Source organism: Cupressus sempervirens, chromosome 8 (assembly GCF_028749045.1).
Source record: "Cupressus sempervirens isolate cs-2001-9-10 chromosome 8, ASM2874904v1, whole genome shotgun sequence".
Taxonomy (NCBI): Eukaryota; Viridiplantae; Streptophyta; class Pinopsida; order Cupressales; family Cupressaceae; genus Cupressus; species Cupressus sempervirens.
The window spans coordinates 3449817-3593995 of record NC_143125.1 but is presented as its reverse complement, the minus strand read 5'-3'; positions in this window follow the sequence as shown (position 1 = coordinate 3593995).

The window sequence follows — 144179 nt, the reverse complement described above, 5'->3', positions numbered from 1 at the left end:
AGTTGGTGCAAATCTAGAAGAATCCAAAAACAATAACTGAACTTTCGGGAGGCATAACTTTTGAACCGTAGCTCCGATTGACAAACTGTTTACATTTTCAGAAAGCTCTTGAAGTGCTCTATAGACCTATGGACCAGATTCACTCATCCCCCATTTTTTTGGCCCTTTTTGAGTTCATTTAATGCCCCTAACCTAACTTTGAAGCATTCTTAGGAGGTCTCCAAAAACTAAAAAATTGCGATAACTTTCAAACTGTGGGGCCTTTTGACCTGATTCTTTTTCTAGAATGCTCTAAATTTCAATTACATTAATCTAGCCAATTTTCACCTCCTAGTTCACCAAAATGATGGCTCAATTACATAATCCTATTTTTTTGGCATTTATACGTATCCCAAGGTGTTCAAATACTCTATCCTAGAACACTGATAGTGGAACTGTGAGAGTTGGGACCTTTATTTGACCCAAATGGGTATCCAGAAATGAAAACACATGAAACAAAAACTAAGTCTAAGTACATATTTTTTTGGGTGACACAGGATTGCCCTGATATCTCTGGATGCTCCTGTATCAGATGTACACATCGAGGAAATTTCACCTAGCTTATCCTCTAATCCTCTCCACACTTCATACATTGTGGAAACTAATAGTGACACCAGCAATAGTGCTTCAAAATATTTAGATACATGGGTTTCTATCAAAAATTGTAGTGAGAGGTCAAGACATCAATATACTCCACATGGATATATTGCCATAGTGATAGGTCCAATATAGCAGGGTACACCTAGTCTTCCAACATCAGAGGATAAGTACATAAAAGATATTTTAGGTTTGTTTGTGGAGTTATACATAATGGATTTGGGGGACATCATTGATGATATACATCTTCTCTTTGATGGATAAGATCCTTCTTTAGTTGTTGTGAGGGCTCACTCTGACCCTCATGTCCATTTTGTACATGATTAATTTTCATAGGTTGATGTGATTGTGGATACTTATGTACAATAGTTGTAGGAGGTCTCTTTATCATTTAAGGAGATAGTAGATTCTTTGGGATAGGTTCTACATCCATCCTTGATAGATTTGACATTGTTCTTTTCAACAACATTGGAAGGGGTGACAGTCAATATCGACACAAGGATAGTTGAGCAGGTTTCAGAGGCATCATTGATCATCAAGATTCTTTCTACACACAGGGGAAGCATCTCTTATGTACCTATGATACTATTTCTTCCAAAGGGGAGGAACATTATTCAATAGTCTTGGATCAGCTTCTACATTAGAGAAACTATCACTAATCGACACACTATATTTGTGGGGGGAGACTACCTTGTCTCTCCTCTTCTTCTCTCTTATGGGGGGGACCTTTTTATTTTTTGGGATTGTGTTCTTCTCATATTTCTCTATTGTATATACTTTATGTATGTTGTAATGAGGGGGGGTCTTGATTAATCCATCCATCCATGCATCTAGTTTTTTCATGTCTCTTTTTGGCGGAGGGTTTTTCCCATGAGGTTTTCCCTCTTTCTCCACTTTATGAGAGATTAAATTTCATTATGTACATTGGTACCTAACATGGCCTAGTAGCCAGGACCCATCTTGCATTTCATTGTAGCTTTTGTAAGCTTAAGTGAATTCACCTAATTTGCACTTAAGGGGGGTGTTGGTGTAAATAAGTATTTACTTATTACACTTTACTTAAGTTTACTTAAGTTAATGCATTATTTTATTATTCTTAGGTAAGACACTTAGGAGTTTGCATAATCTTATGAGTTGACATGTTGACAACATTGGAGTAAGAAACTCTAATTCAACACATGGTGTGTACAACATTGGAGTTTGCATAATTAACTGAGTTGTCATGTAGACAACATAGTTATTTTCACTCCTATTTTAGCACATGGTGTCAACAACATAATTTTGCATGCTAAACCTTTGTAGACTTATCCTCTCATCATTGTACTTACTCCTATGCTTAATCGAGGATAATCTACTTCTAGTAGACATGTGCTTGGTTGTAAGACTTATCATGTTGCTGATTTCTAGGCATTCTAGATGCATCTTAGAGGCCTTTATATATAGGCACTTCTAGTGTACATATCATATCAATTCATATCAATTATAATGAATATCATATCATATCATCATTCTGATCATACTCTTTTGGTTTGCTATTGTTCTTGTGCTTGAGTTCCTTGATCTTGAGTGATTTTTCCCTAAGGAAAATTCTTACATGGTATTATAGCTATACCAAATTCTTACAAGTTGCTCATTTTGCCTAATAGAGAAATTTTGGGTTTTGAGGGATAAATAGGGAAATTAGGTGTTTTGAGGACCTTATTAGGTGTTTTGTACCTATCTAATTCCTTTTGCATGGTTTGGTAGCAAATAGAGTAAGTTTGAGAAGCAAATATGCAAAATTGCAAAAATTACTCAATTCTTGTAAAAGTTGTCATTAACAACTTTGTGCAATTTTCTTCTAAATTGAGCAAATTATTCATGAGAGATCTTCAAAAACTTAAGTTAGTTTGGATCCTTAATTAAAATTCTATATAAGACCAAATCTAACTTGTTCCAAGGGTTGGAGAAAGTGGAATTTACATTGTACAGACTGTGCTACAACATTTTAATAAAATAGTTTCTTGTTTTGTGTGTTCTTTGTTCTGTAGAGATTAGATGCAATAGTTTTTGTGTGGAAAGTGTTAGTGTTATTTTTTTCAAGGTTCTGTAAGTACTTGGTTTCACATTTGATAGAGGTTTGTCTGTTTAGTTTAATTTTTTTATATTTTACTAGCTTGTTGGTCTAAACAAAGTTGTATGTGGAAAATTTGGATTTGCATGGTTCTTTGGGATGCAAAACTACACTCCATGTAATCTATGTACAGTAATGGAGGGCCCATGGAATCCATAACATTGGGTTTTAAAGTGATGCCCTAGGCAAGTGAAACCAACTTGGTTAGGGATCACAATTCTAGAAAAAGGAGCTTTGGAGTGGATTGAAAGGTATAATTCTTCAATCCAAGAATGTGGTGAGTGAGGAGACCCCAATCATAATGATAAGTCCTGGTGAGGTTGCAAAACAAGTCTTTTTAGCGAACAATGCTTAAACCTTTGAAACCCTGAACGATAGGTTAAAATTGTGCCTGGGTTGTATGGATAAGTTAGAAACTCATGACCTTCAAGATATTCAAGGACATTGAAAAGGGTATTGGGAATGGTAATTTTTTTGGGTACTTTTTAAGAGTTTTTTTCTAGATATTCATATTTTTATGCTTTTGGAGGGCTAATCCTTGTAGCCTTTTCCAAGCATTTGAGTGCAATTTGACTTGTGGGTTGCAACTCGATTAGGGTTTTAGTATGGTTTTTGGTGTGGAAGCTTGAATGGAGTCCAAAACCATATAAATATGGTTATCCATCCATTTGGAGGTAAAAAAAAGAATTTAGGGTTATTTGTGTGAATGAGAAATAGAAGCAAGTGTTCTACCTTTTTGGTGTGTGCCAACTGAATGATTAGGAACTATTGAATAGATTCCTAGGGAGCATAGGGAAGTAGAAACCTATCTAGGTCAAGTAAATGGCCTAAGGAGGAGACCCTAAGATAGCTTGGGTAATGAGAAAGGTTGGATTTCACATTAGTAACCACACTTATTATCATCATTAACAACTTCTCAAAGAAAAGAATAGAGAAATAATAAAGAAATTAAAAAAATCTTAAGATAAATAACTACAAAACAATCCTTAACTTAAGTGGGGAAGGTTCCATCTCCATCTAGATGTATTTTTTTCTCATGTTTCATCATTATAGGATGAGAACAAAGAGAGGGATAAATAGACACCAAATTATAGAATCCATGATGAGAAAATAAGATACAAGAAAAAAAAAGTCTCACAACCTCAAGGGAAATAAAATAAGAACACATGCCAAAAAAGATAATAGAAAAATAGAAATGGTACATACAACATAAGATGAAAGAACCAACATATGCATGATTGAGAGACCAATGAACCATATCCTAAAGGAAAACAAAAGACAAAAGAAAACCATACATGAGAAAACAAAGGCAAAAAGAGAATGGAAGGGACAATGCAAAAGGAAAGAGATAGTAATAAGGAAGGAAAAAAAGCATACATATACATATACATATATATACTGTGAGTACATAGATAAACATTATGATAAATATATAAAGTAGAGGAAAAAGAGAGGGAAAGCACAAAGAAATAGAAAGAGGAAGAAAAAACAAAGAAAAGGAGAAATTTTACCTACAAAATAAGCTATGTATATGCATACATACACATGCATATATATATATATATATGTGTGTGTGTGTGTGTGTGTGTGTGTGTGTGTGTGTGTATGTATGTATGTATGTATGTATGTATGTATGTATGTATGTATGTGTCTATATATATATATGTATATATACATACATACATATACATGTATGTGTATATGCATATATGTATATCTATATGTGTATATATTGATGTAGAAACATCCTTAGTTGTCTTTCTATCCTTCTCATTTTGATTCATCCTCCCTATTATGTTGAGTTCTAGTGGCTACCAAGGTACAATTTCTATCAACCTATTTAGTGTTGGCTGAATTGTTCAGTGTTGGCTGAGTTGTTCAATAATGGCTGAGTGCTTTGGTGGCCAAGAGTTCCTTCACGTGTTGAGTGAAACTGATATTTGTTGATACTTGGTCTCTTCTTTGACTGAGTTTTTCTACGATTGGTTCCTAATGTGAGCCGACATATGTATTTAATTTGGATCATAAATTTTATGTATCTTAACTTGGGATGTGTGCAAAAATTTTTGAGCTTAGTCTTCTATTATATAATGATCTAGAATCTTCTATAAGTCATTTTGGCAAGTATAAATAGGGATTTTTAGGCTTATGTTAAGTATCACTTAGATATTTTGGATGGGTGTGCTAATTGAAGAGAGATAGAAGTCAGAATTAAGGACCTACAAAAATTCTAGGTTTGTAATTTTGTAAATCTTGTTGGCCATAACCTAGAAGGCCTCACAGTCAGGCATGTTGTGGAAAATTTGATGAATTAATAAAGTATTTATTATTCTCTCTCCCTCTCTCTCCTTTCTTTTTTTCTCCTTTTTATTTATTTCATTGTGTTTACTCAGAGAGGTGGTTGGATAGTTAGGTGTGCCTTTGGCCCTAGCTTTCCATTTTCTCCTTGTGTCAAGTGGTGTTAGAGCTTGAGGTTCATCCTTGGGGAGATTGGATCATGTAGAACCCTAAGGTTGATTTGGTTGTAGGAAGGAAGATCTATCGATTTAACCTATAACTTGCAGAGGGTTATGATCTTACATGAATCTATTTGTCAAGATGGTTTGAGGAGGGGAAATGTTGACACTACTATTATGGACATGTTGAGACAAATTGTAGCCATATTAGATATTGTGGAGACAACCCAAATGAGAGGAGCGCATCTAGATGATGTGAGTGATGATGAAGCAATGATACTAATCCCTAATTTGAAACTTGAGGAAGATTAGGATGAGGACAAATTGTTCAAAGTGTTGTGTAGGGCACAATCAAAGCATGTTATGGAAGTTTTTCCTTGTGATGGAAAATTGGGCACCAATTTTATGTTGGATTCTTTGAGTTTGAAGGCATTCCTAATAATAGGAAGGTGAAGATTTTAGTCACTAGGTTGAAAGGTTATGCCTCACTCTAGCGGAAGTAAGTACAAACTAATAGACAAAGAACTGGAAAAGAAAAGATCAAAACTTGGTTGGAAATGGTAAAAAAAGTGAAGAAGAAATTTATTCCTACTAATTACCAAGTTATTTTATTGCAAAGTATACAAAATTTGAGACAAAAGGACATGCTTTTGAAAGAGTACATTGAGGAATTCTATAGGCTAGACATCATATCCAGATGCATGGATGATGATGTTGAGAAAGTTATAAGGTATCTAAATGGATTGAGATTTGGAATTCAAGATGAGATAAGTTTTTTGAAATTGAATAGTGTGGAAGAAGCATATCAATATGCCTTAAAATTTGAGCAGATCTTGACAAATAAGCATGAAAAAAGATAAAGAGATAGATGTGGTAGATTCCAAATAGGTAGAGGTAGATGTTATGGGGAAAGTGGTAGATTTGACAATTTCATGCAATATAAGAGAAAATATGAGTGGAAAAGTGATGATAAAGGAAAGAGCGAGTGGAAAGGTGGTAGTTCTTACCAAGGAGATACTAGTTCTCATCGAGGACGAGGTAATTCTTATTCTAAAGGTAGTTTTCATTGTCATTGTTTTAGATGTGGCAAAGAAGGGAATATATCCTTTGAATGTAGATACTACGGTGAGAGTGAAAGTGGTAAAATGAATGTTGCGATACAAGATGAATCTATGTACTATCAAAGTGATCTTGAAGCTAGAGAAAATTTAAAGGTGAGAAGAACTCTGTGCAATGAGAAAATTGAGGATAAAAAACCTATTCATAGGAGAAATCTTTTCAAGACTAAATGTAAGATAGCTGAAAAATGTTGCTAAGTGATTGTTGACAGTAGAAGTTCAACAAATTTGGCATTAGAGGAGCTAGTTAGAAAGTTTTAGTTGCAGAGGATGAAGCTTGCTAAACCCTGTCATGTTTCATGGATTAGGGATGAGCATAAGATATTTTTAAGTGAGCAATGTGTTGTGAAATTCAAGATTGGATGCTATTTTGATGAAGTTCTATGTCATATTATGCCTATGTAGTTTTTTCATATTCAATTGGGTAGACCTTGGAAATATGATAGACATGATGTATATGATGGACGATGGAAAAATCAAGTTAAAGATAAATTGATGCCTTCGATTGAGTCTCTTGATGAGATAAACTATACTACTATGAGAATTTGTATGGTTAGTGGAAAAAAATTTGAGAAGGAAATGAAAAAGAACCAAGTTTATTTTTCTTTAATTCCTATAGGGTTGTGTTTTGGTAGTAATGACAAAGTGCCAGAGTATGGTAATGATTGAGTGATAGATAGAGGCTAAACAAAAAAAACTAGTAGAGGCCAAGTGATAGTAGAAGCTAACAATGTTAGTCAAGTGCAAGAAAATATTGAAAGGTTATTAAATTAGTACAAGAACATTGTTGTTGAGGATATATTTTATGGTTTACCACCAATAAAAAGTATAAATCATTTTATGGATTTGATTCCCAGAGCAAGTTTACTGAATAAAGAACCATTTATATTGACACTACAAAGAATGAAGAACTTAAGAAACAAGTGTAAGAGTTTTATAAAGGTTTGATTAGAGAGATCTTGAGTCCATGTGTTGTACCTATTGTATTGGCACCTAAGAAGAATGGAGAATGAAGAATGTGTACTAATTCTAGAGCTATTAACAAGATAACAGTGAAATATAGGTTTCTTATGCCAAGTATGGATGACATAATGGATTGTTTGAGAGGAGTAAATAATTTTACCAAGATTTATTTGAAGAGTGATTATCATCAGACTAGAATTAGAGAAGGTGATGAATGGATGACTACTTTTAAGGTAGAAGATGGTTTGTATGAATGGTTGGTAATGCTTTTGGTTTGAGTAATGCACCAAGTGCTTTCATGGGTTGATGAATGAAGTTCTAAAGATATTATTGGATGAATTCATGATTTTTTACTTGGGTGATATTTTGATATTCAGTAAAACTAAGGAAGAACATCTTGAGCATGATAGGAAAGTATTGTCAATATTGAAAGAGGAGATGTTGCTGATTAATTTTAAAAATTGTTCCTTTATGCAAGAGGAGATTGTTTATTTGGGATGTTTCATTTTAGCTTATGGTTTGAGAATGGATCCTAAGAAGGTTAAATAAATTATAGAATGGCCTACACCTGAGCATGCGGGTGAGGTAAGAACATTTCATGGTTTGGCTAGTTTTTATAGAAATTTTATAAATAATTTTAGTTCTATTTGTAATTCTATGACTGATACCATGAGAGGAGATAAAAATGATTTCAAATGGACATAAGGATCTGATAAGAGTTCTAAGAAATTGAAACAAGAGGTTACTGATTTACCTGTATTAGCTTTTTCTGATTTCAATAAGGTATTTCAAGTTGAATGTAATGTAAGCAGTAGTGCAATAAGAGTTGTGTTGAGTCAAGAAGGTAAACCTATTGCTTTCTTTAGTGAGAAATTAAATGATGCTAAAAGGAAGTATTATGTGTATGATCAAGATTTTTATACTATTGTTCAAGCCTTGAAGAAGTGGAGACATTATTTGATTTCTAAGATTTTTGTGTTGTATACTGATCATAAAGCTTTATAGTATTTGAGAAGTCAACATAAGTTAAATCAGAGACATATGAAGTGGGTTAAATATTTGTAGAGTTTCATATTTTTGATAAAGAATAATAGTGGAGTTACTAAGTTGTAGATGTATTGAGTAGAAGATGTTCTTTGTTGACTGAGATGCAGGTCGAAGTTCTTGGTTTTGATGAGATGAAGGAGTTGTGTGATATTGACCCTAATTTTTCTTAGGTGTGGAGAGAGTGTAGAGAACCAAATCTATCAGATCAATTGAGTAAGTATGATGTGTATTTCATTAAATAAGCTTTGTTGTTCAAAGAAATTTAGTTGTGTATACCTAGAATTTCTATGAGATTTAATTTGATTAAGGAAAATCATTATAGTGGATTGGCTGGATATTTTGGAATTGATAAGATATTAAGTTTGCTTAAGGATGAGTATTATTGGTCACATATGTATAATCATATTCATAAATTTGTTAGGAGTTGTGGACTTTGTCAAGTTGAAAAATGAGTAAGTTAAAATACTAGATTTTATACACCTATTTATGTTCTTGAGAAACCTTGGAGTGAAATCAATATGGATTTTCTTCTTGGATTACCTAAGACAAAAATAGAGTATGATTCCATATTTGTTGTTGTGGATAGATTTTATAAGATGACACATTTCATACCATGTAAGAAGATATTAGATGTTGTGCATGTTGTTGATATTTTATTTAAAGAGATTGTTAGATTGCATGAATTTCCAAAAAGTATTATTTCTGATAGAGATAGTAAATTTGTTGGTTAATTTTGGAGAACTTTGTAGAAGAAGATGGATACTGAGTTGAAGTTTAGTTCTACATTCCATCCATAGACAGATGGATAGTCAAAGGTTGTGAATAGAAGCTTGGGTAGTTTGTTGAGATGTTTAGTTGGACATAAGCCAAGTAATTGGGATATGGTATTGGCACAAGATGAGTTCACATATAATAATTTTGTGAGTAGAAGTACTGGAAAAATACCTTTGGAGATTGTTACTAGAATGTGACCTAGAGGAGTATCAAATTTGAGGGATTTTTTTGGTGAAGAGAAGAGAAGTGTTAAAAGGGAAGTATTTATTGATTTTCTAAAGTTTTTGCATGAGGAAATGAAGTTGAAGTTGGACAAAGTAATCAAAAGTATAAGAGAATGATGATAAGTCTAGGAGACATCATGTTTTTGAAGTTGGTGATGAGGTGATGGTTCATTTGAAGAAAGGAATATTTCCCATTGGAATGCATAGTAAGATAAGGATGAAGAATTTTGGACCATGTAAGATCTTGAGGAAGTTTAATAGTGGTAATGGATATTAAGTTGAGTTACCTGGTGACATGGATGTATCTCCTATATTCAATATTGTTGATTTGCATAAGTATCATTAATCAGATGATGAAGTTGTTATACTAGGTGATTATCCTAAGAAGTAGATTGAAGTAATTAAATAAATATTGGATTAGAGCATTGGTAAAAGAACAAGAGGAAAAAAATACTTTGAATATTTGGTGAAGTGGAAAAACAAACCAGTTGAAGATGCTCTATGGGTTTCTCAATTTGAGTTGGATTCAACTCAGATTATGACACTTGTATGATTCAAAATAATCATTTCTTTCAACCTTGATTGTCTAATCTCAAAGCATCTTGGGTTGCATTTCTATCCTGCTCATTTTGGCTCATCCTGCATGTTTGTATTGAGTCCCAGTGGCCATTGATTTGTAGTAAATATCGAGCTGTTCATTTTTAGTTGAGTGCTTTGGTGGCCAAGAATTCCTTCATGTGCTAAGTGAACCTGATATTTACTGATACTCAGTTCCTTCTTTGAACGATTTTGTATGTGTTTGGTTCCTAATGTGAGTTGACTTTTGTATTTAATTTGGATCATACATTTAACATAAGTATCTTGTCATGGGATAATACACCATTTACCTACCTTCTTGAGGTTACCATTTACACAAAATTGGTGATCTTTTCATCTACATGTCTCTTGAACCTATTTGTTTTGGTCCCCCCTTTCCCAAATTAAGGTGGAATAATCAAACCAAACTATTCCTTTCTTATAATTTTATCCCAATATGAGAAAATAATTGCCACATGATGCTTATTTTGTAATCTATTATTGATAGTTTCTTCTATGCATTATTCTATTTTATTTTCTAAGGACAAAATTTCCATCCTTTTTCCCTTGAAAAAGCCTTCTATTTCTTCTTTATAATGCCCACCTATCATTTTCTTTATATTATATATGTTGAACTCTTTTAGGCCTATTTCATACATGTGCTAGTTTAAAAGATATATAGTATGATGTTATTTCATGACTTCAAAATATCATTTATGATTACATAGTTGATTATATTTCATGTGTTGTCTAATGATTATGATTACTTACATGTTAATATTACTTTAAAGATTCTTAGTTAGTAAATGTGATTGCTTTCATAATGATGGAAAATGATATGTCTTCAATGATGATTATTTTGCATTCATAGCAATGCATTGTTATATTTGAGCATTTCATGAGTTGATTCATGATTCATTATGGTACTTACCCCATACTTGTATGTGTATGGTGTGCACATCTATTTTATTTTTTTGTTTGATGTGTCTAATGTGGTTAAGGGAAGGAGCTGTAGTCACATGCTAGTTGAGATCTACATGATGTACCACTCCCTACCATTGCCTGTCTAGTTTAATTATATATATGCATATGTACATGCTTGTCTTTTATGCAGGTTGTAGGTACTGGACATCAATTTCCTTGAATTGTCAGGATGAGTGTGCCCTATCACAATAACTCAATGGTAAGAATGAAAAGATAATGATTAGGTCCAATCCCAACCACAACCTAAATACTTGTCTTGCAAGGAGGACTCATATTTGACTCTCTACCCCTTTTAAAACCTGCAAGTTTGTCTTTGCATGTGTTGTTTGAGTTTGAGTTTTGAATGGTTTTGCTTATGTGGATTTGACTATTTTATTTATTTGGTAAAAGGTTTAATTTTGATATTTAGATCAATCACATAATATTGAAATTATTAAATATTAGTTAAATAGATGGAAGAATTATTATATCAAGATATTTAATTAATTGAGAAATTAAATAAATTAAATATTTGTTTATTTATTTATTTAAAAGACTTGATTTAAAAAGTCTAAATGTGAAAGTTGGAAAAAGGACAAATTAAAATATTAAAGACTAGATATTGATTTATCATGAATATTTAATCAATGATAATAAAATTAGAGTTGCATATAGCTAGTTGGCTTTAATTATTATTAATGATTAAACTATTTATATGCAATTTAATTGCACATTATTTAATAAAATTAAAATAAATTTTTTGAGTGGGAAATAAGATATTTAATTTAAAAGAAATGATATTTATTTATTTTATAAAAAAAAAGCATTTTGTGAAAAGAAAGTAATAAATAAAGAATATTTATTTATTTAATTTTAAAAGAAGGGGAAAAAAGTAGAAATTATGTATTTCTTTTCTTCAAAAATAAATAAAGTGATTTTATTTATTTTTAAAAATATAAGAAAACAAAGGAAAACTATTATTTTATTTTAATTGAGTTACCTTCTTTTGTAAGTTTACTTATATTAGAAATTTTAGTTTTATTAGTTTTATGTTTTTATTTTTCTTTACTAAGAGGTCATTTGGGTTATTTTGAAAAGGGGAGACTTTTGGAGAACAATAAGATAATTTAGAATAGATATTTTAGGAGACAAATTACAGGCTATGCATTTAGATTTTGAAGTAAAAGATTTTTTTTTCAAAGCCTGGGAGTAACATCTATAATTGGATTTTCTTCTTTTTCTTAACAAATCAACTTGGTGTTTGAAGGTAGGGGTTTTAAAATCTCTTTGCAATTTCTGTTGCAAAGATTGTATTTTCTGTGTTTTCCTGATTATGAGTAAATTTGTTTGCAATTACTTGTGTGTCAATTTGAGGGTTTGAAACATGTGATTTTTCTATAACTTTTGTTTAATATATTTAATAAAAAATGTAAAGATACTTTTAGACACCCATTTTAATTTTATTTAACATTTATAAAAATCATATATGATTGTTTTGTATAGACATGGTCAAATATTGGCTGTCATGCTAAAACTAGGCCTATTTGAGTTTGATTTTCAATTAGACACACACGAACAATCACATATAACTTTTTCAAAATATATATTTAGGAAAATATCTTCTTTGTGATTTTAAATAACTCTATTATGAATAGTTTTCTTTTATCTTCATGAAGATCCAACAATTCAAACAAAATTTGTGCTCTTTCTTTTAAACTAGTAACCTTCAAATCTGAATAGTGCTGCTAGGAAGATTTATATTTTAAACCATTCAAATGAACTTTTCCTTAGGACTGGTAAAAATGAAAATTGTGTGAAATTAAATTATCTTTCCATAAATATAGGTTTCCAATCCATATCATTCCATATGAGATTAGAACATTTAAATTACCAGCTGATTTACATAGAGAAAATGCATAAAAACTCACTGTTGTGAACTTTGAAAATATTTAATATTTATTGTTAAATATTATTGATTTAAGAAATTATAATAATTAATTCTAAACTTATTATATAATTAACATAATAAATTTATCTACACTTATATACCATTTATATAAACAAACAAAACTTTTGAAAACAATCTAATCCAAATCATTCGATGAAACCTTGTATTATTTGAAGTTTTGTGGTATTTCTTTTTTGATGGATTTTGGAAATTTTAATGTGATGTTTTATTTTGTGATTAATTTTATGTGATCTATTTAGCTAGCCAAACTAGGATGTGCACCAGAGGTGTCTTTTAAGAATTCTTTTATGATTGTTATTTGACTGGATGTTAGGAAGTACCTTATGATTGAGGCTTATGTTTATGATATTTTTATTTTGTCAGAATATATGATGACTTTGGTTTTGAGAACCAACTTATTTTTGGGTTTCCTATTAAGGAACCAAATTTGATCATTATGAGTGTTGTGATATGGGACACAATTGTGGTTTATGTGAGTTTTAGTAAGGTAGTCTAGGTGCATGTCTATGGGAGTGGCTTACAATGGGGGTCAGGGCCCAAAGTAGCTGCTAGGGTAACTCATTGTAAGTTGTGTAACAAGTGATAACATAATAATTAAAATACTCTCCTTCCCTATGCCTCAAGATAAATTAAAAAGGCAAGTTAGAGACTTTTCCTTATCCATGCCTTGATATAAATTAAAAAGATAAGTTAGATATTTTTCCTCATCTATGCCTTAAGTGCTTGTATAGACTGAGGATGAGAATGAGATGATACCTTTAGAGGTATGACTAGTCTCCTCATCTTCACAAGAGGTTACTCTGGTTCTGCATAGAGTCACTAGTGGGCCGAGGTCCTGAGAGACTGCCAGGGTAACCTTAGAGTTGGCCTATGTGATGACACTCAATAGTATGTAGGCTAAGTCTCCTTCATGATTTTTTTTGTATTTGCCTCTAATGGTGAAATTATTGTTGGATGTATTTATTGTTGGCTTTTACTTTCATTGATGGTGATTGGTGATTCATGGTGATCATATTTTTGAAATGTGTCTTGTGACTTGAGGTGGATTATTTTGTGGACTTTATCTCATGATTTTGGTACTTGATATATGTACATGGTGTTGGTTTTGGATGATTGTTCTTTCATCTTTGGTTATCTTTTCTTCTTGAGTTGTTTTTCATACCCTTGAGGTAGATTTAGCTATTAAGATTCCTTTCCTAGGAATGTTTTATGGTTTGATTTTTTGTATGTTGTATACACTTTAGAAAAAAAGAAAAGTTTAGTAAACTTTGCAACATATAAGGTACATTTATTTAAGTTTCCCAAGCAGGGCATCACATTCTTTCCATAGATCCCATATAAAAATGGAGGGATCTATAGTCAATATTATGTTATAAAGACTTCCCTTTGAGAAACTAGTCATGCTTTTAAGTGTTCTAATTATATGCACCCTAAAATGGTTGCCTAGACTATGGGCCCCCATTATTCAATTTATCAAAATTCTTAAATCAATGGTTTGCAATATTTTATTAAATCGATTCAAATCAATTTCTTTGATTAAATTGTAATCAATTCAATTATTTCAACATTTCCTAAGGTTTGATTATTTTATCCTAAGTCTTATTTAATTAAAAGACAACATTTCTTCTAATTAAATAATTAATCCACATTTAATTAATTAAGAGAAAAACCCTTTTTTAATTTAATTAAATATTTCCTATTTAATTAAAAGATCTTTCTCCCTTTTAATTAAATAAAATTCCCTTTGAATTAAAAGAAAATCCCTCTTTTAATTAAATTCCATTTGAGAAAAGGAAATAAATTAAATAAAAACTAAATAAAACTTTTTTTGTCTACAGTTAAATGCACATATTTCTAAGTAAGATTCTATTTAATTTTTCTCCTCTTTTCTCATTGGTGAAAATTTGTCTCACACGGATCATTATTTCTCCACCCTTGATTAAATCTTATTGCCTCTTAATCTTAATCGTCTATTCTTCTTTATAAGGGAGAGCCCTCTCCTCATTTTTTACATCCATGATTATGCTATTGTTATGTTGCAAGTTTGGAGAGCGAGTTTTGGAGGAGTTTGAGCATTAAAGCTTTTTGTGGAGAACTTATATCTTCTTGTCTTCTTCTCTCATGCATCCATGGCTTCCATCATCATGATCCATCCCCACATTTTCATATTAGCTTAGATCCATGTTTGTTTTCATAGATTAATATTGCACTGTTACTTCCTTTCATAGATTAGATTTCCTTTCTTACATTGCTTTGTATTGTCATCATTTAGATTAGTTGGCATCTTCATTTGCATTCATATTTTGATCTTTGAATCTCTCATTTTATGGTGTACTTGCATGGGCACAAACTAGGTCAAACTAAGGGCCTCCATCACAAACCCTTGCACTCCATGAATAGAGAGATATGAGCCACCATTCGAGACCTCATTTTTGAGAAATCTTTGATATAATGACTCATAGAAGTGTGCTCACATTTTAGGCATACATCTTTGGTGCCCACCATGGGGCAACCCACCTTTACTTGCTAGTTTTAGATATTTTTGGAGCTAACCTCCTTATGTGGATTTGTTTGGAGACAAAAAAACCTAGATCTTAAAGATTTGATCTTATCTCCCAAAAAGATTGGTGTTTTAGTCTAAGTTATTTTTTATAAAGTGCTGACATATCAGAGAAGCTTCAGTGATATTTTTAGATTTTTTGGATGTATTTTTAATTTTTTATATTTTTTTCTTTATTTTTCATGAAAAATATTTCTAGGGTGAAAATTAGAGATTTTTTTGGAAAAGTCTACATTTTTGGAAAGGTCTCTAAATTCCAAATAGTGTTTTTTCTTTATGTTTTGATTTTAGAGACAATATTAAGGCTCAATAATTTAATTTGTAAAAACTAGTCTATTTCGATAAAATGGCTCCCTAGGTCACAATGAAAAGATCTTTTCAAAATTCTGGCATTTTTGGAAGGATCTCTAATTTTTGATAGGGGTCTCTTTTCTACATTTAGGGTTTTGGGTCTGAATTGATGGCATATAGGTCCAATCTTTTTGCCTACGTTAAAAATCATGATTAACTTGCACTTTATTTGCACAAACTTCAATGCATGCTATGAGTTATCATTTTTCATAGAATCAAATAGTTAAATATATTTTCATGTGATTTTTCTTATTTATTCATGATTTCATTCACTTGATTGAAGTTTGTGAAGGTAACTTAGAGGTTTAAAGAGCAAAAAATGAAAAAAAATTAGAAAGCGTGAAATCAAGTTGAACACATTCCAAAACTTCTTATTTGAATTATAAAAACTGATCATTGTGTTCTTTCTCATTGTAAAATAATTTTCTTTCTTTTGTCAAATTGTTTGATGTATCTTCCCAACATTGAAAAAGGACTTAAAATGAATCATTCACATTTGGATTCGAGCTTAAAATAAAAAACCCCTTTTGTCTTTTAATCCCCAAGATTTTCTTATTGATTTTTTTTTCTTGCATCCTTTTTAAGGAGTTTGAGGGGAACCTAAATAAGGGATCTTGATTTTTACTTTAAGGTGGCCTGCCTAGAGAAGTGATTACTCTATGGGACAACCTCAACTTCCATGTTTTGGTAGAGTATAAATGGCATGACTTGAATCTAAAGATAGGTCTCTTGGAAGTAGCAATTTTGTCAATCTTGGCTAAGCCCCAAAGAACTTTATACCTATGCGAAGTAAAGGTGGATATTGGGTTACCATTTCCTCCTGGCTATTTGGTAGTATTCTCTTTCATTTACAAATTTGGACCTCACGTACTTTGCGTATATTGAGGACATCCTCTAGTTGAGCTTGTACATCCTTATAAAAACCTAAATAGGTTGTTGGTGTGTTTGATGTGCTTGAATGTTTAGAACCTTCCCCACTTTGAACAAAAGGGACCACATCCATTAAATTGAGCCTTAAGGATTCTTTCCTTTTATATGCTTTCAAAAGCACTATGGGCTTCAAATCCTATGCTACCAAACCTCAGTCAAGTCTAGATGATTATGAGTTCTCCTCTGCCATTAAAAAGTATCTAGACTTACCTATTAGTTTCTCTTTTTCAAGGTCTACATCTTCTACTCCAAGACATCAATTGTCTTCATCTTATAGATCCAAAGACCTCTTGAGAGAGAAAGTGATTAATAACTCCTTTGAGAATATACCTACATTTCATGATGGGCCTATCTTTGAACGAGATGAGAATGACAAAAATGGTCCTAGATATACTTTTGAGAGAACTTTTACTCCTTTGGGATTTTCATATGACATGGTGCTTGAGACCTTAGTTGCAAAAGATATAATTACTTTACCATACAATTTTTTTACACCTTATGAACTTGAGGTAAAACCTTATCGGTGGAAAGATGATCACTATTATGGCTACCATACATGCAAAGGTCATAAAACTAAAGATTGTATTGCATTTAAATGTATAATTCAAGATCTTATTGATGATAGAATCATTGATGTTGAAATTCCTAAATACCTATGTAATGAAGATGCTTCTCTTGAGAAAGATCATGTTGATGAACCTATGTCTAATGATGGTTTCCTTGATGCCTCCATTTCTTCCAATACTTATGCATCTCCCAAAACTTTAAAGCTATCCAACATTCTTCCATCAAACAAAGGACCTAACTCTTTTCATGCAGTTCCCTATAGTTATCCTCAAGGGATACCTCTAAAAGAAACTCAAGCTAATCTACACTTGGCTAAAAACTCTTTTCATGCTTCTAAGACTAAAGATCCTCAACCTTCATGTGACGCTATGTCTACTATTTCCACTTCAGCTAGTCCTTTGTTACTCTTTCAAGAACCTATCCTGAAAACCTCATATACTCCCCTGTCCTTAGAAGTGGCTCCATGTCAAGAGGGCTCTCAAAAAGATAAAAATAAAAATTTCAAGAAAGATAAAGATCAAGCACCCATTCATCTCCTTCAAGATGTTACCCCTCCATATCATATGCCTTATCCACCTCCTAAGTATGACGAAGACACTACTTCCACTATTTCCCTTGAGCTTACTAAAAATTGTGAACAAAATTGTATGCTTATTTTATCCAAAGAAACTTGTCAATATCAAAGAATCCCTTCTTGTTCTACTAAACCATATTCACTTCAAAATTATACTCAAGCTTCAAACAATCCTATCAAGGTTGTTGCTCTTATTAAAGATACTCATGAGTCTATTGATGGCCTTGGTCACATTGCTTACTCTAAAGATGCTAATATCCCTATTCACTTTCCCTTTTCATTTCCTAAATCTATCCTTGGTCCTTATCCATCAAAGCTAAAGCCTTCAAACCTTCCATCTATATTGGGACTTTATGTTCCTCCATATCCTACTTTTACTCCTATCTCATCTCCTAACTCTATCATACCTCAAGATCAACAAACACACTCATCCTTGATGAATTTTCATTCATCTATCCATATGAACTAGTCATATAATCCTTATTCATCCATAAATCCCAAGTCTTTTGGAAGCAATTTGGATGATCAATTTAAGAACAAACACAAGAATCCATTTAAAAATGAATATCACTACGTCCCATCTAATCGACATGTGAATGAAAAGAAAGAACAATTATTCAAGAAACCAAAAAGGTCTACTACCCAAAGAGCTAAATCAAAGCAAATATGGGTTACCAAATCCATCATTGAAGAAATGCATTCTAAAGAATCTAAAGGAAAAGAAAAATCTAAAGCTATATGGATTCCCAAGTCTCTTTTGAAAGACTTGAATATTGAAAATACTTCAAAGTTGACATTCAAGCTTCCAAAGGCTTCCACTCCATCTTTTCCCAAAAATCTTCTTAAGAAGCTTCCAAAGACTTCCACTCCATCTCCTTCCAAAATTCTCTTACTTATACATCTAAACATGAAGATATTTCCTCCATGATTACTCCATCATTTATTCCGCTCCATCTTCTTCCAAAAATCTTCCTAAGAGGCTTCCAAAGACTTCCACTCCATCTCCTTACAAAATTCTCCTACTTACTTATACATCTAAACATGAAGATATTTCTTCCATTATTACTCCATCATTTCACAACCCTTCAAGTTGTGTGTTGATGTTGATCTTTCGTAATTTCTCATCTACCCTTATGCAATATTTTCAAGCCTATACTTACCTGCTATTCATATTCCTTCTAGCTTTCCAAAGCATAAAACCTTGCCCTCCATATACATATCCACCATCTCCTTTTCATCACCCTATTAGCATCTTTGAGCATACCTTTCCATGATCTTGGCTTATCATGAAACATCTTTCCTATAGGGGCACTTTTTAAATTGAAATAGCTTGGGCTCTTTCTAAAAATTCAAAAAAAAGAAACAAAAAAGAAGAAGAAAAAAATGAAAATGTGCCTTGGTTAAAACTTGGTAAATAGGTTCCTTGGTAGCAAGAGTAAAGAGAAATAAATTCTTCCTATGGTGAAAACCACTTCTTGTGGCACCTTGGATAAGTACCATGATGAAAACCTACCAAACATGCATCATGTATAATTCTTCCATAATCCATCTATTCCATACTTCCTCTTTGATCTTGATAATGTTGAGCTATCCTTGCATATTGGCTATTTTAACCATCAAATTCCATATTATGCTTTCTTGTTCTCTCATAGCCTTCATATGTAGCTTCATTCTTATTTCTCTATCCTATCCATTTGAACTATTGGTCTAATCACATAATGAAAAACATGGCTCTCATAGGCCTCTTGACATGCCTACTTGTTTTGGACTACATGTTTTCATGCTATCTTGCTTACTATTTTTCATTGCTTATCCCGCATGCTATCTCCTTTCTTAGATTTTTTTTCTTGTCCAAAACATACTTTATATGGATATCTTTCCCTAGCTTGGGTACTCTTGAGGAGTTAGTTATTCAAGATCACATTTCACTTGCTTCATACACTCCTTGCTTATCTATCATATCCACTAGCTTCTTGTTCCATCATACCTTACACCTTGCTAGGAATTGGGACACATTGATGTGATTTTTCTTGAGAGTGAGTAATTTTTATGTCATTCTAAAAATCCAAAAAAAAAATTCATATATGATACTGAAAAAAAACCTAAAAAGAATAAAATTTCCTTAAAAAATGATCATCTTAGTAATAAGCGCTTTGATGTATCTCAAAAAAAATTATATATTCTACAAAAAAAATTTATATATTCTACAAAAAAAAAAAAATTAAATAAATTCAATTGGTGAAAACTTAGAAATAGGTGCTACTTGAGGCCTTTGCACCCCTATTTCTTAATGTGTGTCCCCAACACTTGGCCTTTCTCAATCATGCCTTGTCCTTGTTGCCTTGGTTTAGAATTGGTCTTTATCTAGGGGGCATAATCTTGTTCGCTTTGGTCTCTTGGCTGCATTAGTCTTTAGGACACATTAAAAATGGTGTTTTTTTAACACCACCTGAACTATATTTTTTAAAACAACCCCTAACATTGAGTTTTTTTCAACACTTATTAGTTTGGTCTTACCCAGTTTTATCATGTGATCTTACCTACTTGCCAACATTCAATCCTTATCCTCAGCATTTAGTAAGAGTTAACATACTTAAATTTTTAAACACAAACACTTAATGCTTGACCTATGTCATGCTTTTTTCTTTGTGCATTGACTGTTATTGATTTTCATTGAGTGTCCTTATCTAATAAGTCTCTCCAAGATGCACAACTAGAGGACTTTGGGGCATGGGGCATGTTTTTATTTTTTTTCTACTTGTCGGTGTGGTCTTGAAACTCTAGAGTGTCTCTTGTTGTCTTCTTGAAACACTTAGGAGATTTGAGGCATCATCCTTGACTATTTTTGCACAACCCTTCTTATGGCCATCCTGGCATCTATGCCTTGATGCAAACATGATTTTGCTACATTAAATTGGGTAAGCTAACATCAAAGTCATCTTGACCTTTATGTCTTTGATGCTTATGTTAGAATCTTCCTACATTCCAATCCAATATAAATCACATTCATACCTTCATAGCTGTGCTTATGACTAGTGATGATTATGTGATTTTTTGATGTCCATTAATAATGGCCCAATGATGAAAATAAGTTCTTTAATATTCTTTAATGAATGAAGAACACAAAATCCTATGTTATAGTTGCTCTATTGCAAATACACCTTTGCATTTTCATGTAACCTGCATTATTAGACTTCATGTTAGTTTGCATTTTTAGGCTGCATTATGAGTTTGAGAGGGTATTCCTTCATCTTTATTGTAAACTTTTAATCAACTGTGGTAATGTTTTGACCTTCGTTTCCTTATCTTCTTTTTTTATTTCTATCAAAGTTTCTATCTTAAATAGTTGATTTATTTTGGGGCATTATATTTCTTACAAAAATTTTCTATTCTTCTCTCTATTTCTTTCCATATCTTCGAGACTTCTATCTTCCATTTGCTTTTACCCCACTTATTTTCTTCTAATTCACATTTGGGGCATAATATTTCATGCTTGATGATCTACCTTGGTTCTATGATTCTTATATCTTTCATCTTACATCAAGAACTTTATCTTTTGTTTGATTTGATCGAATCTATCAATTTGCTATTTCTCCTCTATCTCATTTCAATTTTGATCACAAGGGGGTAGTACCTATCAACTTCAATCCTTGATTTAGTTCTATCAATTTTATCCTCAACTTTTTTAAGTCAAAATTTATTTGTATTCTTTTTCTTGATGTGTTCTCGAATCGACCACACATCTAGGTTGTTTTGTGATCACAAATTGATCTCACACTCCAATTTCTTTCTTTCACAACATGTGTTCCCAAATCAATCACACATTAGTCAAAGAAGGGCAATTTTATGCACCCTGAAATAGTTTCCTAGACTATGGGCCCCCATTATTCAATTTATCAAATTTTCCAAATCAATGGTTTGCAATATTTTATTATATCAATTCAAATCAATTTCTTTGATCAAATTGTAATTAATTCAATTATTTTAACATTTCCTAAGGTTTGATTATTTTATCCTAAGTCTTATTTAATTAAAAGACAACCTCCCTTTTAATTAAACAATTAATCCACATTTAATTAATTAAGAGAAAAATCCCTTTTTAAATTTTATTAAATAATTCCTATTTAATTAAAAGAACTTGTTCCCTTTTAATTAAATAAAATCCCCTTGAATTTAAGGAAATTCCCTCTTTTAATTAAATCCCACTTGAAAAAAGGAAATAAATTAAATAAATCTTTTTTCCTCCACAATTAAATGCACATATTTCTAAGTGGGATTCCATTTAATTTTCCTCCTCTTTTCTCATTGGTGGAATTTTGTCTCACATAGATCATTCTTTCCCCACCCTTGATTAAATCTTATTGCCTCTTAATCTTAATTGTCAATTCTTCTTTGTAAGGAAGAGCCCTCTCCTCATTTTTGACATGCATGATTATGCTATTGTTATGCTACTGATTTGAAGAGCAATTTTTTGAGGAGTTTGAGCATTAAAAATTTTTGTGAAGAACTTCTATCTTCTTCTCTCATGCATCCATGGCTTCCATTATCATGATCTATCCTTGCATTTTCATATAAGCTTAGATCCATATTTGTTTTCATAGATTAATATTAAATTGTTATTTCCTTTCATAGATTAGATTTTCTTTCTTATATTGCTTTGCATTGTCATCATTTGGATTAGTTTGCATCTTTATTTGCATTTATATTTTGATCTTTGAATCTCCCATTTTATGGTGTACTTGCATGGGCACAAACTAGGTCAAACTGAGTGCCTCCATCACAAACCCTTGCACTCCATGAATAGAGAGCTATGAGCTTCCATTCAAGACCTCATTCTTAAGAAATCTTGGATATAATGACTCATAGAAGTGTGCTCACATTTTAGGAATACACTAATAGACTATTAGGAAAAATAATTTTCTATATTAGCTTAGTCCAAATCCATCATCAATGTTCCATGAAATAGGTGCAGTTTAAAAGTATGTGGTCCACTATTTCTTTGTATTTCTCACATAATTAGAATCATGATAGACCTTGAAAACATACCTTCCTAAATCATTATACTATAAGGATTCTTTTTTGCAACGACTCGCATAAAATCATATTGACTTTATGTAGACATACTTTTTCCCAAACTTTAGAGGATGATTAACACCTCACCATTTTTGGGTACTAATTAATGATTGATATCCATATCTAATTGTATAATTCCCAACATTGGAGCCTCCCCATATTATCTTATGTGCTATATTTTTAAATACTACTTGTCTTGTAATTAGAATCTCTTTTAGTTCAAATTTCTTTGTAAGTAATAGTGGGACATTATCAAGAGGTTTCTAATACCATCCCAAATTGGGATCCCCAAAAGGAACAACAATGCAATCCTTTCATTTATTGCTCCAAATAATAGACAATAATTCTTTTCACCTAGGAGAGAGATCTATTGGACCTATAATAGGGAAGTAAACTCTAGGGGGGGTGGGGGTGGTTGAATAATAACTTAAAAATTTCAACCTCAAAGATTATTCACCACACATCCATCTCATAATCTATGCATATAAACTAAAATGAAAAATTAAGCATATACATCCATAGCATGAAAGTAAAATATTCAAGACATGTATGACACAAGATATTTGGCTACCTAGAAACCCTCCAAGTTGAAGGTAAAACTAGGGTGGAGATGACACCCAAAAATCTTCACTACTAGAGTAATAACGTGTATCCAATGAAGGTTACAATGTTTAACCATGAATTATGATCTACCCTGTGAAAGGTCTACCATATTAAAAGCTTACAAGATGTTAGATCTTACCCTATTAAAGGATTTAAACACCTTACTAAAAGTGTTCTTGGTAAAAGGACTTTAACTTACAATAAAGTAAGAACCTTGTTAAAGGATTTACAACAATGTATTGAGACTACTTTATTAAGAGAATTAATTGATTCACCTATTAACATATCTCAGCAATGATCCTTTAGTTAGCACTCTATTACTTGATTTTAGATCACCTCTATACTAATGTGTACTTGATCCTTTCTAATTAGATGTATCTCTGCCATCCTTTGATTCCTTTCCTCTATTCTCCTTTAACTAGTTCTACAATGTAACTAAATTCATAACACCTTAATGACCATAAATGCTCTATTTGCACATGCAAAACTCTCTTCAATTCTCCTTAGCATTCATTAGAAAGTTTGGGGTTTTTCTTCCTTAAGAAGACCTAGGTGACTTAAGGTTAGGTATGAATCAATTGTAGTGATTCATGCATATTTTGGCTCAAACCTTCCCTTTTTCTGATTAGATGCATGTAATGCATAGGGATTCACAAATAAGATTTGTCCATCATCAAAGATAATAAAATAATCCTTAAGTTGGCTCAAAAATAGTTTACATAGTAGTTTGTGCCAATACAAACAACTATGTCAAAATTGTATTACTCAACATCTGAAGTCCTTGATGCTTGACACTAACTATAACTTTAATGCTATAACTTAACATTTGAATAACTCAGCGTGCACTACTTACTGGACACTTGAATCACTCGACACATACTATCTGCTTGGCATCTGAGTGACTCAACACTTGAGTGGCTCGACACTCACTGTTTACTCAACATGCACCATCTTATATGTTATACTTGGCATATGTTACCTTTTTGATATGAACTAATTAAATTAATTATAATGAATTAAGAGTGTAGACACTAATTTTTCAAAACCAATATGAGATCAACAATCTCCTCCTTTGATATGAGTGTCAAAAACACTTGGTCATGCATTAATGATCTTATCCTTTTGAGCATAGCATAGATATCTAATATCTATTTGGATTCTATGAAAAATTTCAAAATATCAAAATTTTTCAACACATGATGACTTCTCAGTCATACCTCAAAATTTCATAACTCCCCTTGAGTTGATTGTTCGATTCTATACTCTATATCTGGACCAAAATCTTTCTCCTGCTTTGTAGATTTTCATAAACTGAGTTGATACTCTATTTTTGTATGTTTGTCTCTATCTCTATCTCTTTCTCCCCCATACTCTTTCTCGTTACTTGTTCTCTTACTCCCCCTTTGTTCTTACTCCACCTTTTTGACACTTATTTGAAAGGGTTATACACTAATAGTGTGTTTGTCCAAAAATGGTTTGTGGATCTCTAGTATAATCTTAGGAGCTGCATCTCAATTATCACAAGCTACCTCTAATGACTTGATTTGGATGACCAACTTGGCAGAAAGGTGTACTAAGCCTTCAAGTGTAGAAAGATGAGAATCTTTCTTCATGAGAGTTTCAGCATAGGCTAGTTCCTTGTGTAGTATCTCCATGTGTGGAGTCAATTTAGACTCGATGAATATTATTTTAGCCTAGATGTTGGCTTCATATACATGTAATGTTGCTAATTGACTTTGGAATTTTGGGAGGGTGTTGAAGTGTTTCTCACTTTGGGCTGGAGACTTTGGTATAGTTATGCTAGATGTTCGCATAATGCTCTCAAATTTTAGGATATGACTCCTAACTTTCCTTGTGAAGAGTGTAGTACTATAAAATTTGGTATACAAAGATAAACTATTCTCTAGTACCTTCTTCACACTCTCTATTTTGGTTGCTAATTCAAATTGTGTTAGTGCAATAGTACTTTATATCTTTTCATAAACTTTATTTTGAAACTTTCTCTTTGTAAGAATTTGCCTAAGGAAAAAATTCATCTAGGAACTAAGAACTCAAATACAAGCACAATTGTAGACCAAAATTGGATATAATCAATTAATTAGAGTATGTCCTAATGCATTTCTCTGTTTAGTATATGATAACACACTAGGAGTTAAAAGCACTTAGAATGTCTCTAGAAAGAACCAAGAGATCATCATAACTAAGCACATGCCTTATCCATCATTCTAGATGAGTGGATAAGAATGAAAAGGTTGTAGATACCATGTGCTTAATTAGTGTGCTAACTCCTATGTTGTAGATACCATATGCATAAAAGAGGTGTAGACTCCTATGTTGTCAATATGAAAACTCACAAGAGTACGCATACTCCTAGGTGGCTAATAAATAAATAATAAAAAATATGCATTAACCAAAGTAAACTTAAGTAAGTGTAAATAGTAAATTCGTATTTACACCAACACTCCCCCTTAAGTGCAACTTAGGAAAATGCCCTTAAGTTTACAAAAACTAGGATGAAATGCAAGATGGGTTCTGACTACTAGGCCATGTTAGGTACCCATGTACATAATGAAAATGCAATCTCTCATAATGCGAGGAAAGAGGAAAAACCTCATGGGAAAAACCCTCCCCCAAAAAGAGAGATGAAAAGGAATGCATGTATGGATGGAGTAATCAAGACCCCCCCATTATGACATACATCAAGTATATACAAGGGAAAAATGGAGAAGGACAAAAACCCCTAAGAGGAAAAAGTCCCCACCAAAAAAGACAAGAAGGAGATGAGGTAGTCCCCCCCACAACTAAAGGTAGTGTGCCAATTAGTGAGAAATGGATTGACGTAGAAGCTAATCCATGACCTTTGAATGATGTTCCTCCCCTTTGGAAGAAACAAATCTAAGGGTACAAAGGAGATGCATCCCCTATATGGAGAAGGAATCTCTGAGATGAATGGTGTCTCTGAAACCTGTTCAAGTGTGCCTATGTTGATGCTGATGATGGCTTCCTCTAAAACTACTGAGAAGAAGCATAGATCAAACAAGGAGTGATGTAGAACCTATTTCAAAAAATCAATAGTCTTCTCAAATGACAAAGAGACCTTCTACAGATGCTGTACATAAGTATCCACAATCACATCAGCCTGGAAAGACTAATCATGTAGAGAATGGACAGGACATGAGGTTCACAGTGGGCCCTCACAACAACTGTAGAAGGATTTTCCTCAACAAAGGGAAGTGGTAGATCATTAAAGAAGTCTTCCAAATCTACTATGTGTGACTCCACAAATAAAGCTGAAATCTCAGTGAAGAAGTCATCACTTAAGATTGGAAGACCATTTGTACCCTATTGTGCTAAAGTACATGCATCTATCACTGTAGAAATGAATGAATTATTCACCTCAAAGAGAAGATGAATATCATCAATAGTGTCTCTCACATCTTCAATGTGAGACTCCATGAACAAGTCTAAAAGGGTGGAAAGGAAGTTGTCACATGAAGGTAGAGTAAGAAGACATAAAGGGTCCTACTGCATTGAATCAAAAGCATCTACGGATAGAATAGGATTAGTAGGAGCAACAAGAGTATCTGGAGTTCTAATCTCATCTGAGGAGGAGTTAGCTACAACTGAAGGTATGAGATATTTTGGGAATGGAGGAATTTTTCCAAAAAAATATGGATCAGATGACTTAATGTCAGACATTGTATCCAGAATGTCATAATCCATAAATAGAAAGAGAGTATGCCAAATGATGTCAATCTAGTCAATATCATATTAAAGGTCTATCACATACGGAAGTGCATTGTGTTGACTGAGAAATTTGATAACAAATTGACTCCATTCCTAATAGTTTTTTGGTGTCAAGTAAATCAAATCTTCCTCTTCCATGATGGACTAATCAATGTAACCCCCAAAGATGTAAAATAAATTAAAGAACAACCCCCACCCCCCCAATGAATGATTTAGGCACTTGATAGCCACTTGCCAATTTAGGGCCTATTTCTAAAAGTAGTATTTCTATCTACAGAACCTATAATATGACTATAGATCTAGAAAGTCGATAAAAAAAATGGAACCTGATTTGGAGTCCTGATGAGCCCGTACTAAGCATTTTAAGTGGCAAAAAAAAGGATTTGTGAATTGTAGAAAAATTCAAAAATAGAGATCTCAAACCACCTACACCAATGTGTAGATCACAAAATTCTACCCCAAAATAAAAAACAATGCTTGCAAAAAGGAGTCCGTATGAGGGAGATATCATTGTTTGAAAATCACTATTGCTGTTATATTTTCTAAATCATTGTCATCCGTCCAAAAAACAAATGACTTTAGATTTCACCTTGGATGTTTGATTTTGGTGAAATAAAAGTCAATTTGGGGGTTTTTGACTTTTGAATGTGATGTAGATATCTAGTTTGCACTAGAAAGCTTCAATTTTCACCTGCAAAAAATCTCTCCTATGGCCTGATGACCAAAAAAATTCTAGAAAATAATGCAGATCCAAAAAAAATAGCAGAGATGCAAATGAAAAAATGCATATCTGAAAATTAAATGTACAGATCTGACATGATCATACCAATTCTACAAATTGAGCCTCTAGGTGTCGATTTGCAAAAAAAATTTCCTCACAATCGACTTTGGCCTAGAGTAGGCAACTTTATAGCTAATTTTCATCGAATCAGCATTCTAGATGCAATGGTGAGGTTAGACCCAACTCTAGACCCTCCTAATTTCTACAATACTCTAGATTTAGGCTCAAGTGCTGAAGCAACAATGGTCTTGAAATGACTATGTGATGAGAAAATCTCCAAGAGCTCTGATACCACGTAAGAATTTGGTATAGCTCTGATACCATGTAATAATTTGCCTAAGGGAAAAATTTAGCCAGGAACTAAGAACTCAAACACAAGAACAACTATAGACCAAAAATGGATATGATCAATTAATCAAAGTATGTCCTAATACATTTCTCTATTCAATATATGATAACACACTAGGAGTGTCTGTATATAAAGGACTCTCAGGAATCACCTAGAATGTCTCTAGAAAGAACCAAGAGATCATGAAAACTAAGCACATGCCTTATCCATCATTCTAGATGAGTGGATAAGAATGATAGGGTTGTAGACACCATGTGCTTAATTAGTGTGCTAACTCCTATGTTGTAGACACCATGTGCATAAAAGAGGTGCAAACTCATATGTTGTCAACATGACAACTCACAAGAGTACACATACTCCTAAGTGGCTAATAAATAAATAATAAAAAATATGCATTAACCTAAGTAAACTTAAGTAAGTGTAAATAGTAAATACATATTTACACCAACACTCTTAGATCATTCAAGTAATTTGATATTTATTTCTAGGTCCGTGTCATTAACTATCTCCACTATACTGGTTAATTGTTCAATTATTGTCTTGTTTTCTTCTAGAGTTGGTAGACTAAATGCATCAAGAAAAATCTCTTTGATATCAATCAAGGCTTGTCTTTGCCTATGCTCCCTTTTGAGTAGTTCTTGATTTTTCTTCTTTCTTAGAGCCTCTTGAAGAATGCCCATTTTCTTAATCATGATGGTTGCAAGATCAAATTTAGGCAATACAATCACTTCATTTAAGCTCACATCACCATATGATGTGCCCTCATCTACATTAGATGTGTTTGGAATTGGCCTTGAGGATTGTAATGGTGTAGCTTCTATGCTCATCCTTTGAAGAGCTTGACTAGGAGGAATAGTAGATTCTAGTAATTTTACTAATGCTTGTATTACTAATTTATTCTCTAGCTTTGTTGTCAAACTTGACTCTTTAGTCACATCCTTCTCTTTCTCTATATTACTAGTAACACCTTGATTTTGTGCTAGAGGTGCAAGAGTGACATCCTGAACTATTTGAGCTTGAGCTCTATCTTTCTCTTTTGCTGTAATCTCAAGCTTTTGCTCACTAGATGTTTCAAATTTTCCATTTGTCTCTGTAGGTTCATCTCTGATGACTAGAGTACTTTGTACTATTATACTATTATTGGAAATTAATTGCTCCTTTTTATCATAAAGGGGTGTACATGTTTCAGGTATTTTTGTTTCCTCTTCAGTAGATGCCTTATCTACCCTCTCAATTTCATCAACATTTACCAGGATAGGTTTCTCAAAAAGTTTGGCCTTGTTGTTTAGTGTGGAGCCTAATCAGTCCCCAAGTGGGAGATTGTTAGATTGTGGTGAATGATCAGGAAAGTACTGTACATACTTCATAAATAGTGGAAATTTTTTTTTTTGGGCAGTAGCCGACATATTATGGCCAACATATGGCCGACATGTTATAACCCTAAAGTGGTTTTTGCCGTTGCACCAAAAGCCATGACTGTTAGTGAACATGGAACACCACATAATTAACCACCTGTGGGCAGGGGAGTGCGTCGCATCACCCAAAAGGCCTGGGTTGGATTCCACCAGTATCTTCTTCAACTCATCCTTTGAAAGGAGATTGATTTTCTAAGTGATAGTCTCATAAACATCCATAATCTTAATAGTGTCAATAATTACACTTGTCTCCTATTGAGGACTGGCACTCGAAAATTGTGTATTTGGTACACTCTATTTTGTTTATTGCTCATCTAGAATTGGTGCCTGGGTATCTATGTTCATCTCCGTGTCTCCCTCAATTGTATCTTATTCAATGTCTTCTTCTTTATCTTCTTCTTTTTCGTCACCCACCTCAGTTGGTGCCTACAATATTACCTTAGGTATTTCAAACCATATAGTGATTTCCAAATCAAAGTGGTCTTTTGTATGACATCCTCAATGTCATTCTACAATATACTAAATTTCCTATATTTTAATGCAAATTTTCCAATATTCTTCTTAATGGATTTTTCCATTGCACCCTTACTTAGTTCTGGAATTACTTGTGCAAGTGTTGTCTCTCTTATTTGTTTTGTAGTATCTAGACAATAGTGCAACTTTTGCTCAACTCTATCATACAAACTTTTGGGTATGGAGTTGGCAAGTTCAAGAGGAGCCTTTTAAAATATTTTCATCATGGCATATATACTTGATTCTTTTCAATCTTCTCAAGATTTTCAAACTCAATGTGAGAGAATCCAGATAAATTAGCATTATTTCTAATATTCTCACATAGATTATCTAAATCTAAAGAAGAACTATAACTTACCACTCAAAATTGGCTACTTTCATTAGATTTAGTCTTCTCTTCATTAGATTTAGTTGGGCCAACATATTTTCTCCTCGGTCTCTTCTTAGACTCTTCACCCTTGCTAGCTTGACTAGCTCTCTTTTCCTTTGGCTTGGCTTCTTCCTTAGCCTTTTGTGTAGTGGTTCTTGTAATAGCCCTTGTTGTAGGTATTGTAGGCTAAGTAGGTTTTGCAACCTTCTTTAGTTTTCTCAGTCCTGGTGATTTAGCTTTTATTTTCTTCTTCTCAATAGCTATAGGTGCTTCACTGGCTTCTTCTCCCTTGGCACCTTCTATAATTTCTACTTCCTCTTCTTGTTGGTCTTCTCCTTGACCTTTGGTGATGACAAGTGGTGCTTGGAAAGGTGCATTCTCTAGTTCTTTATCTTCTTCTTCTTCTTTTACCCCTTTACCAAATTTCACTTTTAGTTTCTTCACCATCTTATTCTTCTTCCTAATGATTGAAGTAGTCTTCAAGTCCATGGTGATTTTTGACTTAGCCACATCATAGTTCCTAAAACCTATAGCCTCCTTATTCTGCAAGTAATATGGTGATTACTATTGAGGCTTCATCAACATTGATATCATATCCCAATGGTCATAACCATCTAACTCTAGGAACTGCTACCTGGACATATGGAAAGTCAATGTCAAATAGGAAGAAAAAATCCTCAAAATGCTTCTCCACTAGTGAAAATAGTATCCTTAGTCTTTTTCTTTTCTTTTCTCGAAGTCTTTCAAGTAGCTTGTCATAATTGACTCAAAATTATCACCTAGTTGCTCAATGAATTCACCTACTTGCACTACAATAGGTCTATTTTCCTTCCATGCAACTTTACCAAAAGTAGGAAATGTATTATGTATATAAAAGAATATACATACAAGAATATATCTATTGGTAAATAGATTGTTCTTATTTTTATTTAACTCATAAGACTTAACAATTCAATAGTGCATACTAACTAACATTAAATTGATCAGTAGGGAACTAATTATAGAGAAATAAGTATTAACTTGAAGGAAAACACCTAAAGGATCTCTCTTGAACCTATGATGACAATACTTATCATATTCAACTTGCTGCCTCAAAACAAGGGAATGAAGCTATGTTCATTCCTTCTTTTAATTTAGATAAAAGAGAAAACATCTAATTAACAAATAACATAATGGAATAGAAAATAATTAACACAAAATACCATTCAATTGACTCTACAACATCCAATATTTCACACCAAAAATTAGCTGACCTTTTATTAATCTTTAATTCCGATACATATAGGATTTTGAGATGACCATTACAAAGGAAGATTAATTGGTTCATCTCTTCAAAAATGACAAATGACAGAGAATCAATTCATCCATTACAATTATTACATCAATGTATGAAAGAAGTGAAATATGAATCACTTCACCTTCTTTCCCTTTTCTATTTTTTTTCCTATAGGCCTTAGTGGCTACAATAATTGGAATTAATTCTTCATGCCTATGAACATGTACATTAGTATATCTCAAGAGCCATTTAGAATTCTCTCTAGCCAAATCTTTGACAACACTTAGCTGATTCTATATTTCTTGCATGGCCACATGCACACATCCAAAAGGTTTTTGGAGCTCAAAAATTTATTTTGGTGCTCAGAAGATATCCCCATCAGACTATCTATGTAATTGGAGAAGTTTGATTGCATGACAACTACTCTAATTATTCCATTTCTTTGTCCACTAGTTTGCTAGTTTGTATGAAAACATCTTAGGAGTTCATAGTCTCTATCTTGATCCTTCTTCTACTGCCAAGATAATTTATGACTTGAACTTCATGCTTTGAAGCGATTCAAATAAGGGCTCATCACCTTTAGGTAGGATCTTTTCTTTGACAGCCTCATTAGTCTTCATATGAGTGATCATCTTCAATAGAGAGACACAATCTTCACTCTTTGTTCTCTCCATGGCCAAGGTGGATCTATTTGATGAAATGTTATCTTTCTCTATTTCTAGCCTCAATATAGCATTTCCAATTTGTTCTATAATGGAGAGTCCCTCCAACTTGAGTTTCCCACTCCACTCTCTACCAATCTACCCAAAGTGTTTGTCTTCTTGGAGCTAAGAGATGAGTGCTTGAACATCTACAGTAGTAGGATCACTCATAATAGGTATTCCACAGATGCTTTCCAATAGGGTGACCAATTACCTAATGAAGCCATTTAGTTCTCATATTTCCACCTTCATCCTAACCTTTGACAATTTAAGGCTTTCTAGGTGTCCTTCAATCACCTCATTTGTTGACTTCCATAAGCCAACCTTGGTATCATGTATGGCTTCCTCAAGATCCACTAAATGGAGGGTAAAATCATCAGTAGACATATCCTTGATTCTTCCCTCTTTAGTAGGCTTTTCTATCTCCATTTTTAGATACCCTATTTTGTGATATTGTTCAAGAATGGACAAGGTCTTCTACTTCTTAACTTTACTCAGTGCTGATCTAGAGTAGATAGCAAGAGATAAGGTATCCTTGTTCGGAGCTCCTTCATCTTACCTTTTTCTCTTCTTGTCTAGAGTATCATCCAAACATGAATCTATGCCTGTCAGTTTGGAGGCCATCCCAAGGGAGTCTATGTTAAACATCTTCCTCTTGATTAGATCGATTGCATTTTTGGTTTAAGAGAAGAGATTCTTTGGAGCCTGTGAAATGAGCTTTGAAGAATCTTAGACTTTCTCCACCTCTAAACTCTTCTTTGTCACCTCATTAGATTCAGTGGATTCAATATCACTACTTCTTCCATCTCCTAAATCCACCACCTACACTTGAGGACTACTCTACTAGAGAAGTGCAACACTTATAGATGGAACTGGGCTACTATGAGGCAAGGGGGCCACAGTGACCGCACCATCTTTTGAAACCTCTAATTTCTTCTTCTCAGCTTCTGGTTGGGTTCCAATCACTAGGAGGGAGCTGTCTTGAAAAGTTTTAACTAAAGGAAAATTTTTTTTGGGAAGTTGATCACCTCTGTCTAATGGTTGAGCTAGTCCTTGAGTGATAGCCAAGGTTACATCTAATGTGCCACCTTGAGAGGAAGAGGCCACTACAATTGCTAGAGAAGCTTGAGCAGATGTGCTTTTACTTTGACTTCTTCTAGTCATGGTCAATTCGACCCATTTCCTAGTCCTATTGATAATCTAGGCCATCATTATATCTACCTCCTCTCCTACATCTTTGTAAGGTTTAGAGCTGATCAGACTGCCTCTTAGCTTGGTCATATAAGTGTTACCATACATATTTTGACCATCATCTTCTACTCCTTCAACATCAATATTGACTTTATACATCTTCACTTGATCCACTCTTAGCCTAGCGAAAGCATGATCACAAGCTCTTGAACTCATCCTTGCAATAAAACTAGTAGTCTTCAATTTTAGTGATATGTTTTATTACACTTCCAATCTACAACACTTCCCTTGCATATCCATTTAGATCAAACATGGGCCTTAAGACTTCATACATTTCCAATTTATATTTCATTTCAAATACCTTTAGCATGTTCTTTGCATCAGAATGAGACTCACAACTTAAAGATCCCACCTTCATAGGAAACTCATACCCTTTCTTCTTCAAACTCCTGCTCGGATAACTTAGTAGCTTCAAGGGGAAACCATCAAAACTTACAAGATAAAAATATGAAAAGGATGAGAATTGAATGAAGTAACTCCCAAATTGTCTAATGCTTGCCATGGCTTTAGGGCTGAATCTCCTTTTTGGACATCCTTGTAGCTCCCTGCAAATTCTCATGGTGAATGCATCATTAACTCTTATATACTCTACATAACTATTTTCCATCTTTAGACATGGGTAGAACTCATAAGACTTCACATCATCAGGGAAATTTTCCACCCTTTAGATTCTTGACCATAATTGTAAAGAAGTTAACATGTAATTGAGGAAGGAGGGCATATAGAATGTGTTGTAGAATTTTGCAGCACTAAGAGCATTGGGCAGAATATTGTTTACCTCATGAGCCTAATCAATATATTAGGTGTCAAAGCAGATGACTTGTACCAAAAAGAAATATTGCTCAACAAATTTTAAAGCTTCGAACTGACCTTTCAATCTATATAAGAGGACCAAGATGTCGACAATCTCAAGTTTGAGATTAGTCCCCAAATGAGTCTTAGGAACCTTACTGTTGGTGCTCCATGGTTTTTGGAACCATGACTACATGATTTCCTTTCTCCAAATCATCTTCTTCATGGAGAACTCAAAAATGGCTCCTCTGAATGTCAAATCTAAAAATTCCTCTCATTCTGGAACTCATAGGCAATTTAACATAGTTTTCCTATCAATGGAGATTAACACTATATCATTTGGCAATAAAATTTGCCTTCTGTCTAGGTTGTAACAATTTATACATTCATATATTAACTCTAGAGCTTGGATTGCAACAAAAAAACTAGCTACTTTGACCAACCCACATAATTGAAGCTTCTCAATAATGGGATGATTGGTTCTGACCTCACTCTCTTGTAAAAACCTTGCATGTGATAGAAATGAAGAGAAGTATCCATGAAATTCTATAGTGAAGACTTAATTCTGTTCAACCCATCAAAACCTGAAAATCGAGTTGCCATTTTTTTTGAAAATGAATTTTAAATCTAGAAAAATAAAAGAGTAGAAAATGCATAGATACTAGCTTTTTGAAAAATTTATGCAAATAAATAGGGTAATAGTTCAAGAAAGAGCAGTAGTTTATGTAACAGTTCATATTTCTAGCTATATAGGAGCTTCAGTTCATCCATTGATCTTTAGAATTTGTGCCACATTGATGAATTGAAGGAGAGATCCATTGAAATAGTAAATGCATGGTTTTAATGAATATCTTGGTGTCTTTTCACTATTCCATTTGCCTAGTAGTAACTTTCTATCTTCCCATACTTTCCCATTTTCCTTTAAGTTTCAAGAAGTTACCAATAGAGTACTCCATGGGAAAATATCCATTGAGTTGAATTCTAGTGCATATAATCTTTCTTGTAGCTATTAGATTTTTTCTACCATCATCTTGAGAAGTCTTATGTACAAATTATAGGTCAAATCTTATTATTAACTTGATTTTCTTTAAAATTTGGGAAATTGTCTTCATGGGTTGAAAACCCACTGAGGAGAAGACAATTTCCATTTCTCCACCCACACTTCCTTTTTGGTTTACCTTTAGACTATTGTATTCCTTGGGTTTGGAAATGTCTAAAAGAAGTGTGAAAAATCATTAGGGACCCACTTTTTGTTTCCTTTCCTTTAGAAATGGCTTTTACGAAAAACTAACTTTGTGGGTTGCAAACCCGCTGAGGAGAAGTTGGATTTGAGTTTTCTGCCTGGAATGAATATGAGAGTTGTGATGGATCTTGAATGTTTCCTGAGGTAGATAATTATAAAGGGAATGTGAATTTTCTATAGGGCACCTTACTATTTTCATACTTTGATCCAAATGCATCATTTGGTGCTCTTTGTGGAAAATCATCTTCATCAGTTGAAAAATTGTTGAGGAGAAGAAGAAGTCTAAATTTATGCAAGCTTATATTTTTATTGAGAAAATGATAGAACACAAGTAGATATAACTCTGTAAATGATCTTTGTTATGAGCAATGTGAATCTTCATTGAATTAGGCACTAAGCTACCTATATGATTGTGTCAACACAAAGCAAGAGCCGCCTGACTATGAAATGCAGAGAAGGAGAAATGGAGAAATCTAATGGAGACTGATTCCACCTAAGGTGGTTTAGACCTAGAATCAAACACAAATATGAATTCACTAAGACACAAGTAATCACTTTCATTACACAGGTAGAGGATGAAATGTGGGGCAACAACTGGCTTTGTCTAGGGACTTGGGTAAGCCATACCCAAGCAATGAATCCAAAATCTCTGGTTTCAAGAAATAAAATTTGGCTACACAATAAAACTAAAGCAAGGAAAAAAAAGGGAAGGAGGAAGGCAAGGGAAACCTAACCAGGAAAACATAAAAAGGAACTAAATGTAATTATAGTACAATATAGGGGTTACCTATTTTCAATTTTCAATTTGATAGAGCTTCAAATCCTGACCATTGAATGCCAGGAGTAGCACTTCACCATTTGGATATGCCAATTTAAATGAGCTTTTCTCAAATGCCTGATGAACAGTGATAGGACCCTTCCATAATGTGTCAAATTTGATCTTATGCATACCTTTTGGTGCTCTTTGCTTATCCCACAGTAGTATGCTATCTCTTGCCATGAACTTCTGCAGTCTTGCCCTTTTATCAAATAAGCTCTTTACATGCATCTAGTGTTGTGTGATGTGATCCATGATTTATTCTCCTTCCTCTTTGATTTTTCTCAAGTACAAAATCATCTTTTCTAGTCTATCTCTATATATGCCATCTTCAATTACTATTCTCAATTTTCTTCTAGCTAATTCTAGGGGTAATGGAAGATTAGCCTTAGTCTCATAGACTAGTTTAGAAGGAGAGATGTTGATTGCCCTCTTAGGGGTCACCCTATCTACCCATAGTGCCTAATGAATTTTCTTGTGCTAGGTTTGATTGGTCAACACCAGTTCCTTGACAATATTCATTAAATTCTTGTTACTAGATTCTGCTTGACCATTTTCTTGCAGGAAATAGTCAAATGAATGATTGACTATGATGCCATGCTTGTAACAAAAGTTAGTGATCTCAATTGAAGAAAAATATGTCACATTATCTATCACTAGTTTGATGGGGACACTGAATCTAACCAATATGTCTTCCTTGATGAATTCACAAACTACTTGAGAAGTAGTTTTCTTGGTTGCTTTGGCTTCCACCCACTTGGTGAAGTAATTAGTTACAGTTATAACATACTGGTGACTAGCGTTGGATGTTGGATTGATAGGACCAATGAAATCGAGGCCCTATTGTTGCAAAGGACCTTCAATGATGACAAGTCTAAGAGGCAGAGTGGCTAGCTAAGGTCTCCTAGTGAACATCTTACATTTTTCACATTTTGACACTCAAGAGTAGGCATCCCTAAACATTCCAGGCTAGTAGTATCATTGTCTCAATATTTTGAAAGCTGTGACTGAAGATGAAAAATGTCCACCACATACTTCATCATGAAATGTTTTCAACAACTTTTCCTATTGTTGTTTTTCTACGCATCTGAGAAAAGTATTATCTATATATTTCTTAAATAATTTGTCATCCCAAACTACATATTTGGCCACTTTAAAATTGAGATCTCTTCTTTGCTTTGCCATCATGCCTTTAGGGCATTCTCCATATGTTAGTAGATAAGTAATATTTTCAAACCAAGAGTCTTGTAATCCTATAATCAAAACTAATTTCTTCTCTCCTAATTCTTCTGGTTCTTCAATGATCTTATTTTCCATGATTGGTTTGCATAAAAAATTACCCCTCACTAGCTTAGTAGGCTTGATTTCAATGTTATACTCTTGTGTTTTTTCTATCCATGTTCCTCTGGCATTGCACCCTACATCTTGTTGCATTAGCACACTTTTTACCGCTATGTTAGGTACATAAACCATAGAATGTGAGTGCAAGATATAGAACCTAAAATTCTTCAGTGCTTTGACTACTGCAAAGGCATGTTTTTTGATTTGGGAATACTTCAACTCATGAATTTTTAGAGGTATCCTCATGAAGAAAATTAGGGCTTGTATCCCTTCTTTGTCATCTTGCATAAGAATAGCTAACAAGGTGTGTTTAGAGGCATAGTAGTAAATAATGAAATCTAACTTATAGTCTTGGTGACATAGTACCAGGGTGTTAGCAATAGCAATCTTTATATTCTAGAAGGCTTGTTTCCCAGCTTCAGTCTATTTGAAACTTGAATTTCCCTCCATCATATCTACAATACACTTAGTAGTTTCTGCAAAATCTATCACAAACCTTCTAAGAAAATTCACTTGCCTAAAGAATGATTTAACTCTTATTTTGTTTAGTGGTAGGCTTAACCTTTGAATGGCTTCAACTCACTCAAGATCAATTTTGATACCTTCTTGGGAAACTATATGGCCAAGAAGCTTTCCCTCTATCACATAGAAAGTATACATTTTAGGATTAAGTGAGATTCCATGTTCTCAACACCTTTGTAGTACCTTCTTCAAATCTTCTATGTGGTTTTTTCTATTTTTTGAAAACACGATGAAATCATCTAGGTATATAATGATAATCTAGTCTTTTAGATTAGCAAACATCTTACCCATTCACCTTTGAAATGTAGCACCAACATTGATAAGCCCAAAGGGCATTCTATGATATGTGAATGTACCCCAAGGAGTAGTGAAAGCCATTTTGTGTTGGTCTTTCTCTTCCACTTCTACTTGATTATATCTTGAGAACCCATCGAGCATGGACATCATCTCAGCACCAACTACTATTTGTAGTAGGTAATCAATGTTGGGAAGAAAAAAATTGTCTTTCAAAGATGCTTGGTTCAAATTCTTGAAATCTATGCATATTCTTATTTCTCCATTCTTCTTCCTAACTAGTACTATATTAGCTACCCAGGTGGAGTGATGGATGGGATACATGACCCTCACCTTTAGCATCTTGTCTACTTCCTAGAATATAAAGTCTACGAATTTCAAATTATTATTTCTCTACATCTATCACAAAGGGACTGCATTAGATTTCAATGGAATCTAATGTTTTATTTTCTTGCCCCTGTAGCTTTTCAAATCTTCATAACTCCAGGTAAATACATCTTAATATTCTATAAAAATTTATCTTGCATCTTCCTTCTCATCAAGCAAGCAACACTTTCCAATATTGATCATCTTAGGACTTTGTGCATCTCCAATGTTCACCCCTTCATTTTCACTAGTAGTAGCACCTTTCTCTGTCCTCATTTGCTTTATGTAGGCATCATGCCTATCAAATAGTGTTGGTGTAAATACATATTTACCATTTACACTTTACTTAATTTTACTTCGGTTAATACATTATTTTATTATTTATTTTGTGAGACACTTAGGAGTTTGTGTACCTTTATGAGTTGTCATGTTGACAACACATAAGTACATAACTCTAATTCAACACATGGTGTCTACAACACTAGAGTTTGTATCATTTACTAAGTTTTCATGTAGACAACATAGTTATTCACACTCCTAATTTAGCACATGGTGTCTACAACATAAATTTTCATGATACACCTTTGTAGGCTTATCCCATCATCATTGCACTTACTCCTATGCTTAATGGAGGATAACCCATATCTAGTGGACATGTGCCTAGTTGTATGACTTATCATGATTCTTATTCTTATGCATTGTAGAAGCATTCCAGAGGCCTTTATATACAAGCACTACTAGTTTACTTTCAATACATTGAATTGAATACATATCAATATTCTGATCATACTCTTTTTGGTCTACAATTGTGCTTGTGTTTGAGTTCTTGGTTGTTGGGTGAATTTTTCCCTAAGGAAAATTCTCCCACTTGCTATTGTTATAACTTCTTCCTCCTTGACTTGATTGGTTCTTATCACTAGCCACCAATGCTTTGGTCTTTGATGTCATGAGAAGTCCCAAATCTATCAAGTGAGATTGTTCAACAATCAACATCTCTACTGTAGAACAAGAATTAGTATGCAAAGAACATTAACAAATAAAGTAAACATTCACAAACCAAAAACTAAATTCACATATATTCTTAGGCAAAGAAAGAGAACAAGAAGTGCAAACCTCACAAGAGAAAACACTCCATGCTTTTCTTGATTCTGTAGATGTGTCCTTTTGCTGTGGATGTATGCTCAAGATGCTCAAAAGCTGCTTCAATGGATATGGGTAATGGAAAATTGGTAGCTTTGTGAGCTTTCAATTTGGAATTATAAGGGTATGGTTGATGGCTTTGGTTCTCAAAATAGCATGGTAACTTTAGCTCAAATATTGTTGATGAAATGGCTTGGGATGGGATTCAATTTATAGGCTAAGGGGTAGAGAGATGGAGGGCTTAGATGCAAGGATGGATGAAGGCTTAAGGAGGGCTAAGATGCACTCAAAGCGGAGCACATGGATTGTGCTTGTTTAGCACCAATGGGAAGGTGACACTTGTCACAAGGAGGATGAGTGTGAGAGGGTAGGGTAAAGGGTTGGTTAAAGGCATGATGAGTGGGGTTGAGTATGTAAGAGGGATGTAAGAGGAATGAGTGTGGAAGAGGGAAGAGTGTGGAAGATGGGTGTAAGAGTCATGAGTGGGCTTGTAAGAGTCTTTTATGTTTTGTAAGAGCACTCATGACTTAGTGGTTGGGATTTTTGAGGGGAGACTTTGGTTTGGATTAGGAAAGTCTTAAACTTGTTTAAGGAATGTGACAACATTAGGGGGTGGATTAGGCTTGGGATTAGGATTAGATTCGGATTGTTAGAGATGTGCAAGTGGATGGCATTAATGAGGGTGGGTGAGTTAGTGGCTAAGCTTGGTTAGTATGGGTGGATGGGGTGGATTAGGCTTAAATGGAGGATTAGAGATAGGTTAGGGGTTTTTGAATTTGAGGATTTCATTTATCAAATAGATTTATTTAATAAATGGGGATTTTTGGAATTAGATAGAAGAATAGGATTTAATTGATAAATAATAGATTATTTGATTTATCAATTAGGACTATAGATGATTAATTAAATTAATCAACTAGGGGATGAAAAAGGATTAATTAAATAGAAATTTAATTAATAATGCCTTTTTAGATAACTAAATAGGATTACTAAAATAGTGTAATCAAATTTAGGTGTCTACATCTACAAGTGCATCAAATGTAGGCTTTTGGAAAGCACTTCCCATGGCCAACCTGTGAGCGTTATAACTCAAAACAAAGGAAGCATACTCTAAAGGTAGCCTCTTTAGGATGTGATGAATCAACTTTTCATCCTTCATGTAATTTCCGCAATCTTTAACTATTGCCCTATACTCATTGGCTTTGTTGATATAATCTTGAATTGTTTCAAAGTTCTTTGGATCCAATAGAAGTAGATTGTCCTCAATCTAGAATCCCTTTTCCTCATCCACCTTACCATACAATGATTCAAGTTTGGCTTTTCTGAAACTAGCAATGTGGAAGAAGAGATCTCTATGTACACAACTCTTGATAATTCTTAAAGCCTAATTGTCTATAATTTTCCAATCAATGAGTTCTTTAGCATTAATGGGTTTTGGAATTGTACAATCAACATAAAGATTTAGATCTTTTTCCCCATACAATATCTTTCCATGTAGAATAATTGCATGAAGTTAGAAGTGGACCTTTAGGTGAATCCATGATGTAGAAAATAAAAAGAGCACAAAAGAGAGACACAAAACACAAAACACACCCCCCCCCTTTCACTCAATCAAAAGAACCCCCCCAAAAAATATTCTTTCGACACTTTATATGTAGTGTGCATACAATAGGCCACTTGTCAAAATGAACAAAGTGGAATTCTAATTTTTCTATGTACAATTGCCTTCTGAGGCCCAAATCTATCACTATGCACTATAGCTCAGATCTACAACAATTCTAAAAAGTAGTCAAAGCATTACAATGCAAAAAAGGCCCTAATTATATGGATGGTATGGACAAAAAATGACATGTCCACTTACGTGGTAGAAGTACAGAGCTGAGCATGCTATATGGTGGGATGATAAGGATTGATGACATGTCTGTCTTGTCTGTGTATATACTGAGTTGAATGTCAACTAGATGCTAATGTGGGTCCTACATAGAGGACAACTGTCAGGTTTGATGTGGTAGCTTTTAGGAGTGCCATGTGGTTGGCTAAGATACACCATGTGGCATTGGGAGGCTACACTATCCAAGACATGTCCAATGTAGATTTGTCAGTGTGTCATAGGTTGGACAAGTAAAATATTGCCACATAGCGTGGAGCAGGTTGTTCATGTGTACCTTACTATAGAAAACCTCCACATGGCCTGCACTATCACTAAGGTGGAGGGTGAGGATTTGACCACTCCCATGGGTCCATGTTTCTAATGGACTATGCAGGGAGCTAGAGGAACCACTGTGTAGGCATCAAAAACCTTTTACGATAGTTGGAGATTTAAACAATGGGCACTGGTTAATTGTCAATAGTGGTACCAAATTCTTCTTTGTGGGGTCCCATATCACCCATGCAAAGTTCTTTACGAGGGTTTAAATGATGTTGTCCACTAGGAAGAGTAATGTAAAGAAGTCATCAAGTTTTCTTGGGCTATCGCCAATGGAATTGGGTGTAATGCTCGTTGATGACTTGGCCACCAATACAAATCTGTGTAGTCAAAATTTGTTGAATATTGAACACCAAAAATGAGAAAGAGATATCCACCAATTAATAATAGAATATTCTTGTGTAGGGCCAGGGTGTGACTACTTGGTACCTATAAATTAATTTTCTCTGCAGGGGTGCCTAGCCAAAAAAATTCCAAAAATTCTATCCAAAAAAGTGGAGAATAATAAAATAACGTATTTGAAAATTAAAATTGTAGATATAAAAGATCATACTTGAACTTGCAAATTGGGGCCTTCCGGTGTCTATTTGCAATTTTTTTTTGAGTCACAATCGACTTTGGCCTAGGGTAGCTAAATTTTTAGCTGATTTGCACCGAATCAACATTTTGGATGCAATGGTGAGGTCTGTTCTAGCTCTAGACACTCCCAATTTTTGCGGTAGTCTAGATTTGGGCCGAGGTGTTGAAGCAAAAATGGTATCAAATGACTATGTGAAGGGAGATTCTCCAAGAGCTCTGATACCATGTAAGAATTTGCCTTAGGAAAAAATTCACCCAAGAACTAAGAACTCAAACACAAGCACAATTGTAGACTAGAAAGAGTATGATCAAAATATTGATATGTATTCAATTCAATGTATTGAATGTTCACTAGGAGTACTTGTATATAAAGGCCTCTAGAATGCTTCTAGAATGCATAAGAATTAGCACCATGATAAGTCATTCAACTAGGTACATGTCCACTAGATATGGGTTATCCTCCATTAAGCTTAGGAGTAAGTGCAATGATGACAGGATAAGCCTACAAAGGTGTATCACACAAATTTATGTTGTAGACATTATGTGCTAAATTAGGAGTGCAAATAACTATGTTGTCTACATGACAACTCAGTAAATGATGCAAACTCCAGTGTTTAGACACCATGTGCTGAATTAGAGTTGTGTACTTTGATGTTGTCAACATGACAACTCATAAAGGTATGCAAACTCCTAAGTGTCTCACAAAATAAATAATAAAATAATACATTAACCTAAGTAAAATTAAGTAAAGTGTAATAAGTAAATACATATTTACACCAATAAATAGTTTTTCCAAGGATACAAAGTATGGTGGAATGGCATTACCTCATAATTGGACTTCATTAGTTTGATCTACTTTTTTCTTATGGTTAGGATCTCCATGATTGTATTCATTGGGTTGGTGCTTACAAGTAGCTTTATCATTTTCCAAGAACAACTGTAGACTCTTGTCATCTTCAAAGACCTACCAGAATTCTGCATTGTCGAGAACAGAAGCTTGATATATAATTTTCACTTGATACTTTTTATCTTTGAATTTTTGGTGAGGGAGCAATAAAGAGGTGGAAAGAACAAATAAATTTTCTTTGGTATTCATCTCTTTTGGTAATAATTCAATAAAAAATCATCAAGGCCTTCTATTTCATCCCATATCCTATTTCTATAATTTTTTAACTTATGATTCTTCATAGAGTACTGCCCCTTAATTTGCCTCACAATGAGTTCTACATCACCTTGAGCCCTTATGATCTTTATTCCTTTTTCTTTCGTAGATATTATCCCAAGTAGTAGGGCTTCATATTCTTCTATGTTATTCATTTTCCCAAATTTCAATTTGAAAGCCATGGGTTTGGGTTCTCCTATAGGAGGTATTAATGCTATGACTGCACTAGATTCAGATGAGGAGTAGCTTCCATCGATCTCCAATGTCCATATAGAGGATGACTCTTTCTCTTCACTAAGGATTTTTATTTATGAGTCTTCAATTTCTTTCTCATTCAGAGTATCTTTAGTAAACAACATATAGTTACCAAAGTCTAGTTTTTGATAGAGAATCTGAGCTTTAGGGTCATCTATCCTTAAGATAGTAAATTTTTCCTTTTCTTTAGGTTCCAATTGGACCTTCTTGCTTCATATAGGTATAATTTATTAAGACCAATGTAGTTTTATTTCTATCCCTAAATCTCTACAAAAATTTTTTCTTAAGAGTAGGCCATAGCTTGCTGGAATATCTGCAACCAAAATAGTGAATAATAGCTTCTTTTTTAGATGAGAGGCTAGAGCCACCTAAGCATCCTTAATTTTTCCAAGTAATGGGATCTTCTTAGCATCCATTGAATAAAATCTCCCATGAACTTAAGTGAGGGTGAGACTCAAAGCTTTAGCTATAGAAAAAGGCATCACATTATCTAAAACATCTGAATCTATTATGCAATTGCTTAATTTACATCTGTTGATATATAGGGAGATGTAGAATGGGTCGGGTTTTTGTTTGGGGAAAGTCCCCAAGATAGTGGATTCTTCTTGATTAAATATGTTAGATGCCAAAGGTTCATCTTCTTCCTCAGTGGTAACATTATGGTTTAAATTTGAAGCACCTCCTTTACAATGATCTACTAATCTCTTCAACTCAGAGCGATGAGATTTCAAATAGTTTATAGGAGAGATTTGAATCTTTGACTCTTAACAAAATTGGATAAAATCAAAAGGACTCTTATCCTTACCTATTTGAGATGTCGATATTCCTTGATCAATGTGAGTATTATTTGATGAAGATGTGGGATCATTTCCTGGAACATGAATTGGGAATTGATTTTTGAGCTTTTGTGTCATGCCCAAACTATGAGAGAAAAAACACACCAATTTTTTTTTTATTATAATAATTAAAATGCTCTAAGTTTGATAAGTTTGCATGTTAATAGTCATGAAGATTGAATCAATCGCTTAATTTGGAACTTTTGCTATTCGATTGATATCGATCATTCTTTACATTTTTACATCATTATTCTACTAAATTTAGATTTACTACTTAATTTTCAAAAAGACAATTTTCGTGATTAATCTAAAACAACTTAAATAAAATACTTACTAACTAGTACTACTCCAAAGAACATTAACTAAATCTTATTAAATTTAAAAATAATTAAATAACAACTAACTAAATTTAACTAATTATTAAATTAAAACTTTCTAAAAAAATTAAACAACTAAATTAATTTAAAACTAAACTAACTAAATCTAATACTCACTAACTGAATTTACTAACAAAATATGACTAACTTAAAAACTTTAGTAGACAAAATTAACATCACATAAACTAACACAAATCTAAAATTAATTAAATTTAAAACAAACTAACTAACTATCACATATACTAACTAAACTTTATATAAAAAAACTAACTAAAACTATTAACAAAGAAGATCTTTTTAAAAAAAACTTAATTAAAACAACACTATACTAACCTAACATTAACCCACTTTCTAACACCTAACACTAACCTATACTCCCCCTACACCCTACCTACACCAAGGCCAAGCGCTTCCCAAGGCCAAGTGCTTCCCAAGTGCTGGCCGAGGTACAACACTCTGCCCCAAAACATAAAACATGCACAGACCCATCTTGGTGACCAAGTTTGCTAGGGAGAAAGGGCTTAAGCAAATTTAATCCTCTTTTTTTTTTACATTGCAAGTCAGATCATAGGTTTGCGAATTCCATGGAGAGGATAGGGTGACATCATCCCATATGATGACAATTGACTTTGTTTAAAAAAAACCTTTTTAAAAAAAAAAGCATAACCAAAACTGACGCCCAAGGGGAGATGGGTAAGCATTAAAGACATAAAGTTATATGGGTAGACTTAGGATATTTAGGATATTAAGATAGATAGTCATTAGTTTATACAATTTCATGTTATCATATATATATATATATATATATATATTCTCTGTTGCAAAATAACATTAAATCTCAAGCCCATACAAAATCCAGAGAGCTTTTTCTCTAGGAAAGTATAAACTTTTTTTGTCAAAATTTTCTAAGTGTTAATTTTTTTTTTTAAGAACAACAACAAAAGCACAAAGATAAATATTTTGTTTTAAAAGTATGAATACCAATTTTGTCCATTTATCAAAGGAGGGTATATATACAAAAACATTTTGTTTTTTTGTCATTGAATTTTTGCTAAAACCTAGTTAAGCCAAAAATCTAATATCTAATTAAAATAACATTGCAAGATTGATTTCGGGTTTACAAAAAAAACACAAAATTGAACCTTCATTTATAACACAATTTTTGTTTCCAACATATAAGAAAACTTTAAATTTTGCTTAATTGAATCAACTACATTTTCATCTTATTTTTGATGTGCATCCATATTAACTAAAAATTACAATTAAAACCTCATGAGAAGCAATAATACTCAAACACCCTTTTATTGGCAAACCTGATTCAAAGGCTCAGCCGGGAAAGAACTAGGAAGAAAACCCAGCGTCGTTGTCATTACAACAAAGTTTTGAAATAAAAATTACATAGGATTCCAATCTCAAAATTACAAAAATTTAATTGAATTTTTGTCATGACCCTATCAAGGAATCCATATCATTTTTTGCAATACAATGCTAAGATCATGGAGAGAACAGAATCTGATCGGGTGTCAAACAAACATGACCAAGAGACAAAATCAAACATGCATATTTATACTAGTTTTTCACAATAGGATTCACAATGAATCAAAACTAGGGAAAGGTGGATTTTTCCAATAGGAGATGTCAGACACAACACCCAAATAGATGCCCAATCAGGGCTATAAATCAAGAACTTTCGTTCTTCCATTTTAACCTGCCAAAACTCATACAAGGTTTGTGCTGATAGGTAGGGGCCCATAACAGCCTACCCTCTCTCCCTCTTCTCATCCTAAGAAGAGACTCTACACTATTGGAGTCCAACTAAAAATACCTTTCCTAAAATTGGCCACTTCTACCCTATCCAAGGGTGAGTATTGCCAAAACACCCATACAAGGAACTTCAAAATTCAAACAAGAACATGAAAGAAAAGCATTCAAGAAACATGGTTGCAATCCTTCCCAACATACCCAACATACATACAAGCATCCAAATAACAACACCAAAGAATTTAAGCATGAAACAAGCATGAAAATCTAAACAAGAGAGATGAAGAACTCCTACCTTCACAAAGAGGTAATGGTAAATGAACAATTTGAGTAGAGCTCTTCCTTCCTTGTCTTCAATCCTCCAAGACTCCTCTCTAAAAGTAGAGATTGGGTAACCACCAAAACTACTCCAAGAAGGGCCTCTCAATAAGACTCAAACTCAACCACCAAACAAGCAATACCCACCTACAAATTTAGAAGTTTCTAACTCAACCAAACCCAAGGTTAACCACTAAGTGGAGTTGAGGTGATGTAACTCATGGTAACCACTTGCAATTTTCGCACAATGGTAAAAATAGACTTTTTGAGTGACCTCAAAAGTCAATAAAAGGGGCTTAGGGGGTGGAAAATACTCCCAACCCATACCCATACCCCTTGGGTATAAAGATTTCATGTTTTAAAGGTCTAAGGAATTGATTTGGAACCAAATGAAAGCTAGGAAATTTTTTGGACCATTTGACAACTCTAAAAATGCAAATTAAGCACTAATCCAGATTAGGGTGACTAAACTCGATTAAGAACCAAATTAGCAAAAAGACACTAACTTAATCTGACTTGGGTCCAAAGGTTACACAGTTAACCCTAGCTAGCATGCTAAAAGTATAAAAAATTCATGAGTGTCAAGTGACACTATAAGAATACAGTTACAACATTAACATTTACTAATCACAGAAAGATACATACATACATCTCACAAATAATTTAGTTACGAACAATAAGGTTTCTACAAAAAGCACATATGGATCAGTTATGTTCCTCCGTCAAGTTTCTCGACTAAAATATCTTCACACTCACTTCACACATCAGTAGTCCCATAAAATCACATGCACATATGTATATAGGTATCAGGTAATCACATAAATTAAAACATACATCTATAAATCAGTCAGGGTTTCTCTCATCCTATTCAATTCTTAACCATTAAAATCCCTTAATCAAAGTGTTAACCCTACATTTACTTATTTCATCAACATACATATACATAAAACATTAAATGATGAACATCAAATATCTGAAAGTAACATCACACAACATGAAATAATATAATATGTTCAAAGCATCAGATAATTTCTCGACATCTTGAGTCATGAGTATGAAAATAATAGTAATGTATCACTATGCTATGATGGGTCAGGGCGAGGCCTCACATCCTCCCCCACTCGGCATGAACTTCCTGCTGGAGTTCATAAAAAAGATAAGGGTACTAAGACTGGATCTATGCTAAATCCTCCCATGAAGCCATGACCTCATTGTAGCAATCCCACTGGACCCTAACCTGGTCTAGCTCTCGACCTTGAAGTGCTAGGGTCTGTCAAGAAATAATATGGATAGGCTCCAGTGCTAGATGTCCATTTGACTCTACTTGTAAAGAATCCCAATCTATAATATGAGAATCATCATAAATGTATCCTCTAAGTACTAAAATGTGAAACACATTGTGGATGTGTGATGGGCTAGGTGGAAAAGCTAAATGATATGCAATAGGTCCTATCCTCTCTAGGATCTCGAACGGTCCAACAAACTGGGGTGCCAACTTAGAGCCCTTTCCGAATTGAATCAAACTCTTGTGCGGTCTCACCCTCAAGAACACCCTATCACTAACCTAATACTCTCCATCTGTCATCTTTGCATCAGCATACTTCTTCTACCTATCCTGTGCCTCTCTCAGGGGCTGTCTAATCAGGGTCACTTGCTACTCCATCTCCTTTACTAACTGTGGAACAATAGATACTCGATCCTTGATCCTATTCCAACTCAAGGGTGTTCTACATGATCTTCTATACAAGGCCTCATAAGGCAACATACCTATGGAGGAATGGTGGCCATTGTTATAGGAAAACTCAACAAGATGTAGGTATTCCTCCCATTTGACCTTATGGTCCATCACATACATACATAGCATGTCCTCCAAAACTTGATTCACTCACTCAGTTTGACCATCGGTCTGAGGATGGTACACTGTACTAAAATTGAGCCTAGTGTCCACAGCTACCTACAACGCTCTCCAGAATGAAGAAGTGAAAAATGAGTCTCTATCAGAGATGATCTTATGAGGAACACCATGAAGTTTGACAATGTCCCACAAGAATACCTATGCTATGTCTCATGCTGTAAAAGTAGTATGCATAGGTGAGAAATGGAAAACCTTGGTCAATGTGTGAACTATCACCAAAATGGCATCATGGCGGCGAGATGACATGGGAAGACCAACAATGAAATCCATAGATATAGTATCCCATTTCCACTCTGCAATCTCATGCAGCTGAAGAATCCCACCGAGATGATGGTGCTCCGCCTTCACCCTTTGGCACTCAAGGCATCTCGCAACTATGCTCACAATCTACACTCTCATGCCTAGCCAATGATACAACTACCTCAAATCTACATGCAACTTCTTAACATCGGGGTGCATTGCATGAGGTGCTCTGTGACCCTCAAGTACAATGAGTTCATGCAAACCCCCAATGAAAGGTACATACATACATCCTATATGATGCAAAAGTCCATCAAACTCCAAGGAATACTCTGAATAATTCCCTTCCAAGGGTCTCTGAGAATGCACTATCTCACTCACTTCTGCATAAAGCTCATCGGATGGTAAGTGTTGTAAGATCCACTCTCTCAAGTTAGTGCAAGTAGTCACAGATGAAAGCTCATGGTGCCTTTTACTTAAGGCATCTGCAACCACATTCTCCTTTCCCTTGATGTAATGAACATCAAAATCATACTCACACAAAAACTCCATCCACCTTCTTTGCCTAGCATTAAGGTTCGACTACAAAAATATGTACTGCAAGCATTGGTGATCAAAATGAAGCTCAAATCTATGACCCAGAAGGAAGTGTCTCCATCTCACCAAAGCATGAATCATTTCCACAAGTTCCAAGATATGAGTAGGATAATTGAGTTCATGAGTCTTCAAATTCCTAGACTCAAAGGAAATAGGTCATCCTTCTTGCATAAGGACTGCGCCTATACCATCTAAAGATGCATCGGTGCACACCACAAAATCTGCAGAAGGATTTGGTGCTGCAAGGATTGGTGCACTCGTGAGGGATCTCTTGAGCTCTTGAAAATATCTATCACACTTCTCTATCCACTCATACTTCTTCCCCTTTTTTGAAGAGATGTGATGGGGTGTGCCAATCTAGAGAATCCTGAAATGAAGTGTCGGTAATATCCTGCTTGCCCCATAAAGCTCCTCACTTCAGTAACACTGGTGGGTGCTATCCAATCCATGATGGCCTTAATGTTTGATGGGTCTAATAAGACTCCATCACTTGATATGACATGACCCAAATAATGTATCTCAGTTTTGAAGAATGCACACTTTGACAAGCTGCCAAACAACTAATTCTCTCTTAGCTTCTGCATTACCTACCTCAGGTGCTCTTCATGCTCTTTCTCGTCATGAGAATAAATCAAAATGTCATCAAGGAAAAAAACCACAAACTTATCCAAAAAGGTATGGAATACTCCATTCACGAGGCTCATGAATACAACTAGAGCATTCATGAGGCCAAATGGTACCACGGTGAACTCATAGTGACCATACCTAGTATGAAAAGTAGTCTTGGGGATATCACTATCCACAATCCTCAACTGATGATAACCTGACTTCAGATCAATCTTTGAAAATACACAACCTAAGTGATCCATCCTTCTTCTTTATGAAGATCATTGGTGCACCCCAAGGTGACACACTAGGTCAAATATGCCCCTTCTCTAAGAGTTCCTCCAACTGAGCCTTTAGTTCATTGAGCTCATGAGTAGTCATCCTATATGGTGCTCTTGAAACTAGCTCAGCTCCTGGCACAAGGTCTATGTGAAAATCCACTATTCGAGGTGGAGATATACTAGGAAGCTCTTAAGGAAACACATTTGCAAACTCTTGCAGGATTGGAAAATCATCGAGGGATGGCTCCCCCTTTGAATCTTCCTCTCTGTCACTAATGGTGATAGTAAACAACTGACAACCATTTTGCATGCACCATCTAAGTTGCATAGCAGAAATCATATGAAGGGATACAGGTCTCTTCACTCTGAATATCTCCCTAGAGATACCATCATCATCCACACATTCCACCCTCTTCTGTTGACAATCCATCCTAAGGCTAACTCTACCTCCCAATTGACATCCTGTCTAACTGCCACTAGCTCGCAACGCTCCACCACATATGGAGATATAAAAGAGTTAGTAGCTCTAGAATCAAATAAAACTACAACCATATGGCCCTATAATATACCTATAGCCTTGATAACTATGGCTTGATGCTCATCCTAGTGGTTGTCAACCACTGCAAAAACTCTGTGGGATCTACCCATGTCACCAACTGTTAGCTTTGAAAAAGCCCCTCTTTGACCACCTTGAGAAGGTTTCTACTACTGCTGTTGCTGTGGTTTCTACTACTGAGACTGTTAGCCCTTAGAGGACCCTGCTATATAGTTCTGATTCCCTTTATAAGGGGGTTTCTGCTGGGAAGAGTTTCAATTCTGAGATTGATCTCATGACTCCTACCTACCTTGAGTATCCTCAGCAACTAGTGTTATCTCCATTACCTGTCTAAAGGTGGTAGGGAAGGTCATCCGAACCTAACCCTGAAGCAAGAAATTTAGACCCATGATAAAGTGATGCACCCACAATTTCTCATTCTTCATGTATTCCACATAAGGAAGGAGCTTGAGAAACCTGCTCTCGTACTGAGCCACTGTAAGACCTCTCTGATAAAGAGAATGAAATTCCTCTATCTGCTTCTATCAGAAATGCTCTGACAAGTACCTCTCTCAGAATCTCTCTAAGAAAGACTCCCATGTGAGGGTATCCATCCTCACTCCTCCTATGGTCTCCTCATGATGCCACCAATTGGAGGCATCTCCTCTCAACTGATCAATTGCTAGGCATGCCTTTAGATTACTCCCATAAGGGTGTAATCCAAAGCACCACTGTAGGCTCTGTAACCATGCCTCTGCTACTGTCCCCTCAGTGGAACCAATAAATAATGGTGGCCTGAGTCAAATCAATTCCCTGATATCATCTCCTATATGTATAGGAGGTTTTTCAAGTGGGGGTCCTCTCTGGTGTATTGATTCTCCCTCGTGCTCACCCTATCCCTCTATCTATCTCAATGTAGGACTCTTAGTCCTCTCTCTGACTCTAAGTTTGCCTCCTCCGGGTCCCTCTACTTCCACTACAAGAATTTGCTGATGAGGCTAAACTATAGGTATTGCCCTCTGCTGAACTACACCAATCAAGGTCTAAAGTGCATCTATAATGTCCTGGTTCGAGTTGAGTGGTGGTGGAGGTGGAGGTGGAGGTGGAGGTGGTGGTGGAGGTGGTGGTCCATCCTCCTATCTCGCTCTACCACCCCTAGCCCTACGACCTTTGCCTTGCTGGTTCCTTCGAGTAACAGGAGGCATCTACATAATTAAAAGTTTGAGTTAAGTTTAGGAAGAACAATGGTTAAGGTTCCTAGTGTTGAAACATAGGCTCTGATATTTTGTCTTTGGGTCAACACTGTGTATGAACTTCCATCAATAGTTGCATAACATTCTCCCTTTGGCTCTGAGTCTGACTCATACTCAAAAAATAAATTTCCAAAGTCACAATTTCAGTACAAATATGACTTAGGACAAGGAGTCACAGTATTCAACTCATTAATGGATAACAACTGCATCATACGAGCAGTTTCTAGATAGCTTTCACTGTCATGATCTATTATCAAATGGAACACATACATATTTCCTTTCTATGGTGTTGTGTCAATCACCAACCTTTGTTGTGAACCTATAAGCTACAAAAATTTTCCATTATTATTCCTTCCTAGTGGATTTTGATAATTCTATTGGTAAGAGTGATTATATCTAGGTAATTGCCTCTTTACTATCACCAATGTTTTTGAAAACTTTTGAATCATTTCATCAGATGAAGTAGTATTACTAGAACTTCCTTTGGTTTGAAGTTCTCGTTTCCATTTTCTGGTGGAGATCAAGTCATCTTCAAATTTGACCACCTTCTTTTGTGCATCTACTAAATCTATGGGATGGGCTCTCCTCAAATCATAATTGATATTTGGTGGCATCACACTTATGAAGAATATTTTTAGATTTCCAGCAATAGGTCTGTTAGCAGTAAGGATCCTACTAGTGATCTTATTAAAAGTTGCAATGAAATCCCTCATAGTCATGGAAGGTTTCTTTTTAATAGATGTCAGTTGTGTTAATATGACATGCTTATCTTCAACTATTTTGAATCTTATTTTGAAAGCTGTCCTCATTGGCTCCCAACTTGTGACAAAGCCATCATCTAAATGATACAACCAATCCACTACATTTTCTATCAAAGTTTCTACAAAAATCCTTATAGCTACATCTTCATGAGATACTCCTAAGATGTGAGTAGTCATGAAAAAGGCATTAATATGTTCATCAATAGTTACTTTCCCATCACCTAAAAATTTAAGAAAATTCTTCCTTGAACTAGATGGGAGTGGGTGATAAGCTATCAACTCTAATGGACCTTTCACTGTGGCCCAAGGAGTAGCCATGATTGTTCTAGCAAGGTATGGTAGAAAATTAACAGCTGGAGGAGTAGTTACTTCGTGTAAGGCCAATACGTAGCAAGAAGAATGTGAAGAACTTTGATTTTCTAACAAGTAAAGGTGGTCTACTCCAACTTTTCTTTACACCTTTTTTTCTTTGGAGTGTCTAGGATAGGAAAACCAAGTTCTCTGAGATTTTCAAAAATAAGATCTTTCCTACCTTGCTCTTTGGTACTTTTGAGGAACCTTGCTTGTTCTAGGATGCTAGATTAATTTTTTCTTTGAGCTTTGTGTTCTAACTATCTTTCCACTCTTTAGATTTCTCTTCTTTAAACAAATCTTTCTAATGCTTTAGCCCTAGATTCCTCTTCTCCCAATACCCAACTTGTATTTTTGTAGTACTCTGTATTCCTTCTATGCCTCCAAAAAAATGTGTTAAGAGATGAGATTATATCCTCTTGGTCGTCTTGAAATCCAAGATCATGTTGGAGCATTAGGATTATGTTCTCACGAGGTTGTACCATTTTCCTTCATGTTATAAGTTTATTAGTCAAGCGACTATTTGTCTCCCTATCAGAGTCACCAAAAATTTGTTGGTAAACGAATTGTTCTTTTTTAAAAAAAATAAATTTTATATGGCTAAATTTGTGAACAATATCTGGTTACAACAGTTAGAAAGTTTTTTATAAAATGACTAACCTTCCTATGAATTATTAGGTACAACTCCCTATTATAGATTTGTGATGAATTATGTTTGTTCCTAAATCTAAAGAGGGGTATGTTCTTAACCTAATAACATGAGAGGTAAATCAATCCAAGCATATACAAAATTTAACTCAGGCAAGAAATGATTTTAGAATATTAATAAATTTTATGAACTCACACATCTTATGAACTCATAAGACTTAACAATTCAATAGTGCATACTAACTAATATTAAACTGATTAGCATGGAACTAATTACAGATAAATAAATATTAACTTGAAGGAAAACATCTAAAGGAACTCTCTTGAACCTATGACGATAATACTTATCATATTCAGCTCATTGCCTCAAAACAAGGGAATGTATCTCTATTCGTTCCTTATTTTGATTCAGATAAAAGAGAAAACATACAATTAACATCTAACAAAATGGAACATAAAATAATTGACACCAAATACCATTCAATTGACTCTGCAACATCCAATATATCACACCAAAAATTAGCCGACCTTTTATTAATCTTTCATTCCAATACAAATAGGATTCTAAGATGGCCATTACAAAGGAAGCTTAATCAGTTCATATCTTCAAAAATGATAAATGACGAGGAGCCAATTTTTCCATTAGAATGACTATATCAACATATGAAAGAGGTAGATTATGAATCACTTCACCTTCTTTCCCTTTTCTTCTTTTGTCCTATAGGCCTTAGTAGCTACAATGATTAGAATTAATTCTTCATGCCTATGAAAATGTACATTAGTATATCTCAAGAGCCATTTAGAATCCTCTCTAGCCAAATATTTGATAGCACTTTTTTGATCTTGTATTTCCTCTATGGCTATAGGCACACATCCACCAAGTTTCCGGAGCTCAAAAATTCTATTCTGGTGACCATATGATATCCCTATTATACTATCTATGTAATTGGAGAAGTTAGATTGCATGACAACTACTCCAATTATTCTCTTTCCTTGTGCACTAGACTATGAGTCTATATGAAAATCTCTTAGGAGTTCATAATCTCCATCTTGATCCTTTTTCACTTTAGCTTCAGTTTCCTTAAGTGCTTCTTGTACTGCTAAGATCATTTTGGACTTGAAATACATGCTCTAGAGCCATTGAAATGAGGGCTCATCTCCTTTAGGTAGGATCTTTTCTTCAATATCCTCCTTAGTCTTCATATGAGTGATCATCTTTAGCAGAGAGACACAATCTTCACTCTTTTTTCTCTTCATAGCCAAGGTGGCTCTATTTGATGAAATGTTATCTTTCTCTATGTCCAACCTCAATATAACATTTCCAATTTGTTCTATAATGGAGAATCCCTCCAACTTGACTTTCTTGCTCCACTTTCTACCAATCTACTCGAAGAGTTTATCTTCTTGGAGCTAAGAGATGAGCATTTGAACATCTACAGTAGTAGGATCACTAGTAATAAGCATTCCAGAGATGCTTGCCAATGGGATGACCAATTTCTTGATGAAGCCATTTAGTTCTTGTATTTCTACCTTCATCCTAACCTTTGACAATTTAAGGCTTTCTAGCTATCCTTCAATCACCTTATTTGTTGACTTCCATAAGCCAACCTTGGTATCATGTTTGGCTTCCCTAAGATCCACCAAATGTAGGGTAAAGTCATTAGTAGACATATCCTTGATTCTTCCCTCTTTGGTAGGCTTTTCTATCTCCATTTTTAGATGCCCTATTTTGGATCTTGTCTGAGAAGGGACAAGATCTTCTACTTCTTGACCTTACTCAGTGCTAATCTAGAGCAAATAGCAAAAGATAAGCTATCTTTGTTGGGAGCTCCTTCATCTTTCCTTTTTCTCTTCCTGTCCAGAGTATCCTCCAACCATGAATCTGTGCCTATCACTTTGGAGGTCATCCCAAGGGAGTCTATGCTAAAAATCTTCCTCTTGATCAGAGTGATTGCTTTCAAGGTTGAAGAGAAGAGATTCTTTGGAGCTTGTGAAATGAGCTTTGAGAAGCTTGGCCTTTCTCCACATTTGAAGTCTTCTTTGTCACCTCATCAAATTCAGTGGATTCACTATCATTACTTTCTCCATCTCTTAAATCCACTACCTACACTTGAGGACTACTCAACTAGAGAAGTGCAACACTTATAGATGGAATTGGGCTGTTATGAGGTGAGGGAGCTAGGGTGACCACACCATATTTTGGATCCTCTGCTTTCTTCTTCTTAGCTTCTGGTTGGGTCTAATAACTGGGAGGGAGCCATCTTGACAAATTTTAGCTATAGGATCATTTTTGTTAGGAGGTTGATCACCTTTGCCTAATGGTTGAGCCAGTCCTTGAGTGATAGCCAAGGTTACACTTGATGTACCACCTTTAGAGGAAGAGGTTGCTAAAACTACTGGAGAAGCTGGAGTGGATGCGTTTTTACTTTGACTTCTTCTAGATGTGGTCCATTCGACCCATTTCCTAATCCTCTTGATAATCTAGGCCATCATTATATCTACCTCCTCTTTTGCATCTTCATAAGGTTTGAACTTGATTAGAGTGCCTCTTAGCTTGGTCAGATAGGTGTTACTATATATATTCTAACCATCATCTTCTACTCCTTCAACATCAATATTGACTTTATACATCTTCATTTGATCCACTGTCTACCTTCCCAACGCATGATCATGGCTCTTGAACTCATCCTTCCAATTGGCCTAGTAGTCTTCAATGGTAGTGATATGTTTGATTACACTTCCAATCTGTAACACTTCCCTTGCATATTCATTCAGATAAAACATGGGCCTTAAGAATTCATACATCTCCAATTTATAATTCATTTCAAACACATTTAGCATGTTCTTTGCATCAAAATAGGACTCACAACTAAAAGCTCCCACTTTCATAGGAAACTCATACCCTTTCTTCTTCAAACTCCTGCTCAACATGTTCACATGGATTGCTTGCCACCTTGATCCCAATTAGCACAATCATATCGCTAGGATACCTCAATAGTTTCAAGGGGAAACCATCAAAATCTGCAAGAAACAAATATGAAATGGATGAGAATTGAATGAAGTAACTCTCAAATTGGCTAATGCTTGCCATGGCTTCAGGGTTGAATCTCCTTTCTGGGCATCCTTGTAGCTCCCTACAAATTCTCATGGTGAATGCATCATTAACTCTTATATACTCTACATAACTATTTTTTAATTTTAGACATGGGTAGAACTCATAAGACTTCACATCATTAGGAAAATTTTCTACCCTTGGGATGCTTGGCCATAATTGTAAAGAAGCTAACATGTAAATGAGGAAGGAGGACATAAAGAATGTGTTGTAGAATTTTGAGGACTAAGAGCATTGGACATATTCTCACTTACCTTGTGTGCCCAATCAATATATTGGGTGTTGAAGTAGATGACTTGCACCAAAAAGAAATATTACTCAACAAAGTTTAAATCTTCTAATTCACCTTTCAATTTGTGTAAGAGGACCAAGATGTCGACAATCTCAGATTCGAGATTAGTCCCCAACAGAGTCTTAAGAACCTTACTCTTGGTGCTCTATGGTTTTTGGAACCATGAATGCATGATTTACTTTCTCCAAATCATCTTCTTCATGGAGAACTCAAAAATGGCTCCTCTAAATGTCAAATCTAAAAATTCCTCTCTTTCTAAAACTCATAGGTAATTCACCATAGTTTTCCTATCAATGGAGATCAACACTATATCATCTAGCAATACAATTTGCCTTGTATCTAGGTTGTAACAATTTATGCATACAAAGATTAACTCTATAGGTTGAACTACAATTAGAAAACCAACTGATTTTACCAACCTACATCCTCAAAGCTTATGTACTATGGGATGGATTGGTTTTGACCTCACTCTCTTCTAAAATGTTGCATGTCATCGAAACAAAGAGAAGTATCCATGAAATTCTATAGTGAAGACTTAATTACATTCAACCAGTAGAAACCCACAAATCAAGTTGCCACGTTGTTTGAGAATGAATTTTGAATCCTAAAAAAGAAAAGAGTAGCAAATGCATAGTTACTGGCTTTTTGAAAAAGTTATGCAAATTAACAGAATAATAGTTCAAGAAAGAGTAGTAGTTTGTGTAACTGTTCATGTTTCTATCTATACAAGAGCTTCAATTCATCCCTTGATCTTCACAATTTGTGCCACATGAATGAATTGAATGAGAGATCTGTTGAAATAGTAAATGTATGGTTTTAACAAATATCTTGATGTATTTTCATTGTTCTATTGGCCCAATGGTAACTTTCTATCTTCCCATACATACTTTCCTATTTTTGTTTAAGTTTTGGGAAGTTACCAATAGAGTACTTCATGGGAAAATATTCAATGAGTTAAATTTTGGTGCATATACTCTTTCCTATAGTTATAAGATTCTTTCTACTCTCATCTTGAGATGTCTTATGCAAAAACTATAGGCTGAATTTGCTTATTAACTTGATTTTCTTAAAAATCTGAGAAATTGTCTTCATGGGTTGAAAACCTGTCAAGGAGAAGACAATTTCCATTTCTCTACCTAAGCTTCCTTTTTGGTTTACCTTTATACTATTATCTTCTTTGGGTTTAGAAATTTCTAAAAGGAGTGTAGAAATTCATTAGGGACCCACCGTTTTTTTCCTTTCTTTCATAAATGCCTTTTGCAAATAACTAACTTCATGGGTTACAAACCCAGCAAGGAGAAGTTGGTTTTGAGTTTTCCAGCTGGAATGAATATGAGAGTTTCGATAGATCTTGAATGTTTCCTAAGGTAGATAATTGTAACTTAGGGAACATGAATTTTCCATAGGGCACCTTACTATTTTCTTGCTTTGATTCAAATGCATCATTTGGTGCTCTTCGTGGGAAATTGTCTTCGTAGGTTTAAAACTCATTGAGGAAATGACAAAGCCTAGATTTTGCAAGCTTCTATTATTATTGAGAAAATGATAGATTGCAAGAAGATATAACTCTATAAATGATCTTTTTTATGACCAACATGAATCTCCATGAGATTAGGCACTAAGCTACCTGTATGATCAACTCAACATAAAGGAAGAACCACCCGGCTATGAAATGCGAAGGAGAAATGGATAAATCTGATGGAGACTCATTCCACCTAAGGGGGTTTAAACCTAGACTCAAACATAAATATGAATTCACTAAGAAATAAATAATCACTTTTATTACTCAGGTAGAGGATGGAAACTGGGGCAACAAGATCCAAATTTTCATTGTGCACTTTTGGTCTTCCTTATGGCTCCCAAATTCTTAGTCAATTGTTGCAATTGCAACTCAACAAGATCATAAGTATGATCTTTCTTCACTATCTTCTATCCCACATCAACTATAATACATGGTACATTATTGACTCTACTAGATTGATAGAACTTGTGTGATACAATTCTTACTACAAAACCAATTAAGGGATCTATGATTGTATCTATTGTCATCCCTCATTTATTCCATACAGCCTATGTATTCCTTTTAATTACCTCTTTTTCTTCACTTCTCATTGTCTTGGGCTCATCTAGGGTTGGATACCCTATAACTCTATGCATAATCTTCTTTGTGATTCTCATTGGTCCATTCTCTAACCATACCAAATTTTCATGTATTCTTCTCAAAAACTATCTTTATCCATTTTGTCTTGAAGATGTTGGGGAAATCTAGGGCACGAGTTAACTCTTTCTTCTCAAAAATTTTGTGTTCCTCCTTTAGCACTCCATTTTTACACAATTTCCCATATGTCTCCTTAATTTCCATTTCTCCTATGCTTCCAACCTTACATGTATAGAAACATCTAACATTTTGAATCATTAAAACTCGCGATGGTATTAGTGACAATGCACAAGATGGATCTTGTTTATAAGCTATTTCTGGAATAGCTCTAAAATTTAGTTGTGTAATATCATTACTTATTAGTTGCACATTCAAAACTTCCTTTCCCTCTACAACCTTGGCTACTGAATAACTAGATGCCATTTCATAAAACTATATTTTGCAAAAACTTAAATTGTGTAGCTCGACACACAATAAATACCTTTTCAATCCTACTGAGATGGTGTTGAACAACTATTAAATCCATTTGTAAACACTCAGGACAATTCCTCCAATCTTCCTTTAGCTCTTCATGCTCTCCTTCAAATTCAAATTATGTCGAATGAGTAGAAATCGATCATATAGATCTCAAAACCTTGCAATTAATGCTTAGTGCTTACACAACTATAAGCTCTGCTTCAATAAAGATTTTGACCCACTCATCTTCCATGAAGTTTCCTCTTGAAGACCACTATGAGCTCAGTCTACACTAACAATTTTGATAGCTCAACATCAACTAACATTTCAGTCAACGACCATAGTGAAACTTTTCATGCTTAGCAGTAACATGAATACTGACAAAACTCAAAGATTTCTTCTAGATTCTTAACAACACTTTGCATCTTTCTTCATGCACATGTAATATTTTATAACTAAATCCTTGGAACTGATGTATAGTATATCTTTTAGATATTAGTCCTAGATACCTCTTGATTTCTTAATTTAAGGAAGTGTGATCACCTAATCCATTGTCTGAAGTGATCCCTTCTGATCTTGATGTGCTGGAATCTTCCTTTCTCTTCTATGTCTTGTTCATCTCATATCTAACATTGTAAACATCTACCTTTCCTTTTCATTTTTTGAATTCACTACGTGGTGCCTTTGACCTTGTTGGACATTTTCTACTTATGTGACTAGTCTTCAAACAACTAAAACATGATGTTTGAATCAACCATCTATTGTAGTCACTTCTAAAATGTGTTCTTATGCAATTTTCAAAAACATGTCCATATTCTTGATAGTAGTGACAACTATACCTTGTATTATAATCCCAATTATAAGAGTTGTCATTGTACTTTACCTTTTTTTACTTGTTTGATGACCATTTAGGCTTGGATTTGCACTCATATACTCTATGTCCATATTTCTGATAGTTATGGCAGTATCCTTCAAATCTTTGTGTGCTTATGGTGTTGGTTCTACATTCATGTGCTTGATGTCCTTATTTTTTGCATTTATAGAAATGACCTATTAACTTTCTCTTAGGATTCTTACTTGCAGTCTTGCTCCTGCAAACATAAGAAACATGACCTATCTTACCACAATTATGACAAGTAGGTTTGGAGTTCTTACCTTTGTTGCTTCTTTCTTCACCACTTTTTGATGATTCTTCTTCTTTAGTAGTAGTGTAACACAAGCCAAAAGTGTCACTGTTGGATTTAGGGGATCTCATAAATTATTCAAAATATTTGATGGCTTCACTAGGTTTTTTAAACTATCAGAAAACTCCTTTTCTCTTTTCAGATCATTTCTTAGTTGTTCATTCTGCAACTTCAGTGTTGTGATCTCAATATCCTTTGTATTTAGTTCATGATTTGCAATCATCATTTGAACCAAAGTTTCCAATCTCATGTTAGCAATCCTAATTACCTCTGATGTTTTCTCTTCCAGTCTATTGGTCAAAATTCTTATGTCATATGCAACCATGACTTTATCCTCTTCAACTTTATTTTTCTACTCGGTCACTTCACATAGCAATACTAATTGGAATTCTTGTTCTCTTTTGAGATTTTTGACTTCTTTAGTTAGGATTCCATTCTTTTCCATCAGATCTGCAACTACTACACCAAATTCATTAGAGTTTCTATTTGAAAATAATTCAGTAGTGTCAATCTCTTGGTATTGTGTGTCATTCTCTTCAATAGAAATTACCTTCCCTCTCTTTAGTGATATCTTTAACTCATTTCTTGCTTCATTCAGCTGATGTAAGACAAGTTGTATTTCAATCATCTAGTTCTCAATAATCTTTCCCAATTTGTAGACTTCCATCTTCAAGATCTTTCCTCAAAGCTACAAAGCTTTACTTTTAGAGAACTGTGCTCTGATACCAATTGTTGGAAATACAATAGGAACTCTAGGTGGGGGGGTGCATGAATTAACACTTAAAAATTTCAATCTCTAAAACTATTCACCACACATCCATCTCAAAATCTATGCATATAAATAGAAATACCAAATTAAGCATATACATCCATAACATGAATGTAAAATATTCAACACATGTATGACACAAGATATTTGGTTACCTAGAAACCCTCCACAGTGAAGGTAAAATTGGGGTGGGGATGATGCCCACAAATATTCACTACTATAGTAATAAAGTGTATCCAAAGAAGGTTACAATGTTTGACCATGAAACATGACCTGTGAAAGGTCTACTCTATTATAGGCTTGCAAGATTTTTAGATCTTACCCTATTAAAGGATTTAAAAACCCCACTAAAAGTGTTCCTAATGAAAGGACTTTAACTTACAATGAAGTAAGAACCCTGGTAAAGGATTTACAATAGCCTATTAAGACTACTTTATTAAGAGATTTAACTGATTCACCTATTAAAATGTCTCAGCAATGATCCTTTGTTTAGCACTATGTTGCTTGATGTTAGCTCCTCTATACTGATGTGTACTTGATTCTTTTTTATTAGATGTATCTCTACTATCCTCTGATTCCTTTCCTTTATTCTCCTTTAATTGATTATACAATGTAACTTAATTCATAACGCATTAATCATCATGAATGCTCTGTTTGCACGTGCAAACTCTCTTCAACTCTCCTTAGCATTCATTATAAAGTTTAGGGTTTGTCTTCCTTAAGATGATGTAGAGCCACACCTTGAAAAACTCAGGAGGAATCAGTCACTCAACTGAGTTGCTTCAAGGGGCATCTACAACCTCTAGGATCACACACTAAAATTAGATTCAAAACAAAACTTTGAAAATAAAATCCCCCAAAATATCTTCTTGCTGCCTCCGGATAGACTTACACTCAGACAAGAATAAATTTTGAATCAAAAAAGATTTACTCAATCCAACTGTTGAGATTTGGTGTAACTAGATTTCAAACAACATATAAAAATTTGAGATAAATCCAATGGTTCAACCCTGAGATATTGACCACGCATCAAAGTACATTTTTTTGCAAAATATTGCTTCTTGTTGTCTCTAGATAGACCTATGAACAAACATGTATAACTTTTGAACCAGATCGAAACTCTTAAATCGTTGTGGTGAAGATGGGCATAATTAGGCCTATAATAACATATCCAAAGCTCATGAAAATCTAACCGTGCATTTGGGAGATATTACCCATGCACTGAGAATAATTTTTTGCAAACATACCAAATTTGACCCAAAACTAAAACTTTTTAATCTTCTGCAAACTATCAACTTGTTTTCAGTGAGAAGATAAGAAAAATCCGTTCAAAACTCAGACCATCGAAAACTTGCACAAAGAAAAAAAATGAAAAACATTCCATATCTCTCCAAATTTGATTCGTGTCTTACATAGACGACTGGCTCTCATTTTAAAACTGACTTTCTTTTCCTATTAAAGGATGTGAAACATTTTCTTCTTATTTTAGAAAAGAAGAACGTCTTCTATCCAAAAAAAAGATAAGAATCTGAAATGTTTTTCTACCAATATTAGACAGTCATTTTCTAAGTCAGGAATATTCCAAAAACTGCCTACTACCTATTATTGGATTTTAAAAATCATTAAACACTCCACCTACAAACTAAAAAAGACTATTCTAATTTAAGATCCACACACCTAGTCCTAGGTGGCTATATCTGGAGAGCTTATTAAACTACTACTCTAGGTATGCCACCACATATAGGATGTTATTACAAACTTCAAAACTAAAAGCATTTAAAACATAACATTAAATTCCCTATTACATTTTCAACAATGTTGCCTCCTATAGCATTTCTCTTCTCTACCACTGCAGCATACTCCCCTGTAGAATGAATCTCAAGTCCTCTTGAGATGATGTGTTGTAGAAATGAATCTCATTCTTCTTTCGAACTTTCCAATTTCTTTGAACTAGGATGAGCATATCTACAAGAAAAACAAAAATAATATCCAACTTCTCCACCTTGTAGCTTTGATTCTTTAATGCTGTAAATGTCACAGAAAATTCTCTAGCATGATTCACTATACATGAAATCTGCATCCCTGCATAAACATTATTAGAAGAAAACATATCATCAGCATTAACATTATTTGAGTTCTCTTTTTGAATATGAGCTTCCTTATACACCATGTAATGTGCATCATATCTATCTTCATCAATAGTAACCATAAACTTATCTGCTTCTTGACTATCAACCAGTTTCACATCTTGAATCTTAAGAATCGTATTTATCTCTTCTTCCTTTATTAAACATTTATCATCATCTTGATCTTCTGTAGTAATCTCACTTTCAAATATCTCTTTCTTATTACAACTTTGCTCAAGAACAATAACAGTATTGCACTCTTTCCTTTCTTCTTCAAGCTAAGTTTCCATACTACCACCATGCCTTTTCCATTCTCCCACAATGGCTGCAAAATTTTCCCATAAATCAGATTCTTCTTCAGAACTTGCTATTACACATTCCTTAGCTTCATCTTCATGCCATTCCTCTTGACATTTTTCTTCATTATGCATATTTAAGGCTTCATCAGTTACCTCCAAAATCTTTTCCATAGGAGTACCTTCCAACATTGTACTCTTCTCTATTTTCAAAGGACACATTATTGTTCCAACCATAACTTTATCACACTCAAATCCCATAGGAATTTCCTCTTTATTCTTCTCATCAACATTTACTTGTTGTACTCCTTCTTTCTGCATTTTATTTTCTCTCAACTTAGCTTCATTCTCTTCACGTTTCCTTCTCAAACTTTTTATTTCCTCTTCTATCTTTCTTACCTCTTCTCTTTGTTTTCTCATTTCTTCTTCCTCTCTTTTCTTCTTTTCTATCACTTCTTTCAAGAATTCTTTCTTACCCATCATCATAACTTTGGCTTCTGCGGTTTTGGATTCTTCTTGACTTGGCTCAACTAGAAGTATCAATTCAATGACCTTTCCATTCTTTGTAATGGTATACATATTCTTCACTCCATCATGATGTGCCTTGAGATCATATTGCCAGGGCCTGCCAAAAAGTAAATGGCATGCATCCATATTAACAATATCAAACAATAATCTATCTTTATAGGCTCCAATCTAAAATTCCACCCAAGCTTGCTCTTCGACTATAGTAAGTTGCCCTTTATTTAACCAAGATATTTTGGAAGGATACGGGTGTTTTATTCTTGGTAGCTTTAACTTTTCCACCATTTCAAGAGACACAAAATTTTCTATAGAACCAGAGTCTACTAGTACCTTACAAACTTTTCCTCTAGATTTACAGGTAGTTCTGAAAATGGACTTCCTTTGTGGTGGTTCTTCTTTGACAGGCATTTTCAATAGTGTTCTTCTCATCATAAGTGCTTCCCCCTTTTCTGGATAACCATAATTGTCTGAATCTTCTTGTAAATCCGCTTCTTGTGCCAGGTGTATTCTCCTTTCACCATGAGTACTAGAGCTTGCTTTTGCTGGACATTTGTGTGCCATATGACCTTCCTAATTACAGTTGTAGCATCTTATTGGTCCATTTGTCCTTCCTGGTGATCTTCCTCTGAAATTATCAAACTTATTATCTTCATTATGCATCTCCGTTTGTGGCTGAAAATTTGGACTCCTTCCGCTAAATGTACCTCTTCCTCTGAATGGTTGTCTTTCTCTGCCTCTTTTATTATTTTCTTGTCTGCTTTTGATTTTCTCTTCCACCTTTAAAGCCAACTGATAGCACTTAGCTATGGTGTTAGGACTCATCAACTGCAACTCTTCTTGTATGTTAATCCTCAAACCATTTAGGTATCTTGCTACCTTGATACTCTCAGGTTTTGCAATATGATACCATAAATGATGTAGAGCCACACCTTGGAAAACTCAGGAAGAATCAGTCACTCAACTGAGTTGCTTCAAGGGGCATCTACAACCTCCAGGATCACACACTAAAATTAGATTCAAAACAAAACTTTGAAAATAAAATCCCCCAAAACAACTTCTTGCTGCCTTCGGATAGACCTGCACTTAGACATGAATAACTTTCTAACCAAAAAAGATTTACTCAATCTAAAGATTGAGATTTGGTGTAACTAGATTTCAAACAACATATAAAATTTTGAGAGAAATCTAATGGTTCAACCCCGAGATATTGACCATGCATCAGAGTATATTTTTCTGCAAAATATTGCTTCTTGTTGTCTCTAGATAGACCTGTGAACAGACATGTATAACTTTTGAACCAGATCAAAACTCTTCAATCGCTGTGGTGAAGATGGGCATAATTAGGCCTATAATAACATATCCAAAGCTCATGAAAATCCAACAGTGCATTTGGGAGATATTACCCATGAACTGAGACCAATTTTCTACAAACATACCGAATTTGACCCAAAACTAAAACTTTTTAATCTTCTACAAACTATCAACTTGTTTCCAGTGAGAAGATAAGAAAAATCCGTTCAAAACTCAGACCATCGAAAACTTTCACAAAGAAAAAAAATGAAAAACATTTCATATCTCTCCAAATTTGATTCATGTCTTACATAGCCGACTGGCTCTCATTTTAAAACTGACTTTCTTTTCCTATTAAAGGATGTGAAACATTTTCTTCTTATTTTAGAAAAGAAGAACATCTTCTATCCAAAAAAAGGATAAGAATCTGAAATATTTTTTCTACCAATATTAGACAGTCATTTTCTAAGTCAGGAATATTCCAAAAACTGCCTACTACCTATTATTGGATTCTAAAAATCATTAAACACTCCACCTACGAACTAAAAAAAGCTATTCTAATTTAAGATCCACACACCTGGTCCTAGGTGGCTATATCTGGAGAGCTTATTGAACTGCTACTCTAGGTATTCCACCACATGTAGGATGTTATTACAAACTTCAAAACTAAAAGCATTTAAAACATAACATTAAATTCCCTATTACATTTTCAACAATGTTGCCTCCTATAGTGTTTCTCTTCTCTGCCACTGTAGCAAAGAAGACCTAGATGACTTAGGGTTAGGTATGAACCAATGATAGTGATTCACCCATATTGCTATTTAAAACTTCCCCTTTTCTAATTGGATGCATGTAATGCATAGGGATTCACAATTAAGATTCATCATTATCATCAAATATCATAAAATAATCCTTAAGTTACCTCAAAAATAGTTTACATAGTAGTTTGTGCCAATACTACTAACTATGTCAAAATTGTATTACTCAGCATCTGAAGTCTATAGTGCTTGACACCAACTTTAACTTAAATGTTGTCACTTGACATCTAAATGACTCGACATGCTTTGCTTACTCAACACTTGAATCACTCGCTGCATACTATTTACTCGACATTTGAGTGACTCAGCACTTGAGTGGCTCAGAACTCACTATTTACTTGGCATGCTTTATCTTATATGTTATGCTCAACATATGTTACTTATTTGACATGAACAAAGTAAATGACTTATAATGACTAAGTGTATAAACACTCATTTTTCAAAACCAATATGAGATCAACAAGATCTACACTATCCAATAGAGTGTAACCATCCCAAGAATCTTCCAAAAAGAGTGATGGTTCTCCAAATCTCCCAAGAAAATTAATTTTTGTTATATCCCTCTATTTCAAAAAATAATCCAAACTCTGGAGTCCTTGAGGGTATTTATTATCCTAAAGAGGTTGATTGGGTCATCATCCTAGATGTATTTTTTAAAAACTATTTTATTTCCATTTCCTATGATATTCCCAATACATTTTCCTTAACATTAGCTTGTCTGTAAGGCCAAAATTTTCCATTTCAAAATTTTAATACCTAATCCATAGCCTTGAGAGGCCTAAATTGTTTTCTCCCCTTTAATTAGTGCTAACTTTTTATTTTTTGACACTTGTTTCTCAAAAAAGGTTTTTATTTCTCTTTCCAACTTGTTTGTGACCCTTTGTGAGCAAGGTAAAAATGATATTTGATAAGAAGGAATGTTTGATATTATTTGATTTAATCATAGTGGATCTATCTACATTGGTTAGTTGCTTTCCTTTCCAAGTTTCTATTTTTCTATAATTCAACTAGTTATGGAATTCCATAATTTTTAAACTTGCATTGCTTTATCTATGTGAATCCCTAAATATCTACATGGAAGCTCCCCTTTCCTTAAACCTAGAACATGACAAATCTCAGCTTCTCACCTAGCTTTTGCATTTGCAATGAAAATCTCAAATTTATTAGCATTTACTCTTTGTCTTCAAGATATCATGTATAAAAAAATTAGTATCTCTTTGTAGCCTATATTCTAGTTTTCAACTTTTACTAGGAAGCAATTTGTCATCAACAAATTGATGGTGTGTGATATTAGGTACACCTTTCGTGACTTTTGTTCTTGTTATTTGACTTGACTAATGTGCTTTCTCAATAGCTCTACCAAAATCTTTAGCCACAATTATGCAAAGAAAAAGGGGAAATGAAGTCCCTTGTCTAAGTCCCTAATAAATACCAAAAAAAACCTTCAAGAGTTCCATTAAAATGAAATGAGATTTTTGGTGTGGAGATACAAATGAAAATTAGATTGACACATTATTTGAACCAAATATTTCAAGGCATTCACACAAAAATCTCTAACTAACCTAATCATAAGGCTTTTAGATACCTAACTTAATTGGCATACATGGACCTTTATTTTGTTGGGTAAAGTGAATGATCTCATGTAGTATAGTGATACCATTAAAGATAGAGCTAGTGGGAATAGACATAGTTTTTTCTTTTTGAGATGATTTTATGTAGTAACCTCTTAAGCATATTTGCTAATGCTTTTGAAATAATTTTATAAGTAGTATTACAAAGGGAGATGGGTTTGAAATCTCCAAGCTCTTTACAACTTTATTTCCTAGGTATGAGTGGTAGAAAGGTGTAGTTAATTAATCTAAGCGACCTATCTAATTTCCTAGTATTCTCAATAGCTTCCCAAATATCCTTACCTAGAAAATGTCAATATTTTTGAAAGAAAAAAAAACCTAAAATCCATCTAGACAAGGTGATTTACTAGGATGGATTTGAAAGAGGGAAGTTTTAATTTCTTTTATATTGAATCTTCTATTAAGAAAGTGCTTTTGATTACCACTAATCAATTTTGGAATAACATTTAGAAGATATTTTTATCCATACAGGTCAAAATAGTCTCATTTATTTAAATTATTTGAGTAAGAATATACAAAATCTTTTTCTAAGATTTGAGAGTTTTTTTATAATTTCTCCTCCAATATTTTTTATCTTCAAAATATTGTTAATATTCATTCTATTTTTTGTCCTATTATGATTTTTTTGCACTTTTGTACCCCTCAGACAACCAAGTCTCTCTAGACTTTTGTTTCTAGAAAATCTCCTCTTTGGGTAATAAGTTTTCATACTTTTCTAACAATTCATTTTCTATATAATTGTTATTACAATCCATCCATGATCTAATAACTTCCACATTTAGTTCCTGAATGTTAATCTCTACTTGTAGTTTTTTGTCAAAGAAATTTGTTAAATGTTCTATGTTCTATTTTAGGAGTTTAAATTTAAGTGATTTTAGTTTGGACATAAAAAACAACATATTGGATCCTTCAAATATATTTTCTAGCCACCATTTCTCTAATAGGTTTCAGAAATCTTATCTTGAAATGACATATCTTCAAATTTAACAAGATCATTGAGCAATTTTCTTTCTTCCTCAATGCCTAATATAATTAGAAAATGGTTTGACAATGATGTTGCAAGAATACAATGAGGGGGTTTTGTCAAAGGTCCTCAAGTTCCCTTTAAACAGGAGCCTATCTATATTTTCAATAATGTTTCCAAATCCATCTCATTTATTGTTCCAAGTGAAGGTTTTGTAAATCATATTATTATCCAAGATGTAATTCCTATCATCCAATCTCTTAAGTACTTTAAGAGATGGGATTCATGTTGGATACCACCAATCTTTTTGTTGGCATTATGTTGTAGTTTTTCATTAGTGACAACACTTATTTGATTCTGAATGCTTATCGAGCTCATCACTCAGTCCACAGTTTATACCGAGCATTCAGTGGTTACCTTGTAAGTTCAGCAGTTAAGCAGTTCACACTGAGCATTCTTGAGGCTATCGAGTGAATGTGTAGTTCAACAGTGTTTATCGAATAGATAATGGTCACCAAGCTTCACAATATAGATATAGTGTCATCAGCTTGCATGATACGTAGCCAGTTTCTACTGAGTAATGGATGTGTAGTGTTTACCGAGTAATAGCAAGGTAAATGAAGGTTTTAGTATTCACTGAGTGACACTATATCTACTGAGTCTCTAATGGTTACTGAGTTCCAAGCTATGTTGTGTGATTAGTATGGACCGAGCTTCTACTTCTACTGAGTGCATGATGATGTCGAGTAATGTAGTGGATGCCGAGTATCAGAAGGTCACTGAGTCAGCTTGAAGAGCTCAAGTTTTCTACAATTTGGCTGACTCAGTAACAAGGTAAACTTTAAGAAAGTCACCTCCAAAAATGGATATAAAATATTGGTGAATCTTTCATTATTTTGAAAAAATAAAATCATTTCTATTAGCAAATTTCTCAAATTTTTATTCTAAATATGATTAATATTGACGATTATTTTTTAATCATATTATATATATATATATATATGTGTGTGTGTGTGTGTGTGTGTGTGTGTGTGTGTGTGTGTGTGTGTGTGTGTGTATATTGATGAATCTCAATAATAATATGAAGTTCATTAATCACCGTGGAATATTACAAATCAAAATTGAACATTTTTTTACCTCGTAGAATATTATGAGGATCATTACATATACTTTAAATCAATAGTGAAAACTAAATATTAGTGATATACCCCTAAAGTAACTAATAATTATGATAATTATTCATCAATTTAATTTAATTTCTCTAATAATATATTATATTTAGGTGACTCAAATCTAATCATGTAATGAATATTGTGGCGAATATTTGAATTTAAATTTTTTAATAAAATAAATTATTGAGCTATTTTAAATATTCTAGAACTAAATTTTATAAAACTATGGCAATTTAGGTTGTATCAAATCTTAAGTTATTAGCCAAATTACTAGCTAAAAAATTATAAAATAGCCAATTTTCAAATATTAGCCACTAAAATATACCTTTCTCAGTAATATTTTATTTACTTGTGTTTTAGCCGACCTTGCAATTGTAATTATTGAAATGGTATATATATAATGTATTGTATCATTTGTAAATTATTAGTATTATCATTGTCATGAGTATGTCAAGGAATGGACATGCAATGTTTTTAGAAGAGTGAATGCGAATCAACAACAGAGCAGAGCTTTCATCAAGGTCATTAAGGAATAGCAAACACATATCAGTCACAAGAGGTGATATGTACTTCAAGATCTATTCAACAATCAAGTTTGTAAGTCAAATCTACTATTTCATCCTGACAGGTGAATCAATTTTCCAAATCCTTTAACAGGGTAGACCTAATAGTCTTTTTTATAAATCTCCTAATAGAGTGCATACTTCATTGTATGTTTGTAAAACATTTAACAAGGTGGACCTAGCAGCCCCAATTGCTCTTAATAGGGTAGATCATCAGAAGTGGTCAATGTAAGCCTTAATAGCCAACTTTATACTACAGTAGTGAAGTTTTATGGGTATCATCCCCACCCCAATTTTACTTTCTATTTGGAAGGTTTCTAGATCACCAAATTACTGTGTTCATGTGTTATGAATGTTTATCTTTTCTCATGCACGTAGTAGATTAGATGAATGAATGATACATCATTTATATGCTGAATGGATTTAAATTTTTTGAGGTTATTGGTTCACCCCTCCCCTCTTAGTAACCTAGCTAGTCTTGAGTATTTCTAACAATTGGTATCAGAGCTTTGTGGTTCTCAGGATAAAGTTTGATAGCTTGAGAAAATATCAAGGACAATGGAGATATTTAGACTTGACAAAGCTATTGAGAATGAGAAGCTAGATTTGGAAATGGCCATAGCTCAACTCAAGGAAGTAAAGGAGCATCTCTCCCAATCCCTAAAAAGATGGAAGGAACTTGCAAGATAGATGAATGACCATCAATATTTTGAAGAAAAGATTGAATATTGTTTCCCATCAAGTAGCTCAAATGAAGCAAATGAGGCAATCAAAGAACTATTAGCAAAGAATGGCTCTTTGCGAGAAGAGGTAAGAAAATTGATAAGAGAACAAGAAGTTTAGTCAATAAGAATGTGTGAAATCTTGGAACAAAGGAATAAGGCAAGTGAATACTTGGAGGCAAGGAACAATGAAAATCAAACTTAACCCCTTCAGCAAGAAAGTCTTATCAATTAGCTCTCCAAAGGAATGATCTAATCACTGAAAGATAGTTCAATGAAAGATTGAAAGCTGATCTAATTTATAAAAAGAAACTCAATGAAAGGATGATGAAATCTCAAATAGATATGGATTAATTGAATCAAAAAAGTGAGCAAAATCTTTGTAGGCAAAAAGCAGGACTTAGCTACAAAGAAGAAGTTGAATCTTCCAAACAAGGTGCCCAAAGGAATCAAAGACCTACTTGTAATCACTGTGGTAAGTTAGGCCATACATCAAACAAATGTTGGAGTAATGGAAAGGAAAAATTCAATGGAAAATGCTACAATTTCAATAAACATGGTGATAAAGCTAATGAATGCAAGGAGAAACCAAAATTTGAAGGTAAATGTCACAAATGCAAGAAACAAGGTCACAAGGCATTTGAATGCAGATCCAAACCATTCAATCTAGCTGAATAGATTATTCAAGTAATATTTGATTGGGATTACAACACTTGGTGTAGATGTCACTATTGTGGATAATATGGACATATTGGCATAGACTGCACAAGGCATCACTTAAGAAAAAGAGATTCAACAGTAATATGTTAGATCTGCACTAAAATTGGTCATATAGCTAAAAACTACATGAACATAGGAAGAGTTGAAGATAAGAAGAAAGCTAAAGCTAATAACATTAGAAAGTAGATGAGATAGTAGTGGATTCCTAAATCTACCAAGTAGAATAATTCAAATGATGGCAATGTCACTCAAGAAGTGGGTGACTCCACCATTTCCAATTAGATTCTTCTAAGGAGGAATTGGAACTGCATCTTCAAGCTATATCTTGAACAGTTCCAAATGGAAGAAAGCAAAAGATCCAAATTAGTATTTTAGATACAAAAGGATCACATGAGTTTAGTTCATATCGAGCTAGGTCAGGAGCAATGTAAGTTTGTTTGATCGTTGAGTTACAAGTTTTTACCGAGCTAGTAAGTGGATGATAGTCTATCATGCATTATGTTAGTATGGTACCTATTGGCTCCTGATTTAACAGTTTTGGAAACAACCAAGAAACCAGACAAATGCATCTAAGGCTAGAAAATTCCTATGATGAATGCACCTAACTACAGTCTTGGGCCAACTATGAGGATAAATCTTTGTTCACTTCAGGCTCTGCTAGACCTAGCTGGGTTAACCTTGAGGTTCTGAGATATAGTACTTGTGCATTTAAAACATAAATCTGAACCTGTTTATTACAGATGAAAACCCTTATATCTCCTAATAACTCATGAAATAACATAGATCTACAAAAGCTAAATGCAAATCTATGGATCTCACAAGTTGAGTGAGGGCATTCTATTATATCTCTTTGACATAAAATGTAAAGATGACTTGAATTTGATTTTGATTTAAAGATTTAATTTTCTCAGCATAACTCGGGTATGCAACAACAAAGAACATGTATCCTTCAAGCTGGCCAGTCCCTTATCCGTTGGGCATCAACTAAACCTTAACATATAGATGGATACCTAAAGTATACTAATATATTTAGGCATTTGATCTATCTATTTGACTTGCAAACAGACATCAATCTTCATAACAACACTCATACTTATGATAATATCCTTCTGGTGTAACCTGTAACCCTATCAGTATAAACAAGCATTTACTTGGCTCTTTGTTCCAATAAAAAATCTATTTTGATATACAACCTTAAGGGATTGCAATTGAGTTCAAGCTCTTTGTTCTCAAACACAAAACATTATAGATAACAAAAGGAGATGAGAATTAGAATGAAACGAAGAATGTTAAACTCTTTGCATTAATTTCCTTGAAACCAATACATCGTCTGCATATCAAAACTTAGAAAATACACAAAGAATGACTATGTAATATGAAATTCCTCAAAAGGAATACAATATGTTGTTCATAACAGAGGAACACTGGGAAAACTAGTATCACAACTCTAAAAATTGGAGCCAACCTTGTAGTCTCACAAGTCCTAAAAATTGGAACCTTTACAATAAGCAAAAAAGGAAGATTTATAAGAGAGAAGATCTTTTAGGAATTGTAATATGGAATTGACATCTATCCCACTAAAAGAGTTTTCAATCTGGAGTTGTTGAAACTGAACTTCCTCATCTACCTGCACTTTTAAAACCATAAATGAGGCCAAAATATCTGCTATATCCTCACTTAAAATATGCAAATATCTCATGAAGGGATATCAAGAAATCATTACAATTTGCACTGCAGCTCCAAAAATTTGATCTTTACTTGTCCTATTTGCTTTTTTGTAAAGATCAACTTGTGTAGTTGCCAAATTTTTTTTTTCTTCAAATACCTCCAAAACATTCAATTCATCCTTACAATGGCTGAAGGATTTAAATCAGATGAAAATGTATCCAAATTTGATTGCAATTTCATCTACAACATTAAATTCACACCTCCTCTTTGTATAATTCTCGTCACAACTCTTCGGATTGCTTGATGAAAAATTTGTGCCCTAGCTTTGAGCTCTGTGCCATATTTAACTCTTAGTAACCGTTACCTCCAAATTTCAATCAGCTTTAAATTTTACCCATAGATTTTCACCACATCAAGTAGTTCTAATTCAAAAAGAAATGGACCTTATATCCTTAAAAGTGGGCCATGTGTCACATTACTGCTTACCCGCATTCCTTCAATTTCCTGCATCTTAAAATTGTGGGTAAGCACCAACCATTGATCAAGACAAGATCAATGACTACGGAATGAAAACTGGGCTGACCCACTTTCCTCTTAACATGCTAGTAGTCAACCCAATAAAATACTTCCATCTATACCTTTCCTTCATTGTTGGCACCTTTGAACTGGACCCACAGAATTTTGAGGACATGTGTTGATGAATCGCTATCTCGCTATACATAAAAAGTGAGCACTTTGCTATAGTGAGATAGTGACCATCATTGATTCTACATTGATTATGTGGAATAAATTTGATGTATTACTTAAGATAAATATGGTGGGCCCCTATCACTATGTTTCTATTCGTAACCTTCATGCAACTCATCATAGCGAGATAATAACGATCGTAGATTTGAGATCGATTTGATGATCAGAATCATTGACATGTTCTATGCATGGGGATGTGGGTCCAATTATTGATAACATGAGAAAACCCTACACCACTGGCATATAAATTCATATTTTAAAAACCTAACCATATTACCACGCTGCTTGGGTCCCACTGTGTGTTTATTTCCCGATTGGGTGCTATGTCGCTAACAGTGAGAAGAACAAGTTTCTCGATAGTGATATAGTGACCTCCAACATTGTCACTTTTCTTGGTACATATGTGTATCCCACTAGATTCCATCATGTGGCAAAAATTTATAACTAATATCTGATGGAGCAATGTTTGGGACCCACTTTCTCTAAAATGTTGCCGCAGAATTACTTTCTATAAAGGCACTATGTCGCTAACGGTGAGAAACACAATTTTTTTGATAGTGACATAGAAACTTCTAGGGACTTATCAAAATTTGAGGCCAGAAAGATAAAGGCAAGTGAAGTAATAACCACCCTCATTAATGCTTTTGACATAACAATAAAACTACATGTCCATCACACAGCTTGGAAAACTTATGGTCACTGAAAAACTTAAAAGTGATTGCCGACCATTTCTTTTGGTGAAATTGTCATGTCGCTAATGGTGAAGTGCTCAATTTTTTCAATAGTGACAAAGAGACTAATCAAAAAAGTTGAGATTTCTATTGATGCATTTTGTACTTAAAAGTTCTAACACCTTTTTAGGTTTTGACAGGTCTGTCATAAAAACATGATCAAATATTTCTAAAGCAATACAATCTCTGATCACCGTAATTCCATTTGACGACACTACTCTTCAACTTAGTAGCAGTTGTTATGGTGCTAAAGGTAAAAAACTTGCATCTTGTCATAGCAAGATAGCGATCACCGTAGATCTTTTAGGGATTAGGCAGTGAGAAACAAAAAGGAAAAAGGGAGACTCGGGGCACAGAAAGTTTGAAAAAGATGGAGAATATTCACATATTTTTAAAAGGTTTTCATGCCATCAGTGGATTCAGTCTAATTTTTTACCTAGGCAAGGGAAAATTATAATGCAAAAAATTAGACCAATTGTACCTAGCATTAATTGCAAATTTTCATCAAATAGGCATAGAATTTGACTCCATTTTTCACTGTGTCTTTAGTATTCATAGAGCAAAGAGATTTCTAGGTGCACACAAGAAATTCCAAGTGGTTTTGAGAAAATTTGTAGCTAAGGAATTTGTTTGAAAATTTCCATCACTTACCAAGTAGCAATGGCATCTGGAAGCACCAGCAACATAAGGGTGAAAAGGGGTTCATAGATGTTTGTCAAGGGTGTAGAGTGGAAAGCACCAAATTTCAAACTTGTTCTAGCAGTGGCAGAGACACTTGACCCTAATGGTGAACAATTCTAAATTCCACCAAAGGTACTATTAATTAACCATATATGCACTCATTTCAAGTGTTCAATTTAGGAGATAGGAACCCTAGAAGTGGATAGTGCTTTAGAGGAAATGTATGTTGATGAATCAGTGAAACCCAAACATAAGCATCTTGAAACAAAAGGGTTGACACATATCGCACAATTGCCAAGAAGTTTTCAAATAAAAATGGATTAGTTATATTCTTAGCAGCATACACAATGGTCAATTATGGTTAGAGCAGCCTATATTGATAACCAAAAAGATGATTCACAAGATTACTAGCCTTCCCATACTGAGCAAAGAAAAATCTACCAAAACCCTAGGTTGGGATGAATTCCAGAAGAAAATCCTAGCCAAGTGGGATGGTAGAGGTTTGAAAATTAGCACCATTTCTAATGTGGAGTTGAGGTTTGGTATCCATGTAATTGCCGACAAGATCTACAGTTCTAGTCATTTAAATAGTGTGCCATGTGAGGTAGTGGACTTAGCATTTAAAGTTGTGAAGAAAAACATGGAATTTGATCTATTAGAGTTACTACTCAAACAATTAAAAAAGAATATAGACAACATCCAAACATCAAAGAACAATCCTTGTAAATTTGGTTCTTTATTGACATGCCTTTTCTTTTATGTACAAAAGTTCTTTCCATCCAAAGGTTTTGTTGTATGGAGAAAGGATGTTCTCATTTTGTATTAGATAAATGAGTTTATTGCAGAAATGGGTGTAAATTTTGACAGCATAATGGATAATTATTTTGAAGATTTCAATGAAAGGATGAACAATAGGTTTAGGGTTCCTCCTAAACTTGTTGAGGATTATAAAGATGATGTGTGTTTCATGGTAGACTATGATAGAGTATACATTCAGGCAGTCAGGCCCCAAGTTGCATGGGTGAAAAGGTCAATATTGATGAAACTAGGGACATCATTGAAGCATTGGAAAATGAACCTGTAGACCCTAAGCAACTATTATTTAGCACATATGATGAGGAAAAAGCTAGAATTGAATTGGAAATAAAGCTACCTCAAGCAATCAACAAAGGCAAGAGGAAAATTGCAAAGATGAAAACTGCCACTGGTCCCTTAATGCTTACTGAGGGAAAAGGAGAGGATGAAGAAGAAGAAGAAGAAGAAGAAGAAGAAGAATGAGAAGAGCAAGAAGCTAAAAAGGAGGTAGAGCTAGCAAAGAAGAAGGGAAAGGTAATTATTACCAATCCACCAAAGGTCTCCATAATTGTTTTCACTAGGAGAGGCAAAGGCAAAGGTAAAGGTGAAGTTATGTTCAACAAGCCTCCACTTACCTTCTAGGAAAGGCTAAAACAAATGGAAGAAGGAGTTGGCATCACAAACTTCGAGGCTGTAAAGTTTGAAACTAGAACTGATGCTGAGAAGATGCAAATTGGGGAATTGGTACTCACCAAAATGGGAAAGTGGAAGTATTCCCTAGACCAGATTTCTCCTCAAATCTCAAAGGAATTATTGGTAAGATTGCAGCCAAGATGGGAGTCAGTTGCACAAACAACCAAGGATGTCTATGAAAAATATTTAAGGAAACTATTGCCAAATCTTACTGATGTAGAAGTAAAATTAGCCATGAAGAACAATGAAGGTAAAATGATGATTAGATTCCACACATGTTTGATTTTAATCAAAGACATTGAGCATGTTGTAAGAGATGAAACAAGCATGTGGAAGAATATCTATCATCTACATAAGCCTAGTGATGATCTAGTTGAGATCAAGGATGATGATGGTGATAGTGATGATGAAGAAGATGATAACACTCTATGTGCTACTATTGATGTTGAAGACTATCAAGCACTAAGGGTTGATGATGAAGAGAAAGAGGATGAAGCTGAAGAGGAAGATAGGGAGGAAGAAAATGAAGAATATTACCCAATGAAAAATGTAGTAGAAGTCATTACTTCCCTTCCTCACTCTCCACCTAAGCCAGCAACATCATTAGGGTTTGAGTCAGCTTTAGCAGGATTGATTGCAACTACATCAGAAATATCATCTGCTCTTGCCACCTCATAGCTCCAAGTATCTTCAATGGAAGTATTAGTTACTTCATCTACCAAGATGTAGCCCTCTTCATCAACACCCGAGAAATCTACCTCAGTAGTGTGCATAGCTACTAGTTCTACAATTTTATCAACTTCTACTGCAGCTTGTTTAGTGAGTTTGCCAATTTGTTCTACAATTTTTTCTACTACAACTTTAACTATATCAATTTTTTTCCCAGTTAGTTCTTCAATTGTATATATTCCAGCTTGTACATTACCTATTGGTACATCATTTTTTGGAGGCACATCAATTTTGGATACATTTGGTACTTCTCTCAGTTTTCCTTTAGTTGGACCAATTCAAGTCTTTTTTGCTAGTCCAGGTACTTCAACTATTGTTTCCATTTCTAAATCCAAGGAAGTAAACATAGAAGTAAAACCAAAGACTCCTCTAAAACTTTTGCTTACTGGCAAGGCAATTAATGAAGATATAGACTTGGATAAAGAAATTGTTATCCCTAAGATAGATTTGGACACTACCATAGCCAATGAAATGAAATTGGTGAATCAGCTTTTAGAGAAAAAGGCAAGGCAGAAGTAGCTTAGAGAAGAGAGAGATAGAGAATTTACAATAATTGAGAATGCCAAAAACATGATTACTGAGGCTATAGGTATTGATGTTGACCCATCTCAACACATTTTGTTACAATTAGAAGAGGCTGCAAATAAGTTCAATGTGGACACTTCTTGTCAAGAGAAGCTCATTGAGAAGATAGAGAAGAAATTTGACAATAATGTGCTTGAGCACATTGCCCATTACATTGAAATAAATTAGGTAGAGTTATGCTCAATTTTGAGCAACCTTGAACAATCCTTCACTAATGTAACATCCCTTTTTGGCAAGCTTTGTGATGATACTAAGTATACCAAGAATATAAAGGAGAAATTGAATAAGATTGATATAGATATGAAGGCTAGTGCTCAAAGCTTACATCTTGACCCTAGTTCAAGCTCAGCACATCACATGAAGGTGAAATTTTTGTCAGAATTGTAGGCAGAGTTACTTAGAGAGGAAGCCAGGATCAGGTCTACACTGATTGATATCTAGAATATGATTCTTCCAGTTATGGACCCAATGCAGAAACATATTGCATATTCAAAAACATTGGTCCAAGATAACAATTTTTTAGTAGTAGATCATATGATCAAACTTTCTATAGAAGTTCAAGTGACCCTCTCCACCTGCACAATTTTGCAAGATAATTGGGATAAGACATTGGCTCTTATTCTCAAGGTACACTCTAAACTTCTCTCACATTTTGATGTCTCTATTTAAATATATTGCATATACCCTTTGGCATTATTGTCAAAAAGGGGGAGGATGAAGATAGTAGATCGCATGGGAGTAAAGAGAGACTTGTGGAGAAATAAGGGAGAAAATAGATTGATATATATATACAGATAAAAGCTATGAATATATTATGCCATATGTATGGGGGAGATATGTAAGATATGTTTATACAATATCTTTACAAAGATCAATTTTGAAAAATAAAAAATCAGAATGTCAGTGTACATAAGTTTTGGCTTATAAGTGTTTTTGTCACTAATGCCAAAGGGGGAGATTGTTGGCATTATGTTGTATTTTTTCATTAGTGACAACACTTATTTGATTCTCAATGCTTACTAAGCTCATCACTTAGTCCACAATTTATACCAAGCATTTAGTGGTTACCTTGTAAGTTCAACAATTAAGCAGTTCACATCGAGCATTCCCGAGGCTACCAAGTGAATGTGCAGTTCAACAGTGTTTACTAAATAGATAATGGTCACTTAGCTTCACAATATCTACCGATTCATTAGTTTACGTGATATGCAGCCAATTTCTACCAAGTAATGGATGTGTAGTGTTTACTGAGTGACAACAAGGTAAACAAAGGTTTCAGTATTCACCGAGTGATAGTATATCTACCGACTCTCCAATGGTTACTAAGTTCCAAGCTATGTTGTGTGATTAGTATGGACCAAGCTTCTACTTCTACTAAGTGCATGATGATGCTAAGTAATGTAGTGGATATTGAGTATGAGAAGGTCACCGAGTCAACTTGAAGAGCCTGAGTTTTCTACTATTTGGCCGACTTAGTAATATTTTGTTTATGTGTGTTTTTGCCAGCCTTGCAATTGTAATTATTGAAATGGTATATATGTAATGTATTGTATCATTTGAAAATTATTAGTATTATCATTATCATGAGTATGTCAAGGAATGTACATGCAATGTTTTGAGAAGAGTGAATGTGAATCAGCAACAGATCAGAGTTTTTAACAAGGTCATTAAGGAACAACAAAGACATATCAGTCACAAGAGGTGATCTGTACTTCAAAATCTATTCAGCAGTCAAGTTTGTAAGTTAGATCTACTATTTCATCCTGACAAGTGAATCAATTTTCCAAATCCTTTAATAGGGTAGAACTAACAATCTTTTGTATAAATATCCTAATAGAGTGCATACTTCATTATATGTTTGTAAAACTTCTAACAAGGTGAACCTAGTAGTCCAAATTGCTCTTAACAGGGCAGATCATCAGAAGTGGTCAATGTAAGCCTAACAGGCCAACTTTATACTATAGTAGTGAAGTTTTGTGGGTATCATCCCCACCCCAATTTAACTTTCTATTTGGAAGTTTTTTGGGTCACCAAAATACTATGTTCATGTGCTATGAATGTTTATCTTTTCTCATGCATGTAGTAGATTAGATGAATGAATGATGAATGATTTATATGGTTAAGTGCTGAATTGATTTAAAGTTTTTGAGATTATTGATTCACCCCTCCCTCCTTTTTTATTATTCCTAATAGGAATGTATACATCAAATATAAAAAAAACCTAAATAATTCTTAATATTATGAACCCACTGCCCCACACGCCCACCATCTAGTTAGATTTCTTGACTCTAATCTTGTAATCAACTTTCCTAGGATCCTATAATACAAAAAATCCTTTCAAAGTTTCTTCTAATATGATTTTTTTCTATTCTACATATGCTGATTATTTTCCTAAACTTATTTTTTTCTTCATCATTTAACTTAGTTTCATGCATTAAAATTATATCAAATTCCATTAAGATAAAGTTGTGCTTAGTAAGCATTGTTTGTTAGAGGTATTTAGACCCCTAAGATTCCAAGTTGTGATTTTTATTGATCCTTGGGGAGGACCTTCTCCTCCCCTACATAAGATATACTAGTCACTTATTATGATTTTCAGCAGCCCCAACCAATTTCCTTACTTCATTTAAGGATTTCATACCTCTCTTTTCAAGATTTTCCCACATACTAGGATTTCTAAACCTACTTTGGTGGCTGATTACCTAGCTTAACATTATTCACTCCATTTCCTTCAACATCTATTATTTTAGAATATTACTCAACCTTATTTTCCTCATGTTCCAAAATAGTGTTGACAATAGTTATGTTCCTATTGTCAACGCCCTCTCCAACTACTTCATCCTCAATGTATTCATCATCAACTTCATGACTAATATCCATGATACAATAAATTGATTTTGATTTTCTAGGAATATAGTTTCTCTCATTATTGTCATTCTCAGTACTTCAAAACTTTTATCCCTAGATGGTGATGCTACCTTATTGTAGGGAATTACAATCTCTACCTTATTATTCAAACTAAGAGTCATAGGTGATATTGCCTTATTGGATTCGTTCTTAAAATTATACCATGCATTTAATTCTTCTCTAACTTTATTGTGAACCATCAATATTTAAGCTATATATTAGAAAGAATATGCATATTGGCCTCTAACTTCCTATAAATTTCATCTTAATTACTATAAGGAACTAATTCAACAATTGAGGATTAGTTTAGTAAATCCTAATTAAAGGCTTCTAGAATAGGAGTGCCTAGATCAAGAGGATGATCTACATTATCTTGAAACTAAACTGGTTCCTTGTCAAAAAAAGAAGAAGTCTCGTGTCTCTAAAAGATTGAAATGAAGGGTTGGATCTAATGCCTAAGTTTAAATAGAGGAAAGTAAACCCAAATTGCTTTAAATGTCCTTAGGGAATAGGAGATATTTAGAGGGATAGGATTGAATTTATTAGTTTGAGCTAGTTATAATTTGGGTAAATATCAAAACTACCCAATTTTGAAGAAATTTGAATAGTGTTGGTCTTTGAAAGAGGGTTAATTTTAACTAAGATCTTAAGTTCACTAGTTTCACAACTCAATTACACAAATCCTAAAATAGATTTGTTAGAAATATTAATATTTCCTTTTATTTATTCAATTTGGGATATTCCAATCCCTACATGTATTTTTTCCTCTTGTACACATGTGAAGGACATGTCATTTACTTGTCCTCTAGTCCACATGTGAGGACAACTCATTTAATAATTCATTTTGTTGTGATGTGGGGCCTAATTAGACTCAAAGGTTTACTCAGTGTAGTTTCTCGCCAACTTATTTCTATGGGGACTTGTGGGTAGTAACCTCAAGAAAAACTCAAGGGGAAACACCCCTTGCATTGTCTTTGGATAGTGCCCTAGATGCACTACCCGTCGTAGTATAGGTTGGGGTCGAGGGCCAATGTCCTCATGAGGGTTTTTGGGGATAGTGCCCCAAAATCCAAAAGTGACCCTATTATTGCAAAGGGTAGAAAATTCTATTTTTCTATTGGACAACTTATTCTAGCCCTAATTTTGTAAGTAGAAAAAGCTTGTATAAAATGGCTTAGGGTTAGGGATTTCATAATGTATGCTGATATTTTGGCTTCTTGCAATGGTATTGAGCTGTAAGAGATTGCAGTTTGTAATCATTGGATAATAATAATATTGGACTTGTTGTTGGTGGACATAGCCCAAGGATTGGGTGAACTATGTTAAATCTTTGTGTCTTGTGTTCTCTTTTGTGCAATTTATTATTTTTTTGATATTGGCTATATTTGCATGTAACTGTTATTTATGTTTGTGGTTAATCCTAACACCTTTTAAAAAGGAAATTATTTTATCCTCCTTAATAGGATCTTGACCCTTTGTACACACTTATAATGAATTTGGCATTCATAGATGTTGGATTTACAAATGTGACTCTTTTCTCATCTCTATAAAAGAGATGCCTCCTTCTTATTCTTCTCCACACATCACATTGATGCTATTTTCTCTCTCTCTATCTCTTTCTAGATTTTTCCTTCATCATAATACTCATAAGGGGTTTTCTTTGCTTTCCCTTTCAAAATCTTTGTCTCATTTGTTGCTCTACATCGGTGTATGCTCTTGGAATTTTGCTATTTCATGGTAACACTATTTCTCACTTGGATTGATTTAATTTCCTTTCTCTATTTTATCTTTTCTTACATGGTATTAGAGCTAAGGTTATTAATCCATGTTTTGAGTTTGTAATGTTGACGGTTTCCATCATTGGAGCCCACCTTATTTGGAGAAGTTTTTCTTAGAGAAGATTTTTTGTGGATTTAGCTCATTCTAACATTGTGTGTGAAGGTTTTTCATGTTTCACCTTTTTATTTGTATCTAATCTCCTTTGGAAGGCTTGCTGCTAGAGGGTTGCTTCTTCTTACATTTTTTTACTCTTTCTTTGGAAGGCTTGCCGCCAAAATAAGAGACATTTAACTCTATTTTTCTTGCAGGATTAATATACTAACATTTTATGTTCTTATAGACTTCATTATTTGTTATTCTTAAAATTTTGTTTCATTTATTTGATTACTTTACTAACAACTCTTGTAGCAACTTTCCTCCTATCACTATTTTCTATTTTTTCCTAATCCTATAGCTGTATTATTCTAGTCCCAAGGTTGCATATTATTCTTTGTTAATTAGTTCCTATAGAAAGTTTGTAACATTGCTCCTATTTCCATTTTCTAGGTTTTTATGTTCCTACAACTATATTATTCTATTATCAAGGTTGCATAATATTATTCACTAATTAGTTTATGTAGAAAGTGTCTAACATTGTTCTTGTTGCCATTTTATGGGCTTTTTATGTTCCTATAGCCATATTATTTTGTTCTCAAGGTTTCATATTATTTTCTATTAATAAGGTCGTGCTGTAATCGGTTTCTGTAGCAAATTTATGATAGTAATATGTTCCTGTAGTAGTAATTTCCTATAGCATCTTATTTGGGTGCAATCAAACTGAGTATTATATATATATATATATATATATATATATATATATATATATATATATATATATATATATATATATATATATATATATTCTTATTTAGAAACACTTTGTCTAATTGTTAATGGATATTGAGTGTATGCATGATTCTTTGATTAAATATGTGGTGCTTTTTCTTATCCATTTATATTAATATATCATTTTAATATTATTTTCATCCTTTTAAAATAAAATTTTATATGCATTATATGTTTGAGTGATAAAATTAAAATTTAAGCATTATTTTAATAAAGAAACTAATTTCTTTCCAATTCTTTTAAAAAAATTAATTTATCTTTTTTTTATTTTTTCTCTTCTTTAATAATGGGGATATTTTTTTCTTTAAACCATGTCAACTCTTATTCCATAGATTAAACTTAATAGCTCTAATTATCATTCATGGATGATACATATTTCATTTATTTTTTCATTTTAAACACATTTTGGATGTTGTATGATGAGTCTAAAGCATTTGCCACCCAAGAAGAAAAAAGATTCTTGAAAAATCAAAAATTAAGAGGCTTTAGATTTGATTGACATTTCAATTATTCCTTTTTTATATGTTTTTATATCAAATTTTTCTAAAGATAATAAAGCATGGGAAATTTTTCAAATTACTTATGATAGTGTAGATGAATCCCACAAAATACAATTGCGAGATCAACTTGAGGATATTAAGTATACGAATTCTAAACCCATGGATGAACTTATTTTAAAATTTGTTGCTCTCAAAAGTGATTTAATTTTCTTAGCTTCCAAATTAGCTAATATTCATTTAATCCATATCACTCTTAAAAATTGGTTTACCTAGACAATTTCAATAATTTATTGTTGGAAATATAAGAGGAGTAACTGGGAGGAAAGGGGTGAATCAGTTACTACAAAAATAAATCCTAGATCTGTTAGATGTTAGCAAAAAAAAAATTGAATACTATTGAAGCTTGGTAAACACACAGAATGTTGCAACTCGATAATAACTGGATTAGCTTGATAAATGATTAACAAATAAACCTTTAGAAATTATATGTGATTACCATTACTTTAATTTAGTTACAAACATATAAAATAAAATAGAATGAACACATTTGACACCAGGATTTAACATGGAAACCCAATTTGGGAAAAACCACCAATTGCAACTAGTTACTATGTTTTCACTCTTCTGAAGTGAGCCCTATTAGGAGCCAACCTTGTTAAAGGTTACAAAACATATTGTTAGGTGTGACCTTGTTAAAGGATTTAATCACCCTACTAGGAGTGGTCTTGTTAGAGGTCTTGAGAACAATTCACTGGAATCGCCACCTTGTTAGAGGATTTGCAAATAGTTGTTAAGCCAACTCTGTTAGGAGATTTAGATCACTGCTACAATGGTTAGAAAGTAACAATGAGATGACCTAATTTGAATGCAACTAATTTTTTTATTACAGATCTCTATTCTAGCTTGTACTTGATCCTTCCTAATCTAATAGATGTTTGCTGCTCTAAAAGGATATTCTAGTTATCCTTCAAATTCACTTCCTCTTCTCATCATTAGGTATTAAATCACATCACTATCTCTTACACATTTTATTTCTCACTTTAAAATCACAACATGACCTTATATCTTTCACTTTTTCAAGTTGGCTCAAATGCAACTTAGAATAATCAATATTCATCACCATAGTCGGCTGGAATCAATAGATAAATCAATTAAGCTTAATACAACAAAATAAGAAAATCCTTCGTTAGCTAACCCAACTCGATAGAAAGTAACTCAGAAAAAATTTCCTTTGTCAACCAATAGAAGCTCAGTTAACACTGCAAACTCACAAAAATCCTTTCGCAACTGAGTGAGCTTAGTTAGCACTAGTTCCATCCAACTTTCCTTCATTACCTGAGTGAGCTCAGTTAACACTCACTTTTTGTAACTTTTCCTTTGACGCCTGAGTGAACTCGGTAGACACTACCTTCTAAAATAGGCAAACACTGGAACGCTTGGTAGACACTGAGAACTATCTTCATTAGCTGAGTGAGCTTGACATATACTGATTAATAATGATATGACATTTGTGTAACATCAAAGACAACACACAATTAACCAATTGTATCCAACATTTATAACTAATATTCATGCTTAACTTGCTATTCCTAGTTTATCTTCTCAATTGACTTATGGTATTTAACAAAACTTACTCCATTAGAAGTAGTTAAACTAATTCAATTTGGTACTCTTAAATCAAGTGAACGTGCTTTCATGTCTAGGAATTCAAAAAATATCTTTAGATCTAATCATAATCATCATCATAATAACCATAATCATAATCATCACAACTCTAATCACTCAAATAAAAAATATAATGTTAAGTCTCATAATAATCATAATAATAATTTTATAATACAAACCATAACAATAATAATAAAAGGACTAACTCGAATTATAAACATCATTGTACTTACTATGGCCAAGATGGTCATGTGATAAATAATTATTTAAAAAATAAAAATGATAAGAAACCCATGAACAACAATAATCAACATAAAAAATTACATCATTAAAAAGGTAATTCTAATGGTTCTAATTCTCATCATGCTTTTGCTTGTAGTTATAATACCTCTAGACCATTAGGATGGATTTTGGATAGTGGTTCTTCTCAACATGTTACTTCTCATAAAGAAGTTTTTGATTCCTTGCAATTGGATTTGGCTAATAATCCTATTCAATTAGCTAATAATCGTACTTGCAAAGTTGAATGTTTAGGTAATATGAGTGTTCCTAATGGTTAATTTGATGTTGTACATTATGTTCATGATTTGGAAACTAATATTCTTTCTATTGCTAAGCTATGTCAAGATTATAAAGTTGGATTTTACAAAGACATGTGCTATGTAATTGATCCTCAAAATAATCATGTTGTTGTTAATGTCATGAACTTGCAAGTCAAGGTATTCTTTACATACCACTATTGATTTCAATATATCTCATGTAAGACTTGGCCATTTAAATTCAGAATATATTACTTTGATGCAAAAAAAGAAAATATGATTGATGGATTACCTCACATTATTCCTTCCAAAGTTTTATGCACTGGTTACATGAGTGAGTTGCATAGGGAGCCATTTCCACATGGTAAATCATGGAGGGAAACTCATAAGTTTTTCCTAGTCCATAGGGACCTATTTTGCCACATGGAGAATAACTCCATCCAAGAATCAATGTATGCACTTACTTTTGTTGATAATTTTTTTAGATGAACTTGAATCTATTTTTTGCATAGAAAGGATCAAGTTCTTGATACTTTCATTGAATTTTATTTATATGTTGAAAGACAGTCTAAGTTTAAACTTAAGATTCTTAGAACCAATAATGGGAAGAAATATGTGAATAATGCTTTTCATTCTTATTTAAAATCATGTGGATCCAAACATGAGCTTACTTTTCTTTATACACTACAAAAAAAGGGTATGGCATAAATAAGACATAGAATCATTGTGGAAATGGCTAGATGTATGTTGCATGTTAAGAATATGCATGATAAGTTTTGGGCTGAAGCTATGTCTTGTGTCACTTATCTTATTAATAGGACTCCTACCAAAGCTCTTAATGACACAACTCTCGAAGAATCTTGGTCTAGTAAGATACATGATTTACATCACTTGATGATTTTTGGATTTATTGCTTATGTTCGTACCCCTAAATTAAAAAGGCATAAATTAGATGCTAAGTCTTCTCCATATATTTTTGTTGGGTATGATAGAAACAAGTTAAGGGTTATAGAGTTTATGATTCTAATAATAGCAAAGTGTAAGTTGTAAGGGATGTGTGTATTGCATAAAATTGAGTTCATGATTACTCCAATGTGTAAGATGAAGAATTTAGTGGCAATAAAATAGTGCTATTGGAGGACTAACCTCCTTCTCTAAATCCTACTCCTACTCTTAAACCTCCTCCTCAAGCACCATATTTTATTCCTCTTGTTTCATCTAATGCTATTAATGATGATAATGTTGATACTAATGAAACATTTATAGATCATGACTCTTGTGTTGGAAATGTAATACAAATTGAGTGACTAAGAGGGGGAGGGGGCGAATCAAAAACCAATAAAATTTCAACTTATATTCACCAATTAAACCTTCACAATATAATCTAATCTAATTGCATCCATGAAATACTGAAAGCAATAAAACATTCATAACACTTGGCACAATTTTTGGTAACCTAGAAACCTTCCAAATAGAAAGTAAAATTGGGGTAGGGATGATACCCAAAAGCTTTATTACTATAGTATAAAGTTAGCCTATTAAAGCTTACAATTGATCATCTCTGGTGATTTTCCTAATTAGGAGTAGTAAGGATTGTTAGGTCAACCTTGTGAAAGGATTTAAAACATACAATGAAGTATTCACTTTGTTAGGAGATTCAAAAAATATTGTTAAGTCCACCTTGTTAAAGGATTTGGCTGATGCACCTATTAGGATGAATTAGTGGCTGATCTCTGATTTGAAACTCTATTTGTTGAATGAGATTCCTTTGAAATACAATGACCACTTGACTATGATAGATAAGAATCTTCTTTTCCTTATACTTCTTGTAGCCTTCTTAATTCTCCCTCATACTACTTTCTTGATTCACTTTTATATTACATATATACAAATCCAATAAATTACCTAATGGAGTCAGCTACAATACCTAATTCAAACAATCTTCACTAAGTTGGCTTATTGGTGTAACTCAGGTTTTGAAGACAAATCATATGATATTCTAACACATGACAACACTATCAACTTGAAAAAATTGAGCATTCATCTAAAACTGATGCTCGGTTCACATTGATCACTCAAAGTAGCAAGAACTTAGTTAGTAAGTATGACTTGGTGAACACTAAAGAACTCAGTAGATATGATTGGCACTGAAACACTAAAGAACTTAGTAGATATGATTGACACTAAATGGATCAGTCAACACTACCTTCATTCACTTCGTTAAGACTACCAGCTTGATAGACACCGATTAGCTTGGGTAACACTGCAGAGCTCAATTAACACTACATCTTGTATGGTTTGCATTGATGAACTTGGTAGAATATATGTAGCTTGAAAAACACTACAATTTGAATGACTAGCTCGATAGAAACTGTGAAACATGACTTACATTGCATTCTATCTCAAATGCTTGGTAGATACTATGAATCTTGAGAGACTCTTCTTTTTGCATATGGAGCCTGATAGAAATGTAAACAATTAAGTGTTAAGTCACTAATAGAAAAATGATTTGACCATAAGATCAACAATTTTCCCCTTTGGCATTAGTGAAAAAAGCACTTATCATACCAAAAATCTAAATACTCAAAATACAAGCCAAAACTCCCCCTATCAACATATATAGGTCTGTAACTTGGCTCTGACTGTTGTCTACTCCTATTGCTCAATAACATCTGATTCTTTTAAAAAAAAACAAATTTTTTTTGTAAGCATATTTTCTACATTGTATATACATCTTTCATACTATACATATATTTCTTCTTTTATATATACACTCCCCCTTGTGTATGATAATACTATTATCCCTTATATATGATATACATTCCCCCTTCTTTGACACAAATGTCAAAATCACATATCTACAAGGTAATGCCAAAATGTGAAAGGAAATCACTATGTACCTTCAAAACTATGGATATTTTCTTGTCCCAATTCTCTTGCAAAACTTTTGAGCTATGCAAAGATATCTATACCTTTGCTGATAATTCCATCATGTGATCAACTATAGAGAAATTTTTGTTATGGATCAATGTTTTTTCATGTGCAATATATTTTTGCATTGCATACATGTTATTAAGTATCATGCCCTATATTTATGCTAGTGTGACCCTTATCTTTCCTTCTTCCCTCAATAATTTTGCTTGAAGATTTGTCAGATATCTAATTTTCACAAAATGTGCAAAACTATTGATAGGATCAAGTGACAACTGATGTTCACTTTCCTTCATATCAACATCTATCTTAGATAGATTATCCTTTATTTCCTTATTAAAGTTTTATTTATCACTTAACTTTACAAATAAAGTAACAACATTATTTATAGAATCTTCAAATGTAGCAAGAATAGTGGACAACTCCACTTGGTTAATAGAAATCTTCTGTTCTACTTTCTCCAAAACTTTATTTTCAATTTTTCTTTCTTCCCTTTGTAGAAGTTTGTCTTGTCCATTCACTTCTTCATTATACTTGTGAACTACTTCAACAAGTTGATCTAGAATTGGTTGTTTTTCATCAACTTACACTTAATGCATCAAAAATATGCTCTTAATATATTCAAGGTGTTGGTTTTCTTTTTCTTATCCTCTCTAAGATTTTGTTGTTTTGCTCTCTTCTTCCACAATTCACCAAGGGTATCCATTTGATAAGAAGTTAGATTGGAAAGATCCCAATCTAGTATTAAAATGTCCTCCTCCAGATAAATTTCTTTAGTGGAGGCTTCTACCTCTTTACCCTTTTTTTTTTGAATAACAAAAGGAATAATTTCTTTTTCTTTCTTCAAAAATTCAATGCTTGGTTGAGGCTTAACCTCAACTTTCATTGCACTTTCCATAGTAGAAAAAATAGTATAATATCAATGATAGTTATAACATGAAAACTTATGCTAGTTGTGACTCAGTTTGATCCATTGCTATAACAATTGGAACTTTTTGCTTGATAGATGAAGTTGTCAACATAGAACTCAGTATGATAGTTCCAACTATCAATTGTATGCTTGATGGAATAATGGTTATGACAATTGACTTGGTAGTGGTCTTGTCTAATATGGATTACACTAAGGCTTTTCTTAGAGAGAGTGGGAGGGAGGCCATTACTTCTACTACTATCTTTTCTAGGCCTAAGTCTTGAATACTCTAAACTTTAGGGAGGTCACCACTAGCAATCCGATCCTCTTCATCCTCTTCATTATTGACTTCTTCATCAACATTGTCAGTTTCACCAATTTCATCATTATTTATTTCCTCATCATCTTTCTCAACATTTTTTTCATCATCTATTTGCACAATCTCCTCAGTAGGCTTGTGTAGACCATAGATGTTCTTCCATGCAATTGTGTTAAATTTCACAACTAATTCAATGTCTTTTGAGAATGCATTGAACTTAGGGGTTAGCTTTGGTTCATTCCTCTTCAATGCTTCCTTCAATTCCTTATCAGATAGACTCGACATAAGTTGTCTTAGGGTTTGTTGTGTAATGTCCTTGGAAATGTTTAATGCATTATTCCATCGTGGTGCAACTATCTTTAGTAAGACATTAGGAACTTTCTTTGTTAGTTCCTCTAGAGAGTACTTCCACTTTTCCATCTTAGCCACTAGAGCTTCTTCAACTTGTTTCTATTGCTCCTTGGTTCTTATTTCATATTTGAGGGATTTAAAATCTTCCATGACTCCTCCATTATTTAGTCTATCTATTTTATCTTGGAAGGTAGGGGAAAACCTCTTTAAGACCACTTCTTCTTCCTCATCTTCATCACTACCCAATTTCAACTTCTTCCTAGATTTTGAAGAACTCATGGAGAATCTAGTAGGGAGGACTTTGTAGGTCTAGTCATGATAACCTTCCCTTTATTCCTGGGTGGCTCCTCCTCTTCAAATTCTTCTTCCTTTGTAGGTTCCTTAACTTCTTCCTCTACCTCAATGTCATCTCCTTTGCCCTCTGTCAGTAGAAGAGGAGAGCTAGACTTCTTGGTTTCCTTCAAGATCTTTTCCCCTTGTTTTCTTCCTCTCTTCATAGCTTTAGGAATCTTGATTTCCAATGAAATCCTAGCCTTGGCTTCCACATAGGTACCAAAATATGGTACTTTGAGGTCCACTGGCTCATTCATAAGAGCCTCAATTATTTCCCTTTTACCATTAATGTTAACCTCATATCCTAGAGGCTTTACCCATGCCACTCTTGGCCTTACTATCTAGATATGAACTTTATCACAATCCACAAGAAAACAAATATCTTTCTCATAGTCTTCAATTAATTTCTTTGGAATCCTATATATACTCAGCATTTTTTCCTTAAAAGTTTCAAAATATGCTTCCATAATTCTTTCAAAATTATCACCCATCTCTACTATGAATTCATTAATTTGATACACAACTGGTGTATCCTTCTTCCATGCCACAATTCCTTTGACAAGGAAAATTTTTTGTAGATAAAACAATAACCAGGTCAAAAGAGATCCAAATTTACATGGATGATTCTTTGAAAACCGAATGCTTTCCATGTTTTTGCTGAGTTGATTGAGCTACAACTTGGCAAGGTCGAAAGACAAGTTGTTCTTCACAACTTTGAATGCTAGATCAATAGATTTGCACTAAATGTTGTTCAAACAACTTGAGCTATAGATCTTGTGTGCAATAACATGTATGCCAAATTTGATCTCCATATCAGTAACTCCATTTAACTTCATGTATCTACCATCCCATTTGGAAAGAGTCTTCTTTGTAAGTTTGACCTAACCTAGGGTTTTGATGGTTTTCACTTTGTTAAGCATCGACAACCCTACGATTCTATGAATCATCTTCTTGGTGATATGAATGGGTTGATCCAACCATAAATTCATATTGTGAACTCATTTTAAAATAAACCTAATCCACTTCCCTTGAAAATCTCTTGGCATATGTAGGATATGTGTCAAACCTTTTCTTTCCAAGTGCTTGTGCTCAAGTTTTAGATTTCCATCCACACATAGCTTGATATATGCCTGGTTTATGTCTAGGGTTCCTAATTCTTTGATAGAATAGTTATAATATGACCAAATATTATGAATTAGAAGTACCTTGGGAAGAATTCACACTTGAGATCCAACTAGGTCAATTTCTTCCATAATCACTAGACTCGGTTTGAATCATAGGGCTTTATAATCAACTCCTTAAACCAAAATTTATGAACCTTTCTTTACTTCACTACTGGAAGATGCCATACTATTGAGTAATACTTTAAATGTAGGGATAAAATTAGATGAAATATCTCTAAATCACTCAGGGGCTCTAGAATACTCTTCACTCTTTACTCTAGAAATTCATGATGAACTAAATCCTTTGATTTCTTCTTTTTAACAATATTATGTCTTCAAGTCATCATTAATGTGTCATACAATAGTTGGCTTAGTGACAGGCTATCCAACTTGGCTAAGTCTTCATAGCTCAGAAGATAGCTTTGACATGGTAAAGTTATCTACTCGATAGAGTTTTTAACTTATCAAAGTCTTTAACTCGACAAAACTCTGATCTTTCCATCTATATCCAATATCAGTTAGGTCTTGCAACTAGAGCATGCTCAATAAGGTCTTGGACTTACTTTAGCTGTCATCTTAACTTGGTGATCCTTATGTGTCTAGAAACTTGATATGGATCTTGTTCTTGTTGACTGCAATTGATGTGAGAATCTCCATAAATAAATAGGTTGAAATGGTTGAGTCACCCAACTCATTGACTTGGGTGTTAATACTTTCATTACTCTGATTTGCATCCTTGGGAGATTTCCTTACCCATTACTACCTCATTTGACTTATGATATTGTCTTCCTTTTATTTCTTTTCATCTTCAAATCTTCATCAATTCATATAGTTCTTGGCAAGATGTCTAAGTTATGTACATACAAAACATCTCTTTGTAGTGTTTCTCTTCCTTATGTGATGTTTTGTAGAATTTTCTCCAATGTGCCCATACTTACCACAATAGTGACATTTGTAACATGTGTTGTAATCCCAACCAAATATAGCTTTGATAATTCTGAAGATTTGTGCCCTTGTTTGTTGCAATTGAAATACTTTCCTTCAACTTTAGATTTCTCTATGAATTCACTTTCTCTATTTCATTGTTTGTTACAATTATAACACTTTCCTCTGAACTTTAGTTTTCCATTGCTCCAACACTTTTTTGATGTACATCCTATCTTTCCATAGTGATTACATGTAGGACTTTTTTTCTTTTGAGCTCCTTGCTGAGCTAATTCGTCTTCTTTTGTGTATCCTAATCTAGCTTTTCCTTTGTATCTAAATTGATTGTTCTCATTCAATTTATTCATGCTTTCTTGAGATTTCACCATCCTCTCATTGGTTTTCTTTTCTATGCTAAGATTATTCTAAAATTTTTTATTCTTTATCCTTAAGTTTATAATCTCTTGATTGAATCATTGAGTTGACCAATCAGATCTATTTGCTAAAGAGATAGTTGATGAATTTCATGGTTCTTTTCTTCTATTTATTCTTTGGCATTTTCATTTTGTTCCATGACTTTACACATTTTGAATGATTGAATTTCTTTCTCTCTTTTTAACTTTCTAACTTCTTCATGAAGAGTAAGATTCTTTTCAAGTAGATCTATGATTATTGCATAAACTTCATCTAAACTTCTGTCTTAACAAATGTCTTCAATTCTTTCATCAATGTAGATATTTTCATCCATCTGTGCTACAAGGTCTTTTCTTCTTTCCAGGGATTGAGAAAGTTTCTCCTTCATTTTCTTGAATTTTTCCATTGCTAATTGTAGATCCAACTTTTCATTTTAAATAGCTTTCTCCTGTCTATAGACTTGCATTGTCTCTAATTTTTTTTCAAGTTGCTAAAATTATGATGTGAGAACCAATGCTCTAATACCAATTATTGGAAATGTAATATAGACTAGGTGACTAAGAGGGTGAATCAAGTACCAATAAAACTTTAACTTATCTTCACCAATTAAACATTCACAATATAATCTAATCTAATTACATGTATGAAGTACTAAAGGAAATAAAACATTCATAATACTTGATACAACATTTGGTAACCCAAAAACCTTCCAAATCGAAAGTAAAATTGTGGTGGGGATGATACCCACAAGCTTTATTACTACAGTATAAAGTTAGCCTATTAAACCTTACAATTGACCAATTCTAATGATCTTCCCTATTAGGATCAGTAAGGACTTGTAGGTCCACCTTATGAAAGGATGAAAGGATTTACAACATACAATGAAGTATGCACTCTATTTGGAGATTTGAAAAAGATTGTTATGTCTAACTTGCTAGAGGATTTGGCCGATGCACCTATTAGGATAAATTAGTGGGTGATCTCTGATCTACAACTTGGTTGTTGAATGAGATTAAAATACAACGATTGCCTGACTGTGATATATGACTCTACTTTTCCTTATACTTCTTGTAGCCTTCTTAATTCACATTCATACTATTTTCTTGATTCACTTCAATATTGTATTTGATATAAAAAGATATATTACCTTTAATGGATTGGTCAACACTACCTTCATTCACTTCATTAAGGCTACCATCTTGATAGACATTGATTAGCTCAGGTAACTATAGAGCCTAGTTAACCCTATATCCTATATAGTTTGCATTGATGAACTTGATACACTCAATAAAGCTTGAAAAGCACTACAATTTGAATAACTAGCTTAGTAGCAACTGTGAAACATGACTTACACTAAATTCTATCTTAGATGCTTAGTAGACACTGTGAAGCTTGGGAGACTCTTCTTTTTATAGATGGATCCTGGTAGAAATGTAAAAAATTGACTAACAGACAAATGATTTCATCATAAGGTCAACATCTTTTTCTAGTGATGACTCTATTTCTACTAAGAAAATACCTAAATGGGCTCAAGACTTACTTAACAAAAGTGTTGATTATCTTACTAGATTTGGTGGACTTAACCTAGGAGGATTAATTATTGCAATTATTCTTTGATGACTTTTATCATGCATTCTTATGATCATAATTCTTTTGAACAAGCTAACTCTCAACCTCATTAGCAAAAGGCCATGCAAGAGGAATATGATTCTTTAATTTCTAATCAAACTTTGGATTTAGTTAATTTACCTCATGATAAGAATTTCATTTCATGTAAAGGGTTATATAAAACCAAGTTGAATGCCAATTATCAAATTATTAAATTTAAAGCTAGACTAGTTGCTAGAGGATTTTCACAAGTTGAAGGATTAGATTACAATTAAACTTTTGCACCCTTTTCTAAGATTCCTACTATCAAACTTTTTATAGCTTTAGCTTCTAAAATTAATTATCCTACTCATCAAATAGATGTTAAAATTTCTTTCTTAAATGGTGAATTACATAAATAAATCTATATGGCTCAACCCCCCAAGTTTGTGAAAAAAGGTAGTGAAAATTTAGTTTATAAATTAAAATAATCTATTTATGGTCTCAAACAATCACCTAGGGAATGATATTCAAAGATAAATTCCTTCTTTATTTCTCAAGGATTTACCAGAAGTAAAAATGATTCTAACTATTATAGGAAGCATACTCAAGATGATATTAGTATTCTTATTCTTTATGTAAATGATTTGATTCTTACTTCAAGTTCAAATGCTTTAATTTATTGTATTAAGTTTCAACTTAATAAAAATAAAATCAAATGATTGATTTATGTATTTTACATTACTTCTCAGGCATGCACATTTGGGAAACACCTAAGGGTATTTTTTATTCTCAAATATATTATGCCTATGATCTTTTGCAAAAGTTTAAGATGAATGATTCTAACCATGTTTCAACTTCATGTGAATTAGGAACTAAATTAATGGCTGATATGAATACTCATTTTGTTGATGAAACTTTTTATAGAAAACTAGTAGGAAGTTTGAATTACTTAACTCTTACTAGACTTAATATTACTTATAGTGCTAGTTTAGATCCAAGGTTTATATCCAAACCTCAACAAACACACTTTAAAGTTGCTAACATAATATTAATGTATATCAAAGGAACAACTAATATGGAATTATTTTATGATGAAAATTATGATTTTACTTTATAAGGATATACTAATTTTGATCTAGGTGGAGATCCCAATGATGAGAAATCTACTTCTGTGTATTGTTTCTTTGTTGGTTCAAGTGAAATTTCTTGGAAAAGTAAAAAAGAACATTTGTTTCCCTTTGATCTACTGAATTTGAACACAAAGGTTGTACTAATGTATCTAAGGAGGCTTTATGGATTAGAGGGATACTTGAAGATTTGGGTCTACCTCAAAAAGAACCTATTCCATTATATTGTGACAATTAAAACTCTATACCATAGCCAAAAATCTAGTTTTTCATGAAAGGACTAAACATATCTCTCTCCAACATCATTTCATTAGAGAACAAGTTTAAGAAAAGAAAGTTATATTTATTTATTTCAAGGGTGAAGATCAAGTGTTTAATATTTTGAAAAAACCACTCTCTAAAGAGAGATTTTAATTTCATTGTAAAAATTTGGGTTTACAACCCCTTAATGTAAACTCCCCAAGTAAAGATTAAGGAGGTGTATTAGAAATATTATTCTTTCCCTGGCTATATTTAATTTTTGATATTCCAAGGATCAATACATTTAGTCTGTCCTCTTGTACAAATGTGAAGGACATGTAATATACTTTTCCTCTAGTCCACATGTGATGATAATTCATTTTGTAAAGAGATATTTAGTGTCTCTCATTAGTGTTTGATATTTTGACGAAACCACTCTCTAAAGAGAGATTTCAATTTCATTGTAAAAGTTTGGTTTACAATGCCTTGATGTAAACTCCCAAAGTAAAGATTAAGGAGGGGTGTTAGAAATATTAATCTTTCCTTGGATGTATTTAATTTGTGATATTCCAAGGATCCATACATTTAGTTTGTCCTCTTGTACAAATGTCAAGGAAATGTAATTTACTTCTCCTTTATTCTATATGTGAGAGTAATTCATTTTGTAATTCCTTTTAGAAAGGAAATTAGTTTATCCTTATTAAGAGGATCTTGACACTTTGCACACACTTATTATGAATGTGGCATTCATAGAAGTTGGATTTACAAATGTGACTTCTTTCTCGTCCCTATAAAAGAGATGCCTCCTTCTCAGTCTTCTATACAAATCACATTGATGTTATCATAATGAGATATTCTCTCTCTCTCTCTCTCTCTCTCTCTCTCTCTCTCTCTCTCTCTCTCTCTCTCTCTCTCTTCCATAGGATTTTTCCTTCATTCATAATACTCACAAGGGATTTTCTTTACTTTCCCCTTTTAAAATATGTGTCTCCTTTATTGCTCTACATTAGTGTATGCTCTTGGAATTTGGTTATTTCATGGTAATATTATTTCACACTTGACTCAATTGGATTGATTTAATTTCCTTTCTCTATTTAATATTTTCTTACAAGAACTTGGAATATTACAAATAATATTAAGAACATCTTGATTCCTAACTTCCACAAAAGGGTAACCTAGGTTAAATTGTTGGAAACTAGAATTGGAGAAATTGTTACGTTGTCATTGATGTAAAACCTATTGGTAAGACAAAGTTTCAAGCCTACTAGAGAGACATTTACCAATAAGTGTAGAGTGACATATCATTTGATTGATGAAGCAAAATTGAGAAGAAGATATAGCAAGGTGAGCTAGTGAGTGTTTTTGAGTGATGAGAACTTAAGTATCATGGAAATACAATGCGAACTTGATAAGTTAGTCCTTAACAAGATAATATTTTGTTAAATCAATACATAAAGTGAAGAAGATAGTTGGATGAAGCTTGGTTGAGTATTACTATTGGTCGATCAATGAAGAAGATGAAGTAAAATATTAAGGAACTTATTTAGAAGCCAAAAAAAACACTTCAAGTTGAGTGTTAGTTATTTTTGAAAAAATATATGAAGAAGTGTTAGTAGAAACAAAACATAGTAATGGTTGATCAAGCTTGTTGATGCCAAGTGAGACAATATAGTTTATTTCAAGCTATATAATGATGACTAAGAAGATGAACACAGTGATTATTGTGTGACAAATAAGTTACATTTTGAAAAGAATTGAATTTGAGGCTAACACAATTGGAATTTTGAATTATTCAAAGGCATGGAAGATAAGGATTAATAAGGTGACAAATTTAACACACTAGGAGATTTTTTTATGTGATCAAAGGAAATGATTTGATTAGAAGTTTCTAGAAGAATAAAGAGAACAAAATGATGGAACAATTTAATGATTTTGACCTAACCCTAAGATCAATGGTGATGTTTAAGTGAAAGAATATCAAAATTACCTATTTAAGGAGGCATAAGAGATGTTTTTCCAATGTTGGTTCATTGTTGATTGGTGATCTGAAGGAGAATCTATGGAGATCCAAGTAGTAGAGAAGAAGTGTGAAGAGTTTGGTGAAGAGAGATTTCTTGAGGAAATATCAAGCATATCAGTGATGTAGATGTGAATGGATGTGAGTCAATGAACTAGTGGATGAGCATACAAAGATCTAAATTTGAAAAGTGAGTTGTATTCTATAGATCAAACCTACTATTATATTCTAACTATTTTATTAGTCAATCCTTTAATCAAGGTTGACCTAACAATTATTTTGTAAATCCTTTAATCATGGTGATATTATAATAGAATGATCCAATGTCCTCTAACAAGGACACTTCTAGCAAGGTGATTAAATACTTTAATAGGGTCACATTTAACATTGTTTTATATAACCTTTAGAGGGTTGGCTCTTAACCAAGCTCACTTTAGAAGAGTGGACAATTGGTCGCATGTTACTTGGTGGTTTTTCCCAAATTAGGTTTCTACATTAAATACTATTGTCAAAGTGTCATTTTCATGTGTGGATGTTATTCTTATGCATGCTATAATTTTTATTGTAGTGAATTTACTAGCAGCTCACACATATAGGAGACAAAAAGTCAAGTAATTATATGAAAAGTTGATTTGCTAGTGATATTCTATATAGATTGACTGGGTGTTTGAGATTGATTAAGTTGTTTGAATTTAGTAAAAATTGAATTGGTACATCTAGACCTAAGGATAACTAACCCCTCCCCCCCCCACTCACCCACATCTTAGTTATTCAAAACCATTATAACATAAACTAGATAGTATTTATGGCCAATTGATTTAAAAATGCATCAAAATGTAAAAACTAGTTGAAAATTAAAAACCATGTCCATTAAAAAAGAGATTAGTACCAGATAATAGATATTATTTTAAAGCCATTTATTTTCACTTAATTAGAATGATTTTTCTTGCAAGGTGAGAAATGCATACTTGATTGTGGAATGAGGTATTCTACTAGCATTATACCTGTTCCATTTTTAGAATTTCCTCACATCACTTAGCCAACAATATAATCTTCTCAAGGTTATTAGAAATAAACATTAAATATATTGGTTGTAGATTTTCCCTCAAAACCCTATATTCAAGAAGAGATTTTGTGTTTGTTTCTTCATTGTTAGGGTTTTGAAGATGACCAATTCTATTATTGTTAGATTTCTCCAAAAGGACTTGCTATCATTTTAGTAAACTTTTCAATATAGGAATAGATGAAATGTTATTGGAATTGAGGTTGACACAATTGGTGTCACTCTCAAAAATAGGTTTTGAGAAAGTGAGAGAAATGACCCAAGTACTCACAAATTTTCATTTGATGGTTTATTAGCCAAAAGAACCATATCTACGTTATTTGCATGATGTTTGTGTTGGTGTAAATAAGTATTTACTTATTACACTTTACTTAGGTTAATGCATTATTTTATTATTTCTTAAGTGAGACACTTAGGAGTTTGCATACTCTTATGAGTTGTCATGTTGACAACACTGGAGTAAGCAACTCTAATTCAGCACATGGTGTCTACAACACTGGAGATTGAATAATTAACTGAGTTGTCATGTAGACAACATAGTTATTTGCACTCCTAATTTAGCACATGTTTTCTACAAAATAATTTTTTTGCTACACCTTTGTAGGCTTATCCTCACACCATTACACTTACTCCTATGCTTAATGGAGGATAACCCATATCTCGTGGACATGTGCTTGGTTGTATGACTTATCATGTTGCTAATTTCTATGCATTCTAGAAGTATTCCAGAGGCCTTTATATACAGGCACTCCTAGTGTAATTTTATCCATATTGAATGAATATTATATTGTCATTCTGATCATACTCTCTTTGGTCTACTATTGTGCTTATGTTTGAGTTCCTTGCTCTTGGGTGAATTTTTCCCTAAGGAAAATTCTTACATGGTATCAGAGCTATACCAAATTCTTACATGGTATTAGAGCTAAGGGAGATTCTCTTTACATAACCATTCAAGACCATTCTTTCTTTAGCACCTCAACCCAGATCTAGAGAATCCATAGAAATTGGGAGCATCTAGAGCCAAAGTGGACCTCACCATTGCATCTGGAACATTGATTCGATGAAATTTGACTATAAATTTGCTTATCCGGCAATAGTCAAAATTAAGGCAATATTTTTTTGCAAATTGGCAATCCAAAGGCCCGATTTGCACAATTGGTATGATCATTTCATATCTCTAAATTTAAATTTTAGATCTACATATTTTATCATTTGAATCTTTGCTATTTTTTTGGATCTGCATTATTTTCTAAGAAATTTTTGGCCATCGGGTTAGTAGAAGATATTTTTGTAGGCAAAGATTGAAGCTTGTTGGTGCAAATCAAATATTTGCATCACTTTCAAAAGGTCAAAATATCCTCAAATTGGATTTTGTTTCATGCAAATCAGACATCCAAAGAAAAATCTAGAGCCATTTGATTTTTAGGGGTGCAACAACTATGATTAAGGAAAAATAATTACAATAATGATTTTTAAACAATGATATCTCCCTCATATGGACTCCTTTTTGTGAGAAATTTTTTTGTTTTGGGGTAGAATTTCATGATCAAGACATTGGTGTAGGTGGTTTGAGATCCCTCTTACTGAATTTTTTTGCAACTCAAAAATCTCAATTTTTGCCACTTCAAATGCTTAGCACGGGCTCATCTAGACACATAATCAGGTTCCATTTTTTTTGAAAGTGCATTTTTTTTGTCTCCTTTCTAGATCTAGAATTAGATTATAGGTTCTATGGATAGAAATACTACTTTTAGAAATAGGCCCTAAATTGGCATGTGGCTATCACACTAAGTGTCAAATCACACATTAGGGGGGTTGATCAAATATTTTTGCATTTTGGGGGTTACATTTATTGATCTCATGACATCTTGTCACATATGTCAATCTAGTTTAAGACTAAAGTTGACACCCAAGAACTATTAGAAATGGAATTCTTTGATGCTTGATCATCTAAGAGAGCATCGAGATGCGATTCCTTATCTTTGCTTGAAGATACTGCCACCTCATCCAAATTGGATAGATTATCTTCATCATCTTATTCACTATATGTATCAAAGAATGAGTAAGGAATCTTTTGCTCCTCTTCTTATGGCTAGTTTTCCTCATGATGTTTGGATGGCTATTTGGGAAGCATATGGAGATCCATTAATTCTTCCATTTCCAAAGGACATTCTATCTTTAGCAACTTCAGTATTGATTCCTTCAACTCCAGATGAGATCATACGTCTTGATGCTCCTCTTGATACTAGTAATCCAATTCCAACCACAGATGCTTTAGATTTAGTACAATAGGAAATTACATGTCTTCCTACTTTAGGTTCATGGGACTACTTCCTTCCAAAAATTGCAAAGTTGTTCATGGAGTTTTTTGGTGTTTGAAAATGCTGGAGGGTTTTCAATTATCCCACTGAGAAACTAACATATCTAGGGGTAGCTAAATCCCATTTTCAACATGCCATTTCTGACAATGGACCAACTAGACTGCAACACTTGAAAGACTATAGTAAAATACACACTTGGAAATCTCTTACCTATAGTTCTTTTATGTTGTTTGGCACTTGTGCCAAAATCTACATGATCCTCTGAGTAAATGATCCTATTTCCATAAGGTGCAACTTGAGAAAATCTTATAAGTTACACTCTATTTTTTCTTTTCACATGCAAAACTTTTCATATCTCATTAATATGTAGAGTGCCACTACCTTCAGTATTTAAACCTATGCCATCGATCTCTAAAATCATACAATTAAGGAATGAAAACTAGGCTGACTCAATGTTCCTTTTAGCATGCTAGAGCTCAAACAAATAAAATACCTCCATCTGTATCTCTCCTTCAAATCTAGCATTTCAAACTGGGCCCACGGATGACCAAGGACATGTATCATCGACTCACTAACTCGCTATACTTATCTTTTGAGCACCTTTCCATAGCGAGCTAGTGATAACCACTGATTTAGCTTTGATCGTATGGAAGATATTTGAAATGACTTTTAAGAAAACAATAGTGGGTCCCTCACTTGTTAACTCGCTATACTTATTCATCGCACATCTCTTTATAGTGAGTTAATGAGCACCGTTGATCAATACTTGATCTTGTGGATGACAATTCACTACATAGTGGTGAGCCATTGCTCGCTAACTCGCTATGCCTAACTTTCAAGCATCTTTCCAGAGTGAATTAACAATGGCCTTTGATCCAGGTTTGATCTAACAATCAGAACTCTTTGAGTGCTTTATACTTGGGGAGTGGGTCCATGCACTACTGTCACTGAGATGGTTGAACACGCTGGCACACACACGTACTATTTTTTTTTGTTAATGACATCACATGTTATTGGCCTTGCCATGTTTGTGTCTTCCAAGCGGGTTGCTACATCACTACTGGCAAAACACTAAATATTCGGCTAGCGACCTCCCAATAAATAGACACCAGGAAATAAAGCTCCACTTGTGCAAAAATAAATGCAAAGTTTGCACAAGATTTTATTTGGGATCTTCAAAATCACTTCTAGATATAAAAGAATGTCATGTTTTGCAATGATATGGCCCTCGCTATGTCACTACGAGAAAAGTGGTATTATTCTGGCTAGCAATATAGCAACCTTTGATGGATTCTCAATTTTTGTGATAGAAAGAAAAACACACATTGATTGAAAACCCTACTAGTTAATGCTACTATTAGAGAAGGTGGTCGTGCTCATTTATAATACTGCGTGGGAGCTTTTGAGCTCATATCAACTTATTGAAAGAACAATGCCTTTTTGCAAAATTTAGGCATTCGCTATGTTGCCATTGGCAAGTCACGTGGATATTTCTGATACTGACTTAGCAAATTGTCAAAAAAACTTAGATGTTAGTGACACCATTCACAGTTTTCTTCATGTGCATTTATTCTTAAAACTAACAAGCTAGGGACACAACACGTGCTAAAATTTACCTCATGTTAACACAATTCTCAATGCTGGATTTCTCTTTTCAATATCATGGACATGTGTCATCAATCTCGCTAACTCACTATATGTAATAATCGAGTATTTTTCCATAGCGAGTTAACAATGACCATAGATTCAAAAGGATTCGACAGCGGGGTAAAACTTCTTTCACAAGGATTGAACAACAAACTCAACACAAGCAGGAAAAGAATATTTGCTTATCCTCCTATTTTTAAAATTTTTTGTGCCAAGGAAAATTTAAATGGAATAGGATATAGGGTTTTAACAAAAAATTTCAAAGGCAAACAAAAATATGACTTAGCTAGAAATCCTATTCACCAATAATGGAGATAATCTGAATTTTCTATTCCTTGATAGAGGAATTTTATCATACAAAAATTCAGACCAACAGTGGCTCTGTCTGGGGATGCATGCCCCTTGCAGGCATGGTAAGGATTGAGATCTCTGGGGAAAGTAGACCATACACCTAACAACAAATTTTTTCTCTCTGACAGCTTTACCAAAAGCAAGAAACTACCACTAAGATTATGCATAAACGATGGCCCTGGGCCATTGCAATTCAACAAATTTTTTAACCTCTATCATAAATTTGATTCTCATCTGAACATGCATGAGGTAAATTGAAAATATTTCTCCTATCAATTTCACCAATCAGCTTGGCATCATGAATTAACTCCCTTGGTAAAACTAAAATTACAATTTCACCTTCATAATGCATATAAAAACTAAAGTTACTTGCAACCACTTGCTCATTATAAAGGTTTTGATCAGCATTCTCAAACATACCAAACTGAAAATCCTCTTCATTTAATGACTTATGCATGCAATCAATTTCAAATATGAAAGTTTCATACTCAACTTGAGGAAGAGGATCACTCATACCTTCAAATTTTGTATCCTTATGCATATCCAAATGGTACTCTAAAGAACAATCTGACTGGTACTCATATGTGTCATCAATGTTAGATACTGAAACTAATCCACGATCCTCAAATGATTCTTTGAGATCAGCAAATGGGTTAGTTATCTCATTAGAATATTTATCATAAAATTCATTACAAGGTGCACGCTGATTTTCAGAAACCCCTTCATCCAACACCTTGTTATCAATTTCATAAGATGCAATCTCATCAATACATTCACCATCATATCTGGAAGAAGAACAATCTGATCTCTCACAATAGTAAGATAATGTATGATCATTAAACTCATTCTCAGCTGAATTTGAACTTTTCATGTCTTCTTCAAACAATGGGTTAATGATTCCATGCATTGATCCCTTTTGTACATTAGGACAAAACATGAGTTGCTCATCCTCACAAGAATCATCATATAAAGTGTTATCATATACTTTAAATTCACTACCCATTTTATTCTCATGGAAGATTTCAGTGTATGAAGAAAAGTTAGAACTATATGAAGACTCCCTTTCTATTTATTCTACCAAATATATAGTGTCCATAATTTCATCCTCTTCATTATCTTGTTTAGAATAACCATTATGAATAGACCCTGATTCATTCCTAAACATCCCACTATATGCTGAATCTTTACTGTCTAATATAAAAACACCTGACAACTCTTCCCTGAAATCTTCATATGCAAATTTATTAGCATCAACTAACTTCACCATCTCTTTATCATCATACTTTATGAATAAATCACTTTCATATTTTTCATTTTCTAACTGATTTGTATGACGCCAAAAATTAGATGCATTTTCCTTTTTAGAATCAGAGGAAGAATTCATACCTTTAGCTTCATATGAATGTTCACTATCATCATTTCTTTCTTCCTCCCAATCAAGATCAGACTCATATGAAGACAAACATACAATGTCATTTTCCTCACTACGATTCAAGCAAAAACTCTCACCATCAGCTTCATATGATGCTTCTTGATTGTACATTGGATAAACAACTTCATTGTCATCACTTGGAAGATGACTTACAACTTCTTCATACTCACATTGAGATTCATATCTTTCTAATTCATTATTAACATAATGCAACCTCTCAATAAGAGAATTCAATTCTTGCCTATCCGACTGATTAAAAGAATACATCTTACCATTTACTACTGAAACATTATCAACATGTGCATTCTGTTCTTTTGATTGTGGCTGAGGTGACTATGATTCATGCTCTTCACTTTGTGTTAACTCTCCATGGCATGTTAGATCAACAACATCAAAATTGGAAACATTAGTAACATCATCATACAAATAACTGTCATGAGAAGAAGTTTCTATTGTAACTAATGTTTGATCTATAAAATCAACATGTCACTGAAACCTATCAGAGTCTGAAATATTATTCACTACTATAGCATCATGGATATGTGTATTTCGATTTGCAACTAGACTAACCTTTCTCATACACACATTCTGATTTGAATTCTCAATCTGATTATAACTTACAGCAGGGGTGTTGACATTCTGTTTTGAAACTAAAATATCAACACTATGTTCCACTTTTCAATCAAACACATTATATTGGCAATCATTCAAGGAAAAATGACCTCTAGTCAATCCGTACTTCAAAGTATTCTCAATATCTCTTGCATTCATAAAAGCCTAGTATAATGTCTATGGTTCTTTATCTCTTAGTAGATAATTTATTTTCTTATCAAATGCATCAAAATAAATAGCTAAACACATTTGATCATTAGGTTTGTAACTCTCAGGGATATCATTCAAACTTCTAGCTAATCTAATATTAAATTGAGGCAGAAGTTCATCACTCCTAGTTTGGATCTTTAAAAACTTATCATAAGAATCAGACATGCTTTCCCTTTCTCCAAATTGCTCCATGAAGGAGGAATGCAACTCACTCCAAGATGAAATGAAACACACTGGTAGAAAAGAAAACCAATCTCTAGCATCACCTTCTAAGGTCTGAAAAAATAGCTTCATGTGTACATCCTTGTGAGCAATTTCATAGTGACCCATCAAATCAATGAACAACTCAATATGATGACGAACTGAAACAAGATGGTTCCCACTAACCTTAGGCATTTCAGACATCACTAGGAATGACATTTGGGAAACCATGAATACCATTGAAATTCAATGGAATATATCGCTTGGTATAAATGGATCTAGGCATTTCATTAACTGGCTGCATCCTAGGTGAACTGAATCTTGATATTCTTAACAAAATTTCAATCGCATTCACCCATAACAACTTCTGATTTATATTTTCCAGCAGATCTATACCCTTCTACCCATTTCAACTTTTGAAATACACTTCACCACTTTTAAAAACAACCAACTAAAATTGATCTAATGAAATGTATAACCTTAAAACCATTCTCCTCTTCTCAGTGCTAAAACTTCACTTGATGGAGAACACACTTGTATAACAATCAATTTTCATGAAAATGAGAATACCTTTAGTGTTGTTGCATGAAACCATTGATCTGCTGATTGGCCTGGTACTAACATGAATTCCTCACACCATTGATCATAACCTTATAGGGTCACCATCTCCTTGAGGAGAGAAATGAAATCACAGCAGTGATTCACATTTATCATTTCAAAAAATTTTAACAAAAAATTAAACAACACTTTATAACGTACTACTTAGAAACTTATATGGATCTCTCTTCTTGCTTGAAAATTCACACAACTTTCAGATTTGCTTATTTCAACTAAAAACTCTTTGAAAGTAATTATACAACCGATCTACACTGGTTTAGAGATCCTTTAGATAGAGTTGCCACTCACTTTTGTGAGAAAGATTTGAAACATAATTTGCATCATTACAGATCTGAACTGAAATTTTACTTTGTAGAATTTTGCAAAACTTTTAAACACTGTAAAGAGAGAAACCCCTTTCCAACAATTCTGACTTTGAATTAAAATAGTATTTTGAAAGCAACAACCAACTGACTTGACTGAATATGAACATTCTTAGCAACAAAATCTTTATTCAACCTTGAAAAATACTATTGTAATAGATAAAACTTAACTGGGGTGCATGATTTAAAGTAAGAAAACTGGAAAGACACATTAGAGAACTTACTATTGCAACTTTTTCATGCCGTTCTCCTATTGTATTGAATCCCTTCTCAAATTCTCAAGGTTTGTCTAAATCTGATTAAACATAGTCCCCAGCAGAGTCACCATCTTGTTGGTGTTTGAAAATGCTGGACGGTTTTCAATTATCCTACTGAGAAACTGACATATCTAAGGGCAGCTAACTCCCATTTTAAACATGCCATTTCTGACAATGGGCCAACTAGACTACAACACTTCAGAGACTATAGTAAAATACACACTTGGAAATCTCTTATCTGTAGTTCTTTTATGTTGTTTGGCACTCGTGCCAAATTCTACACAATCCTCTGAGTAAATGATCCTATTCGCGTAAGGTGCAACTTGAGAAAATCTTATAAGTTACACTCTATTTTTTCTTTTCACACGCAAAACTTTTCATATCTCATTAATATGCAGAGTGCCACTACCTTTAGTATTTAAACTTGCACTATCAATCTCTGAAATCATACGATTAAGGAATGAAAACTAGGCTGACTCAATGTTCCTTTTAGCACGTTGGTAGTCAAACCAATAAACTACCTCCATTTGTATCTTTTCTTCAAAGCTGGCATTTCAAATTGGGCCCACGGATGACCAAGGACATGTGTCATCGACTCGCTAACTCGCTATACTTATCTTTTGAGCACCTTTCCATAGCGAGCTACTGATAACCACTAATCTAGCTTTGATCGTATGATAGATATTTGAAATGAATTTTAAGAAAATAATGGTGGGTCCCTCATTCTTTAACTCGCTATACTTATTCGTTGCACATCTCTTCATAGCAAGTTAATGAGCACCATCGATCAATACTTGATCTTGTGGATGGAAATTTACTACATAGTGGTGGGCCATCACTCGCTAACTCACTATGCCTAACTTTTAGGCATCTTTCTATAGTGAATTAACAATGGCCTTTGATCCAGGTTTGATCTAATGATCAAATTTCTTTGTGTTCTTTATACCTAGGGAGTGGGTCCATGCACTGCTGTCGCTAAGATGGTTGAACACGTTGGCACACACATGTACTCTTTTTTTTGTTAATGACATCACATGTTATTGGCCTTGTCGCATTTTTGTCTTCCAGGAGGGTCGCTACATCGCTACTAGAAAAACATTAAATATCGGGCTAGCGACCTCTCAGTAAATAGACATCGGGAAATAAAGCTCCACTTGCACAAAAATAAATGCAAAGTCTGCACAAGATTTTCTTTGAGATCTTCAAAATCACTTCTAGTTATAAAAGAATACTGTGTTTTGCAATGATCTAGCCCTCGCTATGTCGCTACTGAAAAAGTGGTGTTATTTTGGCTAGCGATATAGTGACCTTTGACAAATTCTCAATTTCAGTGACATAAAACAAAACACACATTGATTGAAAATGCTACCAGTTAATGCTGGTGTCAGAGAAGGTGGCCATGCTCATTTATAATACCATGTGGGAACTTCTACAGTCATATCAACTTATTTAAAGAACAGTGCCTTTTTGCAAAATTTAGGCATTCGCTATGTCACCACTAGCAAGTTGCATGGAATTTTTTGATAGTGACTTAGTGAATTGCCAAAAAAACTTCGACGCCGGTGACACCATTCACAATTTTCTTCACGTGCATTTATTCTTAAAATTGACAAGCCTGGGACACGACACGTGATAAAATTTACCTCATGTTAACACAATTCTCGGTGCTGAATTTCTCTTTTCAGTATCACAAACACGTGTCATCAATATCGCTAACTCATTATACATAACAATCAAGCATTTTTCCATAGCGAGTTAACAATGACCATAGATTCAAAAGGGTTCGATGGTGGGGTAAAACTTCTTTCACAAGGATTGAACAACAAACTCAACATGGGTAGGAAAAGAATATTCTCTTATCCTCCTATTTTTTAAAATTTTCACGCTAGGGAAAATTTAAATGGAATAGGATATAGGGTTTTAAAAAATATTTTCAAAGGCTAACAAAAATATGACTTAGCTAGAAATCCTATTCACCAATAATGGAGACAATTTGAATTTTCTATTCCTTGATAGAGGAATTTTATCATACAAAAATTTAGACCAGAAAAGTCTCACATTAAAGATGTGGGAGACACCATCAATGATATTCATCTTCTCTTTGTTGAGGAAAATACTTCATTCATAGCCACAGTGATAGGTCTAGAACAACAAGGTACAACTTATGTTCTAGCTCCAACATTAGTGGATGACTTCTTGATAGATATTTTAGGTTTGTTTGTGGGGTCACACATCATAGATTTGGGAGATATATTTGATGATATACATCTTCTCTTTGATGAAGAAGATCCCTCTTCAATTGTTACAAGGGCTCACTCTGACCCTCATGTCCATTCTCTAGATGATCGATCTTCATAGATATATATGATGATGGATTCTTATGTACAACAATTGCAGGAGGTCTCTTTATCATTTGAGGAGATAGTTTGTTCTTTGGGACATGTTCTACGTCTGCCCTTGCTAGATCTACACTTGTTCTTTTTAGTACTGTTGGAAGGGGTGACCATCAGTATCAACATAGAGATAATTGAGTAGGTTTCAGAGACACCATTCATCATCGAGATTCTTTCTACACATAGGGGAAGCATCTCATTTGTACCTTTGCCATTGTTTCTTCCAAATGGGAGGAACATTATTCAACAACACTGGATCAACTTCTATATTGGAGCAGCTAACACTGATTGACACTCTACATTTAGGGGGGGGACTACCTTGTCTCCTTCTTCCTCTTTTTTATGAGGGGGACTTTTTCCTCTTACGAGGTTTTATTCTTCTCATAATTCTCTTTTGTATATACTTGATGTATGTATTAATGGGGGGGGTCTTGATTACCCCATCCATCCATGCATCTTGTCTTTTCATCTCTCTTTTTTGAGGGAGGGTTTTTCCCATGAGGTTTTCCCTCTTTCTATGCTTTATGAGAGATTTCATTACATTATGTACATGGGTACCTAAGATGGCCTAGTAGTCTGGACCCATCTTTCATTTTTCATCATAGCTTTCATAAGCTTAAGTGCATTCCCTTAAGTTGCACTTAAGGGGGGGTGTTAGTGTAAATAAGTATTTAATCATTACACTTTGCTTAAGTTTACTTAGGTTAATGGATTATTTTATCATTTCTTAAGTGAGACACTTAGGAGTTTGCATAATTAATTGAGTTGTCATGTAGATAACACAATTATTTGCACTCCTAATTTATCACATGCTATCTACAACATAATTTTTCTGCTACACCTTTGTAGGCTTATCCTCACACCATTACATTTACTCATGTGCTTAATGGAGGATAATCCATATCTAGTGGACATGTGCCTGGTTCTATGACTTATCATGTTGCTAATTCCTATGCATTATAGAAGTATTTCAGAGGCCCTTATATACAGTCACTCCTAGTGTACTTTTATCCATATTGAATGAATATTATATCATCATTTTGATCATACTCATTTTGGTCTATTGTTGTTCTTGTGTTTGAGTTCCTTGGTCTTGGGTGAATTTTGTCCTAAGGAAAATTCTTACAATTTGGTGTTCTAAAAACCTAGGGTGAGGCCCTTTATATGGGAGATGAAAACTATTTTGATCATTTTATGCCCTAGGCCTCTATGCCTTTGAAATTTAGTAAAGGAATCATAGGGTTTACTAAAATTTCCTTTCTTATTGCTCACAAATCTCTCAAAGACTGAATCATTTCGTTGAAATTTTCAACTATGATCCTCAAGAGTTGCTCCCCTATGAATCCTCTATTTGGTTCTCTTGCTAATAATCAAATGTCAATCCCCTAATTCATTACTACTAGTGGGAGATATTTAAGTCACAAAGTCTTGATGATTCACATATTCACATTTTTAAAAATATCTTTTAATATGCAAGTAGAAAATAATTTAGTTCTCTACTAATGTGCATAAAAAAATTCCTTTTTGGCATTTAATTGAATGTAATTGATTTTTTAAATTTAAAATATTACATATACCACTAAGGGTCTATTTGTTTTTCTAGAATATAAAAATGCTAGAATTTACGAATAGTAGAATTTAAAACTCTTGGAAGTTTTGAATCTAGAAAATAGATTTTGGAATATGGTGGAATGTTTGGTTCACCTCAAAGCTGAATGAGAAGATGCATTTTCTATATTTAGTTCCATAAATCTAAAAGTGAATATCACCTAGAAAAAGGCTAGATTGTGTATGATAATGATTTTTTTAAAGTCACAACCTAGTACTTGTAGTAATGAATTAATCTAGTGTCATTTCATGTCCAAATTTATATAAAAAAGAAAAAAAAATGATTCCCAATTCTCTTCCTTGAAATAGTAGAATATGTTAATGATGTTGAGTAGGCTATAAAATTCATTGTGTGAGCTTATGTTGTGAGGTAACAATTTCACCTTTATTTGTAGAAGAAAATGGTGTATAGAGAAACAAGTGATGGGTTCCTCAAGGAAAACAATGTCTTTTTGCCTAATGCACAATATTTGACTCTATAAGGATGAAAAATTGTGTGCCTCAACAATCTTGTCCTACTCAAAGTTTTCCCTCACTAATTCCAATTATGTCATTTGTTCTATGGAGGGTACATGGAAAAGATGGTTCAACCACAAAATTCTATGTGGATCAAGGGTTATGGTTTACAAAAAAACACTCTCAAATAATTTTTCACAACATCTCTTCTTGTGGATGGTATGGTTCGCTTGGAGGAGTATTGACTTTCTTTAATTAAAAACACCTCAAGATGTTAGGGCCACAAAATGGGGACTGAGACTGCATGGATCTAACTCAAAATGGTGGCCTAATCTCTTTGAATGGATAGAACATTTCATATTTTTGGCAACCTCCTTAGTAGACATTGAAGTCACTCATCTAACATTAGAATTCTCTAGAGACATTGAGCATATGTTGAATCATCGATTGTGCATGATAATCTATAAAAATTACAGATGTCATTTCTATAAGCATCAAAAAAACATTACAATTTGATATGATATAAACAAGAATTGTGTGAACCACATAAACCCAAATCATTGAGCTGTCACTATTGATCTACATTCAACTTCAAGTGATCTTGATTGTTGATGCTTTGTAGCTTCAATTAGATAAACTATGGCTATATATAATTATATATAAGATATAATTACATATGCAATATAACTTTATTATATGAGAGAAATTAATATGATAATGATGTATAGGTATAGGTATATGTATATGTATGTGTATGTGTATGTGTATGTGTATAAATACACACACACACACACACACACACACACACACACACACACACACACACACACATATATATATATGATTATTTTGTTATTATATTAATTATCAAATTAATGAATAAACATCTCCCATAAAGGGAGATATCTCTTCTTATCTTTTCCTCATTACAAATAAGAGGTTGCTACTATTTGGAAAATACACCTTCCAAAATATAGAGAGTTCTTAATTAGTACATTTGCAGTGATCCAAGAAACTCAACATGGTATCAGAGCCAAACTACAAATGTAAACAAGTGTTTGAATAATGGAATCTTGCAAATATGGTGTGAAATTAGGTCATAATTGAGAAGAGGGTGGACAAAGTTGGTGGAATGTTTTAGAAATAAATGTAGTGACCAATGTCATGTACAAAATGTTTAAAAAAATGTAGAGTGTAGAAGAATGCAAAGTGCACAAAATGAATTTTGATCAAGCATAATTACAATCTAAAACTTTCAAAAAATGTGGGGATAGATGCAAAAACAATGTGTAGATCATACCACTCATTGGTAGGAGACATAATGGACCACGAGCTGACAAGTGAGAGTAAATTAGAGATGGAGTGTGTAATACATATTATAGAGGAATGAATATATGGATATGATGACAATGATATGGTAGAGAAATTAAACATGTGAATTCTTATAAAATTAAAGTTAGAGATGAACCATGTTCTTAACTCTAATCAAAAGTTATGGAAAGGTCTATGCAAGAAAATATTGGACGATTATGTTGTCAATTGTTCTAAGAGATTGCAAGGTGATTTATTGTCAGAGGTCATTCATAAAAGAGTTGATATCTATACCATAAATAGATAATACTAGGAGGGGGGGGGGGGGGGGGGGGGGAGGTTGGGGTGAATCAATATTTTAAAAATTTTTACCCACAACTAAATACTGTTAATTACTTTACAACATGCATATGAAAGGAAACTAACAATGCTACATAATAAATAAATCCATCCACAAAGGGAAATCATAGCACCATATTTTGTTAACTAGAGAAACCTTGGCCAAGGGAAAATCTTGGTGGGGATGGTACCCACAAAATGATCCACTAAACAAAAGAATAATGTTAAGGATATTGATCGTGTTAGGAGTCTATGAAATACATATAGTGTATCGGTCCTTTTTAGAGGACTAGGCTCTATTAAAAGCCTCAACATTGTTAGGAGTTTCTTCAACCTTGTTAGGAGTTTCTTCAACCCTGTTAAGAGTTGGTAATATAATTACAAATGTATGCAAGAATAGCCCACTTACTTAACATGCAATTATACAATATAGTGCCTTTATACAAAAGAGATAGATACAAAAACCACTTTATTGTTGACAGTTGTTCTTTGCATATTTATGATCTTTCATCAAAATTCACATTACATAGTCTTCACATAAGCTTTCATATCACATTTATAATTCACATTCACACCACACAATTTGAAAGTAATAATTTCTTACTTGTACCTTTTCCTTTTACAAAGCTCTATCCAATCAACTTCAATGCTTTCACACATTTGTCTAAATACAAAAATGATGTCATGCTAACTTAGGGTTAACATATAGGATGTCGTCCCTAAAGTATTAAGTAATTATTTCATAAAAATAATAATTCATTAACCTATTATTCATCTTTTACTATTCTTCTATGTTCACTGCCTTTACTAGTAAATCTAATATACCTAGCATTGTACTGGTTGTACCATACTATGCACTTAGCCACATCATCTAGATTATTTATACTACATGTCCTTAACTGTGCACGTGCCAAATGTTTCTATATAATTTTCAATATCAAAAAATTTCTCTGCACTGATATAAAAAATGTTTAACACTTAGAAATTTTTTTGTCTTTGATTATAGAATCTTTAATTATACATGCTTCCTTTCATTCTAGAATTATATGTTGCCATAAATGACAACCATTAGTTATCCTACATAGTCATATTTCCAATAATCTCCCCCTTTTCCATTGATGGTGACATATGGGGAAATTGGCTAAGTTCCAAAAATGTTACTTAAAAACTTCTTCAAAATTTGACCTTCCAAGCTTTATAGAATTTCAAAATTACAAAAATTGTGGATCATTACATTTATAGCATATTTTCCTTTTATCTCCTAATAATACTATAAAACTCCCCCTTAGTATATAACTATTTCTTTCCTTTACATTATATTCTATACAATTTTCATGTAATCTTCTCCCCATACAATTTTTGTGTATTCTTCTCCCCCTTTGAAATCAATGAAAAAGGTGTCAAAACTTATATACATTTCAAAATTTGGTTCACTACCTCTTCTTAGGCTGATAGGAGAGAAATAAAATCTGCAAAACTAACTGTCAAAATCTTCATGCTTTTCTCTCTTGTGTCCTTTACTCCTTTTGAAATGCTAATGAGAGTACACAACCCATAAGATGCAATCTCTATTAAATTCAAGTCCGAGTAGATGAACTTGTCAAATGATTCCTTTGCTACCAACAAATCTTCTAACTATTGCTCAATTATTCCTATTTTCACAGATAGATGTTCTTTCAAAAGTGAGAACCTCTTTATAATCCTTTCCTTGCTAACTTCTAACATACTTATTTCATCATAATTCTTACACTAGTAAATTTGGACCTATTTTTTGATGCATTGGTGGTCAAAATTTTTCCACTTGAACATTTAAAGTCAACATTGCTATAATTGTATCAAAAGTTTGATGAATTTCATGGTTGTTGATTTAGCGATGAGTCACTCCATTGAAAATTATTGGTGTAAACACATATTTACTATTTACACTTAAGTTTACTTAGGCTAATGCATTATTTTATTATTTATTTTGTGAGACACTTAGGATTTTGCATACCTTTATGAGTTGTCATGTTGACAACACAAAAGTACGCAACTCTAATTCAGCACATGGTGTCTACAAAATTGGAGTTTGCAGCATTCACTAAGTTGTCATGTAGATAACACAGTTATTTGTACTCCTAATTTAGCACATAGTGTCTACAAAATTAATTTTCATAATGCACCATTGTAGGCTTATCCTCTCATCATCACACTTACTTCTGTGCTTAAATGAGGATAATCCATATCTGGTGGACATGTGCCTAGTCGTATGACTTAACATGATGATATTCTTAGGCATTCTAGATGGATCTCAGGGGCCTTTATATATAGGAACTCCTAGTGTACTTTGATGCATATTGAATTGAATACATTTTTATTCTGATCATACTCTTTCTAGTCTATAGTTGTGCTTGTGTTTGAGTTCTTCGTTCTTGGGTAATTTTTCCCTAAGGAAAATTCTTACATGATATCAAAGCTTGGAGAATCTCTCTTCACATATCCATTTGAGACCATCTTCTTGCTTCAACACCTCAGCCTGAATCTAGAGTATCATAGAAAATGGGAGCCTCTAGAGGTTAAATGAACCTCACCATTACATCCAGAACGTCAATTTGGTGAAAATTGACTATAAATTTGGCTATCCTAGGCCAAAGTCAATCGTACGGAAATTTTTTTTTGCAAATTGACACCCAGAGGCCCCAATTTACAATTTAGGTATGGTCATTTTGCACATCTAATTAATTATTTTTTCAGATCTATAAATTTTATTATTCTCTACTTTTAAAAAAAAAAATCAATTTTTTTTTAGGCTAGGTGGCCTTGCAGAGAATTTTTTTTTGTAGAACTAAGCAGTCACACCTGGGCCCTGCAAGGATAAATATTCATCTGGCTAAGCATATTCTAATAGGTGAGCCTCACAATATATTTTGGCGAGTTCAGAATAAATATGGCACATTCCTCACCTCTAGTCGATGAAGTTCAATAACCACTAGCAGACTTTACATTTTACCACAAAATGACCAAGACCCTTCCGGCAGCTCATGTTTGGTTTATCACTAATGCCCATTGTTTTTAAACACCTCATAAGTTGTTATTCTTGTGCATGTGGGATTAAAAAGAGGGACCATTGACAATATTTTTTGTATTCCGATAGTGCTTAACTCTTTCTGACCACTATGATCTATTGTCTAGGAAATGTACCTTTTTTGGCACCATAGAGTCAAAATTGGCCCCCATGAAATATTTTTGACCTCAGACAATGCAATTTATAGTTTGGTAGCCCCTTGCATAGTTAGCCTCTGCATGACCACACCACGCTATAGACACATGGACTACCTATGACACAACAAACATGTCATCTAGCTCCACACCTGCCATAGTGGATTGCATAGTCACCAAGTGACTCAATGCCATGTAAGCTGTACTCTGACTAAGAAGACCTACATAGTAAGCACCAAGTCAGTGTACAATGCCACCTAATTTATACAATCATACCAGTGCCACATCAACAATCTATACTACCATGTCACCTAAGCAAAAAAAAATTCTGACATTAGCATTTCCTGAGGTTAAATTTGATAGATTTCTGACTCTCATTTCTAGGAATTTTGTAACTACTATGATAACCATTTGACCATCAAATTTAATCAAATAGTTTCCTGCCTAGAACCCTCTTTAGGTGCATTTTTTATTTGGCAGCCCAACTTTGAGAGCCCATAGCTTGGTCATCCAGACTCCAAATTAGGTGCAATTTTTTTTTGATTTTGGGTAAAATTTCCTGAACTTTCTAGTGGTGGTGTTCTTTTTTGGTTTTGGTGCAAAGATTTTTCAGAAATTGCATTTTTTGGTGACTATACCTATTCAATCCTACATTTTGCAACTTCAAATGCTTCGTATAGGCTCATCTAGACACAAAAAAAAGTTCCATTTTTTTAAAAGTGTATTATTTTTCTTCTAGTTTCCAAATCTGTAGTCATATTCTAGGGTTGTGTCAACAAAAAACTCACTTTCAAAATTAGGGGTTTTTCTACATTGTATTGCTTTGATTACTTTTCAGAATTATTGTACATCTGAGCTACATTGCTTAGTGATAGATTTGGGCCTCAAAAGGCAGATGTAAAAAGAAAAATTAGAAGTCCATTTTGTGCATTTTGACAAGTGGCCTATTGTACACACACTACATATAAAGTGCCAAAAACATCTTTTTTGGGGAGGTCTTTTGATTGAGTGAAAAGTGGGGATGTGTATTGTGTTGTGTGTCTCCCTTGTGTGCTCTTTTCATTTTTTACATCATGGGTTCACCTAAATGTCCACTTCTAACTTCATGCAATTATTCTACATGTAAAGATATTGTATGGAGTAGATTAATGGCAAAAGGCCCAAATCTTTATGTTGATGGTACAATTCCAAAACCCATTGATGCTATAGAACTCATTGATTGGAAAATTATAGACAATCAGGCTTTAGGAATTATTAGATTTGTGTACGTAGAGATCTCTTCTTCTACATTGGCAGTTTCATGGAATCCAAACCTGCATGGGACAAAGTTGAATCATTGTGTGGTAAGGTGGAGGAGGAAAAGGGTTTTCAGATTGAGGACTATCTACTTCTGTTGGATCTAAAGAAATTTGACACAATTCAAGATTACATCAACAAAGCCAATGTGTATAGGGCACTACTTATAGATTGTAGAAATCTCATGAAAGATGAAAAGTTGATTCATCACATCCTAAAGAGGCTACCTTCAGAGTATGTGTCCTTTGTTTTGAGTTATAACACTCATAGGTGTTAGAGTAAATAATTATTTAATTATTAATTATTTATTCTATTACTTAAGCTAACTTAGGTAAATGCATTTATTTAATATTTTGTATTTAATGCATGTAGTGGTTAGTTGTTAACAACACAGGAGTTTTTTCCCTTCTAGCATGTTCCACCTTTTGTGGATATGTGCTAAGTTGTCATCCTTATCTTCTACCACCTTCTAGCTTGTTCTACAAGCTTCCATGAGCTCTTTATAAGTGGGCTCACTCTTTGTATTTTCATATCACATCACTTCTTGTATATTGTAAATACATTTTCTCTTTTGTTTGCATGCTTGTGGTCTCTCATGTCCGTTTAGGGTTTTTCCCTTGCTCCATGCTCTTCCTCTCCTTGGCTTCTCTTTGATAGGTTTTCACATGCAGGTGATCTTGGGCATCTTCAGAGTTGGCTTTCATCAAATCCAACATGGTATTAGAGGCTTCCTACTACTGCTTCATTGAAGATTTTTGAAGCCATGATTTAAAGTCACAAACCCTAGTTTGTTTGTGCATTTTTTCTTCAAATTAGGGGATCAATAATTTTTTGGAGCACTTTGGGCCCAAATGGACATCATCATTGGATCTAAAAGGCTGTTTGTAGTCAGGATTTATATAAAACTTTCCATTTTTGGAGACAGAGTTCAGGGAGGCAAATTTTTTTTTAGCCCTACAGGCTGTTGTATGGACTGTACGGTCATTTTTGGCAATTTTTTTTTGAAAAAATACAATTTTATAGCGCCACCAGTGCACTGCTGAGTGCCCACCCATGCTCTGTTCACTGATCACCATAGCTAACTGAGCAACTGTTGGGCTGCTTCGGTCTGGCCATCGCTGGCGAGCAACCTCGACACTACTTCTCTAGGGGGCACCATCCCTCTGCGCCAGAGGACTCTGCCTCCCTTCCACTCTGCTCCTATGGCCACCTTTGCTCATCTAATTCAACCGAATAGTTAGCCTGCCAGCATGGTTCAAGTGCTTCATCAAAAGGTTGGTACGTCGAATCAGTGGTACAATCAATCAATTTCATCAGCCTGCCCACGTGGCATTATTGCCAACTTAGTTGCAGTTTGTAGATTAACACATGGCAGGTCTGCCACGTGGCACTTTTCCATGTGGCCCTTGCCACATCATCTGATCTGCCATGTGGCCTCTTTTTTTGTAGTGATGACCTCTAAGCCATCAATTTTAATGCCATGGCTTGCTGACATCACTGCATCAACCAACCTTGCACATCTCTAGGGTCACTTTTAGACCTACTGTTGGTTTTTTGGCCATAACTTGAGCATACGGAGGTATTTTTCCAATCCAAAAGAAGTACCAAAAAGCTGGTTCCGAGATGGAGACATTGGTGTAGGTATTTTTTGGTTTTGATGCCATTTTATAGCTCATTTTTTCTATTGAAGTCCAAAGTCCTATTTTTGACTCTGGCATGCATATCTTTTGCGTGCCATGCTTATTTTTTGAGAACTTTATATTTTTGGAAAGCTAGTTCTATCATATTTTTAGAAATGTAGTCCTTTTTCTAAGTTTTTTGGCCCATTCTCTTTCTATCATAGTTTTTGCATTTTTGCTATATGGTGGATATCTTGAGTGTTTTAGGCCTGAGGATCATTTTCCTTAGCATGGTTTCCTTTGTTTTAGGATGTACTTTGATTTGTTGTAGCTTGTTTTCAGTTTTGATCATTGTAGCTATCATTTTGAAGAACTTTTATGTATTGCACTGAGATAAAGTGCCACTTTTTCATTATGGGGATCATGAACATTGTTTTGAATCATTTGTACATGCACTATTTTCATAAAGAACCATGGGGGGGATAGTTTTTTTCTATTTTAGGCATTCTCCCTTTGTCAAGTGAGTGTCCCTTCCATGACATTAGCCCATGCAGAGTCAGTTTGAGCATGTATTTATAGGTGTCTATACCTCTTTCCCTCTCTCGTCGTTCTTGGTTCATTTGCAGGAGACTTTGGCCCACCTTCTTAGTTTCCTATCATCACAACCTATCTGCATTAAGGGGAGGTTATTCTGTTGTTCTAATGCATCCGTGATTCGATGGTTTGATAGTGTGAACTATGTATTCAGTGGTTGATCCTATGTACAAGGTGATTGCAATGGCTGGCTACCTATGCATTTCGATGAGATGAATCATCTACGATATAGACATGCTCGGTTCATGCCTTCTTCTTCCATGGAGGTTCTTTAGATCAGCAGTTTGGTAGATTTTTGGCTTCTTCATGCTTCAGTGATGCTTCTTCATGATCACTCCTTGTTCCTATTTTAGGGGACATTTCCCTAGTTGGAGGCTTCTTCAATTCTTCACTAGAGGTTACCTCTTTTGGGGGAGGCTTTTTCCCACGTGGTTTTCTCTCTTTCCCTATTTTATAGAGGTTGCATTTTTTTGCATTGTACATGGGTACCTAACATGGCCTGGTTGTCAGAACCCATTTTGCATTCATCTTAGTTTTGTGAGCTTAAGGCATTTCCCTAAGTTGCACTTAAGGGGGGGTGTTAGAGTAAATAATTAATTATTTATTTATTATTTATTCTATTACTTAAGCTTAATTAGGTAAATAAATTTATTTAATATTTTGTATTTAATGCATGTAGCGGTTAGTTGTTGACAACACAGGAGTTTGTTCCCTTCTAGCATGTTCCACCTTTTGTGGATATGTGTTGAGTTGTCATCCTTATCTTCTACCACCTTCCAGCTTGTTCTACAAGCTTCCATGAGCTCTTTATAAGTGGTCTTCCTCTTTGTATTTTCATATCACATCACTTCTTGTATATTGTAAATAGATTTTCTCTTGTGTTTGCATACTTGTGGTCTCTCATGTCCGTTTAGGGTTTTTCCCTTGCTCCATGCTCTTCCTCTCCTTGGCTTCTCTTTGATAGGTTTTCACATGCAGGTGATCTTGGTCATCTTCAGAGTTGGCTTTCATCAACTCCAACAATAGGTTGACCATGGGAAGTGATTTCTAGAAACCTACATTTGACGAATTTGTAGAGATGTTGATTATTGAACAATCTCACTTGATAGATTTTGGACTTCTCACATCATCAAAGACCAAAGCATTGGTGGCTAGTGATGAGCACCAATCAAGTCAAGGAGGGAAAAATTCTACCAACAACAAAAAGAAGTAGTGGAAGTAGAAATAACAATCTGAGACACAAAAATCCTCCTCACAACAAGGCAATTATTCTTCCAACAAGAAGAGAAGTAATGAAAACAAGGACAAACTTTTTTGTGCATATTGCAAAAATCCAAATCATGACAAGCATCATTGTAAGACTAAAAGAATTGATGAGTTGGAAAACCTACTCAAGAAGAAAAAAATTCAAGTGCCAGGTACTTCCAAGGATTCAACTCCAACCTCTTCAAAGGGAAAATGGCAAGAACTTATGGAAAATCTAAGTTCTTCTTTAGATGGATACTTGAATCAGGTGCCTCCTATCACATGGGTTCTTCAAAGGGAAAATTTTCTTCATTGAAATAGTCACAAGTACCACACATCTTTGTGGGAGATGATACTAAAATGGAAGTTGAAGGGAAAGGATATGTGGGAAGGGAAAATGGGGAATTCAAAGATATTCTCTATATTCCAAACCTTAGCTCCAATCTCCTCTCAGGTTACCAAACTACTCACCTTGGAGATGGAAATAAGGTTGAGTTCCTTCTAGATTCAATGATGGTGCGAAGTCTAAAACATGATTCATTGGTTGTACTGGGGAAAGTTAATCATGACAAGAGGATTTATTCCTTCTCCCACTTTGTGCCTAACTTTCCTTCACATGCCTTGTTAACTTAATCTAATTTAGAAACCAATTTATGGCATGAGCAGTTTGGTCATCTTGCCTTCTACTATCTTTAACAACTTTGCTCAAAACACATGGTCAAAGGTCTACCTAACATCAAATTTTCTAAGGGTGACTGTTCATCATGTTTAGTGGATATGAATCTTGAGGAGAAGTATGATAAAGGGAAGTCTTCAAGAGCACCAGTTGTTCTTCAGTTGGTTCACATGGTTTTAGTAGGTCCTTTTGTAGTGACATCAATTAGCCAAGGCCACTACATCCTTACTTTTGTTGATGACTTTTCACGCTTCACATGGGTCTACTTCCTTCATCATAAGAATGAAGTGGTTGATAAGCTTCAAGCCTTCAAGATTCATCTTGAATAGAAATCAAGGAAACCCATCAAGGTTCTATGGATAGATAATGAAAGAAGATATGTGGACATAAGACTTAAAGAATTTTGCAACCTTGAGGGTATTGATCTTCAAAATCCACCAACATTTAGTCCACATAAGATAGATGTTACAATACTGAGGATTAGACCTCTTAATTCCATGACAAGTTGCATGATTAAAGCCAAGTCTCTTGATCCTACACTTGAAGTTGAAGCCAATAGTAGTTCCACTCACATATTTAATAGGTCTCCTCATAATGCCCTAGATGGGAAGACACCTTTTTAGGCATGGTGCGGCATAAAACTAGTTGTGAGTCACTTCAGAGTCTTTGGTTGTCTAGCATGGGCAAACCTATCTTGAGACTCATGGAATTTTTTTGGTCACCCAAGTTATCCTCTAATCCTCTCTGCACTTCATACACTACGGAAACTAATAGTAACACCAGTGATAGTGCTTCAAAAAATTCAAACACATGGGGTTCTATCTATAGTTGTAGAGAGAGGTCATGATATCAGCATAGTCCACATGCATACATTTCCATAGTGATAGGTCTAGCATAATAGGTTACCTCTTATCTTCGAGCTCCAACTTTAGTAGATGACTACATGGAAAACATTGTAGCTTTTTTCATGGAGTCACACATTGCAGACTTAGGAGACATCCTTGATGTTTTACATCTTCTCTCTGACGAAGATGATCCTTCTATAGTTGTTGTGAGGGCTCACTTTGACCTCATGTCTATTTTCTACATGATCAATCTTTATAGGTTGATGTGATTGTGGATCCTTATGAACAAAAGCTTTCAAAGGTCTCTTTATTAGTTGAGGAGACTGATGGCTCATTGGGATAAGGTCAAAAGACATCCTTTCTAGATCTACATTGGTTCTTTTTATCACTGTTGGAAGTGGCGAACCTCAGCATCAACATAGGGACACTTGAGCAAGTTTCCACCATACATCTTCAGGATTGTAACTTTACCATTATTTCTTCCAAAGGGGAGAAACATCATTCTACAGTCATGGACCATCTTCTTCCTTGGAGTAGCACCCATTGGTTGGCATTCTTCATTTGCGGGGGGGGGGGGGGGACTACCTGGTCTCTCTTCCTCTTCTTTTTTATGGGGGGGACATTTTCCTCTTATGAGGTCTTTTTATTCTCATTATTTACTATTGTATATACTTGATGTATGTTGCAATGTGGGGGTCTTGATTACTCCATCCATCCATGCATCTTGCTTTGCATCTCTCTTTTTGGGGGAGGGCTTTTCCCATGAGGTTTTCCCTCTTTCTTCACTTTATGAGAGATTGCATTTTCATTATGTACATGGGTACCTAACATGGCCTAGTAGCTGGGACCCATCATGCATTTTCATCTTGTTTTTTGTAAGCTTAAGGGAATTCCCCTAAGTTGCACTTAAGGGGGGGTGTTGGTGTAAATACGTATTTACTATTTACACTTTACTTAAGTTTACTTAGGTTAATGCATTATTTTATTATTTATTTTGTGAGACACTTAGGAGTTTGTGTACCTTTATGAGTTGTCATGTTGACAACATAGAAGTACACAACTCTAATTCAACACATGGTGTCTTCAACATTAATTTGCGTGATACACCATTGTAGGCTTATCCTCTCATCATTGCACTTACTTTTGTGCTTAATGGAGGATAACTCATATCTTGTGGACATGTGCCTAGTTGTATGACTTATCATGATGTTGGTTCTTAGGCATTCTAGATGCATCTCAGAGGCCTTTAAATACATGCACTCCTAGTGTACTTTGATGCATATTGAATTGAATACATTGTTATTTTGATCATACTCTTTTTGGTCTACAGTTGCACTTGTGTTTGAGTTCTTAGTTCTTGGGTGAATTTTTCCCTAAGGAAAATTCTTTCAAAAATCATCCCCATATATGTCACATGCCAGTGCTAGAAAAATAATTTGAAATGTCAAACTATTGATACTAGCCATAGATGATTCGATGGGTTTTTTATACCATCGACAACAAACCCCATCAAACTATCAATGCAAGCCAGAGATGATTCAAGAAATTTTTTATACCATTGATGAAAAACCCCATTGAACTATTGATGCCATCCAAAGATAATTTGACAATTTTTTGTACCATCGATAGTAGGCCACATCAAAATTTTGATGATAGTTAGAGTTTTCAGAAAAAATTGAAATAGTCTCATTGTATATCAAGAAAATAATAGGCTAACTAGCACTTGCCCCAAGAATAGGTACAAGGTATAGCCAACAATAATCAATCATTTTAGAAATGTGATAGAATATGAATCAAAACTAATGTACGAGACATCTGCAATAATTCTAGTGTAGAATTTGTGTGTATTGATGATAATTACACTATTGCTTCTATCTCATATTTTTGCTAAATTTTTTTCTATCATGCCCTATTTTCCCACACTTAGTACAAATTTAGGATTCTACTTAGGTGGTTGGATTCCCCAATTCAAACCATAATGATGTCATATATCACAAGCTCTCAAAGACATTGATTTCATTCTTGTTTTCTTTTCCTATTGTGTTGACATTTTTCATTTCTTGATAGGGCAACAATACTCAACTCATTGGCTTCTATCTATGTAGGGGAGAAGACCAAAATTGGTCTCATCATGGTAGTAAATTGTAAACTTGAGTGGAGAATTTTTGTAGGGATTTCTTATGTATGGAATGATGAGAGAAAGTGATGGTAACATTGGATGGGAAACCCCATTGCTGGTTTTGATGTATTCCACGATAGCTTTAATTGGTACTTTGATGACCTCAAATTGGATATTCTTTGTATACTTTGTAAAAGTCATTTTTGGTACCACTTACTTTACCTACATTATCCAAAAATGTGAAGATCATGACCTTGCAAAAGAAATGCTTGATGCATGCTTGTTTGCATGTTGTTTCATTAATTGGGTTTATATTTTACTAAGTATTCCCTAGCCTGATCCTAGCCTTATGTGGCTTGATTATAGCACTTTGCATTTGATTGAATAAGATTGTGTACACTCTCCATAGTATCACATTTTACATACATAATTATGAGAGTACTTTCTAAAAGAATATTTGATTCATAGTCCATTTTAATGATGTAAGAGTGGACATTCTTTGCTTATCAGATTCAACCCCTTCATAATACATTTACGAGAGGATATTTTGGGCTTCAATTCCATGTCCATTCTAACCATACCCTACAATCAATGCTGACCACAAAATTTTATCTAATTCTTCTTAGTGTCTTTACCTATATCTTCACAACACAAACAACTACCCCTCTTGCCACACAACACCTCCACTCCCTTACACCCTCCCAGACCTTTCAAAAACTCCACCCCAAATGTTTCCAAGGGCCTAATTACTCCCAAATAATGTGATTTCAAACATTCATAAGGTTCCATGCACCTTTGTGGGCTCCAAACACCAACCTAACAAATTGACCTAATAAGGGCTCTTCCTTATATCCCTATCCCAGGGTTCAAGGCAAGAAATCAAAATATTTCAAAACAACTACTAAAAATAAAGGAGGATTCAAATACCCACTATTGAGCTCTACTAAAATTGCAAGTCTTAGGGTTTCAACTATTCATTAAGGCATTCAAACTATAGGCCCTAGTTGAGGCTAATAGATCTAAAACACACACTCAAACTACAGATTCAGAAAACCCTCAACAATCTTGAACAAATGAACTTAACTATATATTTACCTTATCAAAATCTTTTAAACTTCTAACTTTTGGGCTCCTAGCCATTGAGGAGATAACTGATCATTCAAACACTTGCCTCAATGAGGGTTTCGTTGCTATTTAAAGTGACTATCCTCCAATATCCATTATCTTGCCTACCCAACTCTTCCAATGGGTTCTTCAACATCTTGTGAATGTATGAAACCTTCCAAACACCATGCAAATTATACACAAGCCTCTATCATATTTCTTTAGTGCTAATCCCTTGTATTCTTCATGTAGAAGTGGATGTTTTATAGATTCTTGACCAAATCCATTATAAGGAGTAGGGGTATGGTGTCAACCTACAAGATGGAAATCTAAAATAAAAAAGAGAGCCTTTAAATCTTCCCTAACTACATGCAATTAGAACATGCAACACTGTGATACTTCTCCCCAAAAATACATATAGTTTACTGTCCAACTAGTGGGTAAAGAGAACTTAGACAAATAACCAATGAAATTAGGAACACATGTAGTGTTAGAATTGATTCTAGAATTCATTCAACTTGGTATAAATCTTTTGAACTATTACATCCATGAGGTAAGGGAGAAAGTGCCAAGACTACATTCAAATACCAAATACACCAACAGATTTGACAAAAGATACTGATTATATTACCACACCATACTCTTCCTCTCCTCTCTCTAAATTCCATCCCCATATACATGAGATTTCCTTCTTTATGTAGTAGAATAAGCTTTTAACTCCCCAAAGAGTTCATACAAGATGGTTGATCTTCCATCTTCAAAGAATTGTCATTTTGCAAAAAATGTTGATAGAAACATTTTTTGACAACTTTACATTTTCTTAGACATTTTTGACAATTTGTCTCTTTTTCTAACACATACTTGTTTGGCACCATATATAGGTCCAAAAGACTTAAAAATGACATGTTTAATTCATTGTGACCTTGCATGAAATTTTAATACCAAGATTAATAGCATAGGTATGGACCTTCTTCCCATTTTTTGTCAATGCCAAATTTGCACAAACGTCCTATAAAGCTCAAAGGTTTCCTCCCCATGCCAATTATGAGCATATCCTAAAATAATTGTTGTCCATGAGACAATATTTCATTTATATATCAGTTAAATTCCTGACACATGTAATCAACAAACCCACATTTTACATACATGTTTGTTTGTGTGTTTTCCATAGATATGTCCATTGGAAAACAAATTTTGAAGCTATGGAGGAGTGTCTAGAAAGCATCTTTATAATTCTTGATTAAAGAGAAATTAGTTTTCCATCAACATAATGAAATATTCCATCAAGTGATGCATCCTTTATATAATAGTCCATTAGGTGAGGCATCTACATATGCAACTTTATCACCTTGGAAAACTGGATCTGATCTTGCTGGCTAAGAATAATTGGTTGTTCATTTTATTGTACCTAATTTGATGATAGTTATACAAGAATTTGTAGTAAACCTAACCAATTAGAAACCAAACCAATTTAACTAGGTTATGGGTTGGGCATGTGCTATTCCCATTTATCACATGGTTGGAATGTTAGAGGCAACATTTTTTGTTTGTGTAGGATATGGAGGATGAGCGTGTTAGTCTCAAAATGGCTTTGACATTTGAGTGCCACCACACTTAACCATTTTCTACATTGGAGTCGAACACACTATGCATGTTGAGCCACAACATAAGCCGAGTTAGGAAATCCAACAGGTGTTGAGTGATCTTCAGGTGTCAAGTAGCTTTTAGGTGCCGAGTGAGGATCAAGTGCTGAGTGAAGATCAAGTACCGAATGACTTTAGGTGCCGAGCATGATACAAGTGCTGAGTGATATTTGAGTGTCGAGTCATAGACAATGCTGAGCAATATAGAAATGCAACAAGAGTCGAGTAAGCTAGTTTGTTACATATGCCAAGCATCTGGATCAGTAAGTGCTGAGTAACACAAAATACATATATGAGTCTGTAACTTTACAAATTTAGATGTAAACCATTTTCATGGCTGACATATGACGAATCTTGAAGGATTAAATAATAAGATCAAATATTTTGTATTTCCTATTCAATCTACATGCATCCAATAAGAAAAATGGAGAAGGCATGCAACCAATAATAAAATTGCAAGGAATGAGGGAGAAACAGAGATTCAATATGAATCGTAGATCCACATCTAACCCTAAGTCTTTGAATGTCTTTATAAGGAAGACTAAGTCTCATTGTATGTAGATGGATGAATATATGTAAGGGAAACTATTTTTTAGAGTGAAAAATATTAGATCTCAGAAGAACAAGATTAGAGAAAGCAGATCAAGTGCCTGTATTTAGCAATCAAAGGATTGTAAACTATCAGGTTTATTATACCTAATACTCTCTAGAAACTATATTAGAAAGGAAACCCTATGGTGATAGGTTAGTTTAACAACTATTTTGTAGATCTTTTAAATAGGTGATTAAACCCTTTAATAGGGTAACACTTCTTGTAAAGTGTTTGTAAATCCTTTAACCAGGTCACTATTGATACAATGTAAAGCTTTTAATAGGGCAGACCATCAGAAGTGGTTAAACATTATTGCTGCAGTAATTTTTGTGGGTATCATCCCCACCCCAGTTTTACCTTCTTATTCCTAGAGGGTTTCTGGGTTACCAAAATTTCTAGTGTTATGTGGTGATGTACATGTGTTTTTCATAATTGTTTAATGTTGATATGCATGCAAGTACATTTCAATATTATGTTATGAAGGATTTGTGAAAAATAGGTTAGAAGCTACTACTTCTAATTCACCCCCCCCCCCCTCTCAAAAGCATTCTTTCCATTAAGATATTTCAATAGAGCGATGGGGTTGACAAACATGAAAATTTAATAATACAAAGTCACCTTGAGGAACTTATGTATGTTCTTGGAAAACATGTCATCAAAAATGTTCATCATGACCTTTCTTGCTTCTACATGTTTTTTCATGGAGCCTTCACACACCTAGTGCTCACAAATGTCTACTTAAGAATGTATGTGAACCTACAATGCACTGCTATGTGGTGAAATATGTAGAAAATCATATAATTCTTCATCACACAAGGTCTTTCACTCGGTGTGCTAATTCATTAAGTTAAGCACCCAAGTTTTCATTTGAAATCATGATTTATCTATTTTGGGCTTAAGAACTGGTACAAAAACCTAGAACATTCATACTTTAACATTCATTAATAGTAGCACATAAACACATAACATTCAATAATAATTTTTTGGATCATTCTCCCACTCATCAGTATGTATTTTGAAAAATTATTTTTGGATTGTAAGTTAGGAAAAAGAGAAATAACAAACTTGAAAAAGATGTACATAAATGCAATTAATTTTTAAACTTCAATTTTATAAACTTACAAAGAGAACCATAGAATAATAATAAATTATTGTGGTTTGTACTATTTGAAAATTATATTTACAAGTGATAAATTTATATAGCTTTGATTCAGAGAGTGCAAATAATGGAAATGAAGTATTGTAGAAGGTGTAAGCTCAACTGCCCCCGCCTCACCCCCCCCCCCCCCCCCCCCCCCCCAACATGTGGATGATAGTATTACATAGAGAATAGTTACATACATACATACATACATACATGATTAAGTTCTACCTAACTATGTCCAGGGCTACGTAACTATGTCCAAGGTGTTTGTGCACTAGAGGCATACTCCATCTACTAGGTTGCCTACATACCTATATACATAGGATTAAGACCCTTGAACTGCTCACTCTAACAAATATGTAGTTGTGGTTTCTAATTGTTTTGATGTATTTGTATTCCTATAACCACTAGTGAGCTTTACTCAACTAATACAACTCTTTGCCATCATACACCCACTCGGGTGAATCATGCGGTTTTCTATAATTACAATCATGTAATACCCTAATGCAACCTTTGTTTTGTAGTTTATAGTTAATTTAAGGTTAACCTATATACATCCTAACTCACTCCTTATATAGTTATGTTTAAAAGCTTGTGAAAATAATCAATGGGTCTAAATAGACCAATCAAGTTAATGCTAGCTGGGAACAACTAATTGTTCCTTTTATTGTACCTAATTTGATGATAGTTTTACTGAATTTGTAAGCAACTTAACTAATCAAAAACTAGACCAATTGAACTCGGTTATGGCTTGTCACTTAGTACAGATTGAATGAGTTTTATTTTTTTATTATTTGGATTATAGGTAATGTCATTATTTTATTATTTGTAACTACTTCAAACACCTATGCTAGAGTTACAACATACTGTGAATTTGATTTTCGATATTAAAAAAAAAAAAAGACATAAATCATTCCCAATTTTATGTTCACAACTCAAATGCTCTCCCATGGCCTAATCTCTCTATTATGCCAAGATCTCTCTATTTACATACATACATACATATATACATATACATCAATCACAATGACATGGAAATGAAATCTTTGATTGCAATTGGTCTCCACAATCCACAAGATCTCTATATATACATACATACATACATATATACACATATACATATATATACACACACACACATACATACATATATACATACATATACATATGAAATTTTATCACCTTGGAAGGCATTTGAAATATGGAAAAGTTGTAAAAATTGACCAAAAGTTGTCATGCAACAAATATTGTTGCTAAGCAAATTTTTTTGTAAATTTGGAAGGTCAACAGTCAGAGTTTTGTTTTGATCAAACAAGTAGGAATGAATATGTAAGGTGAAGATATATAGCCTATAAATGAGTTTTCTTCAACCTAGGAAAGGGCTGGAGTTGATATGTATGGATTTGAATCAATAAGAAAGTAATTTTGGTGGGAAAATATTTGCAGACAACAAGTACAATTTAATGACCTCCTTACAGTTTTACAATAGTTACATGCTTATATTATGAAAAGTTGCATTTTTTCTTCCTAGAAAAGGTGCTAATTAGTTTGAGGTGTGTAGGTTAAGCTTAAAGTACTTTTGATTTATTTTGTGTCTCTTGGTTACCCTAATATGTGCTTAGGGTTTTAATTGAAATGGGGTTTCTTCCTAATCCTCACGGTGGAAAACCCTATTTTTTGTTGTGTAGAAGGGGTCTACAATGGAGATGAATGTTTTATTTTTTTATTTTTAGAACACCCACTTGCTTGGAGTACCACTTTGAGGGAATCTAAGTAGAGATAGTGCAAGAGATGAAGCCACCTAACATGTTTTAAGATGTCATCTTACAAAGACATATAGTTCCCTATAGTCAAAATTCTTATGAAAGGATGAATTTCAAAACTCATTAGTTACAATGATAGATTACTCATATAACAATCATAAATGAAAATGTGTAAAATTGGCCTTCTTAGATCTCTTGTAAGTATTGTCTTGCTTGGGCAATAAGCAGTTTGGCCTTCTCATCATACACATATCTTGTGTCCTTTTAACATCTTTGATAGTGTGATGAAGAAAATCATGACCTTTATGCCTCAAGCAACTTGAGTACAAACATAGGGAGACCCAACCATGTTATTGAGTTCATGTGAAATCGATGCTACCCATGATATTTACAAAGTCAAAATAAATGTCATACCTTGGTTACACGTTTTCAACATATTTAATGGGCTAGGCCATGATTGTCATTTGATCTATTTTGTGATCAATGTGAATTCTTAATGGTGTACTATGTGCCTCATCTTGATCCAAGGTTTTTCTTCTTCTTTAGGGATACCACATGATGATTAATTTTTACATTGATTTTGATGAGTTGTAGTTCATGTTGTGTTTTCACAATGCACAACCAATTTCTCCTAGAAATGAGGACCCCCTAGTATAATTTTTAGCTTTTTAGATCCATAGTCTAGTGTTTGAGTTTTTTTTAGGGTTCTACCTAGTGTTTAAGCCTAGTCTAGCTCTCTGCTTGAAAAATCTAGTAGATAGAAATTGGATATTTTGAGGAGAAAAATTGAGTTTGGAGTTAAAAGGTGCACACTAGCACACCTAGTGCACCCAACACACCCTTCAAGGTGTGCTAGTGTGCTAAGCACACTAGTGTGGGAGAACTTCCCATTGGAAGTGCCCCAGGCTTATAAAAGCCTGGGACCCCTCCCTCCTCCTATCTCATTTCTTCTTCTTGGTCACCAACAAGTGCACTTCCACACATTGTGAGATGTGCTTCATCTCCTGCACTTGTACACACAAACACATTAAAATAACTAAGGAAAAGAAGCACATCATTTTTGCAAGAACCTAATAAAAAAATTTCACCTAAGTGAAAGGTGCACATGTGCACACCTTTCAAAGGAAAAGTATCCCCCACATGCAAAGTAAGGGTGTGCACATAGTGCAACCCACAAGGTACGCTATGTGCACACCCCTTTATTTTACACTTGGCCCACTCTTGCATTATAAGGGTGCACACTTAGCGCTTACCTCAAGATGCACTATGTGCACATCATTAGTGTTGAAGGTTTGCTAAAGAGGAATGGCTCACCTAGCACACTCTCAAGGTGTGAAAGGTGCCAAAATTTGTACATTAGGAGCTAAAAGTTGGATTTTAGGTGTTTTAATAAGATTTAAGGTTTTTGGGTCATTTTTTTAGTATCTAGGGTTTGTTTAAATTATTATTTTTAACCTTCTAAACTAATGGATGTCTATTTTGGGTAGATAAAATGGCTTCCTCCTCATCTTAAAATGTCCCTTTACTGATTTTATATGATATTTCAAGCCTCTAATCAGATATTTAAGATCAAACAACCAATCTTTCAATGATCCACCAATTTCTCAAGAAACCCCAAATTGGGTATGCTGGAAATAGTGCCAAAAACTTCACAGCTTCACATATTATCAGTAAATCTGAAAGAGGACATTTTTATAAAAATTTCAGCATCATAACAGCCTAAAAAATGACATTTTCAGATCTGTATAACATGCACACAATAGCTCCCAAACGGAAGAAAAAAACAATGCTCATCGGCTCCCGAAAATAGCACAAAATAGCCTGGAATCACCACAAAAACTTAGTAATCTATCACAGAAGTATAATCATATCCAAATAAACATATTCAGCTCTATTTTAACATTTTAAAGTCTGATATACAGCAACAACCCAAACTGATATGAAATACTCAACCGGAAACACTAAACTCTTACAAAAAAACACACCCAAAAAACCACAAATCTGCACTGTTCAACACAAAGGCAAACTTTGCATGAGCATGCACATGGAATGGCTTCAAACTCCTATCCTTAGCCTTCCTAGAAACCTACAAAATCCCATTCTTGGGTCTCCCTAGAAACCTACAAACTCCTGTTCTTGGGTCTCCTTCTCCACAGGTTTGGCAGCCTCTGAAGAATAACAAAGAAATGAGCAAAATCCAAGTTCTGAAATCAGCCCAAAATGCCTCCAAACCCCTTAAAAGAGGGAATAACCCTAACTCACATCCAAGAGGGTTTAATAAAACATATTTTAATAATAATCTTCATTTATTAGTCCATTAGCTTCCAAAGATTATCCCCTTTTGTTGAAACTTCGCCTTTTTGGGCCTGCCTGCCTTAGCAAAGATTATTATTTTGTTAATTATTTGAAAAGGGCACATGACAAGTCCTCTCCTCCCAAATATTGCTTGTCCTCAAGCAATGGCTGAACAATAAACCAATCAATCCACCTAGATCCCATATGTAGTCATGAACTATACTACTGCCAATTAACACAAGTTCCTGCAATATCCTCTGCAATATGACCAAGAGGAATCCATAATCAAATTGACAATTACAACTCAACCAAACTCCAAAATCAGCACTACCACAGTCATAAACCCACGAGACACAAACTCTTAGAACATCAAAACCTAAGTAAAGTGGACAAATCAAACTACCAACATAGTATATACGATCAACACATCCCACTGGCCTATACGGAATGTACAATCCAACTCTGCAACAATGGTGAATGCTCTTGAATGAAATTTTACCAAGTATGGAGAATCCACACACTGTACAACTCCTATAGTCAACACAACTCTGAAAATCACCGGCCACTATCTCATAACCATAACTCCCATGCACTGTTGATGGTGAAAAGACATTACAAGATAAAGAGTAAGAAATGGAACCCAAACCAAATTTTCCATGAACAAGTGATATAGCCCACTGTGACTGACTACCAACTAAGCTAGAAGATGTCATAGCCAAAGGAGTAGAATCAGTAACAACAACTGCTGAAGCATCACCCCCAAATTCCTGCTCTAAGTCATGTATTATCAAGCTGTCAACTGCAGAACCTATCACCATGTCATGCCCATCACAACTCTCATCCTGAGGCGTCAAACTGTCCCATAACTGATGACCAGCACTAGGAACTAAAGTACATCTTTGTATCATCATCTCATCAACATGGTCATCAAAGGTAAATTGATGAGCATACCTCACAGTGTAATGTCGATAGAATGTGCCAATCTTAGTCAGTGGCTCAGACTGTAATCCAGATGAAACTAATTGCAATTGATCATTAACCATGTTGGAACTGACTACTACCTCTGAAGATATCACCAAGGGAGTAGTATTACTAGTAGGAACCATGCCAACTGCCGACTCACTAACATCACAAATGATCTTTGATACATCTCTAGTCTCTATGCTATCAATATTAGAGGCCACCACCATGTCAGGCATACAACAATCTGCTACAACACCCAACTCAACTGAACTTGACTCTAGTGGGAATGAACCTGATATGCCAATGTTAGTATCAAGGATGGATGCATCCCCATCTCCACTATCTCTGACAATCTCGGCCATGGACATCCTCAGATCACCAAACACCACAGCTTGTGACTGTATATAATCAGGTAAAGACTGTAGTTGCTCTAACTCCATGGTCACCTTAGCCAAATGAAACCGTGACTCCTTGAAAGCCAACTATGTACTCTCAAGAATCTCAGAAGTCACCTCAAGCTGCTGAGTAAGCTCACTCACCTCATCTTCCTTGGCCAACAATGCATCATATGCTGTACTGCCCCACTCCATAAGATAATCTCTATCAGCTACCAACTGCATATAATCTTGTCTTAGAATCTGGATAGCCTCCCATAAAGAGTGGAACTCTATCAAGGAAAGATAACTGCCTCCCTGCTCATCACTAGTAGGAGAACCCCATCCATAAACAGCTAACAACTGACGAGCAGCATCAAAATATTGGCAAGCGATAGCAATGTCTCACTCACTAACTCTCAACTGGTTAGACAGATGATGTCACTGGCTAGACTGTCTCCTAAAAACCTCCTCTGATGCACTGTCTAAAGGAGTATCCTCAAAGTTACTAGTCTCTAGAGTATTACCATCCATATCCTGTGAATCAACTCCAAAGCTCATATCAACATATGGAGTATCAAAAACTGTAGCATTGATGTCTAACTCCTCTGTACCAAAAGAAACTTCCAAGGAAACTAAGTCTTCAAAACTACCCACTGCATCCTCCTGGATGTCATCAATGCCAATATGATCCTGGGACTCATTGGTACACACTGCCAAATATGAAAGATCATCAACACATTCCAGCAAGTATGGTCGACTTGATATATGAACAAAGTCCAACACCAGTGTATAAAAACTAATACCAGCATTGCACAAGCTGTTGGCATAAGAAAAGACAACACTGTGCAATCTGCTAATCAAATCCATGATAGCACCCAAACAAACACTGCTACCAAAAAGTGTTAAAGATCTCCAGTCAACTAAATCCCAAATGCCAATATAATAATCTTGAATCCATATCTGTAAACTAGAATCAGCTGGTAACTCAAGAAAACTCCTCACCTGAGTAATATGACCAATACCAACTAACTCCACATACCTGTAATGATGAGTTAATGAAGTCAAAATACTGTCTTTGTTCACTTTCAACTGGCTGGACAAATCATGTGAAGTACTACCAATCTCAACCTCATGTGTTGAAGCATCTAACTGTGCCTAATACTCTCTCTCAGAAAAGTCATGAATGCTTAATGTCTGCTCATCTCTACCATGTATCTCACCATCATGCACAACAACATCCTCATAATCATCATCCTTGAGGTCAAATCTATCTATCACTCTTTGACTAAAATCATCAAATGTAGTTACCTGATCATGACCTTGAGTAGTCATTCCATGATACCACCAATCATAGGCTGCATCTTCCAAGTGTAGACTTGCAATTTGAACAACATCACTCTCCTTCATGGGATTAAGTGTGAAGAAGGTCTGTAATTTCTGTAGCCATGCTCTAGCTGAAATTTAATTTGTTCCATCAAAAGTAGGTGCTATAAACTTGCTTATTTTATTTTTGAGCTCTCTTCCTCTTATGTCATGTTCCCTTTTGTACTCTTTCTTGGGCATCAAAGTGTTCATCATATCCACATATTCTCTAAAAGGAACTAAACTGTGAAATTCATCATCTAAACCATTGTAAGTAGCTCTTAATGCAATCAAGTTACTTGTAACCTCTTCCATGGGATTAAGGGCTGAATTTGGCACTGGTGGCTCATCTGCATGCAGAAAAATAGTTTTTGTTGATTGAGAGGGTGTGAGTTTCAGATTTCTTGACTCCTCTAAAGTGCTCCCTTTTTGATAAATAGATGCAACTCCTTGCAATTTTTCTGTCAATATTTGTAAAGCCTCTCTAGTTTTTGCCAAACTATCCACTGTTTGCTTCTGAGTATTTTGGATGTCTTGGAAGAATTTCTTTGCCATCTCATCTAGATTAGCCATACTTTTTCCTTCTTTGGATTTTTTACTTTTACTTTCAACTGGAGGTTTGATCAAAATTTCTTTATTCTTTTCTCGCTGTAAATATCTCTTTTCTCTTTCACTTAGTTGCATGCAACCATAAATTTTAACATGCAGCTGATTAGAAGCAACATGCAACCACCAAATTCACCAAGAACTAACATGCAAATGATTAGAAGTAGAATGCAACCATAAATTTTGACATCAAATAGATTGGAGGCAACATGCAACCATAAATTATGACATGCAAGATTTGGGTAGTTATCAAAACTAACATGCAAGATCTGGGTAGTTGTTAAAACTGACATGCAAGATCTGGGTAGTTGTCAAAACTGACATGCAAGATCTGGATAGTTGTCAAAACTATCATGCAAGATCTAGGTAGTGTCAAAACTAACATGCAAGATCTGGGTAGTTGTCAAAACTGACATGCAAGATCTGGGTAGTTGTCAAAACTGATATGCAAGATCTGGGTAGTTGTCAAAACTGACATGCAAACTTCTACAAACCCTCAGGCTGGCAAGATCATGGCTCTGATACCACTAAAATGTCCCTTTACTGATTTTATATGATATTTCAAGCCTCTAATCAGATCTTTAAGATCAAACAACCAATCTTTCAATGATCCACCAATTTCTCAAGAAACCCCAAATTGGGTATGTTGGAAATAGTGCCAAAAACTTCACAGCTTCACATATTATCAGTAAATTTGAAAGTGGACATTTTTATAAAAATTTCAGCAGCATAATAGCCTACAAAATGACATTTTCAGATCTGTATAACATGCACACAATAGCTCCCAAATGGAAGAAAAAAACAATGCTCATCGGCTCTCGAAAATAGCACAAAATAGCCCGAAATTACCAAAAAAACTTAGCAATCTATCACATAAGTATAATCATATCCAAATACATATATTCAGCTCTATTTTAATATTTTAAAGTCTGATATACAGCAGCAACCCAAACTGATATGAAATACTCAACCGGAAACACTAAACTCTTACAAAAAACACACCCGAAAAACCACAAATCTGGACTGTTCAGCACAAAGGAAAACTCTGCATGAGCATGCACATGGAATGGCTTCAAACTCCCATCCTTAGCCTTCCTAGAAACCTACAAACTCCCATTCTTGGGTCTCCCTGGAAACTTGCAAACTCTTGTTCTTGGGTCTCCTTCTCCACAGGTTTGGCAGCCTCTAAAGAATAACAAAGAAATGAGCAAAAATCAAGTTCTGGAATCAGCCCAAAATGCCTCCAAACCACTTAAAAGAGGGAATAACCCTAACTCACGTCCAAGAGGGGTTAATAAAACATATTTTAATAATAATCTTCATTTATTAGTCCATTAGCTTCCAAAGATTATCCCCTTTTGTTAAAACTTCACCTTTTTGGGCCTGCCTGCCTTAGCAAAGATTATTATTTTTTAATTATTTGAAAAGGGGACATGACACATCCTCCCTCACTACAAAGATGGCTCCAAAACTAATGGTCTTCAAATTTCAAGGTGTTCCATCAAAGTCACGCTTCTAGAATTCTCATTCAAAGAGATCTGAGACACTGAGCTAGGCCACATTAACTGGAATGCATTCTTGGTCCTATGCAAAAAACCAAATGATAGGCCTCCAATGGTGTCTACACTTATAAGATTGGGGTTAGCAAATGCAACATCACACCTAATTTCAATACGATCTTTTGATATGGCTATGGAATTGGAAGAGAATTATGTTTTGGAGGAAAGAGTGGTGAAAAGAATAATAGGGGAGATCATCTTAGATCTAAGGCCTAAGAATATAGAGAAAATTTTCCATCTTTTGAGGGAAGATCAGTCCATTAGGTTGGCATACCATCAAGTAGAAAGGTGGTATAGAGAGCATGAATAAGAAGACACATAAATTATTCAATCCTCATATCTCATTGATAGGACTCCTCTTGGAAAAAAGGTAGGGAAAGTAGATATGAAAAGAGGTTCTATGAAAGATGATATCAGAAATTCCATAGTGCTCCTAAGAAAATTCATGGGATTACTAGTAGTAGGACACTTAAACATATGGATGGTACACTTCATTGAAACCATTAGAATGATAAAGATGCCAATTGACTGGGCCTCAATTCTCAATGAGAATTTTGATGAATAGGTGGTAGTGTTCAAAAATGACCTAAGGTTCTATATGACATCTTATCTAGTGTATCTATTACCAACAAGAACAACATATTATCCAGGGTTTCTTAAAAGGGGCAATTGCAAAATGCTAATGCATAGAGTTATGTCATATACCCCTAGCTAGTGAAGAAAAGCTCTTGGATCATAGTAAGGAATATAGAATAGTTCATGATGCTTTCATTTTTTTAGTCATCCAGTTCATTGAGGGAGACTATGCAAAAAGGATGTCAGAAGAGGCAACAATAAAGATTATAGAAATATGTGCCTACTACATCCAATTGAAAACATTTACTTACTTAAGGGTAGGAGGTACAATTCTAAATCCTAAGAAGCTCTTGAGGTATCCATTCGATAGACTCATATTTCTAGAGATTGCATGACAACTCTCATCAGAATATGATAGAGTATGGAAGCAACATAAGAAGACCTAGGTATGGCCCATCACTATAGTTCCATTTAGTGTCAAACAAAAGAAATATATCATGAATTTTGATTTAGAATGGTATGAATACCCCTTGGATGACTTTAATTCCCCTCATCCATGTTTTGATAGAGTTCAACTCTTGGTAGAAAAATAGTTCAAACATGAATTTCATAAAGGATCATTGGATGAATGCAATAGATGACTACAAGATCCAAATAAGGGATTATTGTAGAATGACTCTTTATTTGGAAGCCAATGCCTTGAAAATGAAGCTCCCATTAAAGATTGCGCAAAAAGATATTGAAGAGGTCTTAGATCCCTTATATAACTAAGATAAGATATATGATCAACCTATCATGAATGTAGAGATTGATAGAGAAGAAAATGTAGATATCAATCATAGGGCAAGGCATATCATCAAGTTAACCAAGGAATGGATTAAGAGACCATTCAAGCTAGATCTAATTCAACAAATAGTAGTTTTCCAAGCTATAGACTACCCAGTGAAAGGTAGAGGAGTAAAAGTGATAGTACCAACATTCATAGCTCAGTCTCCAATAAGGTTAGAAATGGTGCATCAACTTGATAGAGAAGTTGAATACTTCAGGGTGTATAAGGGTAAAAATAAAAGGAAAAGAACTTCCCCTTAGTAAGTTAAGCTCGAAGAGGAAGAAATTCAAACACCTAAGAGCCAAGGAGTAGATAACGTAGAAGTTATTCTGACTCAAGATAATTTTCCAGTGCCACCACTAGAACAAGGGAGGGAAGATGAAGTAAAAGTAGAAGCAAAGGGAATGTCTCCACCTACCCAAGAGGAAGAAGCCTCTCCATCAACTCCCAAGAAAACAAAGATGAAAACTCTAGTTAAAAGTACAAGGAGACAAAAGGTGATAAGAAATGTTATTCCTTTTCCATCAATCCTACAAGTTATTCCAAAGGTAGAAGAATAGGATGATAAAGATGAAGAGGATAAACTTCCCTTGTGTCAAAGGACTCACCTTGCTAGGGCTATTGAGGTAGAACAGAGAAGGAGCTCCAATATAAAACCACCATCCATTTCTACACAACCTATTTAGGTTACAACTTTGGAGGATGAGTTACAAAAATGGATTGATGAACAAGAGGATGAAGGGGCTAACATTTTTAAGATGTTAGATTTTGATTACATGCCTATAGGAACTAAACTTGTAGGAGATTAGATAAGGGATACACTAACAAATCAACCTCCACAAGATGATTGGAGTCAATTGATGCCTTAGCCACAAGGACCTTTAATTTATCCATCATCACCAAGTCAATATTTATCTTTCTTGGATAAAGGTTTAGTTACTCCTCTTCCTTTGGTTAATGAAGAACAAGTACATGCTGAATAGATAGAAGAGCTAAAACAAAGACCCAAAGATGAAGTATCAGAGGAGAGGAAAATAGATGAGAAACTTCAATAGAATTCCCAAGATACAAAGGTGAGGAATGTGGACTCAATAGACACATATGTGCCTGATATAGATCTCTCACAAAAGGAGAAGACTCCAAAAAGGAGTGATAAAAGAAAGGGCCTAATAGTACAAGCTCCCTCTTCATCTAAGAATAAGTCTCCAATGGAAGATACTCCAAGATGGTTAAGAAAAGAGGTGATGGTTAGACACAAAAGGCAGCTATATTGTATTGAGGAAGTGGAAATGAGAAAATTAATTGAATCTCTCAAGAAACCTAAGCCACCTATAAGTGATGAAGAATATTGGCCTTCATTATGATTGATCAAAATCAGGACTTGTTCAGCCATTTTTCTTTCCCTCCTCTACATGTAGATATTGAGGATTTGACCCCAAAAGATTATCAAATCAAAGAGGTCTTTCTTTGAAAACC